This window comes from Leptonotus elevatus, chromosome 1 (assembly GCF_054856555.1).
Source record: "Leptonotus elevatus isolate MCC_2025b chromosome 1, RoL_Lele_1.0, whole genome shotgun sequence".
NCBI classification, from domain to species: Eukaryota; Metazoa; Chordata; class Actinopteri; order Syngnathiformes; family Syngnathidae; genus Leptonotus; species Leptonotus elevatus.
In genome coordinates this window covers 31,282,309-31,404,204 of record NC_141239.1, presented here as the reverse complement: position 1 = coordinate 31,404,204, position 121,896 = coordinate 31,282,309, and the positions used below count along the sequence as shown (strand labels likewise).

At 41.9% G+C, this 121,896-nt stretch overlaps 4 protein-coding genes, 2 long non-coding RNA genes and 2 other non-coding genes across 15 annotated transcripts; 4 read left to right on the top strand and 4 right to left on the bottom strand.

Moving 5' to 3' along the window:
• The first annotated feature begins 1,623 nt into the window (after positions 1 to 1,623).
• On the top strand, positions 1,624 to 15,266 carry ppp1caa (protein phosphatase 1, catalytic subunit, alpha isozyme a). The gene is made up of 8 exons (XM_086091811.1): positions 1,624 to 1,832; positions 2,086 to 2,184; positions 7,763 to 7,894; positions 9,119 to 9,349; positions 9,429 to 9,533; positions 10,532 to 10,755; positions 11,765 to 11,899; positions 12,015 to 15,266. The coding sequence occupies exons 2-8, from the start codon at positions 2,130 to 2,132 to the stop codon at positions 12,129 to 12,131; spliced, it is 999 nt and encodes a 332-aa protein (XP_085947937.1). The 5' UTR covers positions 1,624 to 1,832; positions 2,086 to 2,129; the 3' UTR covers positions 12,132 to 15,266.
• Positions 15,267 to 16,648: 1,382 nt separating this feature from the next.
• kmt5c (lysine methyltransferase 5C) lies at positions 16,649 to 34,543 on the top strand. Of its 3 annotated transcripts, XM_086091798.1 has the most exons (10): positions 16,649 to 16,967; positions 17,377 to 17,438; positions 18,098 to 18,230; positions 20,224 to 20,389; positions 21,975 to 22,084; positions 23,148 to 23,311; positions 24,877 to 24,896; positions 25,089 to 25,225; positions 25,306 to 25,466; positions 27,479 to 34,543. In XM_086091798.1, the coding sequence occupies exons 3-10, from the start codon at positions 18,118 to 18,120 to the stop codon at positions 32,341 to 32,343; spliced, it is 5,736 nt and encodes a 1,911-aa protein (XP_085947924.1). In that variant the 5' UTR covers positions 16,649 to 16,967; positions 17,377 to 17,438; positions 18,098 to 18,117; the 3' UTR covers positions 32,344 to 34,543. The 3 variants fall into 3 exon arrangements, with proteins under 3 accessions (XP_085947924.1, XP_085947907.1, XP_085947916.1); XM_086091781.1 differs by lacking the exon at positions 17,377 to 17,438; XM_086091790.1 differs by lacking the exon at positions 16,649 to 16,967 and having other exon boundaries at positions 16,994 to 17,718.
• Positions 34,544 to 36,839: 2,296 nt separating this feature from the next.
• On the top strand, positions 36,840 to 98,124 carry shank1 (SH3 and multiple ankyrin repeat domains 1). Of its 5 annotated transcripts, none has more exons than XM_086091741.1 (27): positions 36,841 to 37,040; positions 37,124 to 37,217; positions 52,557 to 53,045; positions 60,283 to 60,486; positions 61,276 to 61,347; positions 61,468 to 61,576; positions 63,248 to 63,402; positions 64,995 to 65,162; positions 65,454 to 65,570; positions 66,376 to 66,453; positions 66,533 to 66,599; positions 66,937 to 67,106; positions 67,207 to 67,331; positions 67,501 to 67,664; positions 69,031 to 69,144; positions 69,800 to 69,875; positions 82,446 to 82,528; positions 82,596 to 82,720; positions 82,788 to 82,923; positions 83,006 to 83,086; positions 85,021 to 85,047; positions 85,132 to 85,188; positions 85,359 to 85,474; positions 87,127 to 87,253; positions 89,023 to 92,419; positions 93,125 to 94,012; positions 95,941 to 98,124. In XM_086091741.1, exons 3-27 carry the CDS (start codon positions 52,608 to 52,610, stop codon positions 96,017 to 96,019), a joined length of 7,173 nt encoding a protein of 2,390 aa, XP_085947867.1. In that variant the 5' UTR covers positions 36,841 to 37,040; positions 37,124 to 37,217; positions 52,557 to 52,607; the 3' UTR covers positions 96,020 to 98,124. The 5 variants fall into 5 exon arrangements, with proteins under 5 accessions (XP_085947894.1, XP_085947867.1, XP_085947858.1 ...); XM_086091732.1 differs by having other exon boundaries at positions 37,121 to 37,217; XM_086091768.1 differs by having other exon boundaries at positions 36,840 to 37,217; positions 87,127 to 87,229.
• Positions 98,125 to 98,932: 808 nt separating this feature from the next.
• LOC147181671 (uncharacterized) lies at positions 98,933 to 100,216 on the bottom strand. The gene is made up of 3 exons (XR_015096721.1): positions 100,117 to 100,216; positions 99,517 to 99,562; positions 98,933 to 99,320 (listed from the first exon to the last, which is right to left on the bottom strand). It is a non-coding gene; the product is annotated as an uncharacterized LOC147181671 (long non-coding RNA).
• Positions 99,386 to 99,475, bottom strand: LOC147181673 (small nucleolar RNA SNORD88). The gene has a single exon (XR_015093568.1). It is a non-coding gene; the product is annotated as a small nucleolar RNA SNORD88 (small nucleolar RNA).
• LOC147181672 (small nucleolar RNA SNORD88) lies at positions 99,636 to 99,726 on the bottom strand. The gene has a single exon (XR_015093566.1). It is a non-coding gene; the product is annotated as a small nucleolar RNA SNORD88 (small nucleolar RNA).
• A 1,460-nt stretch (positions 100,217 to 101,676) lies between the features above and the next one.
• On the top strand, positions 101,677 to 116,514 carry LOC147181670 (protein kinase C and casein kinase II substrate protein 3). 2 transcript variants are annotated; one of them, XM_086091646.1, is made up of 10 exons: positions 101,677 to 101,847; positions 105,115 to 105,182; positions 107,795 to 107,951; positions 109,742 to 109,977; positions 110,167 to 110,322; positions 110,846 to 111,021; positions 114,068 to 114,188; positions 115,028 to 115,098; positions 115,170 to 115,249; positions 115,336 to 116,514. In XM_086091646.1, exons 2-10 carry the CDS (start codon positions 105,123 to 105,125, stop codon positions 115,443 to 115,445), a joined length of 1,167 nt encoding a protein of 388 aa, XP_085947772.1. In that variant the 5' UTR covers positions 101,677 to 101,847; positions 105,115 to 105,122; the 3' UTR covers positions 115,446 to 116,514. The 2 variants fall into 2 exon arrangements, with proteins under 2 accessions (XP_085947772.1, XP_085947780.1); XM_086091654.1 differs by lacking the exon at positions 115,028 to 115,098.
• On the bottom strand, positions 108,358 to 119,700 carry LOC147181669 (uncharacterized). Its single transcript, XR_015096722.1, has 3 exons — positions 119,547 to 119,700; positions 109,727 to 109,968; positions 108,358 to 108,862 (listed from the first exon to the last, which is right to left on the bottom strand). It is a non-coding gene; the product is annotated as an uncharacterized LOC147181669 (long non-coding RNA).
• Between the last annotated feature and the right edge of the window lie 2,196 nt (positions 119,701 to 121,896).

The following is a 121,896-nucleotide window of genomic DNA, read 5'->3' as shown; positions in this document are numbered from 1 at the left end:
CCAGCGTGTCCTGGGTCGTCCCCGGGGCCTCCCGCCGGTGGGACATGCCCGGAACACCTCTCCAGGTAGGCGTCCAGGAGGCATCCGAACCAGATGCCCGAGCTACTTCAACTGGTTCCTCTCAACGCGGAGGAGTAGCGGCTCGACACTGAGTCCCTCCCGGATGACCGAGCTTCTCACCCTATCTCTAAGGGAGAGCCCGGATACCCTACGGAGGAAACTCATTTCGGCCGCTTGTATCCAGGATCTTGTTCTTTCGGTCACGACCCACAGCTCGTGACCATAGGTGAGGGTAGGAAAGTAGATCGACCAGTAAATCGAGAGCGTCACTTTTTGGCTCAGCTCCTTCTTCACCACAACAGACCGATACAGAGTCCGCAGCACTGCAGACGCTGCACCGATCCGCCTGTCGATTTCCCGCTCCATCCTACCCTCACCCGTGAACAAGACCGCAAGATACTTGAACTCCTCCACTTGGGGCAGAATCTCAACCCCGACCCGGAGAGGGCACTCCATCTTTTTCTGACTGATTTCAATAATGGGCTAAACACGCGTCTGTATATATATATTTTAAAGTAAACTATACATCTACTTAAAATGTGTTTCTGGATCAGGGTGAATTTATTGTGTGCAACCACTTGATAAAATCAAAGTGAGTAAATTCAACACACTATTTTTTTTATTGAATGTCAAAAAATACACACATCCGCAAGTCTAATATAATAAAATAAAAATATAATAAGAAAATAGAATGTAATTGAATAATTGAATTGCGTAAAACTTATTACAAACAGAATAAAAATACAGAAGTAAATAAAAACAAAGTACTGGGATAAATCCATGTAACAATTATGATATAGAATAAATATGACATAATAAATGTTTAAAAGTAGCACAAGTATAATATTAAAAACTGTCAAAATAAAAAAAATCAGGTTAAAACAAGTAGTATAATAATAAAATGTATGAAAAAAATATGTATCTAAAAAAAAAATATACATACAAAAAGCAAAAGCATGCAAAAATACATAAAAAGCGAACATACAAAAATTCGTATAATGAAATGCAAACATAAAATATATATATATATATATATATAGAGAGAGAGAGAGAGAGAGAGAGAGAGAGAGAGAATATAATTCTCAGTTAGAGACAGTATAGATTAAAAGTAAGTATACAGATAAAAAAACAAATAAACAAATAAGCAAAATATTCTAATGTGCATGACGTAAAGCATATTAGTATGTGATCATTGCCATAAAAGAAAATTGCGGATGTGTCTTTGAAACAAAAAGAAAAAGTCCTCACCTGAGGACGTCACAATGTCTCATTCCTTAAACACTGACATCACAGTCACGATTGTTTTTTTGACGTCACTTTCTTGTCAGCCTGCGTCAGAAGTGTCAACTTTAAAGTCAAAAGCAAATTAGATTCTTGTACAATTTGGCTTGTACGCGCAAGATGGCGCCCTTCGAGTTCCACATTGGCCATCAACTGACGTCGTTGACGTCGTTCCAGGGGGCGGGGCGGGTTTGTAAGACCAACATGCGCTGTCGCCAATCATATTCCAGCATGTAAACACCTCCGACCAATCACCTTTTGAGAAGCATGTGACGTTGCAAGTTTGATTCCGGCCCTCTCCGACGAAAGACAGCCGACCGGAGACACTCCGAGTCCGAGCGGCGGCTAGCCTTACCACGGCCTGCTTTTAAAGTTCCCGGAGGAAGAGACAAGGGGGGACCGAAGCCGCTGCCGAGCTCAGGGGATTTATTTTCTATTTTTAATTTTTATTTTTTTTACTAACACGCTGGGAGAACTGTTATTCCGATCAGGTAGGACAATGAGAGCTAATTTGCCACTGTCGCTTGTTTGGCTATGTGACAAGCTCGGCTAAAGTGCTAACTAGTAGTTAGCATGAGCTCAGAGCGAAAGGAATGAGGCTGAGTAATGTGAGGCACTCCTTATGTATTCTTAATGGTGTGTAATGTTATGATTCCAGGCGGTTTGGATTATTGGATAACTATGTAGATTCTAACTGATACTGTTTTGTTTTGCCTTTTTTTTGTTGGGTAAATGATATTGAAGGTGCCAAACGGGAAGAGCGAAGCTCGTGTGAGAATCAACAGAAAATGGCGGAGCCGGACAAATTAAACATCGACTCGATCATTCAACGTCTTTTGGAAGGTGAGACGATAAATAACGACAACAAATTGTGTGTTTTGTGCGAATAAGATGTGCGTTTATGCTGTGAACGTGGAGATGACTGACTATGTGTCGATGTCCAGTGAATGACATACAAACACCATCACTACACAATGATAAACATGTACACTAAATCAGTGCTACAATTATTCCTATTTTAACATTTTGCGTCAAGTGGAGAGATACTTGACAGAAGTAATGTTTTTTTTCTTCTCGTTGGTGGCTTACCACGATTGTGTAACAGACAAGGAAAAAGCCTGAGGACACTTAACGCAAGTGTAAATCTTATCAAGTATAGTTCATCCGTTGAACATTCACGCGCACACACATACTTGTGTCTTTTGGTCGTTGCAATGTAGCCAAGCTTAGGGAAAAGCAAACGTAACCCACCACCTTGTGAACCATAATTGTTGTATTGTCTATTTTATGCAGTATATGGTGCTTTGACTTCAATTTAATTTGTTCTGTGACTATGCTCATTTACCACATCCTCTCTGTTCATTGATGTGAATTGAATGGAATACAGAAACCAACCAAAAAGTGTTTTCATTAAGCAAAATAGCATTCTTTTGTAATGTCCTTCATAAAAGCATACTTTAATAACATAGTTGAATAGAATTTAAAGAAATAAACCGGGTTTGTATCATGTTTTCATTCATTAATTCATTTCGGTTCATGCACCTTGGCCAACAGGTGTCAGGATAATACATAAATTTTATTATTATCATCATTATTGTTAGAATTATTATTTTTAGCTCCCATGCACTGGCCTTTTTGTTGACGTCACGGAAATCATTGCGTGAAGTATTGTACAAAATGATAGTCGGACTTTGCTAAAATGAGCTTCTCCATTTTGCTTGATAGCCCATTGTGTAGCATGCCCTGCGTTCATTGGCTCATCAATGAAACCTTCGCTGATTGGTTGTAGCTCCCGGCGACAGCGACAAAAGTTGAACATTTTTCAAGTTTCTTGTATCTCGTTGCAGGCCTCTGTGTGCATGCTAATTTTTACACGCAATGTCGCGTGTCGCCCAGTGGGAGGGGGGGAAGGCGTCTTTCGCCTTGTCGCCCTGCTTCCATAGGAAATGAATTGAGAGCGAACAACATCGCCTCCCGCGTGTGGCGCCCATAACATGGAGACCGTTGCAACTAACCTGCACTAGTCAGGCTTGTGATTGCTAACTGTTTAGCATAGACTAATTTTGTTGGTGTTAAATAATGCATACAATATACAATATAATAATATATCCTCGAAAATGGATTAACAAAAAATATTTTTAAAAATAATGTTTTTTTGGAGGGGGTGGTCGTCTAATCGATGGAATCGTGACATCACTACCTGTAAGTGACAAAATATGCTGTTTTCCTAATCTAAAGCTGTAAAACTTGAGTTAATAAATGTTTGCATGGTGACAAACAACATAGAAAAATGTATATTTGGGGAAAAACTGGACAGTTGTGTGGTCATGGGTTATTTGTCGGTAAAATGAATGAATGTTAGTGGAATGTTGGCTTAATAGAGTTGATCTGCAGGAGGTGACTTGGATTATTCACGACAAAAAAATAGCAGGCACAGCAGTCATATTAACTACTGTTGACTTTGACTGTGGACCACCTGCTGCTTGTGTGTGCAAACAAGGCAGATAGTGGCAGTACTTTATATACTGTTATGTAACCCTGCTGACCTTCCATGTGTCTTTCTTTTTTTATTACAGACCATAACACGCAATCACTTGTTTGTGTTGTGTTGTGTCAAAAGTGTAACCACACTCACACACACTCGCGTATATAAATAATAAATGGATGATTGATTGTGCTGTACAATGTGTCCACTTTCTTCTGAGTGTCAACAACAAGCCAATTAAACGTGTTGGGATAACCACCAACTCAAGTCAATTGGATTACTGACACACTCAAGTAACTCAACTCTTACTATGTGAGCGAGTGACTGTGTCTTTTAGTCATAATGGGTTTCTTTGTGTATGTGAAAATGTGATTTTCCTTGAGTGAGTGATGTTTGTGTTCTTTTTTTTATTTATTTTTTAAATTTTTTTAATGTGTGATCTTTTCTTTTGTGTTTTTGAAAGTGTGTTTTTTGTCTCTTGTGTACGAGTTTGACTTTTTGTGTGCATGACAGTCATTTTATATGTGTGTGTCATTTTTGTGTCCAACATATTTCTGCGTGTGTTTGGCTTATTTGTACGTGTACCTGTCATTTTTGTGATAATTTTTTTTTCCTGTTTGGCACTGATTTTCACGTGTATTGTCATTGTGCTTGTGTTTTGTCCGAGGGATTTTTATTTATTTATTATTATTCCTGTAAAGACTTATTTAATCACATCAAAATAGTGTACAAAACAGTACATATACACCAATCCAAGCATATATCTCTTATTTTTTTCTAATAAAGACAAGAAATCAAGAAAAAAAACACACATATGCTAAACTACAAGGAACTAAGGGGGAAAAAACGAATTGTTATGGTATGGGTTAGAATATGTCCTGTGAGTGTGTGACTTGTATGACACTGATTTTAGTGTGAGCGGTTTTACGTGTTTTTGTGTGTGTGTGATTGATATTTTAGTATATGTGAGTGTGATATTTTTTATGTCTTTGACTTTTTTCTTTTCTTTTTTTTTTTACTGATTTGAGCGTGTGATTTTTATTTATTTATTTTGGTATGTGTGGCACTCTGATTCGCATGTGTCTTACCATCATTGTTCTACTTGACTGTGGGGGATCTCCCCCACACACACCTTGTTGGTGCTGTGAGTGTGTGTTTTTGTGGGTGGGCAAGATGGTGATTTAATTTCATTATTTTGTGTGAGACTTTGAGTTTTGTGTGTGTGAAACTAGTGTAACACAATACATGAAGTTGACTTTTTACCAATGGAGATGCTGTTTGTGTGTTTAAAAAAAAAAATATATATATTTTTTTTAATCTCAGTCTTTTGTGTATGTGTCCACTGATAAGCCTGCCATTTCCAGCTAGCGGCACGGTTAAATCCAAAGTTAGCTGTATTGCAGCTAAAATAGCTTTAATCCCACTTCAGGAGGCAGTACCAGCAGTGCTGCTCGTATTTAGATGCCCTTTCACTATTTTGAGCCTCCATTTTAAGTAGCTGCTCTACTGTACTCTGACCTCCATTGACTGGACTCATTTATAGCAGCAGCATCATGTCTTCCGTCATTTTGATGATGTACATAATATTTGGATTCTAGCAGCATAATTAATTATCAGTGATGTCTTATACATTTTAGCAGTCACTTCTCACAAGACAGAAAGTAGAGTATTGGAAGTGTGTCCATCATAAAACAACACAGCGGGAGTGCAGGACAAGTGTGGCGTGGTTGTGGGAGGAGTGCGATGTCACACGGTGCATTATGGCGGCCCTCTGCTGTGCTATAAAGCAGCATGTACGCGTGTGTGTGTGTCTGTGTGTCTGTCTCTGTGGGCGTGTGATTGAGGTAGTCATTCTTGCACAGACCTCAAAGGAAAAACAAACAAATCCTAAATTTTCTTGTCCTCATTAAAACAAAAAGCTGACATTGGTGGAGGTCCTTATTGTTTCTCTTTATTTAATGTTCTGTGCCCATCTAATGTATCACATTTTATTTTTGACCATATTTAATGGTCTCACATTTTGACCGTTATGAAATTATTTGCACACCAGAAATGTGTCATACATTACATTACATAATGCATTAGTGTTGCACGGGGTACCGGTATCGTACCTTGATGTTGGTAAAAAATGTTAGCCAAAAATTGCTCTGTATCATTTAAATTGTTTGCACCGGTACTTAAAAAAATAAAAACGAGACAGCCCGACAACTCTGATTTAAAGGCTGGTACACATACACGCATGGCCACCTGTCTATCGATATGCGGAAACCGCCTTAAGCGGCACGCCTCTTTCAGCTTGTGTGCGAGAGGGCTCAGGAAGATGGCTTCACACACACTGAACATTGAAGCGCTCGCTGGCTGTGCACTCCTCATTGAGAAGCATGACGCGTAAGATGTCATAAGGAATTTTTTCTTACATAGCCGACAGCCACGGGCAAGCCAAACGACATGGCGTTTTGTAACAAAAGCAAATATTTTAGTTACAGAAAAAAAAGCAACAATCACTCCTGGCCCTGCAGTGGACTTGAGGTGCGTTCAATGAACAGGCACACAGTAGGAAATCAAAGGTATGCATAGAAAAAGCTCGGATGACTGACAGAGCAACAGGTTGTGACACATTTTTTGACACTTCCCTTAAAAAAACAAGTTGAGTGTGATTTATTTTGTTCCCAGTTTGCAGTATTTGATGACGCATTTGACTAATTGGGAGCGTAATGAAGAAGAGCAGAGACATGCACGCACACTCAAGCAACGTTACATTGAGTCATTGGAGTGCCACTGTATTACCAATATTTAAAACGGATTACCTCAAATGCAATCAAATACAGTACTTCAAGAATATGGCATGCAATGTAATAGCACATACAGTATTTACATAAATTAACATGTATACATCCTAATATTTTGAATGAATAAAAAAATAATAGTTTTGCTGCTTTGGCTGATGTTTTAGATTTTTGTTGAGGTACCGTTTCAGTACCAGTATCGAGGTATTTTATGCAGGTATAGTATCGAAGTTAAAATGTTGGTATCGTGACAACACTATAATGTATTTTACTTAGATATTTGACAGTCTGTGCACCTATAATTTACTTTATTTACATATTTCATGGTCTGTATATTTGCAATTCACCACATGACGCAATTTAAATGCCTGCACACCTACAGTGAACCCCCACTAATTGAAGCGGATTAGGACCGAGCTCTGAAGCAAATAGTGAAAATATGAGTCATTGATGCCGCCCTCTAAAAAGGCTTGTTACTGCCTATGCTCTACATACCACAAAATTATGGCAAAGTGTTATTTTTGTCTAAATGAGCCCCCTCAACTCAGTTTGACATAGTTCCGAGGTACGAAGATGCCACAAGATGGTACTGTAATGCAAGAGAAAAAAAAACTGTTATTGGTTACTTACTTTTATTCCTTTAGCCTTAGCACAGAATCCACAATTTGGTATTTTTTCAGCAGATGGTTGAGGGTATGTTCTGTTCCCCCAAAATGTACAAATATTGTTATAATACTAAATGTAGCACATTTACATCATAACTCTGTAATATACCATACTTTGACCAAATGTAATGGTTTTTGCACTTAGAAAATGTATTCTATTTGGGCCACCAAATCTATATATATTTAATGTTTGTGTTCTACTAGTTGAAATGTACCCAATGGGATCATATTTACTGCACCAAATACACTCTGCATGTCTTATATATCAAATTTAGACCTTATTCTATTCATGATGCATGTGAACGTGTGATCTAGCTTGTTGGGATCACACATCTGTCAATCAAACTGAGCTCGGCTAATGAGTGCAATTACAGTAGTTATTTCACTTTGGCTTCATTTGGCAGCTTTTCCTGTGTCTGGGGCATTCTGGCCTTGTGCGCATTGATGTGTCCCTTATTCATCTTGGTCTACTTCTTGCGTTGCAGTCAAGGGCTCTCGGCCCGGCAAGAACGTGCAGCTGACAGAGAGCGAGATCCGCGGGCTGTGCCTCAAATCTCGTGAGATCTTCCTGAGCCAGCCCATCCTGCTGGAGCTGGAGGCCCCCCTGAAAATTTGTGGTGAGCTCAATTTGAGGTGGTAATTTTGTAGCATTCTGTGCATTCGCACAGATACGTATGCCTGGATCAAACAAACAACTCTTCTGTGAAGTTTGTAAACGCATTTATTTGAAAATTTTCCAAAAGCGCTTGTTGCCATCTCGCTTTAAAAAATGCTTGCTTATTTTACAAGAGATGACAGGTGGAGCCTTGATTTAAGATATGCCACTTTTTGTTGTCAAAATCCACAAAATCGTCCAACACGTTGGCAGTGGCAAGAGTAACTGTTTCCCATACAGCGATTGCAGTTAAAAGTAAACCAACCGGGTGCAATGTTGCTCAGATAATAGTTTTCATGATATCGGAACTTATCAGAAACAAGACACACTGCACTAGTTGACATCTGTGAAATGCTACTAGTGTAGCATTGGATGTCAACTAGATTGTCTATACAGGGCTTTACAGTAACTTTTGCGCTGGTAGCACTGGTAGCACTGGTGTGTCCATCTTTTTCAGTTGGTCGCATCAAAACAGGATTTGGAAAAGTGTAATGGAAAAGCAATCACTCAGGGCCAAGCAAGACCGTTCCGATGTGGATCCGGTACAGTGAAAATGGGGCTTCAGTGCACCATTTTGCCTCCCTTCCACAGTTGTGGTAGGAGTAGTGAAACATAATTTCACTAGTAAGACAGCTGTTCCAGTAGTGTGCTTAACGGTAGCTTAGCAAATGACTGGAACGTCATACAATCATGGAAAAAAATGCTAATTTTTGAGTCTGCACCTGTATTCGTTCTACTAACGTGCAGAAATGTCATACAGTAGTGGAAAATACTTACCTATAATACATTGAAATTCTTCTGTTGCACCTTCCTTCTACTAGTGATCTGCATGTCTTGCAAGTAAGAACAAGACACATTACTTAGTAGGATATCGGCTAAATACTGCAACAGCTTGACTCTTTGCATTTCCCAGCCCCTTCCCCTGACCCCAACCATCAAAAATGATTGCCTACCCCTAATCCTTGCCCTAACCTCAACCATAATCCAATTCAAACCTAAACTCTAAAAACAAGTCTTGACCCTCAAAAAGAGGTCTGAACTAGTGGGGTCCAGCAAAATGGCCCCACATGGACGGGTGGGCCCCATAACTCTGTAAAATCCCGAAACGTTGGCCCCACTGTGTAACAAAAACAAGACCACACATACCTCAGAATGCACTTAAAATGCTCTCTGGCGCCCCCTGCAGGCGATGTTCACGGCCAGTACTACGACCTTTTGCGGCTGTTTGAGTATGGCGGCTTCCCTCCGGAGAGCAACTACCTGTTTTTGGGCGACTACGTGGACCGAGGCAAGCAGTCCCTGGAGACCATCTGCCTGCTGCTTGCCTACAAGATCAAGTATCCGGAGAACTTCTTCTTGCTGCGCGGCAACCACGAGTGCGCCTCCATCAACCGAATCTACGGCTTCTACGACGAGTGTGAGCAGCGTGGGCCACAAACTGATAGAGCAACTTGTTCATCTGTGTCTTTTTCTAAATGATGTTTTGTGCCTTTCAGGCAAGCGAAGGTATAACATTAAACTGTGGAAGACCTTCACAGACTGCTTCAACTGTTTACCAGTGGCTGCTATTGTAGACGAGAAGATCTTCTGCTGTCATGGAGGTAGCGACACTTTCACTAGCACTTAAATGGCGTCCACACATAAGGACAATCCTGCCAAATTTGACAAAGCAAAAGTTTTTGCAACATATTTTAAAATGTTTTACCGTTTGATATTTATGCGCACTAAAAGAAGGATTAGGGCACAGTTACTCGTAAGACACAACTGCAGTAGTTGACACGTGTGCTATTACTCTTTACAGTATAAAATTATATGAGTTACACTAGCACTTAACTAGTAGTACTAGTAATGTGCTGATGTCAACTGGTGCAGTTTTTCCTTAATTGTAACATAGTTGTTCTACTAATGAGCTTGAGTCCTTCTAGTGAATTGTCTTATGAGTGGGGATAAATAGTGCATTTGCGCAAAGTTTGCCTTAGTTTTCTGTTTCTTCTAATTCTCAAAACTACTGCTACTATGGACTAAATGCCGCGGAGGAGGCGGGACTTCACACTTCCGTTTTTTCACCCATCAACTTCGTTTCGGTTTCCGGTTTGCGACGTGTGGGCCCCATCCCAGTTACTTGCGCTTCCGCCTTTGTGCCCCTCGGTTGCGCGTTCCCGTCGACGGATGCGAGGCTGCGAGTGTGTAGGGTCTGTCTCAGTGTCTGAAGCATTTCAGATAGCCGAGACGCCGATGAGCGGGAGCGTGCGGTTGGGGGGCGCGGGGGTGGGGGTGCAAGTGTTGGAACGCGGCCAGCAGTGGCCAGAAATGGCACTGATGTGTAAAACCTGGAAGTCGGAAGTCCGTGGCATCTACCTCATTTGCATTTTCAGTGTGGTTGCCCTGTGGCTCCATGCTGCCTCTCACAGGTCAGTCTTGGGAATACGACCAATACATTGCATGAGCACTAAGAACACTTGGCAATTTTTTTCCTCGTTTGGGTTCTCTAATATTTTAGATGTAAAAAATTGGTATGCGTGTACCCCAGATTGGGTAGTGTACCCTAATGAAGTGACTATGGCTATGGCACATTTATTAACTGACATGACCTTGCCAGGCCTGTCTCCCGATCTCCAGTCCATGGAGCAGATCCGCCGAGTCATGCGGCCCACCGACGTGCCCGACCAGGGTCTGCTGTGCGACCTGCTGTGGGCAGACCCCGACAAGGATGTGCTGGGATGGGGCGAGAACGACCGCGGCGTCTCCTTCACGTTTGGTGCTGACGTGGTGGCCAAGTTTCTACACAAGCACGACATGGACCTGATATGCAGGGCGCATCAGGTAAGCCGTGGTGTGGGCGACCTCTGGAAAATGAAAAATCACAACATGGGTCCAGACATGCAACACAACTATCTATTACTATTGTTTAAGCTCTCCTCGTTTAATGGTCTAGACCTCACCAGGGTACCTTATTTCCAGACCTGTGCACCTCCTAATGTACTGTAGACACATCAACCATGAGATAAAGTACATCAGAGGTGCACACTTCATTTATTATAAATTTAATGGTGTGTACACTTGTAATGCACTGTATTTTGACCATATTTAATGGTCTGCATTAGTGATGCAACGAATATTTGGCCACCGAAAATGAGAAAAATATGAATTTTCGGCATTCGGGCGAAATAAAATTGGAGCTGAAAAAATATTGCTGAAATAGGATGTTGTGGTAACGCAAGCAAAAAACTGCTGCAAGCAAGCGTATGTATGAATAAAACGCCAGGGGTGAGCGTTCCGCCTCAATGTTAATTCATGAGGCTAACCCGGTCGATGCTATCTCAAATCAGCGGCGAGGAATAATGTCAAAGGCACAAAGTGTTAGCGGAAAGCAGTATCGTGATCTCCGTATGGTGTGTGCGCAAGCGAGAGAAGAGGACGAGGAAGGCAACACAAGGCAATGGTGTGCGTGTAGCCGCTACGCGCTACCTTACACAACCTTTGGTACACAACCTGTATAGCTCAGTGCACCTCTAAATGAACTTTATTCAATAGTCTGTGCGCCTCTAAATTTACATTTGAATGCTTTGTGAACTTCTGCTATATCTTATAATAGTCTACGCCTCTAAATTTACTTAATGGTTTTGTTATATATATACCAAAATGTACCTTATTTATTTATGTGCCACATTTAATTCAAATGATTTTGACCATATTTTATGTTCTGTGCGCCTGTAATGATCAGTGCACCGCTGCTCTACCATATTTAATACTGTGTGCACTACTAATACACCATATTCCGAACTATTTTAATGGCCTGTAACTGCTAATGTATCTTATCTTATTTGTGCAGGTGGTAGAAGACGGCTACGAGTTCTTTGCCAAGAGGCAGCTGGTCACTCTCTTCTCCGCTCCCAACTACTGTGGAGAGTTTGACAACGCTGGTGCCATGATGAGTGTAGACGAGACGCTCATGTGCTCCTTCCAGGTCTGTGTCTGTGTGTTGCTCTGTCATGTTTCACTGTAGGTGTCGGGTGTTGACCGCTCGTACACAAGGAAACTGTCCAAAGGACTTTAGCCAACTACCTGTTTGTGTATCTCAGATCCTGAAGCCAGCGGATAAGAAGTTGTATCCTTACGGCGGCGGTGCTGGAATGGGATCAGGAAGGCCCGTCACCCCGCCACGAAATTCTGCCAAGGCCGCTAAGGCTAAGAAATAACACCCACTACTGGCTAATCCCCCCCCCCCCAACCCAAGTCCACCTGATGGTCTTTTGTTTGATTTTCTCCTTCCTACCTACCAAATGTCTTCTTCTCCCATACACATTTCACTCATTTATTTTCCCCATCTGTGTGCACGTCTCACACAGGAAGTTTGTTTTCTTCTCATTGTCCTTTCCCGACAAATAAGCCGCGTTCATCTTTGAGGTGTACTCACTGCATTATCTACGCCGTCTTCTCAAGATGGTGGCTTGCTGGTTAGGGTGGGTGGAGGGAGGGCCTTACATAGTGCACGCTGGCTGGGTGGATGCACAGGCTGTAGCCATTCAAAAAGGAGCGATTTAAGATGTGAAATTATTTAGAATTTTGTAGATATTTGAAAAGCGACATCATGTCTTTAAGATGAGTAAGCATTGACAGGCATTTCCCACATCACCCCCACAAAGACGACGATGCATCACTCTGCCAATAGCAAATACGACCTTGTGAAGGTGGCATTTATCTTGATGCTAAATGAGGTGTGGTGGAGGGTAGGATAATCTTGAAGGGTCTCTCACCTACAATTCCAAGCACCTCCAGTCCAGAACAGTCGACTGCAGTATTTAAAAGATGCGAGAAATCAGTCAAAAATAGGTTCTGATAATGATAAACTGCCACATCGCTCAGTGCCATTTAGGCTACGTTCACACTTTAGGGTTCAGTTACTCTGCTGCGATTACCTGCACAGACAGAGATCAGCAAAAAGCTTAGTCACAAATGTATACTGTAACAGAAAAGATCAGCATCTGTGTATGGATGCACTTTTTAAAATCCATTTTAGTATCATTTCCTGACATCTTAGCTGGTTAAAAAATGGCAACATTTTTAAAATAATGAGCGTGAAGGAGCAACAAGCTTTTTTTTTTCTTTTAGAAAATATAACCTCTGAAATGTGGACCAGGTTGGTACTTCATATTTAGTCCTTTTTTTTTAATGGACCAATGTGTCGGTTTTTTTTGTCTTTTGTTTTTTAAAGATATTAAATTGTGTGAATCTTGGCTTGCAGGTTAACTCTGGTGCGGTTCTGTTCACTTGAGTTCAAAGTGTGAGAGCTACGATAATTGGTTTAGAGAGAAAATTAAATTCCATATTTAGCGCCCCGTGTTGCTAAGCACTTTTTCGAAGCTTTTCTCAGCTGTAAAATAGCAAATTATATCAAATTTAAAATGGATGTAAAGTAATGAAGTAGACATTTTTGTTTGGCAAATGTGCACGTTGGTCACACAAAATGGGGTCCAATCAAGTCATGACTTAACATATCGCTGGCGTCAGGCAGAAACCTTGTCACAAATAACAATTTGGTAAATTTGATTTTTTTCTCCCAAATCTACATCTTTGGTCAGTCCACATGTGGGTGTCATTTTTACAAATGATTGACAAATCTAAAGTGTTGAAAATCGCTTGCTCTCTTTGATGATACAATGTTAATGGTTGAGCAAACATCTGAAAAGTCTCCTGAAAAGTGACCATTTTGGAGGTACACTGTTTTGCCCTGATGCCAGCTATTTCTTCTTTTTTTATATAATGCGTTATGATAAAAATATGTAGTGTCAACGCCAAGAGAACCGGACCAAAATACTGAACATAGTATGCGTGCAAGTGAACTCAAGCACAATTGGGTTCACTCGAGCAAGCGTGTGAATATGTTTCTGTCACACAGAACATAATCCAATGAAGTCACAATTCAAACTTTTTTTTTGGGGGGGCGGGTACAACTTTTGGTATGATGATGAAAATGCCAAGCGTGAACGCTCAGCCAGGCAGACTACAGTACCAAACTACAGGTGTCTATTGGCTTGCAAGTGAAATCTGGCATGGTTGGCACTTGGGTGCAATTACACACTATCTTTAAAACAAGCAATCTGCAATGTTAAAACAGCACAAGAATGTGGGAACAATAATTGAACTGGCTAACTAGACTGCATCAGTTGGTTTACAAGTGAACTGAGGACCGGCGTTAAGTACTGGTGGCTGAATAAACGCAAGTGTGAAACCGTGTGAACATGGACGGGCCTCTTGTAAGTGAACTCTGTTCACTTGAGTGGGAAATACCCAAAAAGGAAAGGGATAGGATATCCCCTAACCATTTGACAGCACATTATACAAAATATGGGTCAATCAGGTTGTGAGTTGTGACAAAAAATGGTTTTGGTCCAGGCCAGAGTACTGAACCTCAGGTGTGAACACGACCTAAAATGGGGAATACTACGGGCTTAGCGGTTACCATGACAACTAACCAAAGGAGACGTGAAGGTACGGCGGCCAGGATTTGATTGACGTCTTTTGCTTCTGCTTTTTTTTGGGTGATGGGATAATAAGAGCCATAGACATTTTAACGTTCATCATGTGTAACATAAGCGTGCATGGAGTCGGTAATAACAATAATGATGATAAAAATAATAAGGCAAACAGGGTGTCTTCCCAAATGGAAACATATCTTTCTGCAGTCTTTCAGGGTTTCTTACACTTTTTTCGGCCGTCTCCTTTTTTCCGGTCTCTGTAGCCATCTTTGTCCGCGTCCTCCATTTTAGTCTCGTGACGACGACACGTCCGCGCCCATCCACTGAGATTAACTCAGGAAGCGATCAGGAAACGCAAAATCATACGTACCCAGATACAAGACACCAAAACCTTCAATGATAAGTGTGTCGCCAGGTAGAATAGAGAGAAAAACGCATGCGATAACAGTCCAAGAAGAAGTAAATAAAATAAAAAAAACTTCAAGATGGCCACATGAGGTCACTTATATAATTTCATAATAGCTGTACAGACTTCTGCTTTTGTTTTTTTACCATTATTATTAAACACTTCTTTTTTTTTCATATTGTTTTTTCTTACAAATGTATCTCTCTATAAATGTAGGATTTTTTTTTTTGTTTAAAGGCACGGATCAGGAATGTTTTGCACCCATGTCCTTTCACTGGATGTGTTAGCGCAGTAACAGATCAGATCATTCCCATGTTAAAATGAAAGAGGAACAAGTGAAAGTAATTACAATGATATTCTATTTGTTTAATTTCACCTGTAGTTCTCAACCCATTGCAATCTGTCTCTGTTAAAAGCATAGAAATAAAAAAAAATACATAGAATTTGTATATTGGTGTCTGGTGGCTTTTTGTGAATTTTGTTGGCTTCTGTGTGACTACAAAGCAAGTTAAAAATATATAAATAAAATAATAGTGCAGTGATGGGAACTAATTTTCTCCATTTTCATGAGGTGACCCACTTTTACTTTACTACATAGTTTTAAGTTAGTTTGTTTTTTACTTGTATTTTGCTACTTTCGTCTTAATGTTCTTCTTTAACTTTATATATTTTTTGTTAAATTAAAATATCTGTTCCTGCATTGATGACAGTCAGTGTTAATATATTTCAGAAGTGTGTTTCTAACGTGCATTAATCAGCACACTAGTAGCTCTCAGCTTCAAAAAGGTTGGTCACCCCTGTTTTAAACATTACTTAAAAATTTGGGTTTTATTTTAAATGAATAAAAAAATTAATATAAAGGATCTTAAATTTAATCGTACCCTATTTGTAGTTTTTGTTAAAAGTAATTGTAGTTTTTATATTTTGAAATTTAATAATTTTAAAAAGGCACTCAAGGCCTCCCTTTTTACTGTATGTACCACAAAATAATCACTTAATCAAAGCCCCAACTTCACTACTGGTATAATGGGGTTGTCATTTTATTGTTATTATTGTTTGTGCTTTTATTTACCATTTAGCATTATTTAATTAAAATTGTAATTAACTATTATAATTGACGGATAATTAAAGGCCCATTACGTAAATTATTGTGTATCACGGCTTCAAACACCCCCCCCACCCCCGTTGCTAAAGTGGGGGCTGAGAAAATAAGGAATATCAATTAAAATGCTGCGGTGCATAACTGGGGTTACACATTTCTCCGGTGTCATAATAGACGCCGTTGCTTCGGCAGTGATGGCTGCGTGTCGACTACATGTCTCCATTAACCGATCGCAAATCCACGCTTGCTTCTTCAACATGTGTCATTCTGAAACATTACCATTTTTGTAGCGCATATTTACTGTATTTGTCAGCGCTGCACTACTGAGAATGATGTAAGCGAGGAGGAGTGGTAAAAAATACTCGTGTTGCCAATAAGGAGGCCACTGTACTCTACAGTACAGTACTCCCTTCTCCCCGTGTATCAACACATCAGTAACCCCGCCCTCGCGCAAATATCGACCAATCATCGGTGTTATAAGCCAGCCGATGCGTGTGATTTGCTAAATAGGCGTCGAACTCGACGAATGGCGTTAACGAAATTGCAGCCTCACAGTGTATCTCTCGTGTATCAACACATCTAAACCTCCGCCCCCCCGTCTCAAACTGTCCAATCACACGAGTCGTATTCCAACCTGTATGTTTGAGTTGCAAGAGTGTCCTTGAACTCAACGAATGGGGGCCTCCGGTGGGCGGATCCGCAAGGTGCAGATGTTCGGTTGCACTGCAACATAGCTGATCAACTTTTGCTACCAGAGCCGGAGCTTTTTTTCCCTCCATTCTTTTAAAAAAATAATATAAATTGACGAAGCTTGTTTTAAGCTGGCAACTACAGACACAATACAACAAACACAACTCATTGCGTGCACTTGCAGTATAAATCGCGCATATTACCTTCCAGAGGTGTTCTCCTAATCTGGGTCGGAAAGCTAGTCAGCTAGCTCGCTAGCATGTTGCTAGACTAGCTGCCCAGGCAAAGAGCTGCTTTTTTGGGATCTTACTCCTCCACCCTGACGCTCATACGTTCGTTGACCAGAAAAGACTCCCAGGTGGGTTCTGCGCGGCCGGCGCCTATTCTATGCTTTAAATCTATCACCGATGTATTTGTGTGATGCGGGGATGCTAGCTCGCCGACCCGCTACCCACTGCACACTGACCAGCAGCTGATGAGCCATATGCTAAGCTAAGGCGCTAAATCCAGTCAATAATAAACTCGTTGACACTTGGTGGTTCATAGTTGAAGGACTTTGTGACAAGATTTTAACTCGAGGACTCATTGTTGCTTGTTATTAATGACGAAGGCGTGTGTATTACCATATTGAACATTCAGGGGTTGTCAAAGTTGTTTTTCTCGCGTGTCACATCGTAGTAAGGTTGCCCGTTAGGGTTAGAACGATGAACCCACATTACTGTTCAGGGTAGGTATACACTTCTTGAATTAACTTTTTTTTCTTGCAGGAGCCGTCGAATAATGACAAATGGTTTGAGGCCAGAACAAAGGAAGTGGATTCTAAAGCAGTGTAAGGAATGCAGAAGGAAAGATGAAAAATACAAAAGTTGGTCTGAGAGAAGGCAGAAAGCAAGGAAAGAAGAAAAACAGTTCTGAGGAAGGAAGGCAGAAAATGATTTTTAAGAGATGGAAGATGTGCATGGGTAAAGAAAAGAGATGTGATGGAAGGAGCAAATGAAGGGAGGAACTGAAGGATGAAATTATGTATACATAGAATGCAGGTCTGAGGAAAGGAAGCCAAGAAAGAAGGAATGAGTGCAGAAAGAAAAAGATCCAGAAATCACGGTTTGGTACGTACTTTGGTTTTAAGGTCACAGTTCGGTTCGCATTGGGTATTGCTTATCTTTTGTGGAAAGTGTTTAGTGACATTAATAATGAGACATAAACAGCCTGAATCTTAACAGTAAATTGCAACATAAGTGGAGGAAATGAAAAATGCAGACAAGTGCAGCAACTGTGTCAATAACTATGTGATTAAAAACCTTAATAATGGCATTTTCTAATGCTTTTGCTCCAGCCTGTTTGACACGGTGTCCATCAGTTAATTGTTAAATTTGTTTTTTGTATCATTAATCAGGCGCACAATGGACAACAGGTGATTGATTTCCTGCAGTATTTCTGTTTGCCCTTGTTTTGCTGTTCTTATGGTACATGTGCAACCTTTTTCAGCATGCTGATGGTGGGAGGCGATGGACTGCTGCACTAGAATGAGTGTGAAGGAGCTGTGTGAAACCGATGACCTGGCCACCAGCCTGGTGCTGGACCCTCTCTTGGGCTTCACCACCCATAAAATGAATATCAGGTATTTTGCTTGTCATCATTCCAGACTCGATTACATGGGTGTCACGAGGCCATTCGAACCGTGCTCAAGCCCACTTGAAACTTATGTACAGGGGATCCTGACATACGATGTAATGAACTATAGTTAAGACACACTCAGATTCCGATTAGATTCAACGTTGTCAACTTGTCATTGCACATTTCATAAGTGCAAGGCATTGAAATGCACATGGTGTCTTACCAGAAATGCATGAGCAGTAATTAGAGAGCATACACAGTATGTACAGCATGTCAGACACGATGATATATACAGTACATGTCATGGATAATATGTCAACATGAATCTATTTATATAGATATGTGCAGGCTATGAACTGACTTTGATCCTTAGTAATATGGTATGATAGCTCTGCAGTATGTACAATGCACTATGCAATGCAAAGTGCAAATTGCAATTATTGGAGGAGGGATAAAACATTGTACACAATATACATATACAGTCGTTTAGTGGGATGAGTATAAACACATTTTTGGCGCAATACTCGAAAGCAGGATGCAGTTTGGCAACTTTTCACAAATTGCATGTACGGACTGGAGCTCATGTAGACTTTACTGCTAAGCAAGACAGCATCTTTGACCGAGAAATACAGGGGGTCCTTGGTTTAACCTCGAAACGTTGTAGATCGGAAATGTTATAAACCCAGAACCTCCCGGTAAATTTCTTTGCCATTTATTTGTGGTAACTGGCTGTACAATCTAAATGGAAAAACTCCAAATGATCCTCAAGGTCGTTAACAAAGGTTCAGTGTATTATCAAGGACACTACAACAGCCCATTTTTTAGCTGAAAAACAGTTTCTTTCTGAGGGCCATCACCTTTTTGAAATCTTATTATTCCCCAGTCCGGACATTTAGTCATTTAAGGAATAATTTAACATTTTGTGCAATATTTTTGAATGCATTCCGTATTACACATCTTATAGTATTTTTATATATGTGCCTTTATCTATTTATATTGTATTTTATTTTTATTATATTGCCTTAAACAATTTTCGTTTTTTGTTTTTTTATCTTGATTTATGCACTGAACAGGAGTAAGATCTATCTCGTTATACGATGTATAATGACAATAAATAGCATTCTATTCTATTCAGTCAGTGTTTGAAGTACACAGTTAAAAAAAAAGAAGAAGTCAATAGTCACATGTGCTCAGCGTTCGTGTTATATAAATAATGTAATCACTCCTCTTGCCATTTACCCATGATAGCTGCCACCATGCTCAATAGAAATAAACAGAAGAACTAGAAATAATCCACTGAGTCAAAAATAATCCATGAGACACTTTGCAGTCATGCACAAGCACACATGATGTTTTGTCATATAATTAATGTTGCGGCTCCTCTTGCCTTTTATTCACAATTAAAAAAAAACACCTTGCATGATTAATAAAATAAACAGAGCATTTTTAAAATAATCCATAGAGCAGGTTTCCAGTATAATCTTTATGTTTAAAAAATTAAATAAATAAAAAGCAGAAAATGTAAGTGCATACCCTAAATTGACATGTAAAGTAAATATTAATATTATATTCACAATTCCTCTATTTTTTATTCTTACTAATAAATTATTTGACGATAAATACAGAAACTGCAATGTTTTGAATTCACACTTCTTGAATACTAAAAATGTGAAGGCGTGCAGTGCCGTATTATCAGCAAATTTTGTGTTCCTGCATGATGGGGATGTCAACAGCATAAACTTCAGTTTGCATGATGCTGACACCCACGTCACTCACCTGCCCTTCCCTTTTAAAACTATATACAGTCACAGATACTACAATTGAACTTGAGGATGGCGACCCCAAATAGACAAAATTACATTATTGTGTTTAATAACACAATTTCCATCATATTGTTTGTTTCTCTTGTCTAGTCTATGTTACCACATAAAATTTGTGTTGTAAATATGTATATATATATATATTATTTTTTTAATCCCCGCTTTCTGCGTGTGCAGCCCAGCGCCGGAGGTGCGTCGCTGGGGCAACCTGAAGGAGACGCTGCTGCGCTTCCAACGCACACACGACTTCAGTGCCACCTTCGAGGCGCTGACGGTGGGCGAGCTGGCGGATGACTACTTCAACGCTTTGGGGAGCCACCGGCAGGAGCTACTGAGGCAGCACGTGTGTACTCACAACTTCATTTACACCATTAGAATTCTACTCTTGGCTTGTTATGCTAACCGCTAGCCGCTAGCCACTTACGTCAGAGACTTCTGCAATGACTGCGTAACTAATTAGCGGTTTCTTAGCATCCTAAATTAGCGATTGAATACATGTTTGTCGTGTTAGCGTTGTGTTGATGTTGTTGCAACTACAATGTCAATCAACTACAATAAAGTAACGTTTAAAAGGGAAGTCAAGCGAGCCATCGTGCCACGACGTGGGCGAACTTCAAAGTAAAAGTGTTCTAAGACTATTTGCTTTGTCGTCAATGTATTACTTTATTTGGTCAACTTTATGGTGAAGTTAGACTTGGCGCGTTTGAGCTTCCTTCCTTTTCCAGACTCTTTCATTCATCTCGTCAAACTGCTGACAATTCCACAACAATACATTGAATGTTTATATCAAGATATCAATAAGATGACAATTTATTTACTAGGGGTGGGCGAGTACCAATACCAGGTCACATTTCACAGTACCGGACTATTGGTACTCGCGACGGATATCGATACTGGTATTGGCCCCTGCTCTTGTGGCCATTTTTCAGTCAGAAACTAAAGGCTAAAATGGTTATTTTGCATTTATTGAGGGGCACCAGTAAGAGAGCACATAAGTCTTCAGTTGTGCTCAACAATTTGATTAGCTCCAAAGTGCAGACAGATCTTGTATATTATATAGTATATTGTTATTAACTACTGCACTGCTATAACATGAATGACAAACGGAGAACGTGAAACAGGAAACGGAAATACAGAGAAACCTTCCAAATTAAAAGCATGGATTTCAAAACCATATATAATTAAACATCACACACTAAACAGCTTGAGGAATTCTTCACATGGTAGATATTACTAAATTACTTGAAACACTATTGTATTGAATTGAATTCTTAGCACTTCACTGTATTCCTTAAAAGGAAGTTGTACAACTACATACTTTGAATGGAATTTTTTTTCCCCTGGCCACTTGATTATTTGTTTAATTTTATTTATGTATTTTTTTGAAATTCGTTTTATTGTGTGCTCTATGCAAAATGACTTTTATGAGCAAATTGAAAAAAATATAATTGCCATTCATTTCAAGCAATTTTAAGGAAATTTGCTATAATTGGGATATATAGGTATAAAAAAAAAAAAATATGCCATTTTTCAAATGGAAATTTTATGTATCATAAGTACTAATGGTATCAATATCGTGAGTACTAAAGATTTGAGTGTCAGTATCGGTCTAAAAAAAAGTGGTGGTATCGAACATCCCTATTATTTACCCAAATTATTGACGTCACTGCACAGTACGACACAAAAAAGCTACAAATAATCCAGTCAAGATGTCCTTAGCACATTGTCACACATATGGTGTGTATTGCACAGTTAATGCTGTGGTGCCAATTATTCATGATAACCCCCACCTAGTATGATGGGAAATCACACAGAACCACAAGAAATAATCTACAGTGTAGTCAAAAGTTGACGGTGCTCACTGTCATTCATGTGGTGTGTATATGGTACATATTGTGAATGTTCTGAAGTCGCTGTCTTATCCACAGGTGAACCGCTACCTCAACGCCTTCCTACTGGATAGTGGCATCAAGATCGAGTCATGTGACCGCTACTCCTCGGAGACCAACGGGGCCAAGATTACCTCCACCAGACACTGGTGCGGCCATACATTGCTCTTCTATAGCAGCATTTTTTGCTCATGCAGCATCTCATCCAATGTATACACCAGCAAATGTTTGTCGACGGGGTGCGGGGGGGATTTACCGGGCCGTGACAAGTCTTACCAAGTCATTTGCATAAAATCCATGCCCCCACTGAAAAGCTCTTTCTGCTTTGCGCCATTATATACTCCCCTGCTTTCTTTCTTTACGACATTCACCTTGCTATGTTGGCAAGATGCAAAAAAAGTAATTTTAAAGAAATTGAGATGAGCCCGTGCCAATCTGATGTCAGCAACAACAAAAAAAAGCATTAATGCTTAGTGTTGGTAGTGGATCCGACGTGCACAAGCCTTATTCTGCTGCTCTGTAAATCGCACAAGAAGAAGCAACTGTTCAACAAACAAACATTTGTTGCAGTTTGCAGACTTATTGTACTTTATTGTTGTTTCTGACACAGTACAACTCTGGCGTGTATGGCCGACGCTGCACTGTTGTGCTTGCAGGCTACCTATAAATCCTATTCCCTGCGATCGCAGCCCTGCATGTTTTAATTTAGATCAGGGGTGGGCACACTCGGTCCTCGAGGGCCGGAGTCCTGCATGCTTTGGATGTTTCCTTTCTCCAACACAGCTGATATATGATGAGCTCATCAGCAAGCTCTGCATAAGCCTGATAACAATCCTGTTGATTGGAATCAGCTTGTGTTGGAAGCGGGAAACCTCCAAAACCTGCAGGACTCCGGCCCTCGAGGATTGAGTTTTCCCACCCCTGATTTAGATGTTTCCTTCCTCCAACACACCTGATTAAGATTATCTGATCATCAGCGCCTTCTGCAGGAGCATGACAACAATCCTGATTGTTTTAGTCAGGTGTGTTGGAGGAGGGAAACATCTAAAACATACAGTATCTGGCCGTGTATCTCAAACACATTAAGTTATGTCAACATTTTCAGTTCAAGTCAGTGGTAGTCAGTCATTGTCCGACACCCGGAAGTAACCTGACGCTTGAAAACATGACATTACAAGAGATTAAAGTGTAACATTTGTCCCCGGCGAGCAGGTTTGCGGCGGAGCGTGTGGAGGTCCTTCTGGGCTGCATCGCTGAGCTGAGTCCGGCCGACAGCGCCGTCCTTCGGGCCGGCGTCAACGACTTCAGCGTCATGTACTCGACACGCAAACGCTGTGCTCAGCTCTGGCTCGGACCCGCCGCCTTCATCAACCACGGTCAGTTTGGACATTTAAGTGACAAAAAAACCAGATTGGCCTTGATGACATCAGCTTTTAACACAACGACATATTTGATGTTGGTACATTTTTAAGATGTCCTTGACTTTCTACATTACAACATTTGTGATTTTTGGAATGAATGGCGCCCTCTGCTGCCATTGTGCCTTCATTGCTTCATTGCAAGATATTTGGCATGTCCATGGTTCTTTTAGAAAGTCTGCAATTAGAGTTTACAATATGAAATTGAAAGGTTAAAATTATGTTTTTATGGCTTATTAATGGACATAGTATTTCTATACCATTCTGCCATCATTACTTAAAGATACTAGTTGTTTCCAGGTCCTAAAAAGTCTAAAATAAGATTTTCCCAATGAACATTTAAGGTTTCATGTATTTAATCCTTACATCTGTTTTTCTAAGGTCCTAAAAATCCTTTCTTCGTGATACTGAATGTCCATAGATTGTTAGTCTTGAATTAGTTTTTCCCAAATTGAATTAAGATTCAAGTGGAAGTCAACCTTAAACATTTCTTGACAATAATGTTATATGTGACCTCACTAGTCTAAACATGATATTCTTTCTGATTGATATTACATCTGTGGAATAAGAGTTATGAAGCAAAATCCAGCCACTTTTATCCATCTCAGGGGGCGGCCATTTTGCCACTTGCTGTCGATTGAAGATGACATCACAGTTAATCTGGGCCAATCACAGCAGTTTTTTTTAAGATGAGCTGTGATTGGTTGTTACCTGAGACCTGAGCAACATTGATGTCATCTACAGTAAGTGGCAAAATGGCCGCCCCCTGAGATGGATAAAATCAGTTGGATTTTGCTGCTTAACTCATATTCCACTAACACAATATTAAGCAGAATACCATATTTAGACCAGTGGGGCATGCATACTGTTGTCCCAAAAGTCTTTGGGGTTGACTTTCCCTTTAAATGTCATGTTTATGGATAATTAAGTATTAAGTATTGTTAATAATGGCATTAATGACAATTACGCTTCAAAAATCCGTAAATTTGAGTGTAGAAGGGCAAACATAAAATTGCCACAAACATAATAACCAACTTGAATGATAAATGTGTTTAATAAAAATGTCAAAGCAGAATTTGTTAAAATACAGTGATATAATAATTATTATATGTCACCACTACTCGTTATATCTAGTGAGGAAGAGACATTAAGTGGCATTAAAAATTCTTGAACTGAATATTTCGGATAAATAAATTCAATGCTCTGGACAAAATTAGCAACAATCAATAATCTATTTATGTTTATGATTGTGGCTGAATTTGAGTACCAACACAATATTATGCAATTTGCTTGTTTAGAGAGCATTATGCACATTGGAAACACACATTTTAGATTCATCACGGAAAACAACCTTTTCATTCATATCAAAAACAAGTTTTTAAATTGTTGTTGTTATTGCACGATAAAGATGTGTTTAGGGATTTAATCCCATTAAGGCCCATTCAGAGAATGACATCATTTGATTTTAATTTGTGCTGGAACTAATCACGCCTTGTCTTTCTTTCTTGTCTTTGTGCTGGAAGACTGCAAGCCAAACTGCAAGGTGAGCAGACATTCATTCTTCAGAGACAAGCAAGCCAAAGTGATTTCTAACCTGGACGATTATTCACAGCGTTGATTTCTAAATGTTTAGCAACAGATTTTATTGTCACTGCCATCTGTCTATTCGTGTGTCTCTTGGGGGGCCCGACCAACCTTTTGTCTTTCCCCACCTTCCACCCAACCCCACACCCAGTTTGTCCCAGGTGAAAAGAATGGTGCTTGCGTGGAGGTGATTCGCCCGATCTCGCCCGGGGAGGAAATCACGTGCTACTATGGCGCCAGCTTCTTCGGCGAGGGCAACGAAATGTGCGAGTGCTGCACCTGCGAGAGGTGCTTCCCTGTTCTTCACACTGGAGATTTCTGACCTGGTTTGAGTCATGTGTAATGCACCGACGTCAACTCTCCTGCAGGAAAGGCGAAGGTCATTTTAAACACAGAGGGAAGCAGCCAGAATGCGAAGAAACAAAAGACCCCGTGGGCCAGAAATACCGCCTCCGGGAACGCTACCTTCGCCACCAGCGAGAGAAGGGACATTTAAGCTCCAGGCCCATTATTCCGGGATTGCATTCAGGTATCCTTTCAAAGCTTTTGCCTTCACGTTAGCTGAATTGCAGAAATATCCAATACATAGGTACCTTAACTTACTTGAGTATTAGGGTTGTTGTTTTTTTTCAATGATGTTGCAAGCCAAAACTTGAATTATTAGTGGAGTGAATAAAAAATTGAGCAATTAATGTATTTTAATGCACTCGCATGTGGACAAGGAGAGCCAGACTCACCAATCAAGTTTCAGCTTTTTATTGAACAGTACAAACAGTCAAACATACAGTAGAAATCTGTCAATTCCAATGAAGGTGGGACATTGTGTTAAACATAAATACAAACAGAATACAATGATTTGCAAAACATATCTGATTGAATATGCTGCAAAAACAACATATTCAATGTTCTAACTGATCACAGGCATTCACTGTTGTTTTTCAGCCTTGCCACTTACATGTAGCCATTTTTCCAGATTCTCGAAAACTTTTCATGTTATTATGGATCGTAGATGATGAAATCCTTAAATTTGTTCCAATTGTACATTGAGGAACATTGTCCTTAAACTGTTCGACTATTTACTTGTTCACAAAGAGGTGAACCTTGCCCCATCTTTGCTTGTGAATGTTTGAGCAATCCAGGGGAGCTCCTTTTATACCCAATCAAGGCACCCACCTGTTCCCAATTAGCCTGTTCACATACGGGATGTTCTAAACAGGTGTTTGATGAGCATTCCTCGACTTTCTCAGTCTTTTGGAGCGTGTTGCTGACGTAAAATTCTACGTTAATGATTATTTGCTAAAAACAAGCAAGTTTATCACTGAACATGAAATATCTTGTCTTTCTGGTGTATTTCATTAAATATAGGTTGAACATGATTTGCAAATCATTGTATTCTGTTTGTATAAATGAACATTCAAAAGGAGCAGACGCTCACAAGGAAATCAAATCAAATCAAATCATTATTGACTAACTCCAGCCCTGATGTTAAACACTCAGCCTCATTACTTAAAGGGACAGTAACGTGAAAAATCAACTTTTTTAGCATTTAGCCATGTTAAAATGCAAATTCCTCACCAAAAACATCACCTAAGTGGTGTTTTCCTCCATTTGACCCTCTGAGAAATTCTAGGTCATTTTGCTCTCCAAACACCAGCCCCTCCCAAGCTGAGAAAACGAGCGGGTGCTCACTTTATGACTTCATTAGGTGCGGCCCCACCCCTGCAACGCCTATGCGGACTAAACACACGCACACTTACTCTGCGACCTCCATGCTCGCAGCACAGTGATAAAAGTAGCCTTTATCAGTAAACAGTCTGTCCAAATGAATTCAAAGCAATCAATTATCCTTCACATTTGCAATGCCAAAGTGCAATTAAAAAATTGGGCGTCTTACATTTCCAGAAAGGTTCCGTGGCTGACACTTGTGTAAACTACAAGTCAATCTTTTGCGCTGTTGAACGCTGTTGTACTACAACGGCCGGCCAGTCTTGCGTGGCCACTAAGTGTTCGAACGCAGTTCTCCAGAGTTTTGTGGGCGGTGCGCGCAACAGCCAGCTTGGACGAGAGGGGCGCAGCAACCATACGAGGAGAGGCGGGGTTTTACTGAACCGGGCGTTCTACTTCCGCATTAGAAAAATAGCCAGCAAAATACCTAATATTTCATAAAAAATTACATCGCCATGGTATCAAAGGTTAGATTTATTTATTATATGCCAATAGTTAACTGTGGAAGGGCTTAAAATACCAAGATATAATACCTTTAAAGGCAAACATACAACATACGAATACTACAGTAGCCTACGCTCAGTTAATACACTGCATGATAAAAGTTTAATTCTTGTCCTTGTTTATTTTATACAATACAGTGCTATTTTTCTCAATTCAAATTTTTTTTAAGGGGTTGTAATGGATTCATGGCATTTAAATATGGAAAATGTATTTGATATATGACAGAATGAATTAAACTTTTAAATTAAGGTATGACTGTACTTTTAAAATTGGAACTCACCACAATGACTTGACCTTGTCTTTCCCTTCTAGCAATCCCCTCTAGGAACTCCTTCACCCATCAGATGCGGAAGAATGCCCTTAAAAACCGAAAGTGGAACCAGACAAGTAAGTGGAGGCTACAGAACCACAGACTCTCAAGACCCTGTGAAGTGGATGAGACCAGAAAAGAGCGACAGACGCTGCCACCACTGTCACAGTGTGTGATCCGAGACTTGAGGATCAGGGTGCGGCGCCACTCGCTGGACTTTCTGTTGGTCTGCAAGGATCCCAAAAGTAAAGAGAGGGCACTCCTGCAGCAGCTGGAGGTGGTGAAGCCTAGGACAACCCCAGATGTGAAGCGTTTCTCGCTTGGTCTGCTTCAGAAGAACAGAGGACGGGTAGGCCCTAATGGAAAATCTGTCAGAGGCGGTCCCTTGAGAAGCTCGTCCAGAACCAGAACCAGAAGCACCGACAAGGTCAACTCGGACAAAACCTCAATCACAAAAACGCAGGAGAGTACAGAGCAAGAGAACTTGGACTCCAATGTCTGTCAGAGTGTCCCGGAACCTTGTAAGAAAGTTTCGGACAATCCCGGACAAGTACTATCACTCAAGCACTACCTAACCGTCCGCCTCACTAGAATCTCAGCGCCTTGCAGGGAGGCACCGGGAACAAGCGTTGACGACCGAGACATAAGGGAGGAGCTGAGAGGGAAGATGAGGCAGATTCAGGGCCTCAGACCACTGACTACACAGAAATTCCAACAGAGGCAGGGCTTGCCATCCCCAGTTACAACGGCCCCTTGTGCTACCGAAGCTCCTCGAGGAGTGCGGGAAATGTTTTTCATTGATAAGGGAACAGTAAGAAAGCGGCACGCATCAAAGGGGATGGTGGATGAGTCTTCCCAGCTTGAGGGAGGTGGGAAGAACAAGGTTATTGAAATCCAGACAGTAGCGGAAGAAGAAATGCAACCAGAAAAAGACAAACCTAAGGAGCACAAAGAAAAGAGAAAGGCCACCGTTCCTGAACGTAAGACAGTCTCCGCCCCTAAGCGTAAAACAGCCTCCGCCCCTGAGCGTAAGACAGTCTCCGCCCCTGAGCGTAAGACAGTCCCCACCCCTGAGCCGTCTCCTGAGTGTAAGACAGTGTCTGCTACTGAGCCGTCTCCCAAGTGTAAGACAGTGTCTACTACTGAGTGTAAGACGATGTCCAGTACAAAAATGACGAGACAGAATAATTTGGAGGTTAAATCTCCAAATCTCAGCAAGGTTGATGTTTCAGAACCGTTAGCTCGTACACCAAGTAAACAAGTACACAATTTAAGCAATCACATAGTCATAAAGCAGGCCAAGGTTCTCCTGTCTGATTTCTTAAAGAAAGATAAAGCCTCGGTAGACGATCAACCGCAGGGCGGTCGTTGTTCCTCTAATCCAAGAGAACTCCACACAGGCAGCCATTTGGCGACAAGACGGAATTTCGAGCAGTGTCAGAAAATCTGCAAACGAGTATTGACAAAAGCCGAGCTGAAGTCAAACAGCACAGAAACCGGTTTAGTCCCCTTGGCGCAGAATCCAAACCAGCTTGGCAAACCAGCAGCTGACTGCCTCAACCCACTACCTCTCCAGTCGCATATTTCAGCCAATACACACCATACAACTCAGCACCTTGATGCCATGCAGTCCAACATACCTCTGAAGAAACGGACATTCCGCAGTGCTGTGGAGCCGGAACAAGGCGCAGTGGCTACTTCCGTCACTACCCGGAAAGAGGTTTCCGTTTTTTCCTCAAAGCAGGAACTAAGTCGTCATCCAGGAAAGTCTATCAAATGTGACGGAAAAAGCAAAGTGATGCGAGCAAAAGTCCGGAGGGTGAGATCCAGAAGGGTCACGAGGCAAAACTACGTGGCCAGGGTACTTAGACCAAGAGTTACTGAAGCTCCTCAGAGTCGGGTGAGGAAAGTTCACAAGTTTAAATCCGAGAGGCAAGATGAAGACGACCACCAAGAGACTGTTTCCCTTGACAGGAACCATCAGAGTAAGGCTGGGCCAGAGAAAGACTCTCAGATGGGATCAGCAGCCCTGGAACAAAGCGATGTTGAAGAGACAAAGCCTGAACTTAACTTCAGGATCCGTTTCAAGCGAAGAAGAGGGAAAAAGTGGGAGATGCAGAGCAACGGATTGGGTGGTATGATCAAAACGGAAAACAGGGAGGAATTCGACAATGATCCGCTTAAAGCCATCATGGATTCAGTGTCTGTGTTGAGCATGGAGATGCAGGCGGCTCAGGCCCACGTGCAGGCATGTAAGAAGTCCAAGAACAAACTCCTTCGCTTAAAAAAACGGGGGGAGAGGAAGAATGTGTCCAAATTGTTGGGCAATGAAGATTGTAAAGAAAAAACAGACAGGGAAATTCCATCTGGTACAAGCCTTCAATTGGACAAAACTCAGAGCGAGAAGTCATCTTTTGTCCATGGAACAAAAACTGAAGATCGGTTCACGAAAAGCTGCTGCTTTTTTGAAAGTGGGTCGCAGCAGAAAATTGAATCCAACTTGGATTTCAGCGGTCTTCCTCTGCCAGTTCTCAAATTGCGCAGAAAGGTAGAGGACATCTGGGAGGTGGAGGGCAAGAATGAGGAGCAGAAGCAGGCTGAAGTTAAAATGGAGACGCTGGTGAAGAGAGAGATTCGAGGTACTCCTTTAGCCAAGCCAATACCAGGACTGCTGGACTTGAGCAAGCTCCAAGAAGACCCACTGCCGTTGACTCAGAAGTTGAATAGTAACACTTTGCTCCTGAAAACTGAAGCACCGCAGATGTCTTTGTCGCTGTCGCCACTTTCTCTGTCTTCCCCTCTAGACGAGAACCCAGAGAGTGTGGTCGGAGCCAGTGTAATTGCTGAGAGACCGGAAGTCAGCAATGGTGGCTGCAGGAAACAGCGGCACAAAATGGCATCTAAGTGCGGCCCTGTGGAGGCGTCCATGAGCTGCCTCAGTCAGTCACTCCAACAGATTGACAACAGCCTTTCCAGGCTATCTGAGGGTCTTTGCTCATCGCAGATTCTGGAAAAGACAGCCACCTTATCCGGAATCCCCAATTCCATTATGCAACCCCCATCCCAGTCCCCACCGTTCCCAACTGCGGACAACATTCTGCCGGGTGAGCCCAACTTCGCAAACTGCTGCGATGACATCCTGGACTTCCAGTGTCTCAACTTTGAAGGCTATGATCAACCGCAGAACATCCTCAACTCATCGCCCTCTGATCTCTGTTCACTAGACCCCCCCACGGATCCCTTCAGTAGCCCCCTTTCGCACAGCCCCTCTGACACGTGGACCACAGAGACGCCCTACCTCGGTCCCCCGAGTCCCGGCAACAACTTCACCAGTGAAGATCTCCAGTTCTTCCCTGGTCTGCTTCCATCCAAAAATGATTCGGTTCCTCTGGACTGTGAGGCAAAGAATGCCTCTGGTCGAATTCCACCCCAAGGAGGCTTCAGTTTTTCAGCGCTCACCATTCCCGAACTGGCGGGAAAGGACCGACTTTTCAGCAAAAATCTCGGAATGAGACTGTCCAGAGAGGACTTAAAAGGTCATTCCTCCTCCGTCGTAAGCAACCCTCGCATATTTGGCACTTCTGCTGGCATGTGTCAGAATCCTCTTCCTTTAGTACAGCCCACCGTGAACGTCAAACCAAGCAGCAGCCAGTCAAAAGCTGCATCCAACTTCAAAACACATGGACCCTTCCATCGCATGACCATTCCCAAACAACACCAGTCTTTTCCCAGCTGTCATCCTAGCGCACAGCGAGGCGTCCCCCCAACAAAGCACGTACTGTCGCCTTCGATGGCTACTAAGTTCCTCAATCCTCAACTCTCGTCCGGAAGAAATCCAAACCCCACTGACAATCCCTTCAACTCCCAGGAGAAGTCCTCCACTGTGATCCACAGGGTTCTGAAGTTTCAGGGCGGGAACCTGAGCCAGAACTTGTACAGTGCTCCCTGCAAAGATCATGTGACTGCCGGCAACCACTCGACATCCAAAACATTCGGTACAAAATCCACGGAAAGGACTTGCGAGGACCGGCAGAGTCACCACAAAGGCAATGTTTCTGCTCAGAACATCAGCTATTTTGCTCCTTCCGCCAACTCCGGCAGGGCCGGCATCCATTTCAACAAGCAAAGTTCATCCTTGCCCCCGTCATTCAGCCGAAGTAAAACAGCCCCCGAAAAGCAGGACAATGCCACCGTGACGTACAAAAACTTCTCTGCGATGCCGAGACCTTTCTTCTTCCCCAGTAAAGACAGTTATTCTTGCCCACAGGAGAAGACCTCCAAACACGACAAATCCACGCCGCTGGGCTCAGACAAGAACCAGCCATGTTACCCTCAGCAAGATCCATTTGATTTCAGCTTTGCTTCATCGCTTTCTCCTTTGCCGCATCACAGCAGTCCTCAAGTAGTCCACAGTATGCCCCCCAGCATGCCGACATCAGCAAGCAAAACCCACCCAGCCTTCTCTTATGGCCCACAGGGACCCCCTTATGTACTCAACTTCAGCGGCGACCACTCGCTGACGTTGGGCCTCAGGGACGGGCCCGAAGGTTACCCGGGACTCGGCCCGACAAACTACACCTACCACTGCTTGATGGAACCATCAGGGACACAGGGGCGGCTGGTCCTGGAGCCCTGCGGTTCTCAGTCATCAAACCCGCCGTCGTTTTCCATGGGTAGCTTCTCAGGATACAAAGGGGGTCCGGACGAACACAAGAAGGATGCGCACCAGCAGAATCACCCAGGCGACCACCAGGACATACCGCATTATGGACCAACATCTCACTCCATGGGCTCTACCAAACCTAAGCGGGTCAGGCTGGTGGTGACGGACGGAACTGTGGACCTAGACCTCCAGTACTCTGACTGATCCACAGGATTACATCCAGATGTTTTTGCAAAACTATTTTTAGGGACTCTTAGTTTTCCGTCATTTTAATGAGCCCATAAGAGACATTGATTTGTTGACCAAATTGATTATAAATTTTATTGGCGACCAGACTTTGTAAGTTGTAGACTGCGACTCGTTAGCCTCACTGCGTTGTCGGGGGGGTAAGTTGCTACTGGTGTGTTGGTCTTTTAACGGGCAGCTGCGTGCCTCCGTCTTTCTTATTGGACATTTTGGAAGCTTACGATTTTTATACCCACAATATCTAAATTTCTCACTGTACGTGTGCGAGTGTGATTTTGGTACTTGAGCAGTCACTTCTGGTTGCTACATACTGTCGAGTCTCACAGTGGAACTTCAGAATTTTTATGTTGCCTGAACGCTACATAAAATATCATGCCAAATCCGGCCAAAAATTCCCAACAATGTGGTAGCAGCGTCTATATCAAGATGTCACAAGCCCCTTTCACACTATCAGAATTTTTCCCATATCACTGTTTTGTGAGAAAGGTACAGAATACAGATTGGAAGGGTTGATTGAACCCACAATTTTCCCGATGTATCAGAGGTAGCGATGGTGTGCAAATGGGTAGCCGACAGCTGGGATGGGGGTGTGAAATGAAATACCAGACACAAATTTCTCCTAACTTGTTGTGTTGAAAACAGTAGTCTTGACAAGTATTTCATACATCACACCAGGTGCCAGGGTGCCAAGTGAGTTGTCAGGTTTTAAGTTTCGCACTCTCTATCCTGGCTTTCTGTGATGCCCTTTCAGACAGTCCCTACCCTGTTACTGCAAATAAATTTTCTTTAAAAAAAAAAGAAAAGTGGTATAGATTATAATATGGATGGATCTAGCCTCCAATTATTTTATTCTTCAAGTATACAACCAATCAAGTGGAAATTTATACCTTTTTTTTTTTTCCAAAAGTACCACTGATTCTCAACCCTACCTAAGTGGGGCGAAATTTGTTCTCCGCATTTGACCCATCCCCTGAGGGAGCGGTGAGCAGCAGCAGGGGCCGCGCTCTGGAATTATTCGGTGATCTAACCTCCCAATTCCAACCCTTAATGATGAGTGTCAAGCCGGGAGGCAAATGGGTCCCATTTTTAGAGTATTTGGTATGACCCAGCCATGGATTGAACCCACGACCTCCCAGTCTCAGGGCGGACAGGCCAATGCATTTGCTGGATCGGGTGGGTTTACCGACTTCCAACATGGTATCGGGGGCTTGATAGAGGTGGGGCGTTGCCCGTGTGAAAGGTGATAGTGGGAATCTACCATTTAGGTCAAAAGTTTAACACCTGACACACACCTCTCCTGCCTTTGTTTGGTGAAAGCAATACTTACACCATATGCCAAGTAAATATGAATTTCACACCACCTGTCTTGGATTTCCGCTATCCCCTTTCACATGGTCGCTGCCCTGCCTCTGTCCCCTTTTACATCAATGTCAGCAATCAATCTTTTTGACGCAGGATCAAACAACTGTAGTGTTTTCTGGGGCTAATAGTACTGCGGCTCATCTTCAGATCGTCCGATTTCCCGGAAATGGTGTGAAAGGGGCTTGTGATGACAAGCCCGAACAACGGTGACAAATTGTTCCTTGTATAGCTGTTACACTTAACATGACCATTAACTATGCTAATAATCAGCATTTTTGTTGACTTTGGGGACAATACTATGAAATTGAATAAGCTCTGGAGGCTCCGCTGTCATCCACTGTAAAGCAAATAATTTTAGTTTTGAGGACAAACGGTGACAATCTTTCAACTGTTTTTGTTTGTCGTCATCTTTTCAAACCGTCGCGTGTGTCGTGTTTCCATGGCAGCCTTACATCCCAGTGTACCATCGTGTATTTATTTGAAACTTCTTGGCCTCCTCCAGGTCATGGTTTTAAACATGGTGCTTGAACCTAATTTATACTTCACCTTGATTGTTGATAGGAGTAAATGTTTTACAGTTATTTAACGGGAAAAAAAACCCCTGTTGAACTGAATATATAGATGACATATACAAATAAAAATATATATTATGACTTAATGTATTTCTCATCTGCTGTTGTAAAATTTTATATTAGGCTCTTCTCCTAAAATGTGTTAGACTTACTAAAAAAAGGTTTGCTGTAGAAATGTACAAAATGTAGCTTGTATTATTAAAGAATCTTACACCTTTTCATATTTCAGCTTCTGGCCTTGTTTTTATGTGCTTGAATGTTCATGAAGTTTTGGCATTTTAGCTTCAAATATTTATTTATTTTTACTGCACTGACAGACTCATGTTAGTCATATTTTGAGTCTTGTGTTGCCTGTGACTCATCAAAATGTTAGGAACCGCTGTCAACCGGACGGGTTAACTCCAAAAGTGCTTTTTCCTTGGCTTTTGACTTTTTTCTCTTTTTTGTTTTGTTGGGTTGTTTACTACATAAAAAAAAGGCTACCAGACCACCAGGGGCAGAAAAGACAAGTGTCACAATAATAAGAGGTTGCATAATGACTTGGCATCACGTTTGCAACAAATACCATTAGCATGGCTGAAAAATAATGGATTCTCATCACTTAATTTGCTTAATTGCTATTTTATTTTATTTTTTATTTTTTTGGGGCCAAAGAAGATTCAACAAAATTGTTCAGCCTAATGCAACTAACTACAGGGCAATAGCAAAGTGGATCCCAGCGTGTTCCCACACCAGCCGGGAGACATCATTTCTTCAGGGTGTCCTGGGTCATCCTTGGGGTTTCCTCCCATTTGGATGTGCCCAGAACACCTTACCAGACAGTCCTTGGCAAGAACCTGGGTGGACGAAGTGGGGAGGGCGATGACGTCCAGATCCCTCCACAGTCCATTTCTTTGGAAGGAGATAGTGTGAAGGTGCCAGCGCTGGTGGTGGACGGCAGCTGCAGCAAAACGGATGGGAGAAACAGGATCCCAGCCAGCAAGGGTTTACCTCACCAGGACAGGTATAAACCTACGCAGGTTCTTCTTTCCTTCGACGATGATGGTTCCTGGTAAAAGCCGTCTTTCTTGTTTCTAATATTTTCAAACTTTGTCACTCCTAGAAAAAACAACAACAGCTCTCTGCTTTCACGGCAGATGACATTGTCAACTATGAACAGTCCATGGGGATTCTAGTTAAACCGTATCTGTCAGCCTATCCATCACTCTTGCAAAAAGGAAGGGGCTCAGGGTTGATCCCCAGTGCAATCCCACCTCCACATTGAACTCCTCTGCCACATCGGATCCCATTAAAAGTAAATCATTTAAAGTGACAGTGTTAGCGCCATGTAGTGATGAGCTAATAATTCATTAAATTTAAAAACCCACTATTGATTTCATATGATCGTAGGTCTACTAATCATCAATGATATTATATGGCTAGAGCCTCACCTTACAACAGGCTTTTACTAGCTTTTTTTCCCCCTAGCTTCTCTCACTAGTCGCTCTTGTTAGCCACTCCAGCCTATGGCTCCGACTACCACTAGCCGCTTTTGTTAGCTGCTCCGGCTAAATTCTGGATCGCTCGGTCTTTCGGCATCGCTCGCCGGGCTTCACAATGGCTGCCAAGTCGCCGTCATTCGCCGAGATGCTCGTTTGCTCACGCAAAATAAGAATTGGTGAATTAGGCCTGCGACGTGTTGACTCTCAGAGCCACCGTAGAGTGCATGCTTTGAAACGCATGTGTTTCGGCTGCATTCTATGATATAGTGACATCTAGTGGTCAACTACTTTAAACTAAAAATAAAACTTCAGGGGAGAATTAGTGTTAATAACGTGAAAAAGCTGTTCTGCCATTGGTTCAGAGCATTCAAGGGCCAATAGTGAACATGTCACACATCAGTGAATGTCGTGTATCAGCAAGACTCAAGATGCTGCATCCAAAGTCTTATATCAGAATGAATGATATCGGCATGTTAGTATTCACCGATACCGATACCACTGTTTTAATGCAGGATCGGGGCCTCTGCCGATACCAGTATCGGAACAACACTAGGGAGAATCTGCCGCCAAAACAAGCCAGTGTACTCTATTATAGTTTTTTTTTTCTAGATTGGGCAAATTAATAAATATGTATGTTAGTCAAGCTTTGGCATTTGCGGATGTTTATATTTTAACCTATCCCCTTTTGTTGGGTAACTCGCTCATTCAAATTTTAACCGTACCGATGAAGGGAAAACATGTTTTCATCATGTACAGTAATATTAGTTCAGCAGTGCATATGAAACTGGTAGCCTGCTCTCAGTTTCAAAAAGGTTGATGACTCCTGGATTAGATCAGACCCCCCAAGAACTTCATAACCCCCCCCCCCCCCCCCTTAACTCTTCACGTTTCATAAGAAGCAATGCAGCAATGTCTTCCCCCATCATTGTGAGCTGGTCGCACACATCGAGTCATGCCGCTAATCTGCTCCGCATCTCCCCTTTCATTGCCTTATCTCTCTCTCTTCGCTCTGTCCAAACATCAAAGACAGGGAGGGGAGGATGGGAGCGAAAGAGAAGGGGGTATACCCAGGATGGAGCTGCAGAAGAGAGGAGGCGGGGGAAAGGGGTGAGCGAAGCAGGGAGGAACGGGGAGCGAGTGAGTGTCACTCCGGGAGGAGGACGGGATAAACGCTCCTCCATCCCGTCGAGGAGGAGGAGATAGAAGAGAGAGCGAGCTCGGAGGCAGCCTGGTTACCACGGTGCCTGTTCTTCTCATTCTTCTGTCTTCCACCTTTTTTTTTCCTTTTTTTTCTACTCCGCTCTCTCTCCTCCCCAACAGCAGCATCTCGCCTCGTCGCCTCCTCCGGACTTCTCCTCTTCTTCTTCATCATCATCATCATCATCACCACCATCATCAAGAGGAGCTCTACAAGACAGTAAGAACCTCTTCAATATTTTTCTTGTCACTGCACGTGTGTGTTGGTGTGTTGTGTGAGTGAGCTTCTGGGGTGCCCTGGAGCAAGGCAGCCCAGATGCTGCATAGCTGCCAAATGCTAACGTAGCACTGAATGTGATGATGTGTGTGTGTGTAGAGTGTGTAAGTGGAGCAGCTGCTGTCCGTGTCACATCTTCAAAGTCCCGCCCACGTACAGTATGGAAGTATATAAAAGGGGGGGGGGTGCGGAAAAAGGCCAACTGGTGCATAAAATCACACCCAAGCAGTGTGGTAGCAGTGTGGTTGTTTGTGTGAGGCGTCGTATGTTGGATTTACACAATATTTTTGTGGGTAGCATTAAAAAAAAAAACTACAGTGGAAACCCCCAAGATATGCTTTGTACATTGAAAATGATTAAGAAAACACGCATGCCAATTTTGCAAGACCTCGGCAGGTAACATTCTTTTGCTTTTTCTCGAATCATTGTATTTGGTATAAAAGTGTAGAAAATGGCCAACTGGTGCATAATGTTACACTCGTTGAAACAGTGTGGAAACAGTGTGGTTGTTTGCTTTAGAGTATTTACAAACAATATTGTGGGACCACCAAAATGTGGAAAAATGAACCTCATACATCAGTGACGAGAACTTGTACGCAAAATCTCAAGACTTCAGCAAAAGATTGCTCAGGATTAACGGCAAGTGCTTTTTTTTTTGGTTATTAGTTGATCCCAACTGGTGCATAAACCCACCTGAAAACGGTGAACCCACTCACATTCGTTCTACGGCACCTGCGGATTGACCTATTTTCAGATTTATTTTTTTACTTCCATTTTTGTTGAAAACACTTATTGGCAGAATACCATTTATTCAAGATTTTTGGGCTTTAACTTTTTTTTTTGTTATATTGGTCGTCAATTATTCACAGATTTTCACTGTTTGCATCCCAATGTATCCGCTGTACTAAGAAGTGGTTTTTTTTGTGTGGTAAGAATTGACATTAGTAAAGACAAAGTCATCGGTACAACATAATAATCTGGAAAACACAATTCAGATAAAACATAAAAAATTTTAGGCTACAGATATTTATAAATGTTCTGGAATATTTTTATTTATTTTTAATTTTATGAAGTGAAAAGTAAATTCCACTAGCTTGAGTATTGTCGATGAAAAGTTAAATAATTCCATTAGGTGAAGATATTCTATTTTAGGAGAAATTTTGCTTTATTTTGATTTTGTAGTTTTTAATTTGTTTTTATACGTGCTAAACATTAAAAGTCTTTCTGTACAGTCAGTGGCAATTTGAGGATTTTTTTTTTACTTTGGAAGAAAAAAAGCGGTAACAGCACGGTGGACGAAGTGTTTGGCATATCTGCCTCACAAGATTCCAATCCGGGTTTGCGGAGTTTGCATGTTCTCCTCATGCTTGTGTTTTTTTCTTTCTAGGTACTCTACCTTCTCTGGAAGTATATCTGTGCCGTCAATACTAACATTGTATTTTATTACCATCAAAATATTCAATGTACACTTTTCAGTTTGAAGAAAATCCATGTTCGGCTACAAATTCCACTTGGATGGCTGCTCCATCGATTGCTTTGGCCTGATTTCTCCTAGTGACCCGGAAGTGATGGTTTGCAGCTGAATGTTGAATTTGTAAAGGTGAAAAGTGTACAGAGAATATTTTGATGGTAATAAAATTTTAGTACCATCAAAATATTACTATTAGTAGTAAATATTAGTAAAATGTTAGTGTCTAGAATCTGATGGCACAGATATACATACAGGATGAGCAGTATAATTATTTTTTTGATGGATAGAAAATCAACATTTTGAACCTTTGTCCGCAATTTTCTTCGTCTAAAAAAACCCTTGCAACACCTCCACCATGACTGCATTGTCCCGAGTGACGTTCAAGAGCGTTTGTCACAACGATCGGTCGCTATTGTTCCGCCACAGACTCGATGACTCAGTCTCTTGCTTTTGAGCGCCTGTCAAAGTTCAGATCAGATGATGATGTTATCAAGTGAGAGCGGGATTACGGAACGATCCACGCGTGAGGAGTTGATCGTATGCGTTGCAGATTGAGCGAGTGACAGCGCATTTATTAGCATTCGTTAGCATTCATTAGCAACCTTTTTTGGGACACGACAGCAAAGCAGTGACATACGACAAGAAAATATTTGGCCCAAAAGTTGATCTTTTTGCTTTCCACTACCCACTTTTTCACACAGCCGTAGTAGCTGTTTATGCAAATTTCCTTTTTCACCAGGATGGCTTTTTTCCTTACTTCCTGTCTGTGTGAAAGGTCCAGCAAGGCTCAGAGGCATAAAAGCGGTTGGAAACCATGTAAGGGGATTCTGCAATAACAAGACATGTCTGGTGTTGAATTTGTCACTGTCACTGTCATTGTCTTGGATTTTGACTACCCCCTTTTCATCCAAAAAAGATCCAGCATCTGTTCCACCCCTTTCACATCCACAATTTTGCTGGCTTTTCATTTTAAAAAGTGTGGCAATATCTGCATGTAAGGGGATTCTGCAATGCCAGGACCTGTAAAGTGTGTGTCTGTTTTTAAATTCCACACTCAAAATTTCCCAGGCAATTTTCCAGACTACCCCTTTTACCCAGCTGCAGTTTCTCCATCCTCTGTTAGACCCCTGTCACAGAAACAATCATCAACAAAATAAATCAACCAATTTTCCGGCTTATCAACAAAAAAAAAGTGGATCAATTACTGTGTGAAGCGAGTGTCCCCCCTCCCCGGATATCCAGGACGGATTTTAAGTTTAACAGCTGCGATAAGGAGTAATTCCCACCCCTTTGTGTTGAAAGCAGTTGTTGTGGTCTGCGACCCCTTTTCATACTGAGCTGGAAAAATTTGACAATTGTTTCCTCAAGCAACTTCCACACTCATTTCAGCGTCACATCTTTTCCAGCTTTTGTTGTTGTTGTGAAAGGTTAATCTACGAGATAAGGGTAGGATCAGAGATACAACAAAACAGCTGGGTGAAAGTAAGGGCTGTTATCCCCTTTCACATACACACCCTCCCACCTTCTTTACTACCTCTGAAGCCGAAGTAGCAACAGCCACGCGGGTAAAGTGACCCATGAATGTTGAACTTTACACAGATTTTTTGCTATCCCCTTTCACACAGATGCTGTCTGCCCTTTCTCTGATACTACTCTGGAAATTTGACAATGTCCTGGCTGGAGATAAATGATGATTAATTAGCATTAATTGGATTATTTGGCGAGGAATGCGTTAGTATCAAGCGTGGGAAGAAGCAGCAGCGCAGGAACGGTTTTATCGACAGCTCGTCAAGGAGTTTTCTCTTGGCTTCTCCTGCCTTTATTTGTCCGAGCGTGTCTTGGCTTTCTTTCCAATATTTGCTCCAGTGCTCAGGGGGGTTGTGCTTCATAACTCCAGATTTAGCCAGCGCCTTGACTTGCTCTCTCGCTCTCCCCCTTTCTCGCCGTCGGTTAACGACCGATCTGGGACAGGATGCCTCCCCAGCGCTCTGTCCTAGTTCGCCGCCGCCGCCGCTCAGGCTAATTCATTCTACTCATTTAACGCCGTCCATGTGGCCCTGACGTTTGTCGTCAGTCACGCGACGAGCGGGAGTTATTTGGGACAATTTCACTCTGGCGGACGAACGGTGCTTGTCAAGATTCACACAGAAACCCCTTACATGCTGTACATCAAAGCCGACTTTTTCATGTTTCGCTGATTTGTGTGAAAGGCACCAATACGGAATGCTGGCTTAGCAGTGTAAAAGTGTGGATCAATAGCTGTGTCATGCCCTTTCTTGAAGAATCCGCACCACCTCTGTTATGTCTCTAGCCCCTTCACATCAATTTCAGTGTCACACTACTTTCTCCTGAGGTTGCTATTGTGTGCAATGCCGGGACCGGAGTGTGGAGAGAGTTTTGGGTTTTAAATTTCCCCACCACCAACTCGTGTCCTGGCTTTCCCCTTTTACACGACCACCACCATTCCACTTTTACACCGCTATCCCCTTTCACATCCATTTCAATGTCACGTTAGTTTCACACCAAAATTTCCCGAGTGCTGTACTGAGTGAAAGGTACCAATTTCGGTACGGAATGGTGAGTGAAGTTGAACCGCACATTAATTAAGTTCTGAGGTAGTGTCAAAGGCAGAATTGGGGCTGCGTGAAAGAAATTGATTTAAATTATTTACACCCTGCTCCCCACTTTCTGCCATCCCCTTTCTTACAGATGCCATTCTGCCTCTGATACTACCTCAGAACCCAAGTTGTTCAGATGCCAATGTCAGTCTCCTATTCCATGTTGGTACCATTCACACAGCTCATCAGACAGTGGTTAGTCACCCCTGGGTGTTAAACTTCACTCCTCAAACCTGGCTTTCTGTTATCCCCTCATTAAAGGCAGAATATGGGGGCTGCGTGAAAGGGGATTGTCTAAATGAAATTAATTTAAATTATTTACACCCTGCTCCCCGCTTTCTGCCATCCACTTTCACACGAATGCTATTCTGCCTCTGATACTACCTCAGAACCCAAGTTGTTCACATGCCAATGTCAGTCCCCTATTCCATGTTGGTACCATTCACATCTCATCAGACAGTGGTTAAGTGTTATATATCACTCCTCAATCCTGGCTTTCTGTATCCCCTTTCACACTGCTTTTTGTTTTGCTTGTTCACACCCTGGTCCCAGGGACACGGGCAAGTGATAAGTCCCAGGTGTTAAATTTCATACCATGGTCCCGGTAATCCCCTTTCACACAGCCGCCATCTCGCTTGTTACGCCTCTCAGGAATTTCGACAACTGCTTTCAACGCCAGAGGCTGGAAGAAGTGATTGATGGGTATAAAACCTGAAATATCAAGATCCTCTATCCCCTTTCACACAGCCACCACGTCCCGCCTTAGATAACACCTCTCGTAAGCCGTGACATTCATACTCATTCATTGCCTTTCTGGTGCGCCAGGAGACACACACATGATAAAGTCACTCTCACATTATTGGGGCTAATTCCGCTATTGAGTGGCGAGTAGTTGGTGCTTGGGGTTAGGGGGGCTGTGGGGATTGTATACCATCACCGCAACATCATCAAATTGGCGGTTCTATTTTTAGCTGCAGTGGATGGGCCGGGATGACGACGTGTGTGTGCGTGCGTGCGTGCGTGCGTGCGTGCGTGCGTGTGTCATGGATTTGCAGTTTTTCATAGCACATTCAAGTCCAGTGTGTAACGTGTACGCTTATTCCTCTGCTATAATGTCGAGAATGGAGGAATTAGCTGCCATGTTGGGAGGAGTTTCTTCCAGTCACTGCAGTGCTTCATCTTTGCTGCTGCTGCTGCTGCTGTGTGTGTGCGTGCGCGTGTGCGTGCGCGTGTGCGTATGCCGTATGTGTGTCAAACGGTGCAGAAAGCTGGCAAGGATCAAAGAAAATCTCTGTATGGATTATTTCATTTTTTCCTAGGCTTTAAATACATCAACAAACCAGCTGGAAAGCCCATGTTGTGTAGTAGCCCTATGTAAAAGGTATTGGTATAAAATGGGAGTGTCGACCTGCAAATTTGCCAGGAAGGAACTAAGAGTTCAAATACAAAAGCAGACATTTTTTTTGTCCGCAATGTCGGAGTGTAGGTTATTGAAATTCAAACCCTCTGTCCCTGCTTTCTATTATACCCTTTCACGCATTCACCACCCCCTGCCTCTGTTATGCCTTGAGTCATTTTCACATCATTTTCATATTGTAATCAATTTCACACTAAAGCCGTATTTTCATGTTTTTTCCTGGGTTACCAGTCTGTATGAAAGGTACTACAACAGGTAAATTAAATGGGTTCAGTGGTCATATCAGAGGCAGAAGAACCACAGTAGTGTGTAAGGGGATTCAGCAATGACAGACCTTACTGCTATCCCCTTTCACACAGTCACTTCTTTTGTATACCTCAAGTCACTGTAAATTTACTAGATTCTGAAGTGGTATCGGATTCAGCGTATCAAGACAAGTGTGTTTCTGGTGTTAAACCATACACCAGGCGTTCCCAAGTCCGGTCCTCGAGAGGCCCTATACAGCCTGTTTTCCACGTTTCTCTCCACCAACACCCCTGATTCATGATCAGAATCGTTATCAGGCTTCTGCAAAGCTTGCTGATGAGCTGATCATTAGATTCAGCTGCGTTGGAGGAGGGAGAACTGAAAAACATGCTGGATAGGGGCCCTCAAGGACCGGAGTTATGCACCTCTGCCTTACACCCTCGGTCCAACTTTTATGCTGTTCCCCTTTCACACAGCCACAATCCTGCCAAATTTGGTATGATACGTATATAAAATGAGGCTTTAAAGGGGAAGTCAACCTTCCCAAAAATTCTTGACAATAATATGTTATATGTGACCAATCACAGCTCACCTGTTTTCTGAAGCTGAGCTGTGATTGGTTGTTACCTGAGACCTGAGCAACTGTGATGCCATCTTCAGTCGACAGTAAATGGCAAAATGGCCGCCCCCTCAGATGGATAAAAACAGCTGGATTTTGCTTCATAACTCATATTCCACAAATGTAATATTAATCAGAATGTCATGTTTAGACTAGTGAGGTCACATTGTCAAGAAATGTTTCAGGTTGACTTTCACTTAAAAATTTTGAAAAATCGAATCTTCTTGCCTTTGAAGTGCTGTGGGCGTGTCTCCCGAATCTCTGAATCTGCTGGAACCACGCCCCCTGCACACGTCAATCAAATGCTGACGAGAATCGTTGCTATTTTTTTTGTCTAGGATCTTTTTTATGCGTACACATCCCTACATATTGGGTTGTGACAATATATCCGCTCAAAGCATCCGGTTACATAGAATATATCCTACCTGGTCATCACGGGACTTTTCGACGCCATGACAACGAGGCTCTCTAATGCAGCCACAGCAGCCTGAAGCCCCTGTCCACACGATGGCTTCGAGTTGGACTTTTTTTACATTGGTTAAAAAAAAAAAAAGTCTCTAATTTTGCTCTTTGGTTTCTATCTGCGTGACATGCATACACTCACAGCCAACAACGAGGCGCTCTAAAGCTAGCTTATCTGCATGTCGCATTTGGGCTAGATAACCGCTGATGTGATCAAAAGGCTGCAGTTGTCATATAGCGGGGGGAGGGGTGACTCACGCCGATGCCAAAGTGCGGTACTTGCCCCTCAGTTTTAGCCAAAAAGTCGGGAAAACTGAAATGGTGAAAACAGATTTGCAATTCGGTGCTACAAAGTTCTCAGCATTTGCACGTTTTCTATAATTACTTTCAAACAAGTAGTCACCTGAATTCACTTGACACGGTCTTTAGATGTTGGTAAAATGACCCTGTAACACATTTTTAAACTTCCATTAGTTCCTATGGGAAAATCGCCCGTCTAACTTAGTTTGAAAGGCTGTATTGGACGGCAAATTTGCATAATGGACATATCGATCGTCTCTCCTCTCAGCATTCACTGATCCGACATGGAGAGGAGTTATTTTTGCCTCTTCTTCCTCCTCCTCCTCCTCGTCCTCCAGTGCGCTTGTCACGCGTTTGTCTTCTTGTGCCAGCAGCAGTGGGCACCTGTGGGTGTTTATTTATTTATTTGGAACTTTATGATGACGATGACGAAGCAGCAGGAAGGGTTTGGCCTTCTTGCCGCATTGATGAATGGCACGTTTCATGTTGTTTATTCCCAGTGGGTAAATTAGTGAGGCTTGTCGCAGACTTTACTTGTACATGTACAATTTAGAGCAGCAACAACGACAAAACAGGAATGATAAACTTCTACATCTATCAGAGTATTTGTTTACACAAGTAACTGTACTTGTACTTGAGTACAGAGTGTGAGTACGGTACTTTTGCCAACCATCGCGCCAACCGAAGCGGTTGGAACGTGTTGGATGTACTCGGAAATCTGTTTCGGTTGCAGATTTTTTTTTTTCACTAGTTTAAGATTTTATTTGATGTTGTCGTGTTCTTCCTCACAATTTAACCCCTTTCAAGCTGTCCTGTTGAAGCACTAGCCTATTTGTCCTGTGTTTTATAGGGACTGACAACTAGCGATGTAATGATATCCAAACATCACAATACGATATTATCACGATAGGAAGGTCACAATACGATAATTATTACGATATTGTGGGGAGGTTGGCGATATAAAAAAACACCTACAACCTCTAATAAGACTTAATATTGAGGCACTTACTTGCTAATGCACGCACACATTGAGTTCTTGTCCCCTTCATCTGACCATTAGCGTGGATTTTAAACATAGAAGGGCAAAACATGCCTTGTGAAAATTCAATTGCACAAAAAAAAAAAAACAGCCAGCAGAGGCTGCTCGAACTGCACAAATAGAAATCAACCTGACTTTTTTAACAGATGGGCTGCTTTTAATATATAGTGCCGTTATCATTACATCCCTACTGACCACCAGAATTTGTTTTGTCATGTTTTGAGGCAGAATGAGGGTTAAGGCTCCCCTTTCACGCTGTCTGTTTGTTTGCCTGTGTGAAAGAAACACAGTTCTGTGAATCAAATGTCATGAGGTAATATCAGAAGTGGAACGATGGCTGTGTGAAATGGTACAGCAGTAAACCAGGACTGAGATTAAAGGTTAACACCTAACTTTTCCTGCCGTATTGTGTTAAAAATAAAAAATAATTGTGGCTCTCTGACAACTATTTCAGACGTCACAACAGACTCTTCTCTTAAACCTCGGAGGCTGGAAACCGCCACCCCCTTTCCCCCACCCCCGCCATTCCATTGTCTTTCACAGTAGTAGTACTTTACGATCATATGTGGGATGGCAGCTGCGTGAAAGAGGTTAGCAGAAAGCCGGAATTAGGATGTAATATTTAACACCCAACACTCGTCATCAAAGCCAGGCTGTGGTCTGTATGAAAGGGGTAATTGACGGTTTAATGTTCACCAACTTTAATGTCCATATTGGTCCCGCTAAGCTTCTCGCAGTTAAGTTTCAAATTGGACCCTCTCTGATAGAAAAAAAAAAAGCAACAATCTTCCTGATTGTCCTCCTTTTTGTTAGCATCCAGCGTTAATATTTCACAGCGCCTCATATGTTCAGGCAGCCTCTCGACCCGCGGCTACACCCGTCTCCGTTCACTTATAGATGAGCTTGGCCCGCAGCGAGGCCCCCCGCAGGCCACCAGCGGGTCCCGGCGGTGAGCTCGAGCGGCGAAGCGCGCCCATCCCCGCCTCTGTCCCGCAGAGACGGAGCGGAGCTAATTAATTACAAGGCTATTTGCGAGTGATCGCAGCTCTCGGCGGACCGGAGCAGCGTCATTGCTTCTCCGGAGGATAGGAACACTTTCACACGCGGGTCAGCGTGTGGCAGAGCACAGGCAAAAGTTGCTGCATTTGTCGATAGTTTATTAGTTGTCCTTTTACTTAGGGGTCTAATTTTGTGGCATTCAGTGAAGCTGACGTCAGGAGCTTTAAAAAGAAAAGAAAAAGCGGCTCTCCTGAGGGAATATGCCCAAGTTGGCTAACGTCCTTTTCAATTCTGGGAATGGGTCTTTGAGACTTTTAAATGTGTTTTGTTGTAAGCAACCAGTTTATCAAATTTCATGTTGATTGATGAAACTGGTGTCGGAGGCTAATTTTCAGTAATTTTCCAGAAGTACTACTAAAGGAATTTAAGGATATCCGCTTTAGTTCACACGATTGATTCTCAATTCTCAAAAATTTTAGAGAAACTTTTTTTTCATTGGACACATCAAGAAATACAAGCTCTTAAGTGAAAATCAAAATGGATTTAGAGAAAAACGATCAACCTTGATGGCAGTCATGGAACTTGTAGAAGCTATAGCTACAAGTATAGATAATAAAGAATAATAAATAAATACAAACATTTGCTATAGAGTATAGTATACTATTGAATTAATTGAAGAGATATGGCATAAGAGGCTTAGCATATGAATGGATTAAAAGTTACCTAGTTCTCGCACGGCGTTCCCCAAGGGTCAGTACTTGGCCCTAAGTTATTTATGTTTATATATATATATATGATATATGCTGTGTCTCCAAAATACTTAAAAGTGTTTTGTTTGCTGATGACACAACTCTCTATTGCTCTTGAGAAAATCTGAAACCGCTTCAGATTACGGTTGAAAATGAATTAAAAGCATCAAAAAATTGGTTTGACTCCAACAAATTATCTCTAAATTTAAACAAAACAAAGTTTATAGTTTTTTGGCACGAGACAGGTCAAGCACCAAGTCACAGTTAGAGTAGATTCTAATGAAAAAGAAAGAGTGTATGTAAATCATTTTTGGGGTGTCGTTTTCGATGAAAGATTAAGATGGAAGTCCCACATAGACAATGTTTAAAGGAAAGTGTCCAAAATTATAGGAATCCTTTACAAAACAAAGGATGTTTTGAATAAGAAGTCATTATTGCTCATTATTATTACCATATCGAACCTATTGTGTGGAAATATGGGGAAATCCTTACAAAACAAATACTTTTACCCTCTCTTCAAATTACAAAAAGAGCAATAAGAATGATGAACCCATCAAAATATACAGAACCAAGTAATTCATTATTTATCAAATTAAACACAATGAACACCACAGCAAACTTTGCCACAATATTCAGAAGCTGTTTGAAATCAAAGACAGTGATTATGATTTGAGGGGTATAAGTGTCTATAAAAACAAACAAAGCAAGAACAAATATTAAGCAAAGGTGTGTTACAATTATAGGTGTAAATTTGTGGAATAATTGATGATTGGTGATCCCCCCCCACATGACATTTTTAGTATGGCTCCTTGAGACTTTTTCATGCATCCTGTTATGATAGACGTGTCTGCTCCGTTTCACTTTGATCCGTCAAAATGGTGGTGGGGCTATTTTTTGTTTGTTTGCATGCCTGTCAACTAAAAATAGTGACAGGCAGAACAACTACAAATAAATGCTCATCAGGTGCAATTCCAGTCGCCATTCATACAACAGAATAATACATTTTGTGTTCAGTTATAATGCTGAGGTTTCACAGAGAGGAAATAAATTTTTGAGTACATCAATGCAAGAACATCATCATTATTTCAGTACAGATATATAAAATATTTTTTTTTTACTAAATACTCATTTTTGTTTGGTGGTGTGCCAAGAAATCTTTTTAATGTCAAATTTGTGCCTTGCCTCAAAAAGGTTGGGAAACACTGGTCAAAACTAGGGTCACTACTTTTTTAGGGGGGGTGGGGGGGGGGGGGTAGGAAACATCTCTGGTCATATTTAGGTGTCTGGATAGATGCCTGTCTATTTCTAATAAATTGTCTTGATGGGACAGAATCTTGGCTCACACCTCGGGTTAATTGATGGGGAACCTTTTGTTGTAAGGGTCTGTCCACCATCTTGTATGTATTACATTTTGCAGCAGGTCGCCCGGCGAGTCCATTAATAGCGACACGGTGTGGCTGACATCTTCCATTTATGACATCCATGAATTAAAAAAAAAGTCCTCTATGTTGTCTTTGTGTATTTTAAAACGCCCCCTCGCATCTTTGCTGCAAGACTCTCTGGTTTTGGTGTGGTGGGACTTGAGGTGACTCTGATGGGACGCCTTGACGCTAGCGCATCAGAGGCGCTGACGTTTTGTGGGTTTATTGTCGGGATGGTTCCGATGAGTCAGGGTCCGCCGAGAGGCGCTTCTGGGAGGCCATGCGGCACTGACTGAGGCTGACGCTCATGATTTCAAATTTAATATGGCCATTATAGTGAGCAGAATGATTGCGGTTATCAGCATGAGAGTTATGTTGCTACAAGTCAAAAACATAGGCACACTTGGCAAAGCTAAAAAAGAAGTTATCAGCATCTATTTAAAAAAAAAAAGGATATAAAAAAATGGCTAATATTTAAAAACAAATGTAAAAACAAATTTGTTAAAATATGTCAAATTTGGGAAAAATTTAATGTAAGACAAAAATAAAAAATTCACAGACGGAAAGAAACACACAAAATAGAACAATATCAACAAAACAAATATCCCGGAAAAAAATATATTAGAAGAGGAACCAAATATTTCACTGTCAACAAACAATAAAACAATGTTATGAAAATATTAGGAAAAATAAAACAAAACATTAGTACAAACTTAAGTTCAATATTATATATAAATATAAATACTAGCTATAAAAATTCTAGGTGAAAAAAAAAAGAAAAATACAATATACAAAAATGCAGAAATGTTAGGTAAAGCAAAACAAAAATATCATATTATCAACAATTCCTATTCTATAAAACAAGGTCGCTGTCATCAGGGCACAGCAAAATATGAGATTATTTTTTTTAAATAGAAAAATATACAAACTTGAAAAATTCAGTTCAGTATTATGAAAAACACAGTCATAAAACAAAATACAAAGTACTGTATTATAAGATACTATCATATTATAAAATAACTTAAAGTGACCAAATAGAAAAATACAAAAATGTGATAATTTCTTAACTCTTCACCTGGGCTGCCTTATCACCGTGTTTGGTCGAAGCGTAATGTAAGTGTCCGACCTCGCGCTCTTTGCCCGAGTTCTTCTTCTATGGTTTGTTCATTAGCCGGATGGTTACTGTATCTCTTGCAATACAGTCGAGTAGAGCGTTTCAGCTGTCCTCACTCATCCCCCTTGCGGGACTGTTACATCACAACACGGGTAAGAGAAGCCCATATGTGATTTCTCTGTCCCTGCGGTCACACGCGGATGATTACGTGATGTCCTAGGTAACTTGAAGGTCTCACAGGTGACCCCGTTCATATACGTCGTGTATGTGCTGCGCACCCAATCGTACAAACTGGCCTTGTTTTCGGAACACTTTTTTTGTGTGTCACTTTTGTGACCGTGTCAAACAAGCAGGCAGGCAAATTGGCCGCTCCACTTTTTCACGGCGGGAAAGTGGGCCGGTGTGTACTTTGGAAGTTACCCAGTCAAATGTCCTGGGGACCAAGACAAGGAGAAGGTCTATCTATACAAGTGTCCTAGATAGAACGGAGGGCAGAGCTAAGCGATGAATATGCGATTAGCGGGAGTAAAAAAAGACTAAAGATCACGTTTTATCTTTGTGTGTTTTGATGACGTCATTGAGCCAGCAGATTGATTGGTTGATTGATGACATTTAAAAAGAGACTGCAATAGTAGAAGCAACAATAGTAAAATAACTACCTACCCAAAAAAGAATACTTACCTTACTGTACAAGTTTTTTTTTTTAGCTCACTAATAAAAAACAAAATCGATAATTCATTCATTCGATAATTGGTCAGATCACTCAGTCAGCAGTTTTGAGTTGACTTTTTTTGCACGACAATGTCAGAGTCTGATTAGTTCTAATGCTGTATTCGAGGATTGTCGGATAAAGCCGAGTTTTTTTTCCAGTTCTGTCCTGAAAGCGTTTGAGGCGAAAGTAAACAATCAAAATGGCGGATAGTGATAAATAGTTTTTTATTTTGGTCCTCAAAACTCATTTTGACCTCCAGCAAACTTCCCTTCTCGCAATTTTGCCTCATGTATTGTTTTCATCTTATTTCATATGAATTCCATACAGTTCAGTAGTTCACCGTATAATTTCATGCAGGGAGATAGCGGCATACGGTCACGTACGTTGTGTTACGTGAAGTTATGGCGAATATTTATGAATGAAGAAAGCGATCTAGTTTTATACTCGTGTGAATTATGTTTTACCACGCACGGTCTGTGTTCCCAAGGCCATTGTAGAGTGACGTCACATTTTCGTCCGTCGGTGAAGTCGGGGTACTTATTTTTTCCAACTTCGCAAGTGGTATTTACGGATTCAAGGGGGCGTTCCCGTACACACTACCTGATTTGAACTTGGATAATTCCGACTTCTGACCATCCTCGAATGCATCATTAGCTGGCAACACGAGGCTTGGAATCTGATTGGATGAAAACCAGGAAGTAGCAGAGGCAAGGGGAGAGCAATCAAATCGAGAGCAAAGGTAGCTTTTTGGGCCAGCAGAAAATGTAACTGAGTGGTTGAACATGTGGTCAGATATAATCCAACACACAATGTGGTGTTTTCTACATGAAAATATCTGAAACATTTGGAGCTGAAGGTTTTATCTTATGTCCTTTTTACTTGTTTAAATTAACACATTTGTTAGCTGGGCAGTGCCACAGAGGTTGTGGCTTCCACTTAGTTTAGCTTTGGTCCAATCTAGCTTTTACAAAGCAAAGCTCTTTATCTTTATCTTTATTTTAGCTTGCACCTTATGCGTATTGTGAACATCGTACATCATACGCTAGCCTCTACCTAGCTAACCTACCACCCATTTTAGCTTTTATCTAACCTGTGTTAGCCCAATCTAGCGTCCTATCCTTCCATCTATCTCGCCCCCCTTGCTAAACTGCCCGCTAATTTAGATTCACCACATCTCACTTCCATCAATTTTTGCTTCCACTTGACCTAGCTTCTATGTAGCCCATTTATCAACTGACTCAGCTACCATCCTATCTCTTCTCCAACTATCCTTGCATCCTTCCTTTTTAGCATCAACCTGGTTTTGTCCTGTCTTATCTTCTGGCTAATCTATCATCTGTCAAACCAAGTTTTCACCTCGTTGTGCTACCACGTTTTGGTTTCCATCGAGCCTAAGTAGCCTACCACCTAAACTAGCTTTCGCCACCTCATCTCGCAATTCTCCAATTTAGCTTCAGCCTAACTTCTACCGAGGTGAGCTACTCCATTTGATCTTACACTCTCTTCTTCTACTATCGCATATTATTGAATCATGGCGGTCTTTGACACAGAGGCTACCTTTTTTTGCAGTTAAAAATTAGCGTACCATATGCTGGCCCCCTTCTGGCACTATCACTGAAGTGTTAGCGGGGTTAATATGCTTTTTAAAATGCAGCTGAGATGACTGAACGCGCTAACGATTTGACCCCACAGTGGAAACGGGTCTCTGAGGAGAGTTGGTTGAGGGAAAGATGGATGACGGCCAGATCAGGCGGAGATTAGCATGGCTACTTTGATCTTTTCATTGCTTTATTTATTCCTGGTGGGAAATAGTTCTGGACTTGGAGCAATGCTAATCTGGTTGTTAATTATACCATTTTTTTGTGGCGATGCCATAGTTTCCTTGGCCATTCTACGTCAGCCAATCAGCACATTCGCACTTTTTTCCTACGCCTTACTCCAGAATGGGTGATGGTGGTATGGGGTGCTCCATTTGATCCTTTTGCAACCATTGTCAAAGTTTGTTCCGCTTTTTTTTTGTGACCATTTTGTTAGCTGCCCTTTTTAACCGTCCCAAAAACTTTTCCTTCTGTGTTTTTTCATGTACTTCCTGGTAATTTTGTCTTTCCCGTACAGCATCATCTTGGGAATGATGGCGTTGCCGTTGAGGCCGCCTTCATTGTCGCCATGACGATGCCCTTCAGCCCGCTGTCCAGCGACGAGGAGCACCAGAGGATGCTGGGAAACAGCAGACACCCGTACCCGGGGGCGGAGGACGAGGAAGAGGAGGAGGAAGAGGAAGAAGAGGAGGAGATGGAGGAAGACGAGCGTGACGAGGACGGCGAAGAGGAGAACGGCGAGCTGGAGGATGAGGACATGGAGGAGGTCCGGCGAGGGGGCGGCAGGCGTGAGAGGCCAAGGCAGTCGGGGAAAGGCGCCGGAAGAGCTGGTAATCCGGGACATGCGTCCAATCCCTACTCGGCCAATCCCCCGCACCAGCAGCTGGCCAATCAACAGCAGCGGAGGCAGAAGGAGCGCACATCCGGCTCTGGGCCGCCGCCCACCGAGGACGCCCACATCGCCATGATGGTGTTCCGTATCGGCATTCCAGACATCAAACAAACGGTGAGTGGACGCTGAGGAGCTTGAAAATAAAAAACGCCAACGCGGCCGCCACAACACTTTTTGGCAACCGGCAGCCTCACTTGGTGCAACCATGGCAACAACACAACCCAGTTAGCCATATATGAAGCACATTTAATAAGGAATTTGAATTCCTATTGGCTTCCACCTAGCCTAGCTTCAGATCAGTCCAACTTCTACCTATAATCTCATATTGAAGCTTTCACCTAGCTCTAGCTTCTTCTTCAACCTTCTGCCAAACCAAACCTATCTATAGCTAGCTGCCATCTATGCGTCTAGCTCTAGCTTCTACCTAGCTCAGCCACTTACGCTCAGGTCTGGGTCATCGATCTTCTACCAAACCAACCACCTCTCTGTGTAGCCACCTATTCTCTCCAACCTAGCCCATCTTCTGCCCAATCTAGCTACCACCTAGCCTAGCTTTTGTGTTCTGGATTGATAATTTCCACTCATTTGTAAATGTTTTGGCGCATGTGGTAAGCGAAAAACTGCGTTTCGGTTTAATTCGTTTTGCAAAGCAGTCCAGTTCAAAGAAACACAAATAGCAGTCGCTTACTTATTACCATGCTAACTAGCTTTCATTTGGTGCTGTAGCTCTAGCTTGAGAGCCAGACGTTCAAGATGACCTCAGACAAAAAAGCACTGAAGCGCCATCCCAATGGTCGTAACTGAGAGGAGTTTAAAAGCCCTCCATGTGGGAAAGGCATGTGGAGAGGGGAAGTAGAATGCGACAAGAGGTCCAAAATGGTGTGATACAACCAGAAAAGCCTTTTTTTTTTTTTAAAGAGGGCTTGTCCTCAATTGGGATGGATCGATGAGCTGTCGCGTTCCATCACTCTGAATGCATCAGAGTGAAGAGGGAATTCATTCAAGTGGCAGGCCATGCTAGTAAAACATGTTTTTGGGTTATTGCGTCAACATGCAAGAATATACTACCAACATATTTAGAGATTTAGAAAGACTTTATCTCAGACTTTACTTTGACGAATGACTGCTTGTGTTTTGTAATTGTTACAAGTAATTTTTTTGCCTTATCACTGATTAACTTAGATCTCAGACATCTTATTAAAGTAGACTTCAACCCCTGCCAAAGTTGAATCAGCAAAGCAGCTAGCCATTGACTATGTGTCTGCCAAGCCTGACGTCAGTCAGCTAAAAAAAAAAAAAAAGTGTGAAATTAAGGATTTTGGGGTTTGACCGTTCTATGACCATGAACTTTGACTTAGGCCTTTATGTTTTTGCCTGTGAAAATCTTTGGGGAAAAAGAACTTCTGATGTATTGATTGAATACATATTTTTGTTCGAATTTGTACATTTGAGTGTGAATATAGACAGACATACGCAATCATACCCAGAGCTGAAAGTCTGTAGTCTAACGCAGTCTCTAAATGCCTTCTCCCCCCCCCCCCCCCTTCTCTCTCTCTCTGACGCGTGTGATGTATTATTGATCTACCGCATTTTTCTTCATTTTTAAATAAATTCCAACATGAATAATTCACGCTTTTGTTTATTCGGACAAATGGGAAGGATTGGATAACTGGAAGACAAAAAAAGATGGCCATTTGGGAATGGAGAGAGAGTTACAGGCGCAATAAAAGGAGTTGGTGGCGGAGGGAAAATGGAGACGGACAGAGGTGAAGTGAGGTTGGCAGGCGCGAGCTGGCGTGATTAGAGAAGACACACATTGAAGTGGATAGTGGCGTAAATCCACATGGGAGTTGTAAAAGGCATCATAAATGTGTTCATTTCTCCTCAACTTGACCTCATTTTGAGTCAATTAAACCTTAGGAATATATTGTCATCAATGCTATCAATATCAGTCGGTCTTAAAGGCTTCTTCCTAGCCTAACGTGCACCCGATCTAGCGTATCTATCTTTAGACTAATCGAGCTCCTGGCTTGCTGAACTTCTTCTGGCTTAGTTTAACCTAATTGAGCTTTTACCTAGCTATCCAAGCTTCCACCCATTTTAGGTTCTACTTGTCCTAGCTCCATCCTAGCCTAGCATCCAGCTATTCAGTTGTCTACCAAATCAAGTTTCCTCTTTGCTGCGCAGCCCTATTCAGCTGCCCAATCCAGCTTCTACCTTCTACCTTCCCAAGCATTGTCTTAGCCTGTCTATTACTTAGCAAAGCTACCACATAGCTTAGCTACTAGCTAGCATAGTTTTGTCCAAACCTAGCTTTGGCCTATCTTTGCTTCCACCCATTTGAGTCTAACCTATTTTTCCTCATATCTTAGCTAATGCCTAATCCGAACCAACCTTCTTTTTTTTTTTATCACATCTCGTGCCACGGTGGGGCGGATGTGTCTCTTGCAAGTGTCCTGCCATACACACTGCTACAAACAATAAAAAGTCCATTTTCCATAATGTGCCCCGTTTAAATCCTTTGAAACAAGATTTTAAAATAACCCCTTGAAGGATAATTTTATTCTCATTGAATCAATATTTACCACCTCCTACTGACATCTCACCTTCACCCTTCGGAAGGTCCTCGGTCGTGCGTCAGCCTCATTCCACGTGTCAGCTAATTCACCCGCAATAAACTCGGGTGGCTCATTAATTAGCGTCGTAATGAGACCGGGGAGCAACCGCTTGATCCAGGGATGACTGCAAAAGTATTGGGACACTACAGGAAGTTGAGAATGTAATTCTTCTGGGTGAACTTCCTGCAACATGTTGGAGGAAGAAGAGTAAACTACGAATATTTAAAAATGTCCTTATTTTGCTGACTTCAGCAAGACTTACTGCAGTTGTAGCATATCATGCACAATTTTGTGTTTTTGGGGGGGACCTGTTATGTAGCTACAAACTGAAAATAAGATCAATCCTGTTTTTGTGACTCCAACATTTGTTCCAATATTTTCAGCAAGCAGCATATCATGCACTGTCGTTTTTTTCCCATGCAGATTTTGAGACCTATGTCATCTTTTTCTTTCATTTAAGTTCAACAAGCAGCACTGTCTTGCTTTCCACTAATTTCCTACTTTAATTTATGGGGTGGGGGGGGGGTCTGGGGGTTTGGGGGCCTGGGGGCGGCTGGGGCTGGGTTGGGGTGGATGGCGGAGGTGGATGGGGGGCGGGGGGTTGTGGGGAGAGCGGGGGCTGTGGACCGGTGGGGTGCCTGGCGGGCCTGCAGTGCCCCGTCCTGCTGCGTTGGGTTGGGGGCGCGGGCCGTGTTGGGGTGGGGGGCGCTCCTGCTCCTGGGTTTGCTCTCCGGCCGGTGGCGCTGGCGGGGCCCGGGGGTCGTCCTTTGGCGCTGCCGCGGCCTGGGGGGCCCTGAGGTGTTGCGCTTGCTCTGTCCTGGCAGGAGTCGACGGCTCCCCTCTTTGGTGGAGATTTTCATGCATGCCAGATCCACCACACCAGCATCTACCGAAACTCAGACGCAATCTGTTTCCTCCTCAGGTTATTGAATCGGTGGAGGCTGGTGTCTGCGGATCTCACTCTGCTTCGTCTGTCCTTCCTTCCTTTCCTCAGTCTCTCCTTTGGTCTCTAGAGGTCTCCCTGATTTGTTGGAATTTAGATGTTTCTGGGGTTGGTGAAGGACTCTGGTTGGTGGCCCGGTGGGTGGTGGGTGGTGTCTGGTCGGTGCTGGATTTCACTTTCCTTTCTTTTCTTTGGTCTTTCCTCGGGTCTCCTGACGGCGGTGTTCGGTTTAGGTGAACGGTATGGGATTTTTTAATAGGATTTTGGTGAACTAATGAATACACACACACTCACACGCACGCACACATGCACGCACGCACATACACATATTCACCCACATACAAAATAAATAAAAAATTAAAATTAAAAATTAAAAAAGAGAGCAATGATGATGACATGTCAAATCGGTGAAATTACCGAATGAACAATACTGAGCTCTTAGAAAAAAAAAAGAAGAAGAAAAAAAATAACAAAATAAAAATAAAGCAGCACAGCATCGTCTTGTTTCAATTGAAAGCTTCTCGATCAAACTTTGAGGATTTGGTGTTAGATTCAAGTCTTGGCGGACATATGCGACATGATGTCCATCACCAGCGAGTTGTGTTCATGCAGCCTAAAAAACAAAAAAGTCTTAAAGTGGAATTGCACTTTTCCGCTCTTGTGCGCCTACTGTGTCTGTCTGTCCTCGCCATTCAGCGTCTTCTTTTGCCCAAGTTCGACCTATTCTCTTTCTCCCACCTTACCTCCCTCCCTGTTGGCCTTTGAGTGCAGGCCAAGTGTTTCAGGGGATGGGAAGGCTTTAATGAGCTCTTTGTGGAAATAACCCCAAACACACACACACAAACAAAAACCGGCTTGGAATCACTCTTTCCTTGCGTCCAATTGATTTATTTTTAACATCCATTCATTGTCACTCTCTCGCTCCCACCATTCATTATTTCAGTCCTTCAGAAAAATGCTGAGCGGCCATAGACAAAAGTATTGGGACACATCTCTACAAAACCATGGTCAGTAGGAGAGATGGGATATGTAGTGGTTTGACTGTAAACTAGGGGACGCTGCTTCACTGAATCAAAATGTTCTCCAAATATGAAGAATAATATTGTTTCCTGGCAACCAATGGTGACATCGGAGGAGCTGTCAGTAATCTCGTTAAAAAGAAAGCAAGAAAAATATGTTTTCTTCTTTCCGAGCTCAGCAAGATATAACAGCAAGCAGCATATCATGCACTGTCTTGTTTTAGTTCATTATTGGCTGCCCGTCACTCATGTAGCCACAAACAGAAAAGCTACAAAATAAATCCAGATTTTTGTGACGATATTATCTTTTTTCATCTTTCTTAGTTCAGCAAGCCGCATATCATGCACTGCTGGCTTCAGTTCTCTATTGTCAGCCTGTCATGTAGCTACAAACTGAAAGGCAATAAAGGAATCCAGATTTTTTTTTTTGTACCAATGTGAGATCATCATCTTTCTGAGCTCTGCTGGACATGGCGGGCCAGCAGCATATCATGCAACTGTCTTGCTTACGTTATTTATTTTTTGCTCCTCGTGTATTTACCAACTGAAGAGCAGAACGTAATTCCAGATTTTTGGGACCACATCTTTTTTCTTCTTCTTGTTTAGCAAGACATAGTTGCCCGCCGTATTTTATGTACCTTCTTTATTTTCTACCTCATTTACTACCTGTCTGTTTATAAAGACTGCCTTAATCTCATCAACACAAAGAGCAGATCAGTGTGCGGGAACTCTTTTAGAAAGAATGTTAGAAAGAAGCCGTCTGCGAACGGGTGTCCTTGATGAGGAGGCGGAGGAGGAGGAGGAGGAGGAGGAGGAGGACGACGAGGAACTTGCCCACTGTCTTCATGATGGGCTCTAATTGGCGGAACAAGTGGAAGCGTCTCATTCCTGGGGGGCTGGGGGGGGGGGGGACCGCCGCTCGATAGGCCGGCCGAAATGTCTTCTACAGCTTAAGAATCACCATTATCAGCGTTTTTATTTTCCCGACACGTCAACTGGAGAGCATACGTGTGTCTGTGTGTGGATTTGTGTGTGGATTTGTGTGTTTGCGTGAAACTGAGCCAAACTAATCATCACCATTTTCTCTCTCAATCGTTTGCCCTCCATTCTAACCCCCACCCCTTTCAATACACACACTTAATACACGCACGTACACACACACACAAAGTACCCCATCTCTACGGGAAGTCTCTATGGCAACAAGCAGCTTGCTCGGCTAATGAACCGGTTGCCATGGTAGCCGTGCTGGCTGTGCGAGACGGTGAATAAAACTGAGGGAGAATGAATGTGATGCATACACAACTCTGTGTGTGTGGGGTGTGTGCGTGTGTGTGTGTGTGTGTCCTCCGCGAGGGCCAACCGCGGCGCGACAGTGCGGCGTCGCCGTGACAACAGTCGTCCTTCATGCTTTTTTTGTATTGTGACTTCTACACTTTGCTGACAGCGCCTCTTTGAGTGTGCGCGTGCGTGTGTGTGTAAAGCCACACTGTACCGCCATTCATATTCTGTGCACCTTCTTCACTGGGATTGACCTATTTTGCTCTGCAAGCTGCCTCCCCCTGCCGCACGGAAGGCCCACTGCGACTCCTGTTTGCTTATCCCTTCCAAATTTGCTCCATTTAAATTGCTCATTCATTCAACAATAAATGTGATTGTTCTAATTTCGTAGGAATTTAGTGGATAATGCCTACTCGTAATGTAAAGACATCAATGAAAAATAGTTGGAGTCAAATATTTGCAAGACTTTCCGTCCCCTTTTAGCCCCTCATGTCAATATTTATTACTCCATTATGTGGGGAGATGTTTGACAATGATTAAAGGAAAAGTATGATTAAAAACAACAACACTAATGTCAGCATTTAAAAAAAAAAACGAATGTATTTTCTTTTCTTTGTTTACATTACCAATGAAAAAATAAGAGTTTAAAAGTAAGGCCCTTTTTGTATTTACATATAATATATGTATCCAGATTTTTATACGTTAAAAAGGTCAGTACAAAAAATACAAAAATAAGGCTTGTGGAAGTGGTTACATTCAAAATGGTTTAAAAAAAATCTATATATATATGAACTTGAAAACGTTTCAGTTGAAAACTTAACACATTTTATCCAAAATATTTCTCCCCCCCTGGATTTCTGTCCTTAAATTAAGCAATACATATAAAATATATATTAAAGAAAAATATTTAGAAAGCTAAGAGTCAACAAAGGACGTTTCAGCTTAAGTTGTGCTTTTTCAATCTTAGATTTTTACACTTAGAGATTTTGCAATAAACTTTACAAGAGAACAGGATGTTTTTGTAAGTTGGGCAATTTCCATGTTTATATTTAGTACTTTATTTAACAAGGAATTTTCTATTGAGTTATTTGTTTATCCAATTGTTGTATTTATTTTACATTTGGCTATGATTATTTTTATTATTATAATTTTATTATTGTATTTCTGGTTTTATGTTGTATGTCTGATGTGATGTCCAGCACGTTGTTAGAATGGTTATTGAAAGATCTTTCTAGTCCAAAAAAGGACATTTAATGCAATTTTTTCTTTTCTTTTTTGTGTAGATAAGGCCAAGTGGGAGTAGTGTTCATCAAAAAATTGTGCTACCTGTAAATATTTAGTGAATGAGAGGCCTTCAGTTTACATCCGTGGCCTGAAAAGTGTCTTAAAAACTCTTGCATTTGGTTTCCTTGATCCTGATACTTGATACCGTCTGAAATGATGTCATTTCGATTCAGCGTTCCTCCTAAATTGCCCCGTTTGTCCCGCCTCAGAAATGCCTGCGCTTTAACCCGGACGCCACGGTGTGGAAGGCCAAGCAGCAGGTGTTGTGCTCGCTCACAGAGTCCCTGCGAGACGTCCTCAACTACGGCCTCTTCCAGCCCGCCACCGATGGCCACGACGCCAAATTCCTGGAGGAGGAGCGGCTGCTCAAGGAGTACCCGCAGTCTTTTGAGAAAGGGGTGCCCTATTTGGAGGTACGAACACCAACTTAAAGAGCAGCGTCATGCACCGTCTCGTTTTGTTTCTTTATATGCAACCTGTCATGTAACTACAAACTGAAAAGCAATACATCGAGTAAATGTTGTCACTCTGACGTGAAGACAAATTAAGCAGCATATCATGCACTGTCTTGCTTTATTTCTTTATTTTCCACCTGTCATGTCTCGGCAAATTGACAATTAAATAAAATCCAATTTTTATGGCAATTAGTCTTATCGTCTTCCTGAATTCTAGACGTGTCAGCAAGCAGCATATCCTGCATGGTCTTGCTTTAGTTCTTTATAAGGTTCCCCATCTTGTTGTTAAAAACTGAAACACAACAAAGAAAATCCTAAGTTTTGTAGAATTGTTTTCTTATCTTCCAGGCTTTGAGTCATGGCAGTAAGCAGTATATCATGCACTGTCCTGATATAGTTCCTTATTTGCTACACGCCATATATGTAGATAAAACTGAAAAATAACATGGTCAATCCTTAGTTTTGTGACATTTTCATCTTTTTCCATATCTTTCTGACTTCGTGATCTGGCTGCAAGCAGCATATCATGCGCTGTCTTGCTTAAGTTATTCATTAAGTTCACCGTCAAGTTCTTATTAACAACAAAGTAAATCCTGATTTTTGTGATATTTTCATCTTTTTCCCGTTTTCTTGACTTTTGGACAAAGCTTCAACCAGCATATCATGCACTATCATTACTATTGTATGTGTCTAGTTTGATTTAAAGACAAAGAATGTGTAATAAGTGTTCTCTCTCTTTACTCTTAGTTCCGATATAAGACGCGAGTGTACAAGCAGACTAACCTGGATGAGAAGCAGCTGGCCAAACTGCACACCAAGGTGCGTAACTCTAAATTTTCACTAAAAACAAAACAAAACAAAATTGCTATGTAATATACAGCATATGTGTTAGGGGGCGCCACTGCAATCTTACAATTGTTTGTGTCTGTCCACATGTAGGCCAGTCTGAAGAAATTCATGGATTACATCCAAACCAACGGTGTGGACAAGATGAGCAAGTTCTTGGACAAAGGACTCGATCCCAACTACCAAGATGCCGACACCGGGGGTAAGCACAAAGCACAAGAACATAAAAGACGTTTGGGGAATAAAGCTATGTGTTTGCGGAGAACTCAGGTTGTCATATCTGCAACTGAATTGCATCAAGAGGCTTTTTTATGCACTCTGAGAAGATTCAGTGATTATGAAAAAATTAAAAAATAAGAGTCAAATATGAACTTAACTCATTTGCTCCCAAAAATGTATAATTTTTTTTTAATGGTTTATGGTTTGGTTTTATGGCTTTATTGAACATATAAACATAAAAAAAACATTACAAGTTTAAAATAGAAAAAAAATAAAAACAAGAATAAGAAGAAAGAAAATCGTTTTTAAATGTTCAAAAGGGGTAGGAGGGAGTTAAAAAATTATCTAGTCCTACCCCTTATTCGTTTTATGTTGATAAAATGATAAGGTCATGTATTTTAGCAAAAGGAAATGTATAAACCTAGTCATATATACAAGTGCACTTTAAAATACGCACACAGCGACATATGTGCATGAAATTAATAGACATATACCCTAATACATTTATAAATGATATCCTCATACTCCCGTATACAATAGTGCCATGGTCCCAAAAAACGTATTTATATATATATATATATATTTTTGTTTTATGCAAGAGCATACAGAAGGCTTTGATGCCGCCTCTGTACTAAAGAGGATGCTTAAAGCAATGGTAGTTATTACAAAAAAAACGGCCAGCAGGTGGCAGCAGATTATAAGAGCTCAACCAGGGCTATGTTGCAACAAGCTCTTTCCCCCAGTGTTTTCAACAAATTTGTGAATAATGATGAAACTTAGCTATATTCTAATGCTAATTGCTGCAAAACGGAAACAGATGCTAATATTCTTTTTTTTGGTAGGTTCCATGTTTTATAGCAATAGAACACAATATTCTGTGGGCCCTGCTAATATCAGTTAAAATCCAGTAAAACAGCCGGGAGCGAAGGAGAATGCTTCAGTGAAAATGGCTGGGAGTGAATGAGTTAACTGTTGGCTGTATACGTGGCACTAGTCAGTGTTCGTAATAACGTGCTACTGCTCACTTGGGCAGTTGCCAAAATGTCATGTAATATATACAGAAACCAGTAGGTGTCATTTGAAAATAATGAGTTACATTACTTGGTGAATGACTTAATTAGAAAGTGATGTCGTACACATGTGCTGACTCAGCAAATTCACCGGCATTAAAATGAATAAGGATGAGTTGAGTAATTCACTTAATCCGTAAACGAGATGTATAAGTGGTGTCATAATAGTAGCGCCTTTTATGACCGCGCGTCACTTTGCTCTTGGCGCCTCCTGCTGGTGCGTCTGCTGGTGTGTTGACACTCGCTTCGCAGTCAGCGTGTCACCGAGGGAGCGGGTGACGACACGCTTAACGCCTCGTGTCAACAGCAGGGGGGTGCACTTCCTTTGCCGCACATACACACACAGGCTGCTTACAATAACACTCAATATGTGTGTTTGTGAGCGCAATTATGTCTGTTTGAATGCAATTTTTGTTACTGTACTTTTTTTCTGTTTCTACTTTAAGTGTGTTTGCTTGTGTGTGTTTATGAGTGTGTATGTTTTTGTGTTTGTGTTTGATTCTGTGTGGGCATTTGTGCACGTTTGTGCCGGTGAGTATTTTAGCATGTTTGTGTTGATGCGCGTCCGTGTTTGTGTCCCGCAGAGACGCCGCTGTCGCTGGCCGTTCAGTGCGAGCCGGGCGGCGGCGAGCCCATCCGCGTGTTGGTGGAGGGAGGCGCCCACATCGACTTCCGTGCCAAAGATGGCCTCACGCCACTCCACAAAGCCGTCCGAGGTCACCGCCATATTGCCCTGCTGGTACAAACGCAACCGCCTGATATATTCTAAATGTTTTCTTATTTTTCATTTCATTCTCGTGAGAGCGTTTTCAAATAAACGTAATCGCCCACACACACAAATAACAATGTCACTTATTGTATTCCAGCATCAAACATATTCAGATGTGCTAATAGGCAGCATTTGTGATTTTTTTTATAGTGGTGTTGATGAGAACATTTCGATTCTGTATTGCATTTTTCATGTATACTAAAATGCATAGAAATGACATATGGAAGATTCACAATAAGTATAATATATATATATATATTTTAATTTTTATCATCATAACTATAAAAGAGGATTTCTATTGTGCTTTACATGTACGCATATCCTAATTAAAACTAAGAAAATAACGATACATTTAAATCCATTAAAATTAATACTAGTTAACAAAAACATGTAATAATAAAAATAATATAGAATTTATATAGCACTTTTAATGTCCTTTAAGCAAATTTAAATTAAAAGTAAATAATAAAATCAAATTAAATCAAATCAAAATGAATTAAATAATTGTTGTCATCATAGTTGGTTAAAAACATTCATCTTGACTTCTAGTTATTACAATCAATGTTGTTTTTTGTTTTTAAGACAATAAGGTTTGTGTTTTGTTTTTACCAGTTTCAGCGTCCACTGCAGCCTTCCTCAGGGCTCAGACGCTGTCATCTGACAGCTGTGACGTGGCCTCGTATCAGCTGATGTTTCTGGGCAGATTATTGTCTTTTTTTTTTTTAAAAAGCAATGAATGTTGTCATCATAATAATCATAAGTAAACGTCTTTATATTGCTATCTTTGTGTTTACAAAGTCTAATTACGGCAAAATAAAAATCTAATAAAATTAACAATAACTATTGTAATAATCATATTTTATTTATGCATGCATACAATAAAAAAAAGGAATAAAACATTCATCTCAATAAGAATAAAATATTTGTTATGGCACATTTATGTACACAAAAACGGATAAAAATTTAAAACAAGTGTTACTAATCATTAGGCATGTGTGAGTACTGCGCTGATACCCGACCTTATTTCAAGTTTTCGGAACTCACAACGATTCACTCTATTTTGGCCATTTTATGATGTGGAACAAGCAGTGAGAAATTAGAAGAATAGAAAATTGCCATCCATTGCATGCAATTATAAGGCAAAATGCTATATTTGGGATATACTGTATAGGTATTTCTTTAAATTATCTGTCATTGATTTTTGCTGCTCAAGTGTTGAGTACTTGGTATTGGTATCGGTCTGAAAACAAGCGGTATCGAACATCCCTATTAATCATCATCTTATTAAGTATAATTTTCAGGCACACAAAGCTGCGATATGTTTAAGCGATAAAAACATTTATTTTCAAGAAATACATGAAACTAATATTTATGATGAAATCAAGTGCTATATTGTATCAATTCTCTGATTGTTGCAGTTCCACCTCCCTTTGCGCAGGTTAATGGGCTCTTTGCACAAATCCACTTCATTTCCTGTCTTTCATGAGTCCAATCATGAAAGGCAAGAAACAAAGGAGTGGTGGTGTTAATTATTTTTTTTTAATGTGCAAATGTTGCCGCAGGTCCTGCTGTCTCTGGGCGCCTCCCCGGATTACAAGGACCGTCGGGGTCTGACGCCGCTGTACCACACTGTGCTGACAGGGGGCGACACCTCGTGCTGTGAAACGCTGCTGTACCACCACGCCAAGCTGGGCATCAGGGACGAGAACGGCTGGGACGAAACGCACCAGGTCCGCTCGTCTGCGTGTGCTTTCGTCTTCATCCTCATCTTCTGTGTGTGTGTGTCCCCCATGTCAACCATCTGTCCGCCACTCAAGTCGACGCCTTCCGGGAGGAATTCAGGTAGCTCCATCCTCATCGGCATCAGTGATCGAAAGAAAGAATGAATGAATGAAGCCATTGTCACGGTGTGCGTAAACTTGAGTTTGAGTGTGTGGGTGCCGGCGCATGACAACGTGCGTGCGTGTGAAAGCGTCTAAAGTTGTGCATGTGTGCACGTGTGTTTGGTTTTGCCCCCTCAGGCGTGTCAGAACGGCAACTCTCAGCACCTGGAGCACCTCCTCTTCTACGGGGCCGACTCCACCTTCCAGAATGCATCTGGAAACACTGCCTTGCACATATGCGCTTTATATAACAAGGTACGGGTTGTGTAATATTTCATACCTTTACATTTCCCAAGTGCATGTTGGCCAAAACATTAGGTACATCAAATGAGATTCATGTGGAAAACTATATGATTGACGAACATCCTAACTCTATTAACCCGACTAACCCCAAAGCCTTCTAGTTAGGCGTACCTAATGTTATGGCCAGCCTATTAACTATATGGCAACAGAGCAGTACTTTTCAAATAGGGGGGCGGGGCACAGTGCAATGCCAGGCGGGCTGCGTGTGACCCCAGAGAACATGTTTTTTAAAATTATTTTATTAGTTTATTTATTATTTAGATTTGTATTTTTGCTGTACTAGAAGGATAAGAATAAAGCATAATAAAGAAATAAATACAAATAATAATATAAGAAATAAAGGATAATGCGGAAATAATAATAAATAATATAAATGTTATAATAATAAGATAAATCAAATAATAATGATGATTAATAAAGAAATATAAGAAATAAAGAATTACAAGTACAGAATAAAGTTTAATTGCACATCCACTACAGTAGGTGGCAGTAGCGGTCTCATTGTCAGAGAATGTCTATTAGCTAATAACATCCATTCCTTTATTTAACCAGGAAAAAAAAAAACTAATTGAGATTAAAAATCTCTTTTCCAAGAGTGACCTGGCCAAAATAATTTTATAGACAAATGAAACTGTTTATTTGTGGTGGAGGGTTGACGTGATATTTTCTTCTTCCTTGCGGGGGACTTAACAAAAACAATTGAATAGCAGTGCAATTCATGCACATTAATCTGTCACTTTTACAAATATTTTTTTAGGAAAGCTGTGCACGAATTCTGCTCTACCGAGGTGCCAACAAGGAGACAAAGAATAACAGCGGCCAAACGCCCTTTCAGGTAATACTCGATTACTTTTGTGTCTTTTCTTAAAGCACAAAAGCAGAAATTAAAGCCATTTATGATGTCATTTGATCAGGTGGCCGTCATGTCGGGTAATTTCGAGCTGGGGGAGATCATCAAAAACCACCGGGATGCGGATGTAGGTTAGTCTTTTGCTCGCTTACTTGACATTTTTCTCAGTTGAAAAAACAAAAAGAATATTTTGGTTTGTTCAAGTAGAAAGCAAGATGAGGTTTTGCTAGAAAAATAAATTAGGCCCTAACACTTTATTTCCTAACCCCCTGATCCTAATTCTAACCCTAACGTCTGACGGCCGAATGCTACTTGTAATGATCAACTCCTTAATCTCCTAACCTTACTCCCTTAACCTGAACCACCTTACCTTCCTCCCCAAACGTAACTCTCCAATCATCTCTCACGCTTCCCACCCAACGCTAACTTCCTTAACCCACCCCGCACCCCCTAACCCTTACCCGCCAGTTCCCTTCGTGGAGTCTCCAAAGTACGCCCCCCAGAGGCGCGAGAGCACGCACACCCTGACGTTGCCTCACCCTCACCCGTTCCTGCGCGCCAACAGTGACAGCAGCATGAACTTACCCGACTGGATGGCCATGCCCAACTCGCTGAGCACCAACATCGTCTCTGTGCAGGTACCCACCTTTGGGACTTTGACACTTTGATATCTTTCAGTCCGTCCCAAGTCTCAAATGTATGATATGTAACGTGACTAATTGACGTTTTCCCTCGCAGGGATTCAAACACACGGGAACCATACGCAGCTCCAGCAGCCCCCGAGGGGCCAGGACACGATCCCCGTCCCGAGGCAGGATAGGGGACAAGGAGGACCGCAGCCGGCAGCAGAGTCGCAAACAAGGGTGAGGAGGGAACGACTCTCGATTTCAAATAGAACCTCAAAAGTACAACCCATTGTCTTCGTAATTTAAAATGTTCCTAGAGGATTAACTGTTTAAAGTACATGGACAAAAATGGAGTTAGCCCACCGAGTGTCTCATTTTGCCTGTATGTTGAAATGTTCCCCTCCAGGCCCGCTGCCGCCCCTGCCGCCACCGGCTCAGCCAGCACGCAGACGGCAGGCCAGCGTCGGCGCCTGTACAGCGCCGTGCCGGGACGCGTCTTTGTGGCCACGCGAGCGCATTCGGCCCAGGGAGAGCGGGAAATTAGCTTCAGCAAGGGCGACAGGGTCAAAGGTCAGCACCGAGGGTCCTCCCGTCGAAGCCGAAAAAACGTTGGCGTGAAAACATTTTGAACCATTCTAGAAATGTCTTTAAGCGAACACGCATGCAAATTGACGCTGTTGAGCTGCAAGGACCATTTCAGTAAATGGCAGTAGTGAAATTAGAATTTTCATGGTGACATTTAACAAAATTAAGTACATTTTTATTAGGGTTTTTTCTGTTTGATAATTTGCTTTTTTTTTTCTTTTCTTTTTTCTCTTTTGCCTTTTTTTGTATTTCAGTATATTCTATTACATTCGTATTTTTGTAATCCATCATAATTTTGTATCGTTTTTCAAATAAATCAAATTTTCGTTGTAATTTATGGTCAGGATTTTTTTTAAAAATTGTAATTATAGTTTTTTTTTATTCGATTGTAATTTTATTAACTATTTTTATAGATCATTTTCACTGAAGCAACCCCCTTCGCTTCCGGCTGTTTTACTGGATTTTGACTCATTTTGCAAGGCCCTCAGAATATTTTGTTATATTATATAAAAAGTATTTTTCTATCTGTTTCCGTTTTGCAGCAATTAGCATTAGAATATAGCTAAGTTTCATCATTATTCACAAATCTGTTTAGAACTGTGAGCTTTTTTCAATATGGCCCTGGTTGATCTCTTTTGCTCAGGCACCACCGTTTATCTAATAACTACCATTTCTTCAACCGTTCTCTGCAGTTGAGAGGCTGCATCAAAGCCTTATGTATGCTCTAGCGTCATTTTTTTTTTTTTTTTTTTTTCCTACGTATAAATGCGTCTTTGGGACACTTAAAACATTTAAAATGGATGTTTTTGGAAGCAAATGAGTTAAATGTGTTTGTATTTTTATTAAATTTTTCAGTAATTCGAGTCAAACCTACGCTTTCATATTTTTTCAATTACATTTATTGGATTTTGTTCTTTTTTCTTTTTTTCCCTTTTTTTTTACTGTCATTTTACTTTACTGTAATTGCTGTATTTCCTCCCATTTTATGTCATTTAAACTTTATTTAATTTTTTTTTCTGGTGCGGTTTTTAATTAGAACTTTTATGGCGGCATTTATCAGAGGTGAGAAGTAAGTGGACACAACTGATTCAAGTTCTGGGCCAGATCCAGATCTGGCATTAGATCCTGTTCCGGTGTAACCTCCAGAGTTCTTGTTCCTAATCCTGTTTGTGAGTGAGTGGAAGGTGTCGCCAGGTACATTATGTCCAGTATGTGGTGGTTGTATGTTGTAGGCATGCACATACGTATGTTTGTGTCTGTTGTCTGTGATTATGTATGTCGTGTTGTTGTTTTTTTCTCTCCTTTATTATTATTATTAATCACGTGGTGGTTTTGTGTGTGTTTTGAGTAGTGTTGAGCGTAGGCGAAGGCGGCTACTGGGAGGGAACGGTCCGCGGTCGCACCGGCTGGTTCCCCTCCGACTGTGTGGAGGAAGTCTTGCTTCGAAGTCAAGACGGCCGATCAGGTCCGTTTGAGCTTATTTATTTATTTATTCTCCATTTGAATCAAAGTCAAAACAAATTTTGATATTTTTATTATTTATCTTTAAGTTCACCTCAAGAAGCTTTATTTCAAATGTTTTTTTTTGTTGTGTTAAATACAGTTTTTTTTTTGTTCTGTTATTATTTTACTTTGATTTATATTCCTTTTTAAATTCCTTTTCTATGATTTCACTTTTAAATCAAAAAGCCCAAACAGGTCATTTGTATTTTTTATTTTTCTAAGCATTAAAAAAAAAAAAATTATGCTATTTGATTTGTTTTCATATGATTTCAATTCCAGTTAAGCCAAGAAGCCAGATCAAATAATTTTTATTAAACATTTTTATTTTAGTTTAACTTTATATTTATCTTATATTTATGTATTTTGTATTTCTTTTTTTAGAAACCCCCAAATTCTTCAAGAAAAAAAAATCCAGCTGACAAACATTCAATACACATTTCCATTAATATCGGGTGGAAAGGCGAAACTTCCACCCAACTCTAACTCTACCGCCAAAATAAAATATGCTAAAATATTAGTAAAAAATACAATAACCAAATTGCGAGTATGCGGCGGTCGACTGTACATGTATTAACGTAAAGGATGTGCTCTTTTTCCCCTCATGATTGTGACTCCAGAGAGCCGCGGTGAGCGTGCCAAGCGTTTGTTCCGTCACTACACGGTGGGCTCCTACGACAGCTTTGATGCTCCCAGGTAAGAAAAATTCTCCATGGCGCCACCTACAGTTGCACCGGGTTATTTCGTCCTTGTCGTAGTCGAGCGTGTGTTCATGTGTTTGGACACGCAGCAAATGCTGAGTCACTCTGCTTCTGTTGTTGTTGTGACTGTGACTGTGATGTGTTGTGACTGTGGGGCGCGGGACACCGTTTCCCTGGAGGAGGTACCAGCTGTTTGAGGTTTAGCGTGATGGCGGGGGGTGGTGATGATAGGCATGCCATGCCAGCTGTTCACCTAATTTCAGGTCGACTTCTGCACACTTTTTTTTTTTAAATAGAACTCCTGCTCAGTTTCCTCCTAAAATGATCTATTAGCTGCTAACTAATGCTAAGCTACTGCCAACATGTTAAGGATAATAAAAAAAAAAGTTCATTTATACAAGTATCTGACTTAAGGGCAAGATGTAAAATTCTTATCAATCTGCTTTGTCTCCTTGTCTACTCTGTTTACTATCTTACGATATGTTAGCATAGCAACTGCTAGCATGTTAATAGTTCACTTATTCCCATTTAAAATGGTACTTGAGCTGCTTGAGCGCCTTTTGGACTACACTTCCTACCATCATGTTAGCATTGTAATTGTATCTGACTCCGTGGGCGGTGTTTAAAACCCTTATGAATCAGCCTTGCTAACGTAGTAGAAGTTAGTGTACCATTTTAGTATGTTAGCATTTTACTCATTCCCATTCAAAAAAAAAAAGTACCTGACGACAGAGCAATGTAAAATCCCTATCAATCTGCCTTCCTGCGATCTTGCAATATGCTAGCATACCACCTGCTAGCGTATTAGCATTGAGCATGTCATATGTTAGCATATTAGCAATGTAGAAATCTCTGTTTTATGCTTTACATGTATTATTTACACGATCCCCACCTCTAATTTCAATATCTGACTCATCTTCTTCTCTGGCTAAGTGTGTTTGTCTCCGACAGTGTCATATTTTATTGATGTTAAAATGCTTTTCATCATGGTGGGAAATTCAAGCGGTGGCTTTTAGTCCGCCACGGTAGCCTACATGGGTCAAATCCCCCACTGACACTCCTGTCATCCGTGACCGTCGCCGCCTACCTCCGTTGTTTTTTAATTTAACCGAGAACCCCCCCATGCACTTTTTAATTGTCCGGCCATCACCCGCTCTCCCCTGTGGTGTCTCCATCTGGAGGCCACACGGTGAAGGGCAACAAAGGGGACACTTTTTTTGTTTTGATGCAAAATACCAGGCAGTCCACTTTGAACATCTTGACTCTCAAGTGTTTTCCACAATTACAATCGTTTACATTTCAAGTCACCTTTTCAGCCAGTGAGGGGGCAGCCTAGCACCAGAAAGCAACGTTGTCTACCGACCCCCTCAAAAAGCATATTATTATTATTATTATAAACAAAAACATAATAATGAAAATTTTCATGTTTTTTGTTTGAAAAACAAAACAAAACACTGCTTTTGTTGAGTACCTGGATTTTTTATTTTGGATGGGAAAAAAAAAGAAGCCAATTTTTTTGTCTCTGTTGTAAAGCTAAACCGATACTAAAGGACAAAATATTGAAATACAGTCAAGTGTTCTGCTTGTGCTTCATCTCTTTATTTGAGTCAAAAAGAAGCTAGTTTCTTCATTATCTATTTTTTCTAAATTAATCCGGTTATCAGAATTTTATTCTGCCAAATATGGGAATCGACATCAGACAAAAAAAAAAAAAAACTCCACATGGGTCGGGCCCTACTAAATACATTAACAATTAAGATTTAGCCAGTGATCTGTAAATGCAATTTGGGTAGTCTTGTTGTCGAGCTTTCCCCGAAGAGTCCTCGTGAAGCTCCCGCCCCCAAGCAAATGTCGTAAAGTGGCCTGAGCGCTGATGACTTCTCCGGTGTCCTCGTCTGACCTGCCGCCGGCCCTCCAATGATCTCATGCGGAGGAGATGAACAGACCGCATGAGTTCATGCGTATAACGGCTCGCTCCTCCAATTCCGGCAAAGATAATCAGTGGCAGAATTTGCCTACCAGCGCTGACTGCCTGCTTATCTGGAGAAAAATCCTGCAGTTTTTATTTATTTTTATCTCAAAAGGTGATCTGAAGTGCTAATGCTGCATTCGAGGAAACTGGGAAATTGAGGCTTTTGACGAGGAAATGCAAATTCTTCTTCAATCGGTTTAGATGGGCTCACACCAAATAGTCGTCGGCCATTATGGCTCCGCTCAGTAGAGCTTTAAGAGGATCTGGACGGACAGCTGTGTGTCGGTCAGGGGCGGGCTGAGGTGGCCATCTGGTGAGCCGGGCGCACGGCCAACGGGCCTCGCAGACCGCTGGGCGGGTATCTTGTGCCCGCTGCTCTTTGTCAACAACCGCCGAGTAAAACAGTCTCACTAATCACCCTCACATCATTGCTGAGGAACTTGGCTTCTCTTTTCCGACGACGGCCAGTCGGACTCAATCGTTGAATTGAAAAACATTGCATAAATAATAAAATAATAAATGGCCGCGTCCTCGTGTCATGTTGATCGACAATTTTCTTTGTTTTGAGAGAAAAAATGTGAAAAAGCGATAGAGCAGGGTTGGGTAACTTTAATGATGATGAAGGCCACCATTTTTCACATAGCGACAAAGGGGGGGGGGGGGGTTCACTTAGCAACACGCATTTCCTAATCAGGTGTATGACAAAAAAAATTATTTTATACCAATATGGTCGTGAAAAGTATATTATTAGTATAACTGAAGTCCATCGAAATGCATTGGATTGGGAAAAAAAATCATTTTGTGAATCGCCAAAAATTCTTCAAAAGATGCTAATAAATCCAAACAAATGTAACTAAACTCCGCCCCCAACCCTAAAAAAAAGTTTTAAAAATAATTTGGAAAAAAATCCACGACTAGGTGAGCCTGCGACGAAACGTTTATAAAATGTACTGTACTCTTAATGCTAACAGACAATGCCAAACGCCATATACCGGGCGTATTTTCTTTATCCTTCGTGAATGGCAACTAATATTACTGCAGCTTAATTGTAACTGAATTCTATCTATGTCTGTGTTATAGACAAAAATACAAAATACAAAAATCATTGTGAGTGCTTTAATGTATTAATGGCATTTCTATTCATTTTAATGGATAAAGCTGATATGAGAAACAAGTGTTTTGAGTTACAAATATGGTCATGGAAGGAATTAAATGTGTAAATCAAGGTCCAGTTGTTTTGGTATCGTTACTGGCTCGTAATGGTTGACGTCCATCTAAACAACCGACGGCCGATTTTCACCATTGTCACACATCACAAAGCCACTTCAATATCATCTTGTATTGATTTGCACTCTCTCGATATATTTTTGGAATGTCGTGATATTGTTGTTTTCCAAAAGTATTGGGACAGCAGGCCATTCATGACACGACAGGAACTCAAAAAGATGGTTTGTTGGATTTGTGGCTTGTCATGTTACTAAAAAAATAATAATAATAATTACCCTGGCTGGCTGCACAAAGTCCTGATTATTGGATATGTGTCCTGATTTATCCCGAGTGCCGGATTCGTTCCAAATTAGCCTTCAAAGATTTCCGTCGCCCTGCTGAGAGGGACAAAGAGAGGCATGCAGATGGAGCTTTGATATGACTTCATAGTCTAATTGTCATACCGCAGAGTCCTTGACGCTTGGATGGAAACTGGCCAACCGCACGCGCACACACACACACACAGACACACACGCAAGGGCATGCACATTCATGGGAAAGGAGTGAAAGTTATAGTCATTATTACGACCCATATTGAGGAAACGGTTATTGTAAAAATATATTTGTGATATATTTTTTTAAACAATAAGACATAATAGGATAACCTTTATTATTCCCACAATGGGGAAATATGGATAAAAAAAAATTTGTTTTTCTGGAAATAAGGCACAATCTTTTAAAATGTTATGTATTTTCAGATAAAAAGTCATTAAATTATGCAAATCAAGTCACATTTTCTCCCAAAAAGAGAATTCAGGAATGAGTAGAAATCATTTGTAATTGATATATATATATATTTTTTAATTAGGATAAAAGTTTATTTTTTGGAAAAGAGTGTTTTGTTAAAATAAAATTGAATTTAAAAATTAATATAGTTTAGGGGAGAAAATGAAGTTATCTTAATCAGGCACAATAAAAAGGGATAATATTACTAAATATTAACTATTATCTTTTTTTACAAACTCATACAAGCATAATGAAGCATACGACGGCGTATTAGGGCCACGTATAAATATATATATTTTTTAAAGGGCGGGGGCAATATTCTGAGAAAAAAACCTGTAAATTTGCGAGTTTATAAAGTAACAAATTTGCGAGAAAAAAATCAAAAACTTACGAGAAATAACGTAGCTCGGGTTTCCAAATAAGGAGATAGTAATTGCTTTAGCATATTAACCATATAATGTTAAGCATTCGCTCTTTGAAGTGAAGTGTACGGCCACTGGCCAGCGACAAAGACGCCTCACTTTGCAAAGGTCCACACCCGGACGATCAAGCATTTAAGTTAATTTGTTAAAATCTATATTGTACATTAATGTTTCCAGAATTATTATTTACAAATTCAAACATTTTGGTGTGTTTTTTGTACGAGTATCTAAGTTGATGTGTCAAATCTCTCCGTCATTCACTTGCATTTACCTAAAGTATGCTAGCATCTGATTGGTTAGTGTTAGTCAGCTGATAGGGGATCAGGAAGTGTTGTTGCTCTTGCTGTGGTGACTGACGAGTAAAGTTTCAATTTAAAAATGAATCTGCCTTTTCATTTTATAAACAGTGTCCCATTAACCACCAACGAATCCTCATAGGATTAGACTATAGCTACGCTACGTGTTTTTTCTCTTTCGCAAATTTGACACTAATTTGCGAGAGAGAAAAAATCGTAAATTTGCGAGTTTGTAAAGTGGCAAATTTGGCCCTCTAAAAAAATATATATATTTATACTTGGCCCTAATACGCCATTGTGGTAGACCCCCCCCCCCCCCAAAAAAAATCTGAAAATAGTGTTACCTTTTCGAGAGGAAGTAGTAAATCAATTTGAGTGTTGTAATCTTTAAAATTAAGTATTTTTTTTAAAGTAAATTTACAAGGAAAAAAAATCAAATTAAAAGTTGGATAAAGTATTTTTTAAAGGCATAATATTAAGAAAATACCTTTTTTGGAAAAATAAAAGACTGCCGAAGTATTCCAAAATAATACGTATTGTAAGTAATAAAATTGCAACAAAATGTTTTTATTGTCCCAAATGGCGGTTTGAAATGACTTCATAGCCTAATTGTTATACCGCAGAGTCCTTGACGCCTGGCTGGAAACTGGCCAAATATGCGCACACGCACACACACACACACACACACACACACACACACACACACACACACACACACACACACCACACACACACACACACACAATCATGCGAGAGGAGTGCCGCCGAGAGCTGCGATGGTCTGCGAGTGCGAGAGATGAGGAGAATGTAAGCAGGGAGGGAAGAAGAAGTACTGGAAGGAAGGAAGGATGGATGAAGGCGAAGGGGGATGCAGGATGGAGGAGGGCGCGCGCCTCGATGCAGGACGACTCGGTAGTCGGCCACTCGGACTGAGATGGTGATGATGATGATGATGATGATGTGAGTTTACGCCGCCTCTTCCTCTTCTTCCTGTCAGTCCCATTCATGTTGTTTGGGGATGATGCGCACGCATGGAAACAAAATGGTTGTGCATCAATAAGGGAGGGAGGGGTGGAGGTGGGGAGGGGTGTGACACGGTACGGTCTGCTTTCATGGACAAATGCAGAAATATGAGTATATTTATTGATAAGAAAATTCTGAGGATTTAGTCCCGTTGTTGCGCCGCTATACTCTATTATATAGCAAATATTAAGTAGTATACTCGAGATAGACCGATATGTTTTTTTTTCAGGGCTGATACCAATGCTGCTAATTAGTAGTCAAGGAGGCCAATATTTGAAGCCGATATTCATTTTCAGTAAAACGGTGCGGGGGGGTACTGGCGTCAGAATAAAAAAAATATGTAAATGTCAATCTTGACTATGTTGTAATGTCTTAATAAAGCATGTTTATTGAACAATTTTTCCAAGACTTTTTTTTATCTTAGACTTAGACAATAGACTTCATTTAAAATGTCTAAAAAAAACATTTTCAGGGAGCTCCCAAAGTTATCAGTACATGTTAAAAAGTTAAATGGAAACTTAAACAAGTAAATACCATAGCGTTCTACAGTAAATATATTTTTTCTTCAAAATTTAAAAAATACCTGAAATCTTAAACTTTCACATGTCTTTGTTTTAATGTTGAACAAAAACAAAGGGTTCGGAAGGGTCAGCAGCATCTCTTATAAGGTTAACTGAAAATTTAAACAATTAGTTCCCTGAGATTGAAAATGTTTTAGATTGACCTTTTATCGACCTTCAGAAATGTTCTTTTTTTAAAGGCCGATACCGATATTTGTCTCAATGCCCAATATGGGACCTGGCCGATTATCAATCTATCCCTATTACAAGGGATGTCTGATATCTGGCTTTATTTCAAGGTATCGATACGTGTCGGCCGTTTTATGATCAGGAATTTAAAAATCCTCTTACGTTGCAAATAAATTGCATTTGGTTCTGTACTTAACATTGTAGTGTGATATAATATATATTTGGCTTTTATCTATTTCATTGTTTTTCTATAAGAATTAGTTTTATATAAATGCAGAGAAATTTCAGAGAAAATACATGTACATATCACAGCAGCACCATGCACACATCTTTTGTATTAGACCGTGTAATGATATACTGTATGTAATGATAATGACATCAGTGATAGTATGTATCATAATGAGAATAAGAGAAGAAATTGGCTAGATCAGCAGTATTGATATCGATCTGATGATACCGCATGACGATACAGCGACTTATCTTGTCACTCGTCCTGTTTTTAGTCCATTGAACTTTTGCACGAAAGCCCAAATGAAATGTGCCATTAGCCACAATATCGACAATGCAGCCAATTGAATGACCTCACTGTCTTTGAGCCAATCAGCTGTCTGCGTTTGTGTGTAGTATGACATCATCGCAACAGCCCCTTGATGATTGACAGCTGTCAGTAGCTTGGCCTGTATGCTGCGCTGCTTTTTATGAATGGGACTTCATGACAGTCAAATGATTGAATACGTGTGCTTGCAAGTGTGTGTGTGTGTGTGTGTGTGTGTTTGTGTGCGGGCCCCGCCCCCTTCCTTGCAGAAAGCCAGTCACCTCTCTCCAAAGCATCTCCCTCCTTCCTTCCGCCACCTCCCTCCTTCCCTCCGTCCTCCCCTCCGTCCTCCCCTCCCTGTCGCATCCAACGCAGCTCGCACTCGCCTTGCCGTCTTTTTAAGCATGAAGGGGCTGGGGGAGTGCGGCCCTCTCCCACTCCCGTCCTCCTCCTCCTCTTCTTCCTCCTGTCCTCCTCCTCCTCCTCGCCTTTCGCCTCTCGCCGCTGTCGAGAAGGAGAGGGAGGGGAGGAAATGGCGACGGGGGCATGCGGCGAGGAGGATCTCTCGCACTCCCTCTCCCTCTCCTCCTCCTGGCCGATGCTGGGCCCGATGAATCGGAGCATCTGGTTCATTTACAGGTACCCGTCCAAGCTTTTTTTCCCTTCTTTTTTTTTTAAGCACCCTCTACCTCCTCTCCATCCTTCCGTCGCCGTGGTAGCTCGAAAGGCGGGAGTCGTACGGTTTGGCGTCATGGCTGGCACCATCGATTGACAGATGTTGCGGCGCCTGGATGTGTTTTGATTTTGTGTGTGTGTGTTTGAGAGTGAGGCACGTGTGCCAGCGTTTGACTGAATGAACATGCGTGTGAAGGCGCGCACTGGCGGCGTCACGCCTGCGTGGATTGACGGCATGTTGTTTGTGCGGTGATGTTGTTGTGCGTTTATCAGTGCGTGCGAGTCTCCATTATGCAGTCAAAGGCAAGCTGGTGGACTTTCGCTCAATTCCAAACAATTTTCCAATTAATCACTTTCATACGCTTCAACAGAAGTCACATTTTTGCATCTTCAAATGTTTTGTGAGAAAATGGGCTGTTGTAGAAGTAGCTTTGTTTTCACAGATATGCTTGAGAAGAATGTAGACACCAAATTTTTTAAAAGGCAAAAACTCATGCCCGGAAATGTGTACCTTACTTAATTACAAATATACTTTTGAGTCCTACTATAAGTCTAACATGTACAAATACATTGAAACATTGTGTAAAGCTCCATGAAGCTGAATTGTTTTTATATCTCTGCTTCAAAGACAACTGGTAACTCATTTTGAGTTTGCCAAAACAAAACAGTCATGTTTTTAAAATGTAACAAAAAGATGCGAGGGTAACATTTCGGGGAGACACAGTAAAGAAAGCCCACACTGGCGACTGCCATGTCGCCATGACGCATCTTCTGTCAACACGAGGCCGCGCGCATTATGACATCACAAATATGCAACACTGCCATAGGAGAAGAGTCGGGCACAACTTGAGCCACAACCACAACAGATTTTCCAATGTTTTGACGATCGACCAGTCAATCAATCAGTGGCTGCCAGTTTCTGGGCAAAAAAAACATAGACGTTACTTTCCTTCAAACTGCTCTCTGGTGACGAGTTAATTGTTCGAGCCCAAGCAGGAATCGGAAGTGAAGCGAGAATGGCTATACACCCCCACGTCAAAAATTGAAACCGCCGCAAAATGCAGCTCTGAGACACTATGGGGCCATCCATTGTCCAGAAATGGTGGACGAAACACATGCGGCAGGGTGTTACAGATCTGTGTACGAAGTGCAAGGTTTTCCTTTGGGCTCCCAGGAAAAATAATTATTTTTGAAAAAACAAACTAAGCAAATGTTAAACAAAAGAAAAGAGATAATAGGCACTTATGTTTATTTTGAACCCTTTCTTGTGTTGCCTTTTTGACATTTCCTGTTGGACTACAGTCACTAAACTGTTTGGCAACAAAGTTCAGTTTCACCTAAATGGGGTTCCAATGTCCACTGTAGTGGACACATCATAGCTTGGGGAGAAAAAAAATCCAAAGTTTATTTTTGCAATATTCCAATTACTTCACAAAGATTGGGGAATATCAAAATAAACATGATTGGACAATATTTTTTTTCCTGGTAGTCAGGAGGTTAAGGTGGGAACAACTGAAGGTGGGACAAAAATAATAATGTGCAGGATAGAAGAGAAGAGAAGTCTGGAATGGACTGCTTGTATATCAGAGTTTTTGAATAAAGGCCAATATAATCCGATACTGTTTTTGTAGCTGATATCAGATTAATATCAATATAATACAATGTTAATCAATAGGGGTCACCTAATTTTCCCTCATCAATTAATAAATTCAGACATGGAACATATTCAAGTTAGCATATTTATTTTGACCATTACTGAGCAAAATGTTTATCTCGATGAATTTTGTGTTCGTTTTTAGTCTGCATCGATGTGTAACTGCCTAGGTGATTTTTGTTAACTACAGTTCTCTTGCAGCTCCTGAGATTAGCTCAAACTTCTACCTGCTTTTAACTAAATTTGCAATTTGCCATCCAACGGAAACCATAGTCGCCCCACCAGTATAGCATATCTCAATTAGCACAAAATAAACCATACACACACTTCTATCAACATGTGGCCACTATTGCTCGATGCTGCAAGCTAGTACGTTAGCCAGCATTAGTTTGCGGTTGGTTTGACGTTATTGTTGGAACTTTATAGCTGTTGCTTTTTAAGGGTATCACCCCCAGAAGAGGCATTGTACCCCCAAAGCCACAAGCATTTACTTGATTTTACGTCACTTCTCCTCCTGCTTGTTGTTTGTCCGAGCTGAGCTTGCGGCACTGCAACAAACGCTGCTCTGATTCTTCTATTGTGCGCGTTTGTGGTGGAGGGAGAGAGAACAAGCGTCTCGGGCTGAACAGCGCACAGTTGCACAGCATTATGGGGGTAATTACGCTCCTCTCATTCTAAACCACACATCTATTCGTGGCTTTACGGAGGCTTTATTCGAAGCTGTGAAACTGGCAATAGTTTAAAAAAAATTTAACTGAAGCTTCATTTTTACATGCACAACTTTTGGAGGATTTCCGGTATTCTTATTTTTGCCTGCAAAGCTTTTGGAAGATTTGTAATCTGCACAATTTACGAAGACTTCATTCACAGTAGTTGTTTTTCTTTTTCTTTTACTTGCTGGGGGGGGGGGGGGGGGGGGTTATTGCACAATTTATGGAGGCTTTACGGTAGCTGTTCTTTTAACATAATATTTTTTTAATTACACAATTGATGGGCAGTTCAGTTCTTTTAACATTAGTTTATTTATTTAACCTTGTGCACAACTTGTAGGGGACTTATATTAGTCTTATTGTTTTTCCTCAACGGCTTTTGGAGGATTTGTGGTAGTTTTTATTATTATGTATTTTTTTTTTTTTTTGCAAAGATTTATAAAAGTTCAATTTCAACTTGCGGAACACGTCAGAGATTTGTCTCATTTCAATCAGCACAGATGGATCATTTTGGTAGTCTTATTTGAACTTGTGCAATGTTTATAGTCTTATTTTTGCATACAGAACTTGTTATTATTTTTGTGGTTTTTACAGTAGCTTTGTATCTAGAGGACATAACCTATTTTCTTTGTTTGGGGATAACATGTATTAAAAATATTGCTGGTGTGTATTAATAACTTCTGCTTTGAGGTGTTTCTTAAAAAAAAAAAAAAAAGAACGAAAAAGCAGAGAACTGAATTAAAACCCATAGAGAGTCGAGCTGCTAAAACAAAGCAAACCTCTCGAACGTGTTCAACATCAATGCAAACATTTCTCTCCCAGGTTACTCGTGATTTAGTCTTTTTTTTTGTAAAGACATAAAAAGTCAGTTTTTGTGCATAATGTGTGTGTAAGCTCAAAGATGACAGCACGATCAAAGCCTGTCATCAAATGCTTTTACAAAGATTTGTTGCGGGGTTTTTTTACCTGCTCACTGTGCTACGTGTACATGTACTGATGCCGTTTGAAGTTTTGGCAATACTGGCCTTCGGTATTTACTTGGTATCTGATCAGTGGCGTTTCCTGAAGGTGAAATGTGACCCAGTACTTTTGTCCATACCTTGACTTTGAAGTTGAATTCAGTCCGAGACAAAGCTTGTAACGCAATTTACTCGTACTGTAAATCAAATACATTTTCCTCATTGAACTGCTATTAATATATTAGAGCGCCCCCAAAATACCTCTTTTTTTTCAATAGCATTACAATATAACTAAACTAATTAAAATAATAAAAGTGAATGCAAATAAATAAACTGGTTTTGTACAATGAAATTACTGTACGTAGTGTAGCACTAGCTTGTGTGTTGGTTTTGTGCCTTTAAGGGGCGTGGCCCAGAGCGTCATGTCAGGAGAGTCGGTTTGTTTGTCGTTAACGTTTTCTCCATGCTCACTGCGAGTGTTTTCATTTTGTAACTGGGTTATAATAGTTTTCATAGTTGTTTTTTTAAATTTTGTTTTGAATTTTTTAAATTCAGTTAGTTTTAATTAGTTTTGTTAGTTTTCATTTTTTAGAAAATGGCTTGTTGTTATTTAAAATATTTTCATAACTCTTCTGATAAAGCATTGACTTAATATTTGTTGAATGATACCTTTCCCACGGCCTGAGGGGGTCTGTATCATTTTTACTCGCACTAAGTAACTTTAAGGAGGATGGTAGGAACACTGCCACACAAAAAACTACAAATGTGCTGAATGCTTTATAGCATACGTCATTTTCCCCTTTCCCCATTCGTTACAAAGACGGAAGTCAATTTGAATGTCGACGCACGATTACTGCTTTCCTGGCAGAAACTGCTAAACAACTGAAAAGTTTTGTCTGAGGAGACAACCTGGATAAAAGAACAGTCAAGGATTAACATTGGCCCGGATTTCGCTTGCTAGCGTGAGCTCAAAAACGACGCACGCAATCCACTTGAAATGTGGTCTTCCTTCAGCCATAACATTACCCCTTTTGTCCATATGGCGCCGCCATAATCAACATAAACTGAAAGTTCCTTAGTGTTGCTTTAACTCATTGATTAATCACAAAAAAAGAATCACATTAATCATGTATTAATGCAGATTAATTGCACTATTAATTTTGACCGCAGATGATCCTTAAGCTTGACAGTGAATAGTTATGTTGAACATAAACATATATTTGTCTTCATAATATTTGTTCATGTCAAAATATTGTGGTTATTTATTTTTTCATTTTAAATTATGCAAGTGATTAACTGATTACGAAAAGAGGAACGAGAGTGTGCAGTGGATCAAAATATGTTGAAGATGTCCTTAACATACACCGGTGCTCTTCAAATTTGGCAAGCAATTTATTTTGATAAAAACTATTTTTAATTAAGTGATTCTACAATGTGATTAATTAGATTTATTTTTTTTAATAACCATTTGACAGCGCTAATTCAAACTAAACCTCATGTATGAAATTGAAAAAGACAAAAACAAAGGACATTTAGTGTGTCGTCTCCATCTCACCTGCTCGTTGCTGTTCCCACCAGCGACTACATCATCAAGGAGAAGACGGTGCTTCTGCAGAAGAAAGACAGCGAGGGCTTCGGCTTTGTGCTGCGAGGTGCCAAAGGTGAGAAAGAAGAGCACAACGCCGCGTAAACAACAAGGAAGATGTTAATTTTCTTGCCGTCTTTCAGCTCAGACCCCCATCGAGGAGTTCACCCCGACTCCCGCCTTCCCCGCCCTGCAGTACTTGGAGTCAGTGGACGAGGGCGGTGTTGCCTGGCGGGCCGGTCTCAGGATGGGCGACTTCCTCATCGAGGTAACCTGCTGCTACTCTTTTTATCTGAGAAATCAGACATTTGAAAGAGCATCGTGCTCTCTTCCAGGTCAACGGTCAGAACGTGGTGAAGGTGGGTCACCGCCAAGTGGTCAACATGATCCGGCAGGGCGGCAACAGCCTGATGGTCAAGGTGGTCATGGTGACCCGCAACCCCGACATGGAGGAGGGCGCCCGCAAGAAAAGTACGACGTCAAGAGAGGGTGACGGAGATGAAGAAAGCCTCGCGAGTGACCTCTTGTGGCCGTTTTTGCGCTTGCGTTGCAGTCCCGCAGCAGAGCAAGAGGCTGAGCACACCCGCCATCGCCCTGCGATCCAAGTCCATGACGTCGGAGCTGGAGGAGATGGGTGAGTCAATGGCTTTCAAGGAAATACTTTCAACTTTGACTTGAGTAACTAACGCTCATTTTACTTTGATACATTGAGTTACATTCTGCTATTGCTTGCTTGATTTGGAGAGACTAATTCCTGGCGCTGTCACATGACGGTGATCCACCAATCCAACTCTATGTCACCAATCAAATGGAGCCAAGCAGCCACATAATAACTGCTTACAAAGTCTCGGCGGCACCATCTGTGCCTGACTCAAAATGTCCACATTTCAAGAACTCCACTTGTTCTTTTTTACGAGTGTAAACTAAGCTAATTTAAGAAATTCCTGCGGCTGAGACTGCCTTCGTTTGAGTTATTTTGAGTGCTGTCAAAGTTAAAGCGTTAACTGATTAATTAATCACAAAAAATATCGCATTAATCATAAATTAACAGATTAATCGCACTATTAATTTTGACCATAAAATATCCTTCAGCGTGACAGCAAATGGCTACGTTTAAGGTAACACAGGTTAACATAATTACATGCATCAAAGTAAAGCATTTAATAAATGTTTGCGTATCACATTTAGAATATTTGTTCATGCCAAAATATTGGGGTCATTAATTTCCATTTTAAATTATGCAATTAATGAACTGATTAGAAAAAGAGGAGGATGAGCGTGTGCATTGGATCAAAAAATGTTGAAGACGTCCTCATAACATTAAATGTCAAAAGAATGATACATAACTAGTGCTCTTCAACTTTGCCGTGAAAAAAATGTTGATTTAAAAAAAAAAAGAAGCTTTTTTTTACTAAGCAATTCATCAAGATTAATCAAAATTCTAAGATGTGATTAATCTGATTAAAAATGTAATCGTTTGACAGCTCTAGTTATTTTATAAGGATTTAATTATGGTTTTATATTTTTGTCTATTTGACATTCATTCAGACGTTTTTGTTTGTTTGTGTGTTTTTAGAGGTAGTTTCTTCTTGTTTTCCAAAAATGTTCAAATATGATTTTATGATGTTTATGATCGCTATTTTGCAAGCAAATTGAGTAAGCCCTGGATGCAGAGTGCAGTTCGAGACGTTCCACCACGCGGGGTGGACCCAAGCGTTTGACTCCGCCCACTCGGATTTTCAACCTCTAAGTGCCTTCTTCTTTCTTTCTTTGTTGTTAAACTATTGCCCTGGTGGCATTGTGTGCCATCTTATAACATCTTATAACCCTAACCCTACCACATTACAATTACAGTACAGTTGATTGAACACTTTATTGAACAACAAAGATTAAAAACTGACTGAAACCCAAATACTAACCTCAACCGTCCAGGGATGCGCACTTCGACCTCTTCCGTCAATCCGATTAATTAGCTCCGCCTCGGCTGACTGAGGGTTTAGTGTTGGTCATTTTCGATGCCCTATAATGTGTTTAGAAATAATAATTTTACGTCCTAAAACGGTGCATCATTAAATCTGCAGATTTTGTTCCAAAAAAATTGTTCAAACCATTTTGTAAAATCCGTGTGGGCGGAGTCAAACGTTTAAGTCCACCCTGCGTGGCGGCACGCCTCGAACTGCACTCTGCATCCAGGGCTACTTGAGCAAATTTGCAGTTGCAGATGCTTTTCCTCTCCAGTCCTGCGGGTGGCAGTAATGGTTGTTGCATATCAAGTTCCAACCGTCAAACTAAGAGAAACTGACCATTTCTTTTGTGTTTTTGTCCCCTCATGGTGCCATCTGAATATTTCAACAGTGGAAAGAGGTGCAAGTTTTTATTTTATTTAGTTATTTGTTGTCTTTAATGGAGTGCATGCAAAAAGTGTCTTGGGATAACTTTAGTTGTCATACACACTAAAGTATTTGCACCCAAGTGCATGTCCCGCCCCAGGGAACGTTATTAGTATTCCGCATAACAATGCTGTCATGCTCCCGCCAAAGACGAGTGTCCTTTTTGTCCTCCTCGCAGCTGCCACCCCGTGGAAAAAAAAGTCAGGTAATCTCCAGTGCAGTCTGTAATTGTTTTTATCCCGCAACGAGCGTTGGCGCGTGTTCATCCTCGCCTTTCTCCTCCTTTCAGAACTGGAATCCTCCCAAGTGGCTGAGAAGAAAAGGACCGTCTATCAGATGGCTCTGAGTAAGGCCACGTCGTCGTCGTCATCTTCCCCTGTCTTCCCCGCCCCGTCCTTTTTCCCGTCCATTTTGCGTGGCTGTTGTCCCCCTTTTTTCCTGTTTCATTGTCGTGTGCGTTCCCTCTTCTCCCGTCCTTCCTTTCTTGCCCTCTTCTTTCCTCACTCTTCCTCTCAGATAAATTAGATGAAATTCTTGCAGCGGCTCAGCAGACAATCAGCACCAACGAGGCGGCGGGGACGCGGGGACAGGGGCCCAAACGGGACAGGGGACGGACTTTCTATAGCAACGAGGTGCGTGTGTGTTATGTGTGTGCTGGGCATTAACAAAAAAAAAAAAGTTATTTCCCCAGTTTTTGTTCTTAGCATTGTTTTCTTCCTTCCTTAGGTCAGAGTTTTCTTACTTTCATCTGATCCTCACTTTTCTTTACTTCTGTCCTCCTATCTCTCAGCTTTTTATTCATGCATCCTTGCATCCTTCCTTCCTTCATTTAAAGCCTTGCACTTCAGGTGTTTTTTTTCTTCTTTCTTTCATCTTCCCCATCTTTCTTTCTGTCTTCTTTCCCTTTTCCTTCCTTCCTTCATTTCTCCCTCCCTCCCTCCCTTCCTTTGTTCCCCATTCCTTCCCTCCTTTTACTTTGTTACTTCCTTCTGTCTTTCTTGTACTTCCTCCCACCTTCCTTTCTGCCTTCCTTCCTTGTACTATAGACCTCCGTTTACCCTTTTCCTTCCTGCCTTTGTTCCTTCCTTTGTTCCTTCCTTCCTTGCTTTCTTTACTCTTCCTGTCCTTCCTTCTTTCCCTCCTACCATCCTTGTTGTCCTTCTAAATTTGTTTCTCCTTTCCTTCCCTCAGACCCTCATCGTCCTAAACTCTTTCCTTCCCTCCTACATTTCTTTTTCTTTTTTATATCTCTTTACTTCCATCTTAGATCTGCTGTCTTTTTTCCTTCCTGACCACTTTCCTGCCGTCCTACCTTCCTAACCCTTCACTCAAACTAAAGTTATCATTTTACATCCATTCCTTTTCTTAAAGGCACTGTCCAACGTTTTGACTCAGAAATAAACACTTAATAAACAACTTAAATAAACACACGCTCTGGACGGGCCGTGAAGGCATCGCAGACTGTTTTTGTTTTTTTTAAGCTATTGGCTGTTGTGTTGTAGTTGAGCCTGCTGTTTTGTTCTTGAAAACTGTTGTTAGCTCCACACTTGCCATTTTGAACTATTGTCTCTGTCGGTGATCGCCGGTTCAGTAATATGACCATTTGCGAGATACCTCGTCACTCACTCTCGCAGCTTGCTTGGCTGAGTGCAGTCAGAGGCAGGGGGCGTGAACGTTGAGCTGGTATGAGTTGAACCATGGGAGGGGTTCGTTTTGAATTGTTTGTTTACAAATAGAAACGGTTTGATTACAAACAGAAATGGTCAAAACTCCGGACAGTGCCATTAAAACTACTTTGTCTCTATCCACTCTTCTTTCTTTCTTTCTTTCTTTCCTGCCTTCCTTCCTTCTTGGGTACCGGTCCAACACTGCTTTAGAATTTACTTTCTTTGTTCTTTTTCTCCAACTATCAATTGTCATTAATCAAAGGTAAATGTAAAATCACAAGTAAATTTAAAGATCTACTTGTGTCCAAGTGTACTTTTTTTCTTTTTCAAATTCAATAAATGATTGAGTGTGTATAGTGTAAGCCAGGGTTCACCAATTCTGGTCCTCGAGGTCTGGAGTCCTGCAGGTTTTAGATGTTTTCGTTTGTTCGTTTACCAACACACCTGATACTAAAGATCAGGATCGTTATCAGGCATGTTGATGAGCTGATTATATGAATCAGGTGTGCTAGTGGGCGGAAAAATCTAAAACCTGCAAGACTCTAGATCTCAAAGACCGGAGTTGGTGAACCCTGTATACACAAGTTTGTGTAATAAATGAATGTCTGCTCTTTCAGCCAAACTACGCAGACCAGGCCGGCTTGGCAGCGGCGGCGGCATCCGGCCTGGTTCTCACCTATGAGCGGGGCCACTACGCTACTCCTCACGGAGCTCCGCACGGTATGCTGCGGCAGAAATCCATCGGTGAGGTGGTTTGTTTCTTCTACCCGTCCGTCCGTCCTTCAGTGCGTCCGCCTGTCTGTCCTGTCCTCTGGACCTGCTGAGGGTCCGCGCTGTGCTGGTCTGTGTGTCCGTGGCACTTCCGTGTCTGTGTGGAAGGCCGCTGTTGTGTTTCTCTCATGTGCCTGTACTGCAAACATAATAATTATGATAATTATGGTGTACCTACTAACACTTAAGCAGTAATAATAACAAATGTTGTTGAGCCGCTGGGTGCAATTTATTCTTAACTCCTCGTAAATATATATTAGTGCCACAGAAAGAGAACTAATAACACTACAATTTAAGGATAGTGGAACCACTAGTGTTTTAAAGTAGCGTTTTTGACTGTTGTGTAAATGTAAAAACTGTTGTTGAAAACACTTCATTATTCAGGAGGACCCTATTTTCATGCCCAGCACAAGTCTAGTGCAAAGTGCAGTCTAACTGTGCACATGAGCGGAGTTTTCTTTCTTTTGGCATTTTTGTAGACGGACGCAGTTAGAAATGCGGGTTTACACCGTTGTGGGACTGAACACAGCCGATGTTATTCCTGGCCAATCGAAGCGACTCTCATTCCCTTTCAAGTCAGCCCAGGAGACACGCACAATCTACATGGCGGAAGCAAAACAGACTCTAGAATCCGTGCAGGAGATCGGCAACTGCAAGAAGATCTCCACTCGCGGATGATGTAACGTTGGCCTCTGTGAAGTGAGCTCACCTTCAACCCCCGATCATGCGTCTGTGTGTGACGACCCTTCACCCCTCCCCAGTTGTGCTGCAGTCTGGGGGTGCTTTTAAAAAATATATTACAGATTATAATAATACATGCAATGAATTCATTTCTACAATGATTCAGAGGGTTTGGATGCACGCTGATGTCATATTTATGAATGAAATGATGCGATGACATCCACCACACATATCAGCAGAGCGCAGAATCTGTCAAATCCAACAAAATCGTGGTACACCACCTGTACCACAATATAGGTTTTCCTGGTCTCAAGTGTACCATACTTTCTGACACCAAATTATCAGATGCACGGGAACACTCAACGAAGCACAACACGGTCTGCCAGATTCCCTAAAACGGTGAACTGAATTTGCCCCAGCACAAGAATGAAGAAATGTCCGTTTTTAGGCCGAGTGGATGTGCACATCTCTACAAAACAGGGACTTAGTCTTAACCTTAGCAATGAACAATGTCAATCTGCGCGTCATTTTCTTTTTACAAAAATGGTAAAAGAAGATAACCACAAAGCTGAAACCGTCTAACTTGACTTGGAAAAACAACTGACTGCTTTGAGTGTATTGTAGCTTCCTCTCTATACAATATTCTTCTTCTCTATTGAGCCTGCTCTTTATTGGAGCATAAGTGTCATAAAAAAGGCCAAAGAAAAAGCTTATTGCACTAAATAGTTAATATTTTGACGCTGCCAACGTCATTTCCCCCAAAATATTAAACAAATTGATTAATTTTGCACCATTGGGCCCTGGAAGAGTCACACAAGGTTTCACACTTTAAGTCTCTTCTCACTATAGGTCACTCTCTACTGCTTCTGTATTGTAACATGACAATATAACACAACTGACTGACTCGTAAACTAACTGGCCCAAGACTTGAGGACAGACTTGGCGGTGGGTAGACGGGCAGGTAGAGAGAGACACGAATCCTCAGTTTTTCTGTGTCTGCTGTAGCTACCCTAGGAGGTCAAATTTAACTTCTCTGATTTCTTCTCCGTTTGTGGTTCCAGGGGTACCCGAGGAAGAGAAGCAGTTTCTGCATCCTCCGGCCATGAAGTTTGCCCGCAGTCTGTCAGTGCCTGGCCCGGATGACATCCCGCCACCCCCCACCACGGCACCGCCGGACCCTCCCTTTTCCTCTGCGCCGCCTCTCGGTTGGAGAGCCAAATCGTCCCAGCAGCCCTCTGTCTCCGTGTCGCAATCCTCGATCGCCTCCTCATACTACCAGCCCTACTCCCAGGCGGTGCACTTAACACAACTAGGCCGTGAGAGGGCAGGCGGCACAGCAGTGGACCACTCATCTTTCTATTCCCACATGGGCGCCCACACTGCCCAAAGCAGGACTGCTACGCGTAAGGTTGCCTATACCGGAGAGCCTATCGGGGGTGTTGGGGGCGTCAAAGCAGCTGGTCTTCGGAGGGGCTACAACAGCGCCGTCCCCCCGTCCAGCATCGCGACGGTCATGCCGCAGCAACAGCAGACGGGTCAACCACAACGGGTAGAGCGCAGCGCAACTGGAGCTAAAAGCGCCGCCCGGAAAGGCAAAGGTCCCCTGGTGAAGCAATCCAAGGTGGAGGACCTGCGAGCGGCCCAGGGCACACTGGGAGGAAAAGTGGAAAAGAGCTCCATCCCTATCCCCACCATCATTGTCAAGGCCCCCTCCACCAGCAGCAGCGGGCGTAGCAGCCAGGGCAGCAGTGTGGAGGCCGACAACCCCGCCCCTGGGGAGGCGGCTGAATCTAAACCTCCCCACGGTCCTCCTCCTCGCACCCCTGCTCCACAGCCCCCTGCGCCGCCCTCCATCCCCGCGCCTCCACCTCCGTCGCTGCCTTCCATGCGAGCCCAGGACGGACTAGACTTCACAAGCCAGTTTGGGGCAGCGGTCGTGGGCGCAGCTCGCCGGGACCGTGAACGCTTTCACGAAGCGCGCAGGAAGAGCGCCTCATTGTTCATGTCTGCGGACGAGGACATGGGTCTCGGTAGTGACGGCGTGGGAGCACTAACGCGGGCTCACCTGTCGCAGCAGCAACTCAACACGCAAGCTGAATGTTCTAATTCCAAGCTTCGCCCTTCAAAGTCCATCGATGAGGGCATGTTCTCCGGGGACACCTTCATCCACCACACCCGCAGCATGCCGCCAGCTTTCGGGCTACCGGAGTACTCGTCCGCCCTGGACTATCAGCCCAAGTCTGTTCCTGCTGACCTGTACAGCGCCGCAGGCAGACAGCCTACCCCCTCCTCCACTTTCATTCACCCCTTGACAGGAAAAGCTCTGGATCCCACATCGCCGCTGGGGCTTGCGCTGGCAGCCAGAGAGCGCGCCCTACGGGACGACAGTAGGTTGAGAAGGGGCCCCGAGCGCCCTTTCATCCGCCAGATGTCCAGCATAGTCTTCCCTTCGTCTACGGTCACCTCGCAGCCGGTGTCGTCCTCCGCCCAGTCCTCCAGCTCCTACTTGGTTACTTCTTCTTCCCTGGCTGCCACCACTCCTTCTGTTGGACGTCCACCCTCACCGAGAATCCTCCGAGGGGGTGTGTGGGCTGAGGAGGGTGGTGGTGGCGGCGGTGTCGAAAGAGAACGGGAAGGGAGTGGCGCTCGTGAAGGACTCAGAGTTCGCTTCTCAGAGGACAAAACGGTCCACACGCACCCCTTCCATTCCCAGTCGTACCAACCCAGCTTCAAGGAGAGAGAGCGGGAGCGGTCAAGGGAGCGAGAGAGGGACGCGTCCAGGGAACGAGAGCGGGAGAAAGAGCAGGACAGCTACATGAGGAGAGCAGAACAGGCCGCTAATGAGGAGGCATGCCAGCGGCCTCGGCGGCCCTCGTTCCTCAGGATGGAGAGTCAAACGGATGCTTACATCTTGTCCCGTACCACTACCTCCACTCAACCGACCAGTTCTCAGCAGACGACCAACACTACTGGGAACACCGGGTCTGGCTTGATGGTTCTTCCACCACCTGCCCCATCTGTGGATGCGGACGATGAGTTTGTCTATGCAGAACCCCTCCCACCGCCGTTAGAGTTTGCCAACAGCTTTGATCGGGGATACTCGCAACGTCGGCTTCTCCCCAACATAAGCCAACAGAAGGCACCACCTCCTCCGCCTCCCCCACCTCCCCCGCCGCCTCCGCCTGCCCAAAAAGAACTGTTTGGAAGCGTGTTTCCTACTCACACGCCCCTGCCTTCGCCCCAGGCGGGCGACTCCACCGCCTCAAGCCTCACATCTTATGACAGCGAGGTAGCTAATCTGACTCAATCCGCTCACTCCCCCTCCCAGACATCACCCAACCCACTTCCTCCCCACTCACCTTCTATCCTGCAGCCCACGTCAACAAGTGGACCCCCACCTCCACCCTCGGTGTCGCCACCACCGCCTCCCGGCTCCTATCACAGACCCTTATCAGTGTCCCATCCTCACCACCTGTACAACAGCACCCACGCTCCGGGGCGTTCCTCACCCACTCCCCCGCTCACTGTAACGCCGCCCCCAGCTTACCGGGGCCCCCCAGCCCTTTCCACGGCTGCCACCTCGGCCCCGCTTCGGGGCACCGCCTCAATTGCCATGACCACAAGCTGTGCCGCCACAACCACCGCTGCTGCCACCACAACAAGCACCTCCACACAGCTCTACAATGAGCGAATGCACGCCACATACACCACCTCCATTCAGAGCACCCACCAGAGAAAAGGGGAGCGTCACCGTCCGCCGCCCACCGCCAAGAAGGGAGAATCCCAGGAGACGGTTGTGGACTCGGGGATAGAAGAGCTGGACAGCCGCAGTAGTAGCGATCACCACTTGGACAGCATCCTGGCTAACGTTCGGGCCGACAGGTTGGACCGAGGGGAGAGGGGAGGCAGCCGGTTAGCAGGCGGGACGGCGGAATCAGGGGAACGTGGGGATTTTCTCGAGTCGTACATGAGCTACCTGGATGGGCAAACTTTTGAAATGCAGAATGCCACAGCAGCAGCGTCAACCTACCCGAAAAGCAGCCGGTTCAGGGAGGGAAGTCGAGGAGGCGAGCTTCACAGACAGACTAGCACCGCCCCCGCATCCTTCCACTCCCACAGGCGACGAGATGACCATGAACAGGAGGAGGAGGCAGAGGAGGGCGCCACGACAGAAGACGAAAGCGGCCAGGACGGGTACGGGATGAGGGACATGCAGAATTTAGGACGTCCCAGCTCACCTTATTTTGAACGCTCACGCACTCCCGAAATGAAGCCTCTCTGGGGTGAAGGACAGATGGGTGCTGACACCGGGGGGCAGTTCAGAGCACTCCTGGAGGGGAAGAAGATTTACCCTCCAGTGTCGAGTATGAAGCCAAACATGATCAATGAGCTGAGCAGCAAACTTCAGCAAAGAACCAAGGACAACTGGAGCAGCCAGAGACCAATGAGCAGACACAGGTACACGGGCATTCTTGTCATGTCATGACCTTCACCTCAGAGGTTGGGGACTCAAGTCATGTCACTTAAATAGGCGCCAGTTTTAGGACCTGGGACTTGCTCAGATGAAATTAGAAATGTAGAGGATTTACTAGTACTCCAGAGGCTCTACTTTTCAAATATTTCCTGTTTACATTTGAAAATCTACATTTTCAAGATAATGTTTTGTTTTTAAAAGAACAACTTGTAGAGTGCAGAGGTCACCTCATGGGACATTATTATGGAGAGAGAACTCAAAAGATTGAAGGATTATATTTTGGGATCAAATTGGGGGGAAATCCTGGCAAATCACAGAGCAACTATGACATTTAACTTCATTTCTCATTATGTAACCCACAAAGACAGTATGTTAACTTCACAGTTTAGCTCATTGATATTTGATAATAGACAATTTGGAGGACTATTCAAATCTGTATAATACTAAGTGTGAAGAGGCTAATGTGCAAATAGGTTGTGACCGAGCAAGGTTGTATGACTTGACTTGCTTAACCCAAGTGCAAGTTTCTCGAAATTTAGTGGGGACACAACTCGGTTTGCTCGATTTTTGCCACAGAAATTGGGACTTGGATGAAACTTAAATAACTTACACATATGTGCCTTACCCCCACCCCTTTTCAATTACTCAGTCCAAATCTCTTGACTTGACTCCTTTTTTTTATTCCTCAGATTCTCAGAAGATTCAGCCTCAGCTCTGAGTCCCCCGTCGGCTCGCTCCCAATCACCATCGCCCATCTCTTTATCACAACCTTCCCTGTGCCCGTCCCCGCCCCCCGCCTCCCAGTACCCCAACTGGGGGCGTTCGCCATCCCCTCAGCCTCCCGCACCCTCTCATCCTGCCCGTTCGCATTCCCCATTGTCGCCGACGTCGTATTCCCCTTATCCGACTTCCCCTAAGCACAGACCGGTCTACCGGACCAAAGCCCTTGAGTTCCAGTTTATCCCAAGTCGTGAGTCCCACAAAGACCCTCACATGCTCCAGCGAAGGCGGGCACCCAGTCCTCTCATCTCCCCGTCGGAGAGGCCCAAATTTAGGCCACCCCGTCCATCGTCCCTCCCTCTTCTCCCCACTTCACCCCTTTACAGCGCCATGTACGATCTACGGGGCTCAATCACCCCACCCTCTCCCGGTAACCCTCTCGGAGACCCCTACTTCTCACCCTCACCACCACTCTTTGCACCCTCTGGTGCCCCACCTCCCCCAAATTCCACATTGCTCGTTTCTCGCTCTCTTTCTCCCACTCACTTCCTGTCAGGGACGTCCTCCCCACCATTGCACCCGCTCCCTCCGCCCACCTGTCTGAGCTACCCCCATCTGCCACCCCCACCCCCGACCAAGCCCTTTGCCTCTAAGCCTCTGCCCTACTGGACCAAGTACGATGTGGCCGACTGGCTTGGTTACCTGAATCTGGCCGAGCACCGCGAGCGCTTCCTGGACAACGAAATCGACGGCACCCACCTGCCCTCACTCACAAAGGACGACTACCTGGATTTGGGCGTCACCCGCGTGGGCCACCGCATGAACATAGAACGGGCCCTGAGGTCGGTGATTGACAGGTATGGCTACAGATTGACTGAAGAGAGCGAGGTTGTCACTGTAGCTCAGTGCTGTCCAAACTCGGTCCTCAAGGGCCGGAGTCCTACAGGTTTTGGATGTTTCCCTGCTCCAATGCACCCGTTCCAATGAACAGGATCGTTATCAGGCTTATGCAGAGCTTGCTGATGAGCTTCATGTGTGTTGGAGAAGAGAAACATCCAAAACCTGTAGGACTCTGGCCCTCGAGGACCAACTTTGGACACCACTGCTGTAGATGATTGGCACAGATGGTAAAATGGTCTCCTTTGTTTTAGATTTTGATTCAGAAAACCGGTTATCACTGTAGGGTAATTTGGGGGATTTTAGACACGTTTGTTGTATCTCTACTTTGCATCCTTGTGTTCTTTCACTGGAGCAAATGGGAGCAACTACTTTGCCTATACTTCCATTGTGGAGGACAGCGGTTCTCAACCGCGCTCCTCGAGTACCCCTATCTAGCCTGTTTTCCATGTCTCCCACAGCCAGCACAGGTGTAACAACCGATCAGCTAATTAGCAAGCTCTGCATGAAGCCTGATAACGATTCTTAGCTGTGTTGGCTATAGGAGACATGGAAATCAGGCTGGATAGGGGTACTCGAGGACCGGGGTTGAGAATCAGTGGTCTCGGAATTCCATCCATCCCTTTATCCATCTTTTTATAGCACAGCTAACTTTTGCGTGGGGTACACTATGGACTTTGAAGTCTTTACTTGACCTTAGAAGAAAATATTTTTTTTGAATGTCAGACCACATTATCTGGAAAACCCACACAATCATGGGCAAAACATCCCAATTCCAACAGAGGTTTAAACATGGATTCCCTGTCCCTCAATCACTCTGACGCCCATCTCCGAAATCAGAATTAGCCTATCCCAGTTAACTTTTAAAGTCTTTAAAGACATGGCTTTGGGATGTCGCAGGAAGTGAGATCTGAACTGAGATCCCGTCTTTGAAGTAGACCTCACGAACTCAACATGCTATACAAATTTTCACTACTAATCTACTCAAGTCTTGAAGCTAAGAAAAGCGACAAATGCTTTTCCAAATCCTATCCTGGCTAACTTTTGCTCAGGGAAGCGGGGTCCACCCTGGACTTTGAAATGTTCGATTAACGTTAGAAGCATGTTTTTGGGATGTCGCAGGTCACAAGTGAGATATGATCTCTTCTCTGCGAGGCAGAAATACTAACTACTCTACTACTGTGCTGCCCATCTGTGAAATCAGAATCAGCATATCCCAGCTAACTTAGGGCGCACTCACACTAGGGCCATTGTACCATGCCCAAGCACGCTTGCTGCTTAAGTCCGGTAGTGTGAGCGCAATCGATACGCGCCTGAGTACGGTTCGGATCCCCAGTTTAGCACGATTGGCAGAGATGGGCCAGAGAACGTTACGGTTGGCCGCACATACGCACAGCCGCGGCGCCAAACGCAACCATGACGTCACGTACATACGTGCGACATATATAGCGAGCGGGACCATACAACAACCAGAGCGTCCGGGCGCAGCAGCAAAGGGCTCTTGTTGGTCTGATGATGAAGTGCAGTCCCCCTATGATGACGTCTTCTTGCGTGAATCAACGTGACGACGTATATTTCGGAGGCAACTGGGCCCGGGCACGGTTTGGTTAGAGTAATATGAGTGCGGGCTGGAGGGGGGGATAATCAGACTTCAATACGGTACGGAAGAAATGGCCCTAGTGTGAGTGCGCCCTTAATCTTCGATTAACCTTAGACGGATGTTTTTGGGGGAAGGCACATTTGAACCAAGATATGAGAGATTCAGACCCAGATATTCTGATTGCGAGGCATGCCTGCGTACCACTAATCTAAACTTAGAGAGCACATTTTTAAGTCGTGAGCTAAACAAAACGCCAAAGTCTGACTTGATTTTTTTGGTGTCCTCCAGGCTCTCCAGCAGCCCCTTCCCCATGTCGGTCCTCTCGCCTCGGGGCGAGGGGAGGATGGACGACGGCGGTCGGAGTTGAGGTGGCGGCAGAGGACGAATTCAATTGAGTAGGTTGGTAGAGGAAGTTGATGGATTTAGCCGAAAAGTGGCGGAAGATGTTGGGGTGTCCCAAAACGGGATCACCGGATATGTCGGGACCTACAAAGGGCTCCCCGTATGCTATCCGCTCATCCTGAAACGCACACGAAGACACCGTTTGCTAACGCCATGATATCACAATACAAAGACTGACCAAAGGAACAGGCCGAAATCCAAAACGGGAGCCGAAGGACGTTTTTGGTTGACAATAGAGAATATTTCCAGGCTTACCTCAGCGCTGTGATCAACATCCAACGTCACTTTTAATGACAAACATACAGACTGGTCACTGTATCACGTTGTTGTAGCATAAACAAGTGCCCAGACCGACAACATAAAAAAATGGTACACACACTACGGAAAGCCCTTTGAGCGTTTAATCCATATTATACTAGTGCAATGAACTGTCCATGTACTAGTACACTTTGTCCTGACTATTAAGACGATTCAACGCACTAGTAGAACAACTACTAGTGATGTGTTTTCGGTTTCTGCCTTCTACCACTGTATGATATTTCTGCACATTAGTAGAACAAGTACATGTGCACCACTAGTCAGACAAAATTGTGCCTTAGGTTACAACAGTATGCTACTAGTGCTACTAATGAAGCGCCAGATGTTAACTAGTAGAACTTAAAAATGTCACTAATAGTACTATGACATGCAGTTGTTAATTAGTGGACAGTTGTGCCTCACTAGTAATGTGGTTGTTCTACTAGTGCAAAGAAAGGTCATACAGTAGTGAATGGCAGTAGTGGAATAAATGTCATTCTACTAGGCCGCTAAGTCATTTTATTAGTACACCCTAGTTGTTGCACTAATGCACCCTTGTCATTCTACTATTTTGCCCTAGTCAATCCACAAGTATTGTATTACTAGAGCGGGCAAATAGTGTACGAGTACACGGACCATTCAGGGCACTTTTAGGATACATGTACCTAATAAATGCCCAAACGGTTTACATACACAAACACACACAAACTTTATGGGACGCATACAGGTATATAGATTATATATATAGATATATATGTGTATAAGTATTTGGATAATAAATACACAAGAAGATTGAGGACTTCCTGTATGGCAAAGCCACTTCCTGGATACAAACTGCCATGTCTCGCTTTCTTCCCATCCCGGAGGACTACTTTTACTACTCTTGATTCTTCGTACAAGTTTTTACCATGCCGGCCGACGGACGTCGCTTGAGGGGAGATTTCATTTTGTCGTCGTCCTTACTGTTATTCCCACGTACGTTTTGAGTACCAGACAAAGTATTTTTGCATTCAAGCACATTTCAAAGTCCTTTTTTCCCTCCTTCCTTCTCCTGCTTCCATGCTTGAATCTAATTTTGGAAGTATAGCGCTGAGACGGTAAAAAGCTAACATAGCGCTAGTTTAAAAAAATAAAAAAAAGGAAAAAAAAGGGCTCTTTATCTCACATCCTTTTACATCCACGGTTCATTTTGCGTTTCACGGTAATATTGGCGTAATATGCTGTGATTGGTTGACGAGGGATGTTTGAGAATAACAATAAGGACGAATGAAGCTAATGTGGTTTTAAGATCTATACAGAATCTCTTGTCTTCCAAATGAAAAGGTATATTGTGTTTATTATGATTATTATTATAATTAACGCCTCTGCTTTCTATGCAGTTGGAGCCCCTTATTTTATTTTTTGTTGACCGAGCATGTTTTATGCAAAAACATCCTGCTTCCGTCATCAGAGAAGAGTTGCAGGAACATTTTACTTGCTTCGGACAAATCATGACAAGACTCCATTAATTAACATTTGGCTCAACTGCATAGGAAGCTGTTTTTTAAAAGTATTTATTATTATTGTTCTGTTAGATCTTTAAAAAAAAAAAGAGATTATGAACTGTGGAAAGAATTTACTACATATAAATATATAAATATATATATATACATACATACATACATACAGTATGTATATGTGACATGCATATACGCATTCCTATAAATATATGAATATAAAGTGTTTTAAGAGACAAATTGTTAGAATTATAATAAAGATGAAAAGCTTTTAATACATCTGCTTGGATTCCCTTAATGAACGCAATTTTCTTTATACAGTACATGCGGTTATTTTATAAAAAAAAAAAAAAAAAAAGGGGGGGGTTATTATGAGTACTTAAAAATTACAATTTACCATCATATGTCAAATTTAAACTGGAAAATGCAGGAGGAAAATGTTTAAACTTTTTGCATTTAAAAAAAATATATTTTGTAACTTGCTTTGAATTAGAATTTCATGTTTATATTTAAAGGGGTCCTTGACCCATTCAGTTATTTTTCAAATAATACTAAGTTAATGTCTATAATTAAACAATGTTTCATGTAAAATACCTTTTCAAACACATTTTTCCACTTTCTTCCAACTCAGAATGACAAGTGCTCAGACCTTAGGTAAAGCACGGCTCGGCTATTTTCTGGGTTCTAGTCATGTGATCACAAATGACAAACTTTTTTCCAGAATTGTTTTTTCATGCCCACGTGCGGTCTCCCGGACAAGAAGTGAATCGGCACCGACTGCACCACCCAGAGCCCATTTCCGCTACCTGAGCACATGTGATGTCATTTTCAGTCACCAAGTGCCAAAATGGGTTTGTACTTTGTACTGCTGAAAACAGATAACTGAGTCAATTATCCCTTTAAAAAAAAAAAAAGGCAGGGTCACATTGACCCGTGACTATTTTTGTGTACTAGTTCTGCAGCAAGTGTTAAAATTGCAAACTCATTTCCCCACCTATAACATTTGAACCCCCACAAAACACATTTGTAATTATATAGTGCATATTTATATTAATGTGCAGAAAAAACAAAAATTGACTCCATAATCACAGTGAATAATTTATTACCAATTTAAATAAAAAATTAACAAATATTTCAGTCATGAATAATGATGTTCATGTTGTCTTCTAGTTTAAACAATGAAAATGGCAACAAATATTTAATTCATAAAATACAATAAATTATTTTTACAAATAATTAGATCAAGCCCATCTGACAAAATATAAAAAGACTGTTTCTTTCCAGTGGCAGGAAGTGACACCCAGGTTTCTGCATCTGTGACCTTGTCCTCACAGTGGCCACCACATAGTACCAGTCACGTGGGCCTGACCATTAGGCACTCGCCATCGAGTCCCACCAACAGACCTGCATCCGGGTTTGGAGGACCACAAGAATGTTCCAGATCATTCTTAGTCTGACCAGTCACCTGGAAACCTTAAAAAGGAGAAATATCCTTCAGAAGAATGATAAACTGACTTAAAAATTAAATGCTCATTTCAGGTCTCCTCAGACTCTGCCATGTCAGGAGCAGAGCTGCACTTTTATCAACAGAAAATGTCAGAGCCCAGTGCAAGACATCACAGAAGTAATTTATTGAAAAAAAATACTAATTTCTATCATTTTAATTCACCTCCATTTCGTGCCCAATCCTAGAAGGTCCACACATAGGCGGCGATCTGTAAAGATGAAAGTGGACAAAACAAGTTAGAATTTGAGGTTTGTCATCAATTGTGTTATTTTTTGCTAAGCAGTCTCCTCAGGAACTTTAGCTTGTCAAGGCCAAAGCTACACCGTATCTCCATGTGGTCTCAGAGCCCAGTGCACGTCATCACAGGAGCATTGCCAATGTAGAAAATGAAAGGAAACTACAGTATTACTGTTTTACAATGTTGCGTTAGCTTGTGGCTACATAGCCACCTAGCAGGCTGACCACGTGCGCTCAAGGCGCACCAGAACGAGACTCCTTCAAATTAATCGAATTTAAATGTAACACTCTGACCCCCACAATCCGCGACAGGGGCGATTAAGATTGTTTTTATTTAATAAATAGTAGTAATGTAATTGTACTTTTAATTTGATTTAGCGTGCAAGACGATAGCGTTAAATCAGCTGCAGAACAAAAAAAGTTTTTAAAAAAACGACACGAAAAGACGCAGCTGCTTTGCATAAAAATTAACACTTGCCACGTCGTCATATTTACAATTTAACGACGTTAAAATCTGAATCCTACCTCACACAGCTGAATGTCATGAGTGAAAATGAACAACGTGCTTGTGGTTGCCTCCCTTTTATGCTCCCTTACCGGCTTCCGGTCACATTTTGTGAGTTGTAGTGCCATCGCGCGGATGGAGGGCGTACAGTTTAACAATACCCCGTTTAAAAAAAATGCAGTTTAGTCCTGCCTCGCTGATTAATTGATGTCACAATCAATTAATACAGTGATGGTGTTCACGAGTAGTGGCAACGTGCTTCTGTGTTCAATTCGGCGTCATACAAATTAAATGATGAACTTTTTGTACTTTGGTTCCAGGAATGTAACTGTCAACATGAGCACTGCACGTGTTCACGAGCGGCTACATGCTTCTGTGACAATTAACTGACAACACCAGCATTCAAAATGAAGATTATAAATACTGCCAGTGTGCTTCTTTGTTTCATTCTGTGTTATATTTGATTTTTTTTTTTTTAATCAACTTTCCACTGGGAACTTTCCCCCCATTTAACAGTGACCTTAAAACCGTGTCCTGTCTCTTCATGTCTGCTACCGTTTTAACCGCAGGACGCCCCAGTGTGTCCCGTCTTGTTGTCCTCTTTTGATGGCAGGATGACTAACGGCTGGATTACCGTCTGCCGACTGCTGCTTCCAGCCGGCATTACCGCACAGCAGCTGCAATAGCCCGCTTACTACAAGGCAAGTTGGGACACGGTCGGACTGCACGAGAGCTACATAACATGAGGTAATAGTACAACATGCACGCATGGGAGACACGCAGGAGTTCTACAAACTTTTTAAAGTTTTGAACCAAATCTGTAGACCTCAGTCCAAAGTTTCCTGGACCTCTTGGAAGTAGTACTACCCCTGTAGCGGTGACTTGTTTTGGTCCTAATTACTCCAAAACTAAATTTCCCAAGTTGTAGTGCTTGCTGCTGAAATGCAGAATTTCTACTTTAAATTGCTGTAACTTGTGGCTCTTGAAACTTGTACATAGTTTCTTTAACTAAGCAATCAGATCTGCAGACCCCCACCGAAAGGTTCCTGGCCCTCCTAAAAGTTTCACACCTCTAACAGGGTCTTCATTTGACCTTTGACACACAAGAATGAATCCTTTTGGTCCTCCAAAAGTTTGTTGCAAAGTTACTGCTGCCAAAATGAGCCTGCACACTTATTGGGGGGGGGGGGGGGGGGGGGGGGGTCCTGCTGACACACGTACACGCACACTCACACACATGCCGGATGTGTCTTCCAGCTGTGCTTGCAAGGGAATGCTGAGGGGGTAAAGAAGGAATTTTGTGCTGCTTTGAGCTTATTTTGTGGCGCAATAAAGTTAGTAATGGTCTCAACTGTGACATGCGCACACACAGCATAGCCAAAGATTGTGTATGAAGTTGAAGACGGCCAGTGTGCAGGCGACAAGAAGCGGAATACAAAGAACAAGAGAGTCTTGCAGCTGTTTCGGGGAGTTAAAAGGGGAAGGGGGTAAAATAAGAAGGGAACGAGGAGGTAGAGGGAGGAGGTAGAGGAGGAGCAAGGAGGCTTGTGGAGGGAGGAGGAAAGGGAGGCCAACTCATCTGACACACGCGCAAAAGAGCCAAAGGGAAGGGAGACGATCGGGAGCGGCACCGTGCAGCCGCCAGTTGGAAAAGTTAAGAAGACGAGATCAGGATTAAAAAAAAAAGAAAAAAGATTGTGTGGAAAGTGATTAACAGCAGAAGAAAACTTTTACTGAGAAAGTATCGAAAGGTAATCATCCTCATTCTTCATCTTCGTTCCGTGCTGTTTTTCCAGTGTGTGTTGCTGAGTTATGTCTGACAGATGAAAACGGGGGCAAGGGGGAGGGCCTAGCGTGACGACCGCTTGGCTGCAGGGTTCGAGCTGGCTCGGTTGCCGGGAAGCACCACATGATTTTTTTTTGTTCCACTTTCAAATGTAAATTGAACAGGAATCTTACTTTCGTCTCATTTGGGGCGTAAAAGGCTGAAGTGAGCTTGCGTTTTCTTGAAAACGCGCATGCTTTGGAAAAAGAAGTTCACGTTGGAGCATCATGAGGCCTCTTTAAGTGAAAAACAAAGCTGATTAGTGCAGCTTTGCTATGTGTGACAAAGGCCTATTTGAACTGTAACAAGACTCCTTATACAAATCAGCCAATTTAGCTTTGGATTTCTGATGAAGTGATTTACAAGATATTGATATGATGATTGGTGGCGACATGCTGCTGGATTTAATTTGGCTTGATGTTTAATGCATTGATGTCAAATCAGCTTCCAACTAAGGACCACACTTACAAAACGAATTTCTGTAACACTATTAAAAATACCTGCCAATTGAACCTTGGATTTGTGGTTAACTGATGGCAGAGGTAATTCATATGACAACAATGTTCATGAATGTTCCCGATAAGTGTCTGTAATTAATTTGGCTCACCGCTTGATGGAATATTAAATCAGTGTCAAATCAGATTCTAATTTGGGGCTTTTCACACATTGGTCCGCTTACATTAATGCAACGGTAACAAAACTCCATTAAAAAATATATATGCAAATTTAACATTGGTTTGCTGATAAGTGATGACGCACGCAATTAATATGACTGTGTGATGTTAACGAAAGGTGACGACGCGCTTATGTGATTCATTTTTTGATGCAATAATGTCTAATCATATTCCCATTACTTTTATGCACTTTCAAATTGAGCGAATGCAACTGTAATAAGACTCAATTCACAAAATGTGCAAATGTAACGCTCATGTGCTCTTTTACAGTCATGTGTAGCTATTACGAATTACAATCATGTCAGCTCAGCTTCTCACGGGAAACTGTTGGGTTTATATTCAAAGAACTGTAACAAGTCAAGTGCGTGTCATAAATAAAGGTAGATTAATCCAACTGTAGCAAGAGTCCATTTAAAAATCTTCCAATTTAATGTTGGAAGGCTGATTGAATGATGACACCTGTAATTAACTCATTCACTCCCAGACAATTTCACTGACGCAACCCCCTTTGCTCCCGGCTGTTTTTTACTGGATTTTGACTGATTTTGCAAGGCCCTACAGAATATTCTGTTCTATTGCTATAAACCTACCAAAAGAAAGATTAGAGTCTCTTCTTTCATCAGGACAAAAAAGTATATCTCTATCTGTTTCCGTTTTGCAGCAATTGGCATTAGAATATAGTTTCATCAATATTCAAAAGCCTGTTGAAAACACTGAGGAAAAGAGCTTTTTTTGCAACATGGCCCTGTTTGATCTCTTATACTCTATTGCCACCTGTTGGCCATTTTTTGTAAAAACTACCATTGCTTTAAGCGACCTCTTCAGGTCGGATGCTGCATCAAAGCCTTCTGTATGCTCTAGCATAAAAAAAACATTGAAAAACAAACAAACGTATAAATACATTTTTGGGAGCATGGCAATATTTAAAATAGAACGTGTTTATACATTTTTGGGAGCAAATGAGTTAATGTAACAAGAATGTTTACAAGTTTATTTTTATATTTATTTAGACTTTTTTATTTTTTTATTTAGGTGTGTGTGTATGTGTATGTATATATATATATATATATATATATATATAGTTGTTTTTATTTCCATTTATTTATTTTTTTGTATTACATTTTTGAATTATAGTTTTTATAGCTGTTTTTATTGAAAATAATTATTAATTTATTTACCGTAGTCATTTATTTATTTTTTAATTTTGGCAGTTTTGGTCCTCCATATACAAGTAGTAGCAAAGCACTTCTATGTTGAATTCGGCATGGTTTTAATGAAATTGTATCAACTCAGCTTCACATGGGAAACTGATGGTCTACTTGTATATTCAATTAACTGGAACGGATCAAGTGATGACCCATGTAACGTGCCGTCAGGCCAAAACCTTGTACCTCCAAAAGCGAGAGCAAGCCATTTTCACCTCTTTATATTACTCAATAATTCATAAGAATGTCACCTACATGTGAGGACTGTCCAAAATATAGATTTCAGAAATTTGCCAAATTGGGGCTTATGAGGTTTTGGCCCAAGGCCAGCGGAATGTAACAATATTTACAAGTAGTGGGAAAACACTCTAATAGTTAACTTGGCATGCTTTTTAACACAATTTTAGTGTTAACTTGAGTTTCACACTGGAAGCTGTTGGTTTATGTGTCATTACCGGTAGTTTGTCTATTCTTTAAGAGTCCATTTAAAAATCGACAAATTTAATGTTGACAAAGTGATGATGACACATTTAACTAATATGAAGATGATGTTTGAGTAGTTACAATGAACATCATACAATAACATCACATAAACTTGTTCTTTGATTGACAGATGACCTAAAAACCTGCAAAAGTAGCACCCCATCCCCCCCGTCTATACAACACAGGAAATGGAGGTCAGAGTTCAAATGCATGGCAATTCACTACCTCCTTCAGGGTTATGGCACTCTCACCAGAGAAAGAGAGCGAGACAGACGGGGCGAGGCGCTGAGCAAGTGCTGATTGCACGTATAATGGCAGCAGGCAACAAGTCTGTGCAGGGAAAAAGCTTTGGCACTCTGAATGGGAAGATGGACGCAGTGTTAACGTTAGCTAGCGTGGGAATCAAGTTGAATTTGGACAGGAAGTTGCTACTCGCATGTTCCCACCAGATCTATTTTTAGGCCTCACTGAGTTGAAAATTGACTGATTTTAATAAAACAACATCTCATTCAGAGGTCACTTTCAGCTGCATGGCCGTGACAGGCTACTTAGCGGTTAGCAAAGTTAGAGCCATGGCATGATTATGCTAGGAGTAACCTGCACAAGTAACGTGATCTTTAGTGAAATGTTTTTTGTTTGTTCCGCAGCACAAAGTAAGTCAGGTAAAAAAGAAAAGGAGAAAAAAAGCAGGTTTTGGATGAAAAAAAAAAACAGACACACTTAGCTGTATTTTGTGAAAGCCGTGTGTTCCTATAGTGTCACATGATGACATCACAGCTATTTGATTGGCTAACTGGGTATTGCTAACGAGACACTTGCTTCCTCTTGCAGACATCAACATGTCGACGCTGCCGGCCGACAACAACCGCGAGGATGCCAATAATCGCAGCTTCTGGATGGTAAGATGATGTAAGATCTCGCTATATATTAGAATAACAACTGTTTACATCATAGCATTTTAGCAATGTTCCTTTGATAGTAACTGATAACAGGGGAAAAGATGTAAAAGACTATCGCTTATATTTGCCAAATCAGATTCTGCATTTCTGGTGCTGTGGTTGATATCTTGCTATATGTTACATAGCAATTGTTAGCTTGCTAATTAAGGCTGCATCTAATGTTTGTTTTAATAATTGATTCATCCGCTGTCTTAATTTTTAATGATTGGTGAATCGGGTAAAAAAAAAAGACATTTTATTTCTATCCTTTACAAATAACTGACATTATTTCAAATTGACAATGCAGAAAATGCTAAAACATAAATTGATTGATTGATATATTTAGTTACTGGTTAGTAACATGTCAAAAAATAGGCTAGAAATGTTGATAATTGTTTTCCGTAAATGCCAATGTTTGCAAATGTCTTATTTTGATTAAACACAAAGATAATTAGTGCACTTCCATGGAGGACTAGACAAATCAAAAAATATTCAACTTGAGAGGCTGAAATTCCGTTGATTTGGACAATTTTATGTTACAAAAGTCTAAACGATTAATTGATTATCAAAAAAAAGTTGACGATTGATAATTGATTAGTAATAAAAATAAAAGTAGCGTTTGAGCAATTCCCCTTTGTAATAGAAATGGAATTCAGAGCACAACTTCAAATTCTTAATAATCTGCCTTTGTATTTTCTTTAGTTTTATATTTAAATATAGCTATACCTGTTTATTGTTAGCTTGTTAGCATTTTATCCAGTCTTTACAATACCGTAGTAACTGATTGCAGGGCAAAATGTTAAATATTTATTAATCTGCCTTAACAAGGACATTAACACATGATAAATGCTACTTTGTGTGTGATGGCCTGAGTGTAAACGCATGACAAAGTGTTGTCTGCGCTCGAGGCGGCGGCGCTCTTGTAGCTAACAAGGTGTTCTTTGTGTAAACATAAATTCAAGTCAGCCATTACGACTCCCAAGCTTGAATGTGGATTCACTCAATTGTCAATCAAAATCATGTTAGAATCAAACTGTTTCTTGCTCTTGTCTCAGTCCCCATGCGGGATGAGAAAACATTTTGGCTTTTGGCCATGTGACATTCATTAGAGAGGCGCCCCTCCCCCTTCTTTGTTTCCAGTTAGCATGCTACGCTACACTAATTGGATGCAGCTCGCAGTTGAAACACAAGCAGCAGTGTGCCCCCGAGTCAACTCTTGTTACCAGAATGTCCCTTGACACGGACTTTTTCTACTCTTATGCATTTGATGCATAACATGTTATGTGTTATTTGTCATATGTAGCTCCTAATTTTATTTCATTTCATTTTAGATGCCAACTGTTAACAAGTTAGCATTTTTCCAATCCTTGTAGAAAATAGTTTTTCCCTACAGGTCAGATGTCAATTTCTTAGCGAGCTGCCTGAGCTCTTTCCATACTTGAGCTTCTATCTGGGTATATGTTTGCATGTTAGCATTTTAACCATTCCACCAGTTGCTGAAAGTCTAATAACTGAAATAATAGCCTACCTGACTACCAGCCGGCAAGCTGTAGAATACTAGATAATAGATTTGTTTACATTGTTTTCATACTTGGTGTTATTTTATGTAGAGTATTTATTGTTGTTATTATTATTTTTATTTTAATGTATTTTAAGTTATTGTTTATTATTCACATTTTATGTTTTATTAAATATTTATTTAATTTTGTTTTTTAGGAGGTGCTGTCATTCTGCTATATGTTAGCAATCCTACAACTAGCATGTTAGCATTCATTAATCTTGACAGTCTTGTAGTTTTTGTATTGTTTGTATTTGTGATGTTGCCAACTATTGTGTGGAGCACAAAAAAAGGCCAACACACACACACGCAGAAGAAAATCTCTGTTAGCATTAGGCTAGCAGTGGGCCACACTTCCCAGAATCCCTTGCAAGCACAATATAGAACCTCTGATGCTGGTTTTGTGCTGTGTTGTTTCCGTTGGCCCGCCAGCGGATTCCTCAGCTGGTTCTGCTTAAGGAAGGAACACACGCGCATACACACGCGCACAACTCTCCTCACTCACTCTCTCTGGTTCTGTCACACACTCTCAATAACTCACGTTCGCACTTTCCTCTTTCACCTTACTCACTCGCTCACACACTCATACATTCACTCTACTCTCCACACTGAAGCCGAAAAACTCGACTGCAAGATCTAGGTGTAGCTTTCAAATAGAAATGCTGATGGCAATGGCAATGGGATTGCCACATTGTTATATACATTTTACAGGCCCCGAAGGCCTTTTAGAGTAACATTTCCTTCCGAATCCTATGTATCTTAATTCCATGATAATTTCCTAACTTGTCATCAAAAGAGATGGCTTATTGTCGAGCTGATTCTAAAAGGAGTGCAGGAAGAGTCAAAGCCTGCCAGGAAACTTTGGACCATGACGTCCAAGCTCCACATCCACAAACTGGCCTCGCTCACTCCCTCCTTGTGTGGGACTCTGGCTTTGTGTCTTTTGGCGTCCTCTGGTGGCTACCCAGGTAACACCACATTAAAGAAATGTTTAACTTTGGATTTGTCTTTGTAGCCCGGCAACTACCAGCGCACGGTGCGACGCACAGAGGACGCGTTCCAGGCGTGTGGCGACCTGGCGACCTGCATCCAGGAGCGAGCCCGAATAGAGCGTCAGTACGCGGTGCAGCTCAGCGAGTGGAGTAACAAGTGGAAGCCGCATGTGGATTCCAGTGAGTGATCCAGTGTCATAAAGCCACAACCAGCCAACAAAGTGCACAATGTTAAGGCCTCTCATTTGGTAATATACAGTACAGTATTTGTTAACAAATACAGAAAAACAACATGTTACTTTTCGTCTGATGATTCTCAATGATTTACTCCTCATTTGTATTGGATAACCTGAGGGTTCTAGAAACCCAAGGCTTTTCAGTCCTAAAAGAAGGTACGGAGATCATGCTCCCTGAGCCTTTTCTTGGGACTAGGGCCCTCTGTCAGTACTAGACCCACCTCTCACGACTAGAAAGTCTCTTTGGACCTGAATCTTTCTTTTGGGATGAAAACATTCACTGGGACTAGCGTCTTCTCTCAGGACTAAAACCTTCTCTTAGTACTAAAACATCAAGATTAGACCTATCTCAGAACAAAATCCTTCCATCAGAACTAGTACCCTCTGTCAGGAGTAACACTTTCTTTTGAGACTAGAACCTTCTCTTTAGACTCTTGCGACCCCTGAGCAGACTGAGAGCCGAGCAGGTAAATGGAAGCAAAACATTTAATAACAAAAAGAGCACGATAAGTATGTGAGAATATGTGATACAAAGTACAACCAGAACAGAACAAAAGGAGCACCAAAGGCGATAACAACAGTCTAGAAAAAGAGTATAAGAGAAAATCCAAGCTAAACTAAACGGCTGGACGGAGTCCCAGCTGGATGAAGTAGTCGGATGTAAAAAGGAAAAACTACTAGACAAATGTTTTGACTGTGGACAGTCGGAACTCGGAACAACGAGGAGCATGAGCAGCATCAACGTAATAATTCGACGGCGTCTTTCAGCTTCTGTTGCACCTAAATACTGAGCTGATTGTGATGACTCTCAGGTGTGCAGCTGGGGACTCCGCCCACTCAGAAGAATGCCAGCAGCTGTGAGAAAGAAGGAAAAACATGACCCAGCAGACTGGCCTGACAGGACAAAGACAAAAACCATCTCTTGGGGATAAAAGGTTTTCTTGAGACTAGGACTAGTACATTCACTCAGGACTACAACCATCACTTGAGACTAAAACTTCCTCTTGGGACTAAACCCTCTTTCAGTACTTGTACTTTTACTCAAGACTTGAACCTTCTCCTGGAACTAGTACCTTTTGGTACTTGAACTGTCAGTTGGGACTAAAACTTTCACTTGGGACTAGAATCTTCCTTTGAGACTAAAATCTCTCAGGACTACTAAAACCTCTCAGAGAAAGAACCATCTCTTAAGACTAAAACCTTGTCCCAGGACTACTACCTTCATTCTGGACTAAAACCTCTCGGGACTAAAACCTGTTCTTTGAGACTAAAACCTCCTCTTGGGCGCAAAGCCGTCTCTTGAATCAAAAATGTTCTCTCAAGACAGGAACCTTCACTATGGACTGGAAATGGCACTAAAACCTCGACTTGAGACTAAAATTGCTCTCCGGACCAGTACTTTCAGTTGGAACTAAAACCTTCTCTCAGGACTAGAATTTTCTTTCTGGACTAGAATATTTTGTTGGGACAAATATTTAGTCAGTAGTACAACTTTCTCTTGATATTTAAACATCTCAGGACTTGAACCCTCTCTTATGACTAAAACCTTCCCTTGAGACTACAACCACTACCTAGAAAAGGCTGTAATTCCATGGTTGGTATGTATTGTTTTCCTGAATGTTTATAGATACAAAAAAAAAGCTATGTTAAACTGTTACTGTGGTTAAGAATATTGAAATATAAAGTGTATAAAATATTGAATCTGTGTCTATGTTTGACCTTCGTCTTCCTCAGGTCCTCTGTACGGGTCCTTGCTGAAAGCCTGGCAGTGTTTTCTGTCTTCGGCTGACCGTCTGGCGTCTTTGCACGCGTCCATCTGCCGCTCCCTGGTGACCGAGGACGCAGAGAAGCTGAGGACTTGGCAGAAGGACGCCTTCACCAAGAAGGTCTTCGGGGGCTTCAAGGAGGCCCAGGATGCCGAGACCGGCTACGCCAGAGCACAGAAGCCTTGGACCAAACGCCTTAAAAAGGTCGGAAAAGTCAAGGTGTTTAAAGTTCAAACGCATGAAAGCAGTGTAAGGTGAAGCTTGTCCAATGAAGATTTCATGGAGAACCAAATGTGCCCTTCAGTAAAATATCGTCCCAACAGGACCTGGTGGAAATGGAGCTTTTTAGCGCTTAGGATGGCGAGTGTGACTTTTTTATGTGTGTGTTGCCAGCTGGACAAAGTCAGGCGGGCGTACCACAAGGCGAGCCGCAAGGAGCATGCCGTCCGGGAGCGCGAGTCACAGGCACGAGCCAATCAGAACATGACGGCGGACAAGCAGAAGAAGATTCAGGAGGATCGAGAGATGGTCCAGCAGGAGGCACACAAGGTAAAAAAACAACAAAAAACACTCACAGTAATAGTAAAATAATAAGAGTAAAATAATAATCCATTGCCATTTTAACTATTTATAGTGATGATTGTTAATTAATTTATTGTAAATAATTAAATGAATTGATCAATTATCTAATTTCATTTAAAAACAAAGTAGAAACAAGTACAAAAAAGCATTTTAAAATACAATTTAAAATGTAAATTACATTTTAACCAACCAGTTGATTGTATTATTAACCATAGTTTCTAGAAAATTTATTATTATTTTTTTTTAATTATGTAAAACAAAATGTTTTTAATTCCATTTATCTTGATTTATTAAAAATGACCACATTAATCAGCCAATTATTAAATTAGATTAAAGTCCAAATGTACGCCACCAATATTTCATCAAACAAAAATAAAAGGTTGAATTAAACACCAGAGCATTACATATAATATATGGGCGGTGGGCCATACTGTGCCTACCCCCGTTTCAGTATGTCATAAGTCACATTTTAATGGCATGTGTACGAAAGGTGCGAGCCCGCTACGAGAAGGTACTGGAGGAGGCGAATCGCTACGCCCCTCGCTACATGGAAGAGATGGAGGCCATCTTTGATAAGTCGCAGGACGAGGAGCGCAAGAGGATCGTCTTCCTCAAGCAAGCTCTTCTCTCCTTCGACAAGCACCTCGACGTCACCACCAACGACAGGTAGCCACACCCAGTCTATTCAAATCAACTTAATAGATATCCCGATTAGGGATGTAATGATAACGGCAATAATGTGATATCGCGATATTAAAACTGGTACAATATCGTCGTCATTATGTCACGATATTAACTCTTTGACTGCCATAAACGTTATAAAACGTTTAGCATAAACCTAGGGAAGGGCGCCGAGGACGTTAAAAGACGTCCCCTATGTTTTGTTTTGTTTTTTTCAAAAACGGGTGCAGGAAAGCCTTGGGCAGCTGTGCTGAAAGTATCAGGCAGATCTGATTAGTCAAAGACTCGTTTTGGCCCCTAGAGGGCAGCGATGACTCTCTTTGCACAAGGTTGGATGGGCCGCCCACCGTGGGCGTCAGTAGAAGACGTGAGGCGGAGCTAGAGTGTTGAGGAGACATGGCTGAATAAGCCCACAATGGCTGCCCAAGCAACCGGTTGCAAGCAGCTCACGCTTGAGCATTTTTTTCAAAGACGGAAAGCATCAATCAATACTAAAAAGCGCATTGATGTCAACGATGATGATGACAACGAGCTCTACGCCAAAGTTGGAAGCTTTGGCGTGACTGTTATGAACACGTAGTAAGCCTCACCGGCTAAGCGCGGCTAGCGCTGCTAAGGCCGGAAAACGCGCACAATAGCCGGCCGGGTACTTCTACACAATCGGACATTCGATCGGGCGATGGAGAGTTGGCATCGACCAATGCAGATTGATGATGATGATGATGATGATGATGAATCCGAGCTCTACGCCAAAGTTGGAAGCTTTGGCGTGACTGTTATGAACACGTAGTAAGCCTCACCGGCTAAGCGCGGCTAGCGCGGCTAGCGCTGCTAAGGCCGGAAAACGCGGAGCTGCACAAGCGGACATTCGATCGGACAATGAAGAGTACCCCGAGTCCAATGCATATTCATCGGAGGAGCGGGTACAGTCTGATCACGGAGAAGACACTGTTTCTGGACTACGATGCCACCATGAATGGAGTGGATAAAATGGATCAGAACATCTCCTACCACCCGGTATAGCAACTGAAGGACACGGGGAAGCGAGACGTAACGAAACCGTAACGTAACCGTAGCATGATCCTGATATTAGACTTGATGACACACTGCAGTATATACTTGCTATTCCCCGGAAAAAAACGGCCTGCAAGAAAGTGGCGCACGCGAAGAGGCAATCTGTTGTGCAAATGCTGTTGCGTCTCTTTGCACGCAGGAGAGTGTTACAAAAAGAAAAACTGTTGTTGAAACATCCACATATTTGTAAATAGTACCACAGTTGCACACATTTGTAAATAGTTTGCCAAATTGTTGTCAAATTGTTACACTGTTGAATGTAAATAAACGTATTTTGCTATCAAAAAACACTTTTTCATTCTTGGTGGTAGTGTTTTATAGAAGTAAAGCACTATTTAGGTGTTTGTGGCATCATTCATGGACAAAAAGAAGTGTAAAATTCACTAGAATGCATGAAATAATATCGTTTCACTAAAAGCTTGATTTCTCCATATTTTGGTCCAAAACAGGCGAAATTGGGTCAAACTAACCATTTTCTATTGTTGATTACTAAAGAACGGAATAAGGTAGAAACAAACTTTTTTTTTCTGATGAAAGATGAAAGTCCAATCTTTCATTTGGTAGTACGTGTGTTTCCATAGTCCAAACAGAACATTTTCTGTGGACCTTGAAAATCAGTCAAAATGCTTAAATCGGCTGGCACTGGCGGCATCCCTTTTCTGAAAACGTCTGGCAGTCAAAGAGTTAAAAGCAGCACATCTGTTAAAAAAAAAGAAGTCAGGTTGATTCCATTTGTGCAGTTCCATTGGTTCAATTTGTGCAGTTCTAGCACCCTCTGGTGGCTATTTTTTTTAGTGCAGGAAAATTTTCACAAGGCATGTTTTGGCCCTTCTTTGTTTAAATCCACGCTAATGGTCAGATGAAGGGGAACGTAATATGCTTGTGAACCGAGTCAATATGTGGAAGAACTCAATGTGTGCGTGCATTAGCAAGTAAGTGCCTCAATATCTATATTATATTTATATGTTTTTTATATATAATATTTAGAATATATTTCATTGCTGTACAAAACCACAATATTGGGTGTGTTTTTTTTTAGTATGAGCTCTTCTTTTTTTTAAACAATATTGTAACCTTTTTTTGTATCGCCAACCTCCTGCCAATATTGTGATTATTATCGTATGGTGAACATCATATCGTGATAATATCGTATTGTGATATTTGGATATGGTTAAATCCCTAATCACGATTGTGTATTTGAATCAATTTTGTCGATATCACTACTGAATGTTTGAATGGACTTCATAGTTAATACTAATGTACTGTATATATTTATATCAACTTCACCCAATTTCATAGGTGCCAACTAATATTTCATTCAACTTCACAGGTACCAATAGTGTATAATTCAATATTACCAGCATATATTTAAATTAACTTAAATGATTCTTCATTGATATTACTAAGGTCTCCCAACTCCAAATGTGCCACTGCATTATTGAAATAAAACTTAACAGGTACGTACCATTGTTCATTTAAAAGACCAACTTCAAAAGAACTTTACACAACTTTAAAGACAGCACCATATATTTATGTTCACTTCAGAGGCACTGCTGTATATTTCAATGAAACTCACTCAACTTCTACGGTAACTCCTATATTAAATTACCCAACGTCATTTATTTAAATGACCTTCAAAGGTACTACTGCATATCTTAAATGAATTTCGAAGGTACCACTGTATATTCAGTTGAACTTCAAGGGTACCGCTGTATATCTTAATGATAATCACTCAAAGGCACCACTGTATATGTAAATAAATGCAAAACATTTATAACCGGACTGCTCTCTTAGTTCCTGTGTCCCGTTTCTTCTGCCACCTTTGTCGCACTAACATGAAATAATATTCTTCCCCGCTCATAAATACACGCCAGTCAGAACTTAATGAAATTAATAATTCATCATCGGCATGCTGATAAACAACATCAATCACTCTTTCGTTTCTCTCATTGCGCAGCGTGAAGGAGGTTTATAGCCAGCTACACGACACGGTGGCGGCCATTGACGAGCATGAGGACCTCCGTTCGTGGAAGAACACGCACGGGCCCGGCACGCCCACCGACTGGCCGCACTTTCAGGTGCCTCTCATGGCTAATTAGCTTAACATTGTGGTGGGGAAATACACAGTCGAGAAATCTCATCAAATGGCAAAATCTGCTCAATACAGTACTGCTCAGTGGCAGTAGTGGGATAACATTAGCTAGTGGACAGAGCTAAACTGTTAACAGGAATTAGCTGGTTAGTTAGCCTCACTGCTAGAAAGTGAGCTAGCATTACGTAATAAACGCAGAACTACTTTTGGTTGCTAACATTTGACAGTTGTCAATAGGTAAGTTAGCCTCAGAGAGCTAACATTTGCCAACGGACACAGAGTTACTAAACTTCCCTGCTAGTTGTCGATAGATGTTCTCAGGCCAGTTTGCCTCAATGCTAAAAGCCAACTAACACTAACTTCAGTACAGATAAACACCTTAATTTGTATACTAATTGTCGAATTAACATGTTAACCAGGCTCTGTTAGCTAGCATTGGAGGTGACCCAGAGTTAAATTTGTCTGCAAACAGTTTGCAGGTTTCAATTACATCAGTTGCCTCAATGCTAGTACCCAGCTAAAATTAGATACAAAGCTAAACTTGTTTGATAACTACAGCTCTGTCAATACGTCATTAGTGGCAATATTAGTAGCTAACTAACATTAACTAACGGATGCCGAGCTAAGCTTGTGAGCTATTATCAGTCAATATGCATCACTTCTTCAGTTAGCCTCAATCCTAGTAGCACGGCAAGTTCGCCAACATTAAGCACTAACGTCACAACACGTTCTCGGGTTTAGCAGAACATGCTAGTAGTGAGCTAACGTATACTCATGCTAACATACTAATTATCTTTTTAAATTTTTTATTAAATTGATGTTCAGGAATGGACGCCTGAGAAAAAAAACAAAAAAGGCAAGAAAGTGGTTGGAGAAAAAACACCATTAGAGAAGAGGTAAAGAAATTGAACCCAGAAATCGTGATTATGATGATGATACGTTCAGTGACATTGTTTTTTTTTCTTAGCGTGATGATTGTTGGTGTGAGAGTGAGAGCGTTGTACGACTACATCGGCCAGGAAACAGATGAACTCTCCTTTAAAGCTGGTGAATATCACTACCGATGTTTTTGTTTTTTTACGATGTTTGTGCACGACAAAAACAACAAAATAATCGTCCTCGTCTTTTTGCAGGTGAAGAGTTCATGAAGACTGAGGAAGAGGACGACCAGGGCTGGTGTCGGGGGGTGAAGGATGGTGGCCTGGAGGGACTTTATCCTGCAAATTATGTGGAGGTGGTTTAGCGGGAAAAGATTGTATTTAATTGAGTTGATCGTTTTTCCCCTGTGGATGTTGGCTTATTAAGAAAAAAAACAATGCTGTAAAAATGTAGCTGTTAGCCAAAGAGCTGTGAACATTTTAATATGCAGAGAGATTACGATTTTTTTTTAAAGATAACAACTTGCGCTCCAATTTCAAGGTGCTTGTCTTTAGTTGTCAAAGTTCACCATAGACCACAAAGTCATCCTTGTCTTTATTACCAGGAAGTTCTGTTTTATTCCGAAATTACCTTACAATATTCTGTTCCGAGGTTTTGTTACGTAAATTACGAGTGTGCGCTATGAAGTTACATCATAAAGCTACGTTGCGAAGGTACGCCACAAAGGTACATTACGAAGGTATGCTTCAAATGTATGTTACGAAGATATGTTGTGAAGCCACGTCATGAAGGTACATTACAACTTTAAACTTCAAATTTACATTACAATGAATTTGTATTAGAAATGTACGTTACAAAGGTAAGTTATGAATGTATGTTTTGAGTGTGAGTTAAAACCATGTTAAGAAAGTACTTTATAGTACGATACAATTGTGTGGCTTTTTGTCAATAACATTATTTGTGGCTGTACTCTTTGGTGTAACAGCATTAGTCATCCAACTTGACGGAGAAAATTCTACATTGTGCATTTCTGCGTTATTTCAAACGCATTAGTGATGCTAACGAGATACCTGGTGGATGCTGAGACATCTGTACTTAATTGTTTTGTTAAACTCTGGTGCTAAAAGTCTTCTTTTTTTTTAATCACGCTTCCTTTTTTATTTTTTTTTTTACAAGAAGCTATGTTTTAATAACCATGTTGTCAGATGTTCAAACTAGCGACCACTAAGCAAAACAAGAAATACCACTTCTGGCAAACACGATCCTTTAAATATATATATATATATATATCTATATAAAATCTTATCTGTAACTTTATGAACGTATGTTTATGTAATAAGGTTTCCGCTTTGGTCTTATCCACTATGTGTGCAGGTGAAACACTTTGTAGCCCAAATTATGTTGTTTTTTTAGGAAATAAATGTTGAAACTCGTGCGTGTGCGTGAGTCATGGCGCCGTCACATTTGGGAGTCTCCACCCGTGTCAGATGTCAAGTGTGTGCATGCAAACACACCCAGAGACACTCCGGGTGACGGCAGGTCAAACGTTGCTCTTTACCCAGACATCACTAGTCGAGTCAGAGTGTCTGATGTGCACATATGGCCGCCAGCTTTATACCAGAGATGACGCATCGGCCTGCTAAGTTGATCCATCGCACGCACACACACACACACACACGCTTGTACTAATACTATCTTTGTGGGGCCATCTCATTGACATAATGCATTTCCTAGCCCCTCCCCCTAACCCCAACCATCAAAAATGATTGCCTACCCCCATTCCTTACCCTAACCTCAACCATAACCCAATTCAAACCTAAACTCTAAAACCAAGTCTTGACCCTCAAAAAGAGGTCTAAACTTGTGGGGCCAAGCAAAATGGCCCCACATGGACAGGTGGGCCCCACAACTCTGTGAAATCCCGAAATGTTAGCCCCACTATGTAACAAAAACAAGAGCACACACACAGTCCACACTGCCTGACCGATTGTCGCAATATCATGTTATAACAGGAACATGATAAATTTGACATGACGATAATTTTGACATCTGGTTCAGGAGTCCTTTTTGTGTCTTATAAATCAAAGTTACTAGCTATGTAACAGTTAAAAAAAAAAACATCCAGGTGTCTTAAGTTTTAAGATTTAAGAAGGAATTGCTATATTTCGTTTTGCCCAAATCTAATTTGTCGCATTTGAATTGTTGTAAATTATCACATTAAATTATGAAACTTATCATGCTAAAATGTGAAATTTTCTCACATCAAAGTGATTTTCTTTTTTTTCTTCCTTTTTTTCTTTTTATTGCTGCCAATCAGCTTCTGTAGTTTTACTGCCTCACTGCAAAATATCCATTCAAGGTAGCAAATGTGACTTTTTTTTCCCTTTTAAATTTGGAATTAATTTACACTTATGATCATTCTGAAACATTTCTTACGCCATCTATAGTGCAGCACTTGTTTTTTAAAGTGCTCCATAAATAAACTTGTGTTGAGTCTTCACTCTTGATCAAGTCTCTGTGCTGGATTGAGTGCGTGCCGGATGCAGGCTGCACTTACAGGAGTTGTGCTGATGAAGCGTTCCAGTGAACAAAATGAATAAAAGGTCTTGTGACACCTTGGAAAAAACAAAAACGAAAGCGTTTAAACTGCGCTGCTTCATAGCAGCCAAGCGGCGAGTGGTTGAAGACATCGCTCATCTTGTTTGGGGGAACGTTTATGAGGAACGACAAGCCGGGTTGATGACCGGAGTGCTTGTTTTTCCTTTTGTCTGCCAGTGACGACTTTGTTTGCCTCTTGGCCTCCGTCCACCAAAGCCTTTAAATGTTATTAACGTCAAACATCCACACACACTCCCGCCTGCCTTGTTTGACTTTCAAGAAGTACAAGGTGACATCCATTGGTGTACCTAAATCAAGTACCAATACCAAGTACTTTTAGGTCCGTAAAATATTATGGTATTTTAAATCATTTGTCCTATGAAATAACTTTTTTTCCCTTTTTGTTTTGTTTTGTTAATTAGACCTTGTTAGGTTCTTAAACATGCCATAACATAATATCCTCAATGAATATTATTGCTCAATGGTCTGTTATTTAAATTTGCAAAGTAGTAATAATCTTCATATTCTTAGGTCCTGTCACTCTTCTGCATTCAAAGAAACGTAAGCCACCGAAGTTCCTCTTGTCTCGTCACATGACGATACTTACATGTCGTGCTTAAACGAAGCATAGTATGACTCATTGTCATATTATGTCATTCACTGTAAAAATAATTATTTGTTACCGCCAGTGCCGCCCACCGCTGTGATTGGCAGGCCAGCACATGCGCGTGTGCTACAAAGGGATTGCGCGCGGGACCCATGAGAAACCAAAATAAATACAGGGAGTCCTCAGTTACGGCGGAGTTCCGTTCCTACGCTGGCGATGTAACACAAATTTCGACTTAAGTGGGATTTCCCCGTTAAAGTCGATATTTACATTAAACTACTTTGTACAGTAATTTTAAAAAACATATTTGCGCGACCCGGAAGACGGCGGAACCAACATTTCGTGTTTCCGCACGGACATTCATTGCTGACGGACAACAGAGCGGAGCTAATTCAAGCTTAAACACGGAAATGTGACGTGCCTGATGGCGAGCCGACCTGCTAATGGACGTCCGTTGCTGGAGGTAACAACAACACAACTTTAAATAACTTTAAAATGCCGTGATTACTGTGGGAAATTAACGAAAAAGAAGGTGCTACGGACGAGGCACGGGCGTTAAAACCGAAACGATGTAGTCGTATGCGACGACGTAGCTCGAGGATACTGATACTCACGCAAGTTCATTCATTTATGACATGTTCCAGCTTGAACATTTTAAAATGTTTTAGTTGAATCTGTTTGACAGGCATAATTACGGCATTTTGCAAATGGCTGCTGCAAATCAAAATGGCCGACTTCCTGTTCAATTATAAACTAGGCTCTGAAGATTTTTTTGGAGGGGAAGGGGGGCAAAAAAGGCACAGCGTTTGACCTTACCTCAACTATGTGTTAATGTCTTCCTACAGATGGCGCTATGAGATCATCTCGCCCGCATATTACCGACCCGGTGGCGGGGGCTGGCTGGCGGCCTAATGAGAAAATGTCTTTATTCTCTCATCTCTCACACACCGACTGCACGGAACTTTGCGTCGTCATGACGACAGAGAGCTGCCGAGGCGGAGCCGTAATTAAGAGCGCAGCTGAACTCGCTAGGGTGACTCCTTGCACTAATTCAATGAAGGAACGTGTGTGTGCGCGTGCGTGTGTGTAAATATTGCATGTAACAGCAGATGTGAAAGGAGTCACCTTGTCAATTTTAAAAGACAGCAACTTTTATACTGGTGGTCTCGTACTGGAAATCCTACACACAAACACACGCACACAGTACACGCTGACATTAACATGGCTATACACGGACACACACACACATCACGTACTCACCATTTGTTAGTGTAAGCCTGTTGCCCTTTTGTTAATTAGCCTAATTGACATACAAGGTGGCATTTGTGGCGCGCGCGCGCACACACACAGACCTTGGTCTTCTGGGATAGGTTGTTGTGTTGCACCCTCGTGCCACTTGTTCTCTGTGCCTCACTTGCGGACGTCCTCAGGGATCCATCCCGAGCTGCGGTGCATTCAAGTGAAGGAGATTTAGGTGGGATTTTTGACCACTAGTATTTTTTTCCATGTTGTTCCTTGTTGTTGATGTTCGCATTGTAGGTTGCCGCTTTTCTTGTTCCTGCCGTTGTTGCAGTCGACCTCAATTGTGCCCTCCGTGCTCCTCTGGGGTGCAAGCTCTTGTTCTTTTTTTGGCCTCGCCATGAATTTCCACTGAGACGACATTCATGAGTCAGACACGCTGGAGCCCGACAACGTGTGCAGGTTTGATTCCTCTGCACTGCTGGTAGGATGTCCGGCAACTGCTGGTAGGATGTCCAGCACCCTTTCATGTGACATGAGCGGTGTCGTGTGTGCATGTGTGCGTGTGCGTGTGTGTTTGTGCAGCTCTCAAGGGGTTCAGCAGTCAAGCAGGACAAATTAACCCTTTGCTTCAACCCCCCCCCCAAACAAACACACACACACACACACACACACACAGCCTGAAGCACGCTTTCACACGCATACACGCACACAGTACAACACACACGCACACATACACACACACACCCACACGGGCCTGTGCTCTCCTGGCCGGGCTGGGCCACGGCGGGCTACTGAAGCGCACGAGGATGCGCGATGACTGCAGCGTTCCAGGTGAGGGAGTGTGTTTGCTCCGGTGCTGTCAAGCACAGGAAACATCACAGCTCAAGAAAACAAACAAGTACAATGCAAGTGGAGCAGTACCTCCACCAAGGCCAAACGGAAGCCTTGACTGTATACAGACAACACAGCAAGTCCATATTGCTTTCATATTCCTGTTTTATTTACTGAAATAATGAAAAATGCATTGATCTGAAGTCAACTCTGACGCTATACCAAAATTGAAGAGATTGGATCAATTAATGACTTCATTAACTTAAAATAGTCAAGTGTTCCTGATTCTAGAGATATCCTGATGGATTTTATTTTATTAAATGTTTTGATTTTAATGTACTACTACATATTACATTTTACAATTATAATAAAATAAAATTGGCTGTACATTAATGCTTAGCTTGTTTGTTATGACATTAAAATCAAATCAGCTTTTGAATAAAAGATGGACAAAAATAAATGGTTACATTAATTAAACATAAAAAATAAATATATACAGTTATGCAGTAACAAAATAATTATATTATGAAGGGGGCGTTTCCTTCTGGCAGTGAGAAGGTTAACCGACACTCTGGCATCCGGCTGCCAGATGGTCGCGCGGCGCGCTTATTAGAGCGACACATACTCACACAAACACACACACACACAAAGCGTTGCCACATCAGCATGGCGGCGTGTTAACAACGTCAAGTGCTATTCCCAAGTCGTTTACATCCTTTTCATTTCCTGGTCTCAGTCTGATGCTCACAGTTAATTGACTGCCATGTAATTGTGGCTCGTTAGGTGCGCCCAGCCAATTGCGTGACACTTTCCGACGTGCTTTCTTCAGGTACGTATGTCCAAAAATCATCATATTCCAGAAATGCCTGCTTGCATTCGGCCGCGTCTCGACATTCAGGATAGACAATAGCGCACCCCTCCACAATTTTCTCATGAGCCAGGCCTTCTTGGAGCGCCCCCACCACCCGCTGCCCCTCCCCCCGTCTCAATTTAATCTGTTTGGGAGGAACCTGGCGGCTTTCATTGCTCTCAAGGCGAAGTGCTTTGCTGGCGTGGCTCAACAATCCATACGCCAGAAAAGGGCAGCCGGCTTTCCAAAGTGCTCGTCTTCTTGCTGCGCAACTGTGTCACCGCCTAATGACAACAACGACAACAACAACAAGGATATGAATTACAGCAATAACAGCACGAGCAGGAACAGGAACAGAACGATAGTGATGAAAAGACCTGCAAGTACAGAAATCGCAACGAGTAAAAGCAGCAGCAACAGGAACAAAAACACCAACGGGAACAAGAACACCAGTAACACTAAGAAAATCAAAAACAGGAACAAGAATAGCACCAAAAACAACAATACCAGAAATGAACAAAAACAATAGCAGCAATAAGAAGACCACAGACAGGAATAGGAAAATCACCAACAAAAACAAGAACAACAAAAACATCAGAAAGAGGGGAACAATGGCACGAGAACAGCAGAAACAAGAACATCAGGAACAAGAACATCATCAACAGTACCACCAACAGGAACACCATA

Bases quoted from the DNA above. Each gene is read 5' to 3' on its own strand.
- ppp1caa (XM_086091811.1), top strand. From the start codon at position 2,130: ATGGCGGAGCCGGACAAATTAAACATCGACTCGATCATTCAACGTCTT. The intron at 7,895-9,118 runs GTGAGCTCAATT...CGCCCCCTGCAG, and splicing joins GGCCCCCCTGAAAATTTGTG to GCGATGTTCACGGCCAGTAC. The intron at 9,534-10,531 runs GTAGCGACACTT...TGACCTTGCCAG, and splicing joins GATCTTCTGCTGTCATGGAG to GCCTGTCTCCCGATCTCCAG.
- kmt5c (XM_086091781.1), top strand. From the start codon at position 18,118: ATGGACTGCTGCACTAGAATGAGTGTGAAGGAGCTGTGTGAAACCGAT. The intron at 22,085-23,147 runs GTGCGGCCATAC...CCCGGCGAGCAG, and splicing joins ATTACCTCCACCAGACACTG to GTTTGCGGCGGAGCGTGTGG. The intron at 23,312-24,876 runs GTCAGTTTGGAC...TTGTGCTGGAAG, and splicing joins CGCCGCCTTCATCAACCACG to ACTGCAAGCCAAACTGCAAG.
- shank1 (XM_086091741.1), top strand. From the start codon at position 52,608: ATGACGATGCCCTTCAGCCCGCTGTCCAGCGACGAGGAGCACCAGAGG. The intron at 85,048-85,131 runs GTAATCTCCAGT...TCCTCCTTTCAG, and splicing joins CCCGTGGAAAAAAAAGTCAG to AACTGGAATCCTCCCAAGTG. The intron at 94,013-95,940 runs GTATGGCTACAG...GGTGTCCTCCAG, and splicing joins CTGAGGTCGGTGATTGACAG to GCTCTCCAGCAGCCCCTTCC.
- LOC147181670 (XM_086091646.1), top strand. From the start codon at position 105,123: ATGTCGACGCTGCCGGCCGACAACAACCGCGAGGATGCCAATAATCGC. The intron at 110,323-110,845 runs GTAAAAAAACAA...TGTGTACGAAAG, and splicing joins TCCAGCAGGAGGCACACAAG to GTGCGAGCCCGCTACGAGAA. The intron at 115,099-115,169 runs GTAAAGAAATTG...TTTTTTTCTTAG, and splicing joins AAAACACCATTAGAGAAGAG to CGTGATGATTGTTGGTGTGA.